The sequence below is a fragment of the Phaethon aethereus genome (assembly GCF_964289735.1).
Source record: "Phaethon aethereus genome assembly, chromosome: 1".
Classification (NCBI taxonomy): domain Eukaryota; kingdom Metazoa; phylum Chordata; class Aves; order Phaethontiformes; family Phaethontidae; genus Phaethon; species Phaethon aethereus.
The window spans coordinates 43,547,580-43,691,758 of record NC_138575.1 but is presented as its reverse complement, the minus strand read 5'-3'; the positions used below and the strand labels follow the sequence as shown (position 1 = coordinate 43,691,758).

General features: G+C 41.7%; 2 protein-coding genes across 2 annotated transcripts; both read left to right on the top strand.

Annotated features, from left to right (window-relative positions):
- Nucleotides 1-43,167: 43,167 nt before the first annotated feature.
- OSBPL8 (oxysterol binding protein like 8) lies at nt 43,168-92,434 on the top strand (the record flags this gene model as incomplete). The annotated part of the gene is made up of 21 exons (XM_082013939.1): nt 43,168-43,273; nt 62,826-62,896; nt 67,706-67,786; nt 68,696-68,797; nt 70,015-70,218; nt 74,792-74,876; nt 76,014-76,185; nt 79,493-79,727; nt 81,138-81,322; nt 82,091-82,172; nt 82,878-82,976; nt 83,405-83,501; nt 83,836-83,934; nt 85,377-85,474; nt 86,836-86,925; nt 87,489-87,625; nt 87,994-88,179; nt 90,743-90,830; nt 91,233-91,335; nt 91,940-92,045; nt 92,299-92,434. Exons 1-21 carry the CDS (start codon nt 43,183-43,185, stop codon nt 92,432-92,434), a joined length of 2,547 nt encoding a protein of 848 aa, XP_081870065.1. The 5' UTR covers nt 43,168-43,182.
- Nucleotides 92,435-96,724: 4,290 nt separating this feature from the next.
- BBS10 (Bardet-Biedl syndrome 10) lies at nt 96,725-98,938 on the top strand (the record flags this gene model as incomplete). The annotated part of the gene is made up of 2 exons (XM_082004077.1): nt 96,725-96,909; nt 96,988-98,938. The coding sequence occupies 2 exons, from the start codon at nt 96,725-96,727 to the stop codon at nt 98,936-98,938; spliced, it is 2,136 nt and encodes a 711-aa protein (XP_081860203.1).
- Nucleotides 98,939-144,179: the final 45,241 nt, after the last annotated feature.

Genomic DNA, 144,179 nt, shown 5'->3' with positions numbered 1-144,179 from the left:
ATGCCTGTCATTTTGGGGATGTTTTTATAAATTAACTTCTGATCAAGGAGACGGTTTCTCTAAGAAACTCCATCAGTTTAGACACAGTAGAAACAGCTCTGTGTAGCTTTATCTTAAAACTAACACTTGGCCAGCTTGTGGGAACAGCAAGTTGCAGGCTTTTCCGGTAATTTGTCTCAATGAATTAATTTTTGTCATTTCATACCATAGTAGAAAGACGTGGTGGAGCTTGATGTTTTGAGGACTTATATGCCTTCCTTTTAAAAGTCAATGTGTGCAGTGTTGAGCCCCATAAACTGCGCAAGTGATGTTTAGGAAACAATGCTCGTAATTGGGCAGATAGCACCAGATATGTTAGCCAGAAATGTTTTATTCAGGGTAACTGGTTCTGGATCGTACACTGTTGAAATCCGGTGCAGTATTTTGCTATGTTTGTTATAAAACAATGTTTTGTTCCATCTGTACTCTACAACAAGAAAATCTGTTGCAGATGTAATGTATATGGTAGCATAAGAAGCCTCTTGAGAGCTGCCAGAAGTGTTTGACAGATGGTGAGAGGCATTTGGGAAGTGAGATTTTAATTTTGAGGAAGTAGCTTGGACTTCTGGTGTTAATGATGTTTGTTTATTCCTCTCTTTTCTTCAAACTCTTAATAGTGGATTTGAGGTTTTCTCTCAGCTTGTTCCCTCAGCACAGGGTGCAGTGCTGATCCATCATCCACTAAAAATGCTACATCTGTCTTTTTGGAAGTTTTTAAGGTTCCAGTGACTTTGACACACTATGGGAGTGTATCTGACCTTCCTCTTCATCCATCCATCCATTTATTTTAAAGCATTCCTGTTGCATCTAAGCTTGGGCTAGTTCATATGTTATCTGTATGTTCGTACGTTTTCCAGTGCAGTAATCCTGTCACCCAGTGTTTGTGTTGTAGTACTGCAGAAGCTTTTAATATGACTATGCAGTTGAGATAAGGGAAAACAGCTTTTTTATTCCACAGTTATCTTTTGCTTGCCTGCAAACTGAAGCTGTAGTGTTTTGAAGGTTAAAGACCAGCAGGTCGCTTCTTAAAAGGCTTGGACTAGGGAGTGCAGCTATATTACTGGTCATTTAAACATGTGAAAAAATATTTTTATTGAATTTAGTGTTCTTGCACAACTTAGGGAAGCATGCATATTGTAGGTGACTTTTTTTGATTGACAGTTTTAGCTATTTAGGGGATTGTGCGTCAGAAGAAAATAAGTTGGTTTTACTATTCATGTGTTTTAAGCTGGTAGTAAGCGGGTGGTCCAATAAACTGAGTTGGGTATTTGAGTGTGGTTTGGGCATTACTTACCTTAGGAATGCTTTATTTATCTTAGGAGTAGCTTTAATAAATTAAAGGATACTTTTCACCTCTCCTTTTCCCTCCAATAATACCTGTAAATTATTTACTCGACTCTTCAAATGGCAGAAGCATCATTCCAAAGCTGGGTTTGTCTCATGTATATTAGGGTTTTTTTAAGTACCTACAGAGGGCCTGTCTCAGGGGTTAGCATATTTTTCCTCAAAAATATGTTCTTTAGATGTTGTATTTCTTATAGATGATTTGGAGGGTTAAGACACACAGCTTATTACTTATAACTAGATGATGCTTCTTAGTGTTGTATTGATACGAGATTTGTGTGATAAACTGTAGGTTCAGCTGGTGTCTAGTTCATGAATTATAAAAGATTGCTGGCTGCATTCTAAAGGAGAAATGTGACATTTTAGGATTCATTAAACACTTATTGCCAGATACACAGCAAATTCCTTTGCCTGAAACTTTACGTGGAATTTTTTTTGCTAATTACTGTTAAGATGTAGTAAAAAGGATGCTTTTACAGGTAAAATGAGTACTTTTCTAAGTAAAACCTGGATGACATTTGCTCAAATATTGCATTGACCTCATTTTTTAGTGCATATATTAATATTTTATGGTCTTGCAGTCTTTGCAAATTTAAAAAAAAAAGCATGATGATGCTGTAAGTCTGTGATTAGGTATTCCTCAAGTGGCACTGAATTAAGAAACATGTTTACTTGAGAGCTTAGCTTCCCTTGCCAATTGGGGTATAGTGGAAAAGGTCACTCAATATAAGGATACGTGATGATAGATGTAAGCCCTTTTCAGTACTAAATAGTATATTTTTTATTTATTCTTGCATGTTAAATTCTGATGTAAATACCTGCTTAAGAGCCACTGTGTTTTCTCTGAAACAGGCCGTAGCATGAGAGGTCCTCCACGGTCTGTTTCTGCAGATGATACCAATGCTGTAGAGTGGGTGCCTGGAGTTAAGGAAAAATACTGCTCTCAGTCATGCAAAGCTTTTGGAATAAATCTGCACAAATTTGTCACCCCCTGCGCAAGCTGTTCATTCCAGACCCACCTCAGAGGCGGCTGCCTGAGGGACCTGCTGCGGCGTGCTCCTCCGTGTGTGGGGATGTATGGTGGAAAGGAGCAGGGTAGGAGTCTTGTGCCTTGTGTGGTGGGACACTGTTGTGGCCGAGAGGAGAGTGTGGCGGCAGTTTGTTCACTGTGGAGGTTTTAGTGCAGCTTGCGAACCTTTACTCTGCATAAAGCAAATACTGTTCTTAAACACAGAAGGGGATAGCTAGGATGTTGTTTAGGCATTAAATCAGTGAATCTGCCTAAGCTGCTGTTTGTTGTTTTGCAACTGTGGGAGTTGGATCCTGCAGCACCATACTGTACCAGGAGAGTGGGTTTACCATTGTTTGTCACTGGAGAACTAGTCTAAGAGAAGGCCTACAGTCTGAAAACAAATATTTAACGTCGCTCTAGAAGATCACCAGTCTCCTTCCTTGCACGACTTTACCTTTGTCCGATAAGAGCTCCATTATAAGGCTTTCAATGTAAGCAGTTTCTTTGCGTAACTGAAAGCTCTCATGATGTTCCTTTCAGTATTTTTTCCAGTGGAAAGCAATCACAAGAACAAGTTTATTTGTGTCTCTGGACTGAACTGAACCAGTTTAGATATCTTGTTTAGAGTAGTGTGATGGACTGCATAATGCATGGAAAATGTTTTGGTTGAAACAAATGTATTGTGACTTAATGTGTATAATGCAGTCTATGTTACTTGGGCCTGACTCTGAGTGTGAACCATTTAACTTTTTCTTTGCCCTCATCCCCACCCTCACATGTGTAGCATGAGAATGAGGAGCTGGATGAATGCCTTTGTCCTTTCTTAGGCAGTTTACCATTGGTCTATCTCTCAATTTGTAGACAGGCACAGATAATCTCTCTGCTTGTTGTGTAGGAAGATGGTGGTAGTGCTGACTCCTCCTCTGTATTGCCACCTGCACCGTGGCTGGTGAACGTGAAGCTGCATTTGTGGGTGTGCTTTACTGCACGCTGGCTCCTTGGAGTTACAATCGAGAGGTAAACTAAATGTAATTGCTCAGGGTGGTGCTGGTGGAGGTGGTGTGGATGGCCAGGGAAGAAGCTTTGTTTCAGGCTTTGGTTGTCGCCAGGTGAAGAGAGCCTGTGAAGTCAACCAAGCACTTTAGAAAGCAGACCTCTCTCACCCTGAATAGGTGGATATATAATTTATTGTTTCTGGAAGGAGTCACCTGCTCTATGCTCCAATATGACTAGTGCAGGTGTTACCCTATTTTTCCACTAGTTGTGGAAGCTGCTGCACTGCTCTTTGAGGGACTATTGGGCACTCAAGATTACTGAGACTTTTTTTTTTTTAAATAATCTAGAAGACCGAGTAACTTTAGAAAAAGAACATGTACTCTAAATACTTAAAACACTGAGATCTTATTAATACATAGTCCCCATATAAATACAGAATACTGTATCCACCAACATTTGGATGATGCGTATAGGATGGTAACTAAGTGAAACTTTAACTTTTTCTAATATACTAGTCCTAGAAATATAGGAGTGATTCTGAGTTGAAATATTAACAAGATGAAAATGACAAGAATTGAAGAAAAGTGGCATAGCTATTGCTCCTTTTAGCAAACAATCTTTGAGTAATTACTAATACATTTACTCTGAGTCTGGAGAAAACAAAGTTTGTGTAGAAGCTGAAACAGAGTTAAAAATAAAAAAAAAGCTTTAAAATTATTTGTTGAAGACCTCAAATAATAGCTAGTTGTGTTTGGGAGGAAAAACTGCAGAGGAAAAGTTCTGTAGACTTGAGTCAGAAACAGGCATCAACTCAATGCGAATTCACTGTTCATAACAGCTTGGTCTCTTTCCAGCTGACATTGGCACATGGAGGTACAGCACATCAGCTAAACCTTAACAGTCATTGCACTGTAAACCTGGGGCAAATGCAGTGGTAATTTGGCTTTGATTAGTCTCTGTGGGCTTGTTACATGCGCTATACAGCTAACATACATTTATTCTGAGTATAGTGTACAGGGTTCTATATAATTTTGGATAACATGTTAAATTTTGCTAGTATGAACTTCTCTTTGGGAAGGGGAAGAGAGAGGGCTGTGCATCGGAAGGAAAAGTCATTTAGGTCTTGTATGTTTACATACTTTGTAAAGTTTAGACTTGTGTGATTTCAAGCTCTCCAGATGCCAGACCATGAGTAATTCTCTGAATAAGATATGTTCTCTTCTGCTATTTCCATTTCTTATGGAGAGCGCTTACAAAGCTCTGTGCTTCTCTGTGGTATTGCCTTCTTTTCCCCTGATTGTACTCTTTTCCAATTCAGGCAATGTCTTGAAAGTTATCTCAATGTTGGAGGGGTGGGGCAGAAGGAGGATTGAGGAAAGCTGTTAAATTCTGACCTGAAGCAGCAGTGTGACTGCAAATCTGGCCATGCTGCTTGTACCTGACATGTAACATACTTAAGGTGGATGTAATGTGCACATCACTAATAGAGGAGTATCTTTTGTGAGTGAAGACGACTTGTATCGCTTTCCTGACCTAATGGCATCTTCTCTGCCAATGTTGAGGTGGCCTTTTTGCTTCTCTTCCACCTGTTCTTCTGCTAAGTAGGATGTCGAGGGCCTTCTGCTTATTAGCTTTTTTTATTGGGGAAAAGACATTAGGGGTTACTGTTTTTTTCCTGTGATACATGACCTGTCTACTTTCTCCTGCAACTCCAGCTATGCTGCCCATTCCTATTTCCTTGATTACTTACCATCTTTCTCCTGCCTTGGTCTCCTACACAGGTCATGGTTAAATTGCTGCAGGGAATTTTCTGTTTCATTTCTTGTAACTCTGGGCACCATCTGACTAATCATGGCTTTAGCTGTTTTCAGAAGATTATAGTTTTAGAAGAGGGCATGATCATAACCTTGTATTCCCTCCAGATAGCTCAGATGCTGTGGAGGACTACTAGCTGGGGTTTTTTTTTAAGCAACATGCTTGCCCGTGCTATATAGACAGTGTATGTGCTGTCTGCGTGTGATACACACAGTGCCTGTGTTCTGTGTCATTTACTGCAAGGACTTGCTTAACCTGTAAAACATAATTTGTGTGTGTAAAAGAAGTGTACTAGTAATACGTTAGAAGCAGGTAACTTCCTGTAAACTGTTAGTTGGCAATCCTCAGTGTAGGGCTCTCAGCAATTAGGTCTTCGGGCCAATGCAACTCTGATTTGAAGTCCTTCATGTTATTTGCAATCTCCTTTAGAAAAAGAGGCTTTTTGTATGGATAACCAAAGCAACTTTGATTAATCTGTATGTTGCAAATTATAGGCTTTGAAGGTACCTCTGCTTTGATTAGTGCCTTTTTAAAAAAAATATTTCTAAGTTGAATCTGCACCATACATGAGAAGTTGCAGTTCTAGGCCAGTAATTCTAGCTTCAAAATTTACACTAAAGATTTTGCTAAGCTGTCTATTAGGTTGGAGGCTAACCTGTTGGAGGCTGAAAGATTCATGTAACAGTACATATTTCCTGTACTGAAACTACAGTTTTGTAAAGTTTCTTTTGTGATCGAATGAAAATCTCATCACTAATTAAAATGTAGTCTCTGTGATTGTAGAGAGAGGCCAATAAGCTGACATTTGAATCTTATTTTGTATGCAGAATTAAGGACCCCACACTAACCTACCTATAAGGATTTACTGCTTGCTGTTCTTAAAAACAGTATCTTGATTCTAGCTTGCAAGTAGAATTGCAGTTATTCTTAACTGTCACTAACTTGCCTTGAAAAAGAACTGGATAAACCTTAATGCAAACAACTACATTAAAATACCAGTGATATAAAATCATCAAGGGAAAACACGGGCTTAAGGCCTGTGATATTTTTACAAGCAAAAAGAAAGCTTCTCTACGCTATGGCGATTCTATCTATTTGAATAACACACAATTACTGAGTGTAGTGAGAGGTTTTTAAGATGGATATTTGAAATCATCAACAAGAATGAATGTTCTCCCTTGACGAAAAAAATTCTCCTTTCGTTAAAAAAGAAAGCCTGCAGAGGCAAAGCAGCACCGAGTAGAAAGCTTATATGTGCTAATCAACATAGAAAACAGAATGAAGAGCAGGGAGCTGCCCTATAAAATGAGGGAAAACCTGGTGGAAAATAAACCTGAGAGTGTACAGATGAGTCTGTACCATGTCAGCTACTTGAATTAAATATTAACTACACATGCTTACTCTCAGTGCTTTAAAGAGCAGTGCTTGATATTCCTCTCTATGCGTAGCAAGAATATGTTCTTTTAAGCTTAATAATCAGCTCCTTTCAGTGTCATCAGCTCCGTTTGGTTTTCAGCTTGGAACAGGAAAACCTGCTTTCTTTTTATGTAAACTAAGAACCAGTGTAAGGAAGTGAGGCCTGTGGTGTGAGAAAGTTTGGGTTGTGGTGGTTTTGCTTTATTTTGTTTTTTGAATTTGTAGAAGAACTCTGTTCTGGTCACTGTCAGATCACAGGTTACAAATCATGCTACTTTGGTTTTCAGGGACATGTTCTTGTAGAATTAAAACAAGCTTTATTACTTTTTTCCCCAGTTCTTGGCATATAAACTATCTTTATCTCCATTGAACTTTAAAAAGCTGTCCTTCTGTATCTTATTGTTGATTTCTACTTTCTTCCCAAACAGAGCTTGATTTATATCAAAAAGGAGATTACAGATCTGGTAGGCCGTCATTATTTTCAAGCATAATAAATCAGTGAAGGTATATTGTAGCATTTAGTGGTTATAAATATTTATTTTTTGTTAATAAAAAGTGACCAGAACAGACTTTTATGCTTTTATTATGTATTTTATTAATTATCAAATGATATTTGATCCCTCTTTATGGAATGAAAAGTGCTTGGTTTTTGCCCACTTATGAATGGGACTTGTGTTATCTTGTAATGTAAATATACTGAAATAACTTCTGTTTTATTAATTGTCATATAAGCAGCATAGATGGAAATGAGGCATGAATAGAATAAGGCAAAAGTCAACATTCAGCTGTACTGTTTCTGTTTCTCTGTTCTGTGAATGCTTCCAAGTATCACTTGTAGTCTTTCACTCAAGAAGAGAAGAAACTACTTGTCTCTACATCCTGTATAGATTGAATATTTGCCAATAGGAAGCTCAGAAAAATATAATGCAGATGTTGCTCTACTTATTTTCCTGCATTGTAGTTGTTCTTTTCACCTTTACATGGATTTATTTCTGAACTCTGTTCCTTAATTATTCTGTATAATAAATTGTGGAGTCCTCCTTCCTCTGAAGAAGGTGCAGGTACAAGAATTCATTATGCCTTTGAAATTCTTACCAGCACAACAATTCTCATGCTGTGAACAGTTAAAAATCGTATCTTTCTAATACATTTTTTTGCTCTTCAGCAGAACTCTCAACAATACCTTATGCATCAGGTTATTGAAGATCCAGCAGAAAAATTACACTACTTCGTGGCTTAGTCTGCTTTCAGAAAAAGAGACCAGTAACTCTTCTGTAACACTGTGGTCACTTGGTATTGCTGAGTAGCAATGGGAGGCTCAGGCATCTCAAACCTCTGGCTCTTGGTTTTTGTTTTTAATTTTAAACCTCAGGAAGCTAAGGCTTGTGGCATCCTAAGTAAATAGTGTAAAGGGTAACTCGATTGTGTATTGGTCGTGAGAACTATAGACTAAAAGACAATGAGCTTTTAAATTTTTTTAGAATTCTGAATGTGGAATATTGTCTGGCAGTTGACCTTTTGTGAAGATAGTATGTACAAAAAAACATTTGTGCTGGCAGGCACGGTAGAGGAAAGGGAAACTAGAGTGACAGAGACCTGATTTTACTCTCAGTGTATAGTGTCCAGAAGTGATAGCTGAAACATGGCTGAGATCACACGTACATATAGACTTTTGTAGGATTCATTGTAGGCATTTTCATAGACCTTTTTGTGGGTCCAAAATATGCTTACATTTCCAGCATTAACAATTAATTTAATTTCATCAGGCTTTTTTGTGGTCGTTTTGTTTAGATTTTTTTACTGTTAGTTCTTGTAGGTGATTAAAATGTAAATTGCTTGCTTAGCGGATATTTCTATATTAAAAATGCAGATTTAAGAAGCTTGGCTTGTCTTTCTTGCAAGATGAGTAGCATCTGTTGTGATTCATGCGGCTTTAAAGTGCTGGGGAAGTGTTGTAGAAGCCCGCTCTTAACTCATAGAATGATTTTCTGAATATAGTGTAGTACCTTGGTAGAGATGATGATTGAATTTGAGCACCTGTTTGTGAATTCTTGGATAGAGGGAAAGAAGAGAGGTATGGTGTTTGGGTTTTTTTCCCCCCCCCCCCCCTTTATCAGGAAGCAGCTGGTGTTTTCATGACCTGTAGCTTGCTATAGCTGACCTTCTGCAACCTGCACTGCGTGTTCTGTGACAGGGCTGCTCAGACAGTGGAAGTTCCCGAGTAGTGAAAAGTAACTGCTAAACAAGTTTCATGTCAGTGAAAACTTGGAAAAAGACTTGAGTGAAGAAAGGTGTGTGTATGTTATAGGGGTTTTAATTTTCAATCTGAAAGATCCCACTGAATCCTCCCTCCTTTCTCCAGTGTTAAGGGTCCCAAGAGTTGAGTCTTGGAGGAAAAGAGGTGATTGGGCTTTTGTGTTACCACTTATGGGTGTAGTAGATAATTTTCCAACTTCACTCAGCATCCTCCCTCTTCTTGTGACACAACGTTGCTGTTGCCATCCATACAGAATGAAAGGCTGCTTTAGCTCTGGTGGACTTACTCTCCATCCTGTTACAAGATCATGTTTGCTGGAAATTTATTCTATGTTTTTAAAAAAATAGAATTTTTTTTTATTTCCATGTTTATCCTATTGTAGTCATTTTTTTGATGATTGCTGTGTGTCATTAACTGTTTCAGTTATACTTGTCTGACACTTTTAAATGCCTTTTCTCCATCCCAGCTTTATTCTCAGGCTTCTGCTTGGATAATCACATTGTTTACTGTCACACGCAACTACCTTGCCTTACCATCTTCTTCCATGTCCATAATAGTTTTATCTTTAGGCCCATGCACCTCTTCTTTTTCTTTCACTTAAGCATGTAGTATCATATTTGTATTCCTTCTTTGCTGTCCTACCTGTCTTAGCAACTCTGAAACCTAGTAGCATTCTTCTCTGTTCTGCTTTGCTTTACTTTTCTCTGGAGAAAAATACAGGTGTTCACTGATCTGAGCTTGCCAACATACATGCATATTTTGGTGTTTTGAAATTTTAAATGTCTCTGCTTGAGTCCTGTGCATGGCAATCTTTGCTGCTTAACTTGCAAAGATCACGCTATTTCAACAGTGTGGGAGAAGCTGCAGTGGAGGTGCTCCTCCCTCCCCAGACAAATTACTACAAGCGTATACAAGCAAAAATAGTGACAATCTGCTCCCCCCAGTACTGTGTCCCAGGAGGTTGTTATCAGCATAAACTTATTTGCTAGGACCTACACTTGTAGGAGCCCTACTGCTGATACTCCGTTGGAACGCAGTGGTATCAGTCTGCTCTCCATTGCAGCCTTGGACTTTGTTATGTTCGCAGACTTAACGAAGATGCCGTGTTTTTGTTTCTTGGCCTCTGCTCTTCTTTCATCACTGTTTCTAATGTCTCATGCCTCTTGTAGTTCCCAGCAAACATTTTGCGGAGTAGTGATGACAGTAACTTTGATCTCGAAGCATGCTGTCCTTTCTTATAGGAAGTGGAAATGCTGGTCTTTTCTGAATTCTGATTTGTGAGCACTACGAGAAGAAGCTGTCATGCTTGGGGTCCTGGGAGAACCTGTTTGAGCTAGCGTTTATGTACTTTGCTTGAGATGCATAGTGAGGCTGGCAGCTCGGGGAAAGTTTTTCACTGGGGGAGCACTGAAATTGCTGTTGTGACGGTTCCTAAAACTACTGACTTGCTAGTGATTGAGCTGTTTTCCAGGAGTGAGCAGTGGTTCATTTTTGTGAAGCTCATGCCACGTGTGTTGTGAAGTGAGCAAAGTCACCTTTCAGACAAAAGTGCTTCTGGGAGGTTCTGCGTGGAAAGCGGATTGCTGACAGACCAGAGCCATCTTAAAGAAAGGAGTTGGAGAGATTAGTGTGAAACTCCTATGTTTGTGCAGGCCAGTATTTTCAGGGAAGTCTGTGCCCTAATTCTAGGTGAATTGGAAGCCCGGAGGATCTAGATGTGCCCTCCTACATTAGAACAGCACTTTGTAGTCAGGAATTTGAGATTATTACAGAAAACTTATTTTGGTTTTGGTCAGCTGAAGTAAAATGTCTGAGTATGCTCAAATCCCATACACAGGAACAGTTTATTGTGGATCTCTGTTTTAAGGATGTTCTCACCTGCAGTAACTTAAAATTTTTGTTTAATTGGCATTATGGTACCTGTCTTTAGCTAGTTGTGAGAAGGGACCAAGATTTTATTTTTCAAATTAATGCATCTTGCATACTTTCTTACTATGTATGGTATGTTCTGCAAATTCTTAAACTGAAGATTCTTGCAGCAACCTTACAGTACAATCTGTATATTGCATTACTTAACCCCAGGTGAAGGTAGAGAGCTGAGCTGTGTAAAACACTGCCATCTACAGCACAACTGTGTGCAGTAGCTGTCAAGGGTACAAGGTAACTCCTTATAGGAGTTAAATGCTTGAAATATGTCTTAACTTGGCATGAAGATGATTCTGACTTTTAGCCACCTCATAAAGAGGCTGTTTTCAAGATGAATAGCTAATTCAAGCTTGTGTAAATACCTGAACAGCTGCTTGTTAAGCAGATATATTTGAAAGAAATTTAAAAAATGCCCACTCCCAAACTAATGCCACTCTGAACTCCAGTAGTGAATGAGTGAAGTTCTACTAAGATATAACACGTAGATCACTGGAAACAAAATTCTAATATTGAAACAGAGTAGTAACTAAAATGGTGATAATCATCTCAGATTCACTAGAGAATTAGAAATCACTTTACCTACTTTTCCTTCTGTTGAAAAAGACAAGTTATGTTTCTACTTAGTGTTCTAACTGGAGAAAAAAACCTAACTTATTTGCTCTGACACTAAACACTAATAATGATTAAAGTGAAGGAATAGATGCAACAAGAAACTATAGAGATATCCAGGTTTTTCTTCTGTTGTTATGATGTGACAGCCTCCAATACAGAATAGCAAAAAACCAAAAAAATTGTAATGTTATTAAAAGAGCAGAGTTTCATATCTGGCTTAAAATCTTTTAGTGTAGTATGATTTCAAGCTCAAATGGGAAAGTGTGGAAACCAGAAATGATAGTAATTTACTTCTAAGCATAGCTACAGAGTGCCTTTCTGTCTGTACCTGTGACAGTATTTGTCATGCAAAATAGCTCTTGTTCAGAATCTGGGTACTCTGGAATGGTCTTGTAAGTGGCTGGACATTGGTCTGCTATAATCTTTTTTTCTTTTCACTATTTAGGGATGTAACTATAATCTCCTAATCCCTTCATTATTCAGGGGTGTGGTAATAGACTAACATAGAGATTGCCTCAGATGCAGTAAAACCATGGGGTTGAAAAGAAACCTGATCATCACCTTAAGATCCACATGCATCTGAATTCACAGCAGGTCAACGTGATTTTTTCTTTTGTAAGAGGAAGTATGATACCCGTTGTAAAATTGCTAAAAATGTTTTTGTCTCAACACAGAAGAAAAGTTTAATAGTCAATGAAATGTTTTAAAAGTTCAGAACCACTTTTGATCAGACCACTTTGTGTGTCTAAACTGGAATGCTGCCAACTCATAGCGATATTCTTGAAAACAGACAATTGCTTGTAGTTTTGTGGTATTTTTTTTAAAGCCTGTTGGATTTACAGAGGTGATCTCCAAGGACACTCTACCACTCTTAAATGTGCTTTTGTATTTTTTTAATGAAGCTTTCAATACATAGGCTTTTAGTTGGCTGTGAGGTCTGTCTTAAGCCTTACTTTGCAATTAAGTGTTGTAGCCCAGGATTTTCCGTGCTTTTCACATCCAAGAAAGAAGCAGTTAGAGAGAAAAATGAGAATTCCATGTCCATCTGCCAGTCTAGTCGTTTTGCTAATTTAAAAGTGGCAACCATAGAAAAAGCGGGTTGGGCAACATAAATTTTAAGTAGCTTTCCTCATCAATAGTTGATCAAAAAGGCAGAATGAATAAGGGTACCTTACTGGGGGAGAATGAAGTTAAGCTCTGTGAGTGTGAACTGTCCTGTGCAAGCTGAGTTCTTGCCCATATTGATACAGTTAATATCTACTGTTATGGATAAGCATGAAAGAGCAAAATCAAACTTCACAACATAACAAATCTTCATCTTTTTTCTATGCCTATTTTTTTTCTGTTAAACCTTCAATTTTGCTAGGATCAGAAAGTTCTCTTCACCAACCTTAAATGTTTCAGGGTCTTCATGGAGAATTGAAGAATTCTTCAGTCTTGTTAAAATGTCATTTATTTATGAATTTTGATTTTTCCTAAAACAACTAATGTCCTTGAAGGTGTCTTAAGGAGATAACTGTGCTTTGTGGTTTTTTTTTTTTAATTGAATGCAGCATGCCATTCTCCAGTCCCAAAGTGGATAGATTGCTTAGCATTTTAATTGGTTTTCAAGCTGAGTTCAGCTTTAATGTTCAAGGCCAAAGACAGGGTTATGAAGGTTAATTGTACTTATCAACATTTGGAAAAAGTCAATTCTCATTGTATGTGAAGTGTTGGCACAGTGATTTTCTCATGGGGGGAAACCGGCTTATTACTTTGTGATGTAACTGGAATGCTTGTGTGTTTATCTTGGTTAGGTGGTTTTGATGGATAAGCTTCTCGGTTATTTTACAGTTTGGTTGTTATAAAAGGCACTGACATATCCAAGTGGCTATTCACTTAAAATCTGGGTTTTATGAATTTAATAGTACTCTTGGAGTTACCAGGTCTTAATTTCATATTCCATGTGTGTCACAGACAATCTGGATATGAAAAAGCTTAAGTTATGAATGTTGCAGACTTTCTAAAAGCTATCACGGGAGTGTAAAATGTGCCACTGCTTTAAGAACTACTGGCTTATCGCGCTTTTTTTCTCAAGTTGTGGTTATTAGGAGGAGAGGGCAGCTTATCCTTCTCTGAATTCTGTTGAGGGCTGCAAAATGAAGGAACAAAATCCTTTCTTACAAGGAAGATGAGGCATGCCTAGGTGTTCTTGAGAATAAGGGTCTCTGCACACCTGTTGCTGTCATTGAAATCAGTATTACATGTGCTTTTGCTTGACAATTTTGGGAAAAAAACCCCCAAACGAACAAACCTTTATTATTCTCCGTGTTCATTATGAGACTTTTTGGAGTAATCTGAATCTTTAAAAGTCAAAACCTCTAGTTTCAAGTACAGTGTAGCTGCTGCAGTTCACTGGTTTGTATCTGTGACCAGTGGTTTTGGGTATTCGGTCTGGGCACTCAGTTGACAATGGATTGAAAACACAGTGTTTCATTCTTTTCCTAAATGTTAGACTTTGAAGGGAGCTTACGCATGTATTTCAAGGGAATAAAATGTGTAACATGATACTTAGAGGTGTAGTTACCTGCTGTGGCAGAGATACAGGGTGTTGAATTGCTTTATGCTAATAGTATATTGGTAGTTAAGCTAGTGTTATCTTGGTATTGTGTGTGATTTTAAATATGAAAGTAAACTATAAAATACTATTAAACTGATAACTTGTCAGTTCTGGTGACAATATCGGAATGAGGTAATGCTGTGAAGGAAAGGATGTAGTTTTTCTCTTTTAAAAAATAAATATATTCTGTCTTGGAAGTATTCTTTCCCTTATTTATTGTAAAACACCAACGGAATTTGCTGGAGCTCGCAAGCGTTGCATCTTTCCTTGCAGGCGTTTCTGTCTGTCCCCAGTCTGTGCCTGGGCTCCCAAACTGTGGTGTCTCTCCCAACCTGCACCACGCTGTTCTGACTTCCCTTAACTAGCTAAGTATTGAAGGGATGGGTAGAGGATGGTGGAAGCAGAGTTCAAAACTTCATATCACACTGTCCTATGGGATTGTACAGCTGAGAGGATAGCATTCACCTTAAGTCACATGCTCAAGCTATCTGATGGCCCCGTTAACCCATTTTATGGGAAGGAGAATTCCCAGTACTTGAGTAGACTGGGTGGAAGGGCAGGAGGAGGTGCCTTGTCCATTCAATATTTGTTTGGCCCTGAATGGAATAATTTTTTGTCCAAGACGCTAGCTTTTTCCTCTCTGTTTTCTTCTCTGAAACATTTCAAAGAACTTCTAAGCACGTGTCAAGACTTTGTTTTCCTGGCTGTGCTGTATGAAGTGACCTTACAACCACTCCCTGGTTTTGAAGGAACAGAACCCTATTGTTCCAACCATGACACATTTTTTCTTTTCTGCTTGAATTAATTTGGTATCTTCTTCATTGGTCCCTGAAGCAGAATGTTAAATGTACCCTGATTATGTGGGGTTCTTGCTACAGAGAATCTTGGTGTCTCCTCCCAGCACTGGGAGTAAAAAGCATTCTGCTCTTCAGAAATGGGATAGCTTTGGGAACAAATATGTTTAACTTCTGTGCTTGAGGGCTGGCTTTGAGCTGTGAAAGGCTTGGCTTCTATTTTCAGCTCTGGCAAAAATTATTTTTAAGTAAGTTGCTTGTTTATTGTTACAAGTAGTGTGAGCAGTTGCTTAATTTAGGTTAGGCAGCAATATTGAGCTGATTTCTGAGGGCTATGAACCGCAGGTAAGTTGTTGCTTGATGATGCTTGTATCTTTTCCATTGCTGCTTGTTGCAGGCCAGGTGCTTCTCATTGCCCAAAGTAATGTCATGGGGGAGCATGTAGTTTGTTGGATAGAAGTGGGTGGGGGAAACAAGAGGTCTAGCGCTAGGTCACTTGTCATAGTCAGTAGCTTCAGAAAGACAAGCTTGGATGTTTGATGCTAAAAGCACTAGTCCTTGTTAAGCCTGTACGAAGATTATTTGAAATATTTGTGACTTTTTAAAAACCCCCACAAAACAATAACAAGGAAAAAACACCCACAAAGCCCCACTTCCCCTCTCCAATACCTCCCCAAAAAACTCCCAACCCAAAACCAAACAAAAAAACCTAAACAAAGAAACAACCCCCCCTAAAAGCCTATGAAAGATCCTGAATTGCAAATGTGTGGAAAAGCAGAACAAACAGAAGTTAGGTTCATCAGCTCATTTGAATTAGGCAAGCAGTAAAGTGAAAAAAAACCAAAACAAAACCCTAAACTTGGCATAAACAATGGAAATCTAAATTAGACTTTCTAAATCTTTTTAATAAAACATGATGTCTAAGCCAGATACTATCGCTGCCTGTTTGAACCTGCTGCTACTTTAAGTTAGAATTTCTAGGGTTTTTCCTATTGCAGTAGGCTTCTCTGACCTTTTGTTCTTAAATTCTCATACAGATATCCTGTATCTTCAAATTGTGGAAACTACCTTCTAGCACTACACAAAAGAAATCAAAATGAAGGCCATCTCTTATGTCATCAATTCTATTTTAATATTAAGAAAAGATACTGCTGCCAAGATAAGAAAACTGAATTGTACATGAAAATAAACATTAGGTTCCTGTTTGAAATATCCACCATGTTTAATTTTGCAAAAAATTCATTTTATAAAAACCTCTTAAACGCAATGTAACTGCATTGCAGCTAAGCAGAGTTCGACTGAGACTTGTTTGTCTGTGTTAAGTCTTCTTTCATGCTTTTGATCTTAGAACTTGCATTAATTTTTCTACTTCATGTATCGGAGATTACGATCGTAGTTTCTCTTTTAGCTGAGCCTCTGTGAAGTGTGTTCATGGTTCTCATTAGCAGGACCCGGAGAGGTAATCGCAGTTCTTTCTTTGGTGAAGCTAAATCCACTGGGGTATAGAAAAGTGATTCTGTACTGGCAGATCTTTGGGAGCTCTGGATGAGGAAGGATGGTCTATTTTATTCACTTCACGTTAATGCTATTTATTGCCCAGCAGTGCTTGCTAACGGAAAAACTATTAACACTATTAGACCTTTGTAAGCCTGTAGGCTGGTGTTATTTCTAAATGAATGCAGTTAAATGGCATGACACTCAGAATATGAATCATTGTATTCTTGTGCAGGTCTTAGTGAGTCACCCAGGTCATATCTTGAGACTATTTTTTTTTCAGTGCACAGAACCAACTTCTCTCACCCTGCACTCCCTGCCCCGGAAACTTAAGGTGTCCTTTCAGCAGGTATGAAAATTTAAGAGCTCTTAAGGCCTGCTTCAGGGGTCTGGAGCACAAGCCTTGTGAGGAGCAGCTGAGGGAACTGGGGTTGTTCAGCCTGGAGAAGAGGAGGCTGAGGGGAGACCTTATCGCTCTCTACAACTACCTGAAAGGGGGTTGTGGCGAGGTGGGTGTTGGTCTCTTCTCCCAAGTAACCAGTGATAGGACAAGAGGAAATGGCCTCAAGTTATGCCAGGGGAGGTTTAGATTGGATATTAGGAAAGATTTCTTCACCGAGAGGGTGGTCAAGCATTGGAACAGGCTGCCCAGGGAGGTGGTGGAGTTGCCATCTCTGGAAGTGTTCAAAATACGTGTGGATGTGGTGCTTCAAGGCATGGTTTAGGGAACATGGTGGTGCTGGATTAATGGTTGGACTTGATGATCTTGAAGGTCCTTTCCAACCTTAGTGATTCTGTGATTCTGTGATATCTTTAAAATAAGTTAGCCATCCTTTTCTGAGTTCTGAGAAGCACCAAAGTCAAAGATTAAAAACCTAGTTGAATTGTCCCTTGGAAAATTGGTCCTTTGTACTGACTCAATTTTGGAGTCAACATTGTTTTATGAATTTGGTTTTCTTTTTGCTGTAGGTGTGCATTAAGATGATTCTTCTCCCTTTCAACTCTGTTTATTCAACAGTAACTGTTTATATTGCTTTGAACTTGAGAATCCTAGTCATAGCTGGATCAAATTGAACTTGGTAGCATACAGATATGAAACAAAAGGATAGTTTGTACATGGGAGAGCTTTACAGTCAAACACTGACAGTTACTGGTTGAGTTGAGGTACAGTAAGAAAAGTAAGTATCAGTGCCTGCTTTGGTTAGTTATTGTAATTTCTGGGAAGGTTGTGGTGGAACCTTGTGTGATACCAAAAATCTGAAACTGTAGGTCACTTGTAGTCATCTCCTTGCACATTTCTGTTCTTTTGAAGGTGTGTGGGTTTGGGGTTTTTTTGGAGGTTGTCTTTTGAGTATAGTCTGTCCTGCATAGTCTGAGCTTTGACCTTTACAGCTGGGTGATTCAGAGGGTATTTATACCCATCAATGGGGTATTAATTTGAATTTGCTTTAGTTGCTTTGGTTTTGTGTCCATTTTCAAGGAATATACTGAGAAAGACATAATCGCTTTTGAGGAGGACAGTCATAATATTCCTCCAGGTGTCTAACTCCCTCAGAGATGAGGGAGAGACTGTAGGTGAGAAAAGGGGGTGGCTCTCCTTAAGCAGAGGATTGTGTAGTCTTTTGGACACAGTCTTGGAAAAATGTTCTTGTCCAACCCCCAGCAACAGAGACTTTTAAAACATAAATGGTATTGTAACATAAGTAATACATGTGCTAATGCCTGAGAGAGTTGCTTTCATGGTGTTCACATTAAAACTGCAAATTGTTTGTAAACTCTCAGTAAGCAAAATGTTTTACAATGACTGTCTGACCAGGTACGTATTCTGAAATTGTGACAAGCTGGAATCTTGCTTGTGTTTGCTTAAGTCAGCTCAGAGAGAAGCATTGTAGGAAATCAGCTGCAATAGCTTTTGATGTAGCAATGAACTGTTGGCATGATGGTGCCTATCTGTCTAAGCAAAGTCACTGCAGCTTCTGAGACACAGAAACTTTACAGTAGTTTAAGCTTCTTACTTTATTTGCAGTAGGTAAAGAATGCTCCTGTAGTCACATATAGTTCATCTGGCAGTTGGTAATTCATTGATCTGCAGTAGTATGATTACTTGCAATCATTTATATGTAATCTCAGAATAGCTCTCTGAAACTTTATTCCTTATGAAGTCAATTACATTCTTGACCTGCACTTGAGACTCAAAATATTTCTGTATCTATGATTGTATTATAACCAAGATGTTTAGAGGGTTTAATCACTGAAGGTAGTATTCTGCATCACTAGAAGTATTCAGCATCCCCTTATTGAGGCTTTTGCAGCACAATGAATTAGTTCTTACATGCTTGAAGTGTTTTTCATACGCTTGAAGGAGTAAGTGTCTTTGTTTGTTTTCCTTTTTACTGCTTTGGCTCTGTGTTTGACAGTAATGTCTGTCAAGGGGAAAAGAGAAAAATGTTCCTTTTGGGAAGTGCAAGGTTGGATTTTGTTTTGGAAAGTTCCATGCGGAGGAAATTCAGATTTATCTTGTGTCTCAGGACAGCAACTGATTCCACTTTGGCATCAGAAACGGAAGGACTTGTTCTGCCACCTATCCATCTTGTCTGTGGAAACATCTCTGCTGACTTATCTTACTTTTTCATTTCAGAAAAACCTTTAGCAACAACATCATTGCTTTTCCTTTTGCCTTGGCTTGACTCCCTTCACTTCCTGCAGTAGTTTCCAGTCAGTGTTAGGTGAGTCTGTAGCTGTAGACATAGTCCACGCTTGCACAGGCTGTTACGGTTGGAACAGAGGTGGGTTAAGAGATGCTGCTTGGCTGTTCTTTACCACTGCTGTGCCAGACCTGCAAGCAGAAAGACAAGGTGCAAAGTCCCAGGGCCTAGCTCAACTTAAATGTTCTATGTTTTGAGAGTGTCTTCTTAAAATAATTTGCAATAGTGGGAGTCTCTCTGACAGAAGAGGGTTAGGGAGCACCTGCACAGGCCTGTGGGCAGGTCAGAAAGACAGCAGCTGTGTTGGGGAAGGTGGAGGCAAGGACCAGGTGTGGAAGACTAGAAATCTCTTAACCCCTTTCAGCTGTGCCTAGAAGAGTGTGTCGCACTGCAACTCCATACAGCTGCCAACATGAGAGAGAAGAAACCACAGGGAGTACCAGCTGGCCTCTTATCACAGTGCAGAACAACTTTCTTTTTTTCACTCTGAGATATCTATAGGAGCATCTTGGCTTCTAATGCATACCTCTAGATGAACAGGAGTTGACTAGGTGGGGGGGGGGTGTGTGTGTGTGTGAGGCTATTAGTAGTACCTTTACAGTAGTGAAAGAAAACTTCTAATGCTGTGAGAAGAAAGGTAGGATGCCCTGACTTTATATTATTAAATTTGCCCTGTTGCTTTCTTAAACCTTTTTTAGCCTGTCATCTTTGGGCAGGAAAAATGTAAGGCCCTAATAGTGAATGTGCCCTTAAATTGCATGGTGGAGTTTCTGAAAGGAAATAAGTTTGCAATGTGTCTAACCACTTAGTTTGAGTGCATCTTTTTTTCTTCAAAGGCTGTCATTGACCTATATAACCTTGTATAAAGTTCTGTAAGGTCAGTTTGGCATCTACTTGGTTATTTTGCTGGTTGGTACTACAGCATCTTGAAATGTAAATCACCAAATCTAGCATTTTATTTTTAAGGTTTGATTAAATCTCTTTTTGCCCCACTTCATCATAACAAAGCAAAAAAAAAAAAATTATCTTCTGAATATTTTATGAAACTTCATAGGTTCTCTCTGGTTCAAGCTTAAATGCAAAAAAAATTAATGATTTATTGCCTCTCTTGTTCTTATACTCAAAAGTTAGACTGAGGTAAAATTGGCTTGTGGAGGCAAAATGGATAATGCTTTAGGTAACTAGACAACCTTAGGTGAAGAAATAGCCACTTCTACCATGAAGACCAACAAACTCGTTTGAGTCACAGGAGAAGTCTTTCAAAATATACATCATGAAGACTGGGACAGGTTGGGGAGCTTTGAAGCGCATTTTCATGGCCAGAGGGCTCCAGAACACTTTGGGCTTGAGCTTTTTGAGAGGATGCTGGGTTTCAGTATCTGGAGGTGACTCTTACCACCTCTTCTGTACTCCATCATTTTTATCAGGACAAGTTGGCTGTGGGACACCTATTTAAGGTAGTAATTATTAAAGTTGCAGCAAGTATTCAGAAGTTTGCTGTCCTTTTCTTGGCATTCATTGCCATCTATCTACTCTCAAAAGGTAGCTGAGGTATCTGGGCTCTGCTTCCACTTCCCACGTTTTTTCTAGATGAGAGGTGTTTTCAAGTCTTGTTCTTAAGACCTTCAACTTTCCTGGGGTTTTCTTTGGTGTTTTGTTTTTGTTTTTTCGTTTTTTACCTTCTGAAAACAGCAATACAGAAACAGAGGAAGCAGCTTGCTTTGCACGTGGACTGTTTATTCAGGAAATGAGAAGGCAGGTGATGAAACTCAGGGTGGAAGGAAGTGTTTCATAAGGGTGTATTTGGTGACTGATCGCATTAAGTTATCACAGTATACTCGGGGGACATATGTGAGGCAGCTGTTGAGTCTGACGTGCTTATACCTGTAGCAGACTTTTGAGCATTCATACATTGAAGTTTGGAGTTAATAATAATACAGTTCATGATCTGTGACTTTCCCTATGTTCTTGCTGGTTTTGTCAAGCTCTCCTGTTTGGCCTGACTTCATAGTAGAAGGAATTGAACCTAGAGATTTACTCAGCTCTTAAATTTCTCTTCTAGAATTGTAGAATAAAACCCCTTCCTAGTTCTTCCAAGTTCTTGTTAGTGTGTATAAGATGCTTAGTTTGAGAGTTGAGGAAAATTTGTTATTTCTTTGTTTACCAGATCTTTTGCTGAATCCTTTGACCCTGTTGGCCCCACTCCAATTTCACCAGTAACTCAGCTTCAGTTCCTGCTCTCTCGGAACTGGTCTCAACAGCAGTCCTTGGCGTGCAGTGACACTGTGTCATGTGCAAGAAGCTGGCCTGATCTGTAGCTTGTTACTGAAGTGTACTTGGTGTGCGGACTCATGAACTGAGACACGACCTGTGGCCTCGTATTACAACCAGGAGACTATACTTCCTCTGGTGCACTGGATTCAGAGCGCCTCAAAAGTAAGGCATGTACGTTGATTACCTTCTGTGCTATTGCTGCTCCACTGCTGTATGGAGCAAACTGAAAGTGCCTTCACCCTGTCATATGATTGCTGAATGACAGATTATTTAAGAGCCTTGGTTTGATCACTCTCGTTAGATTTTAGGATTTAGATTTCCTTTAATCTTCTAAAACTGATCCTATCCTTGTTAGCTCTTAATTTTTATGAAACTTATTCCTTTTTTTTTTTTTTGGCACTTAGATACCTTTTTCAAGAGTATTGCCTTAAACTTCCTTACGAACTTTACTGAACTGAGTGCACTGATAACCACACCTGAGAACTGCTTACCTAGGGCTCATCTGGGGATCCTGGCAGACAGCAAGTTGAACATGAGCCAGCAGGGTGCCTTTGCCACAAAGAAGGTGAATGGTATCCTTGAATGCATTAGACAAAGCATTTCCAGCAGGTCAAGGGTAGTGATCCTTCTCCCCACTCAGAACTGGTGAGGCTTGAGTGCTGGGTCTAGTTCTAGGCTCCCCAGTACAAGAGACATGGACATGCTGGAAAGAGTCCAATGAAGGGCCATGAAGATGATTAAGGCGCTGGATCATCTCTTAGATGAGGAAAGGCTGAGAGAATTGGGGCTGTTCAGCCTGGATAAGAGAAGGCTTGGGTGGATCTCATCAATGTGTGTAAATACCTTTACACCCTCCCTTCAGGTAACAGAGCCAGATTTTTTTCAGTGGTGCCCTGTGACAGGACCAGAGGCAATGGGCCTAAACTGAGACACAGGAGGCTCCCTCTCAACAACATGAAACACTTTTGTACTGTGAGGGTGACCAAACATTGGCATAGGTTGCTCAGGGAGGCTGTGGAGTGTCCATCCTTGGAGATACTCAAAAGCTGCCTAGACACCGTCCCACAAAAGGGGTTTGGACAAGATAAGCTCCAGAGGTCCCTTCCTATCTCAATCATTCTGTGATTCCCTGTGGAATAGGGAATTTCTCTAGTACTGTTGTGTCTGCTTTCCAGAGGGACCTAAATGAATTTTTACCTTTCTTGATGCCAGTGTAAACAACTAGGTTCCTTTTCTCATAATGTGCCTCATCCATGCTTGTTGCCACATTGATCTTTGAAGTCAATGTGTTATGCCAGTGTCATCTTAAAGAAATTTACAATATATTCTTATCTGACACCCATGTTGGACATTAACTTAGTTTAGACCTTATGGAAAGAAGCAGAGCTTAGCAGGTCAGTTTTGGAGAACACTTCCCCTGTGGAAAGGCTGGGTCAGCATGCAGTAGCCATTTCAGCGTGCACTCCGTGCAGCCCATTAGCAAGTCACAGGTGAGGCCTATGAGGTATGACACTGGAGCATTAAGAGGGTACCCTGATACTATAAAAGATCACAAAACAGTATCACAGTGCAAATGCCATATCTAATGACCATAGGTGATAGTACTTAGGGAGAAAGCTAAAACCTGCCTGTATAATACAGTATGCAGGTGTTCAAGTAACAGTAACATCGATTAAACATCAAACGTGTTAGATTCAGGGTTCACGTCTACCACTTTCACTTTGTGGGTGCACCTTGGCTGAAATTCAGGAACGGGGGGGGAGGGGGGGTGGGCTGTGATGATACAGGAGGTAGCATGGCAAGCATCTCAGCCATGAGGTCAGGCAAAGACTTTTGATGAAATACTCCAAATTTAGTGAAGTGTTTGAACAGAAGCTAATCTGGGGGAAAAGGGGAAGAATTCATCTGTGAATTGAGTTATGGTTTTAATGTTAGAAACATACCTCCAATAGGATATTACTGCCATGCAGTCAGGTTTAAACTCTCTAATATGCCTGAGACAAGTTACATATTTGGTGAGAAGCCTTTCTTATGCTAGAAGAAAAAAGGGCTTGTCTTTCCTAATAACTCATCTATTCAGTTAAATGAACATATCCCTACAATAAACACTGATATGATCTGGTTAATGTATGGAATTTGTAAGTCAATCCCGAACACTTCCAAATCCACTTGTCCATAAAGATGTGAATAAAGCTGCCACAGAGACTTCTAACATGACCAAGGCATCTGGGTTTTGCTCTTTTTTGTTCTGTGACCTGTGCAACTATACCTCAGAGAATATCATGTAACATTATAGAATCATAGAATCATTTAGGTTGAAAGAGACCCTAAAGATCATTGAGTCAAACCGTAAACCTAACAGTGCCAAGTCCACCACTAAACCATGTCACTAAGCACCATGTCTACATATCTTTTAAATACCTCCAGGGATGGTGATTCCACCACTTCCCTGGGCAGCCTGTTCTGATGCTTGACAACCCTTTCGGTGAAGAAGTGTTTCCTAACATCCAGTCTAAACCTCCCCTGGAGCAACTTGAGCCTGTTTCCTCTTGTTCTATCGCTTGTTACTTGGGAGAAGAGACAGATACCCACCCCGCTACAACCCCCTTTCAGGTAGTTGTAGAGAGCAATAAAGGTGTCCCTTGAGCCTCCCTTTCTCCAGTTCCCTCAGTTGCTCCTCATAAGACTTGTGCTCTAGACCCTTCACCAGCTTCGTTGCCCTTCTCTGGACATGATCCAGCAACTCAATGTCCTTCTTGTAGTGAGGGGCCCAAAACTGAACACAGGATTTGAGGTGCAGCCTCACCAGTGCTGAGTCCAGGGGCACAGTTGCTTCCCTACTCCTGCTGGCCACACCGTTTCTGATACAGGCCAAGATGCTGCTGGCTGCCTTGGCCACCTGGGCACACTGCCGGCTCATATTCAGCCGGCTGTCAACCAGCACCCCCAGGTCCTTTTCTGCCAGGCAGCTCTCCAGCCACTCCTCCCCAAGCCTGTAGCGTTGCATGGGGTGGTTGTGACTGAAGTCCAGGACCCGAGGCATACTCTTACGGCTTTTGAGGTTTTTCTTTTTTTTTTTTTTATGGGTAGGAGTTAGGAAGAGGTAGGAAGTCACATAAGACACTTGAGTATGCGTATGTATAGATAGTTATAAAATCTGTTCACACAGAGCGGTAGCATTCATTGATGTATGCTATCCTTTGCTTCTATCACACACCCAAGCAGGATTTTCCTATTCCTAAGGTGCAGCTAACTGAAAACCAGATTATTACAAAAACTACCAATGGCTGATGAAACAGGACGGGTTGTCAGTCATGTGATAATTAGTATGTGTTACCCTCCTGCTTTAAATATATGCGTCTGAGCTGATCACCCTAGATCTTCCTCACAGTTGGAGAGAAATACCTTATTTTGTGGCATGATTTGTCCAGTTGGCACAACTGCTTTAAAATGTGCAATCCCTTTCGAAGTGCCAGTTTGTAGCCGTTGTCTATAAAGGAAACATAGGTGATTAGTTGGGATGCCATCATATAATTCTTTTTCACATAATTTCAGTTTGCGTGTGCCCTTCTGAACATCTAAGTTCATTAAAGTTTGAGTTGTGATTCTCAAGTAGGAGCACCTGTTAAAGCCCCAAATGAACCAACCAGGCAGGCAACCAAACTTCAAACAGTTGTGCATGTCATCAGTGTCCCCCAAAAACTAAAAAGATGATGATTTAAATTTGGGGTTGTGTCTTCAAAACTAATGGTTGTGTTAGCTGAAATAGAAAAGAGCTCACTTACTCGTGGAAGCACCACTCATAATAACCTGGCTGCATTTACAAATAAATAAATAAATATATTCCCCTTCCCTACACTGATGGGAAAGTTGTTTCAAAGCCTTGGGACTTGGATGGTTGGAACCATTCTGTAATTTTCAAAATAAACGTATTCTCTAAGTTCATACTTACTTGCCTTTTTGGCAATATCATTTTGCTGAGAGATCCCTTTTCCCTCCCTGGTATTTATTTTGGCATATTTCAGAAGCAATATTGTTCACTTTCAGCCTTCATTTTGCCAAGGAAAATAAGATGAGCTGCCTGTCTGTTCATAAGCTAAACAATGTGAGGGAAGGTACTCCTTAACCATTTCTGCACCTACTTTACTTCACTTACCTTCTCCCAGATAACTTCTCTGCAGTCCTTGGAACCCTGCTGGGTTACGAGTTTCTTGGGGACCATGGATGACCATGACTTCTAAGAACTAGACATTAGGGTACCTGTCCGATGACACTACTCTTAAGTCCGACATAAGTACGTATGTAGTGGCTGTGGTCACGTGAACAGACAGAGGAGCAGAATACACCCAGGAGTGTTGACAGTAAAAATTACGAGTTAGAAAATGTCTGTTAAAAATAGAGATGGGTTTAAAACTGTTTTAGAGTGAATATTCCTGTGTCAGGAAAGATCTGTTTATTTGGATAACTGAGTATGGTTGCAAGTTTGTGTAACTAAAAAAGCTGACTAACTGCTTTAAGATCAGTGTATACATCTGTTTGCAGTAGCACTGATTTTTCATCTGGTTTAGGAGACTTTTTAGTGTTTCCATAAATTGAACATGTATGCAGCCTGGTGTTGCTGAATTGCCTGGTAATAATGGCACCCAAAATGGGTGCGGGGGGGAGAGATGACAAGGAGCAGTCTCCAGGAGACATTTACCCAATTCTGCATCCCTGAGCTGGTGTGTGGAAGGTGCATGTTGCAGTACCTGCTACCCTGGGAAACAGGGCTTCTGGGGTGAATTCCTCCTTCTATGGTAATGCCATCTTTCATTTTATTAATGCAAATTAATCACTTGTAGTCATCTCCCTTCAGATGTCTACTGTTCCTAATTTCTATGAAAACATCTAGCCCTATGCTTCCCAGTTAAGTGCTGCATTGGTAATTACTCAGGTACTTGAATAAGATCCTCATCAGTTCTTTGAACTGAGTCATAGGGAACTATAAACTTTACAGTTCTTTTAAATTTTTTTGTATTAATGCTTCCTGTTGTGTTTTAGTGGTATATGTTATGGTAACTTGCTTTAGTGTGTTAATATGTATGTTCTACCTAAGGGACTTTTAATTCTGATGTGCTTTACGTAATACAAGAACAAAAAATACGATAATAAAAACACTGAAAGCAGTTGAACAAATTGTTGTTCTTTATAGTGAGATTTGTTTTCATGTGTGTGTATTTCCTGAGTCAGGCTTTGAACTGCAAGATCTTGTTGTGTACTCATCTGGTCCTCTTCTTGCTCTTCTCCTGTCCTGCACCTAGGACCATTCCTCAAGCTCCCTGGAGGGGCTTGTGATGCCTCCTCCCACCTCACCCCTCTTGCCCTTTGGTCCTCAGTTAATCTGTTTCTGCTAAAGCTTGAGCTAAAGCCATAGCTTGATGTATACCCTAAGCACAATATGCTAACACTGTAGCTTAAAAAAAAGTCGCCGTGTCTGTGCTACCCCTACTCTTGCACAAATGTTGGTTTAGCAATCTGGTTTGTAATTTAGCTGCTTCCTGCCCCTTCACCCCACCCAAGACAAAAACAAAGAAAGAAAGAAAAAAAATCCTTGGGCTAATTCTCTGATGGAACACTTGCTCTGGCTGGAGGGAAGGGCAGTGTGAGCATGGCTTCGTGGAGGGTGGGACCACAGGGTGTTCTCCCTGCAGGACACTGGTTTCTACCGTTTTGAACAGGCCAGCTTACAGACTTCACATCTGCTTCGGTCTTTTGCTGATGGGGGCCTTGGAGAGAGAAGCAGAGCAATGGGCTGTAGATAGGCATCTGTAGGCATCCCATTTTGATCTGCTTCCCTCCTGAAACGCACTAAATGAACAGACAGTTAAGGCATGTTTTTTCCACTGAGTTTTGCTTGATTACAGACCATTTCCTTGCCTCACCAGTGACTTCAAATGTGGTGGTGGTGGTGCAAATGCGAGTTCGTTCCCAGTGTACAATGACCAATCTCACACACTGAGATGAGATACTGATTTTATTAGAGTTGCGCAGGTCGGGATGGTAGGTGAAACTAGCATACTTGGATTACAAAGGCATCAGTTTTTATACAATTCTTTATACCCAAGTTTAACCCATGGTTCACTTTCATGTGGCTAATTGGTTACAATATTTCGCATAGTATGCGTTTTGCCAAAAGCTAATTATGCAATATAAAAGAAAGCAGGATACAAGATAATCTAGGTACATATGGCTTACATCCTTGTCTAAATCCTCTCCAGGGTGTTTCCTTTTGAAGGATGAGGTTTGTAATTATAAATCCCTCAACTCTAACCATCTTTGACAGTTTCCAAAAACATTCTCAAGGCTACAATGACTGGCTTAAATTCTAAGTACATGATAAGATACACGTTTACAGATTCCTTATGTTCCCATTCAAAGTTCAGTTAATTGCAGTTTGAAGACAACAGTTCCCCCCTTTGGGACTCAATTTAATTTTGTTTAATTAAGTCCCACCTTACTTTGTTGTCTTACCTACGATTGAAGTACAACACTTGATAACTACATTGTAAAATCACAAATATACATACAAAGGTTATTACAACCAAAATTCGTGTCACTGTTAACTTCTTAACCCATAATGACAAATCAGGAATCTAGGACGTTACCCAGGACCAAATCTCCTCAAATCTAGAAGAAGTATCATTCTTTTGTATTTAACGTGAAGTTCGGGTCTGTTTCCAAATCTCTCTTAAGTCTGTAGTAATTCTTCTGGACCGATCAACATAAACACAACAATTAGCATTTAACATTTGGAATTTTTAGATTCCAGATTTCCCAAACCTGTAAATCAGTTTTGTTTTGCCTTTGTGAACTTTGGATTTATCCATAAGTTATTCCAAGACACATTAAAAGGGACCAGTATTCCCATAATAGGTGTCCCTTTGTCCGAATTCTCAGGGAAATGAGTACACACCCAACAGTCAGACCTGTTGGCTGCTTTCACTGTCTTTTGTATCATCATAAAGTGTACATTCTGGGTCCATGGATCTTCCTGAGTTATCTGAGTCATTACTAATTTTATACCACTTAACAACCACAAGCTCAGGATTAAACAATACATGGTTATACAAATACCCACAGAAGAAACAAAAAGTTACTATGATCCCTAGGCCTAATAATAGACTATTCTGTTTACATTCAACATAATGATAAGGTTCTGAAGTAGTCCATGTACAATTCATTCGACTTTCCTTCATATCCTGTTTCATTGGAGAAATCTCCTTTGACTCCCACTCTTCTTTTGGGTTTTTTTTCACTCTAGTATAATGTATCCAGGAGTTTATTCCACTAAGCTTTACTGCCGTATTAGTCATCAGCAGTACTAAATAAGATCCTTTCCACCGTTCCTGCAGTAGTTCATCCTTCCAGGTTTGTAAGAAGACTGAGTCTCCAGGCTGAAATTAATTAGCAGGTACCTCCAAAGGTATAGGTAACCTTTCTTGGGGATATCTGTGTAGAGATGAGAAAGATTTTGCCATAGCTAACAGATATTCAGTCAGCATTTCACCACCAGTAGTATGCATTCCATCTGCTTTTCCTGTCAGATTAACAAAATAAGGTCTGCTATATAATGTCTCAAAAGGACTAACTTTTTCCCTTACCCTTGGGGTAATCCTGACCCTCGTTAATGCCATGGGTAAAACATCTATCCATTTTAAATAAGTGTATTGGCATAATTTTGCTAAATGTTTCTTAATCGTCTGATTCATTCTTCCTACTATTCTACTTGACTGAGGTCTCCAAGGGGGTATGTAAATTCCATTTTATTCCTCGAAATTTCAATGATGTTTGTATTATTTCAGCTATGAAACGCGGTCCCCTATCTGAGGAAATTCTTTCTGGCAGTTAGATATTTTGGTGACAACCATTCTTTAGTATTCTTTTGACATTTCAGTCTCTCTGCTAGTTTGTCCTTTAAGATACCATATTTAGGTACTTCCAATTTCTTATCCCTCTTATAGGGAGTAAAGCTCCCATAATTTCAATATTAGCTGCTTTCTTGGTCTCTCATCAGCTTTGCGGTCACCTTTTATTATTTTTGTTTGTCCGAATTGATGAGCTTTACAGTCCATCACCGCAATTTCTTTTGGTTTCTTTACTGCTTGTGATAATCCTAAAATCTCTTTTCCGTATTTCACAGGTGATCCTTGCGAGGTTAAAAGTCCTCTTCCTTTCCAAATCGCCCGAGCATCAATCACTCCAAATGCATATTTAGAGTGTGTATATATGTTGGCCTGTTGATTTTGGGACAGTTCCAGAGCCCTTGTTAGTGCTGTTATTTCAGCCTTCTGGACAGAAGTATTCAGAGGTAATGGACCAGATTCTAATACCTCCTTCAAAGTCACGACTGCATATCCAGACTAACGTTCCCCGTTAACATGAAGCTGCTGCCGTCATTGTATAGAGTCCAGTCTGGATTTTCAATTGGTGTATCCTTCAGGTCTATCCTGCTCGAATAAACTTGTTCAATAGTTAGGATACAATCTTGTTCTAAGTTTCCATCATCAGATACTGGTAATAGCGTAGCTGGGTTTAAGAAGTAGTTGTTTTCATACTAGCATCATCCTGTTCCAACATTACAGCTTGATACTGTACCATTTGACTAGGGGATAACTGATGATGTCCTCGTTTTTCCAATACAGCTGTCACGGTATGAGGGACATAAACAGTTATCTTTTGACCTAATGTTAATTTTCTGTCTTCTTGGATTAGCAGCACTGTTGCAGCTACTGCCCGAAGACAAGTCAGCTATCCTCTGCTTATTTGGTCAAGCTGTTTAGAAAAGTAGGCCACGGGTCTTTTCCAATCACCTAAAGTTTGTGTGACAACTCCTAGCGCAGTATGTAATCTCTCATGCGCGTACAAGGCAAAAGATTTCGTGAAGTCCGGCAACGCCAACCCAGGGGCTCACATTAAGGCCCTCTTAATATCGTCAAATCATTTTTGGCATTCTGGAGTCCATTCTAAAAAATCATCCGGGCCATTTAATTGGGGACAGTCATTTTTCCAATGACCTTCTCTCTTACAATATGCACATTGGTTTGTCCCAATTCCTGATTCAGTGTTTCGGGGAGTGTCTGTCGTTCTGCCTCTACCTCTGTTGCCTCTGCTAGTTCCTCTGTAGGTTCCCTTTCCTCTACCTCTGATAAGGCTACTACTGATTGCCCCTGATAAGGCTACTGCTGGCAGAGTTGCCTGTCTTTTTTGATCCCTAACTTTTTGTTCCTTTGTTTGTTTTGTTTCTTCTCTGTTATTATATACCTTACAGGCGATCCCAAATAACTGTGAGGCTGACATGCCTCCAGCCCCTTCAATTTTCTACAACTTTTTCCTTATATCGGGGGCAGATTGTCCAATAAATAACATATTAAACATTAATTTGTTGTTCTGATCTTCTGGGTTCAAATCTGTCAATTTTCTAGCAGTTTCACACAATCACTCATAGAAAGCTGGGGGTGGGTTCAGTAAGGTCCTGTTTGACCTCATACAGTTTCAATATATATCTTAGTTTTGGTACTCCGTGCTGAACTCCATACAAAATCAATTCCTGATATTCTTTTATCATTGCACGACCTCCTGACCTATTAGGATCCCAATTTGTTTCTGTTTTAGGTAGAAATGGCTCAGGATCATCCTGATTTCATCTTGCATTTTCCTCCTGGGTCTTGCCTAACACTAATCGTTTTTCTTCAGGAGTAAAGAAGGAATTCAGCAGGGTTTGCATGTCTCCCCATGTGAGATTGTGATTCAGAATAGTAGTCTGCACCACGCTATGCATTTTTTCTGAATTTTCCCTATATGATCCTACCGACTCCTTCCAGTTTAATAAATCGGAGGTAGAAAAAGGTACCTGCACAAACCCAGGTAATCCTTCAGGTCCTACTGCTCACCTCAGAGGAGCGTCTATTATAGGGTGTTGTGGTCTAGTTCTTCCTGATATAGCACTGAAATGCTCCAGGGAGTCGCAGACATGACTACTCCTACTGTCGTCACTTTCCCGGCCCGTATCAGGAGGCACAGAGCTTTTCTCTGGTCGCACCAGTAACTGTACATCTTCCTTTTCATCACTTTTCCTAAGATAACCTTTCCCAGTTTCACATGCTTCACTGCATTTTACTTTCTTTTTCCCCTTATCTGCTAAGACATATATCCCATTCTGGTCCCTGACCAGCAACTTAGATTTCTTATCTCATGATTATTTCTCAAAGAGAAAAATAAATCAATATACAGCATTTCATCCCATTTCTCTTGTTGTCAAGAAAACAACATTAGCTGTAACACAGTATTAATATAGTTCAATTGCATTATAATTATTATTGTACATTATACATTATAGTTCAATTATATTATATCAATTGATATAGTTCAAAGTTCAATTAATTGCAGTTTAGGACAACAGTGTGAATGCTAAGGTTTATTGTAGCTTTCGTTCTCTAGCAAAAAAGGTAAATTGGAAATACCATGAGAACAAGGCATTGCTTTCTGGCTGTGTGTGGTGACTGCCAGCTGGGCGCCCGCTCTGCTACAGAGGGTGCTGGTTTGCACAAATGATTTAATTTCTGTGTCTCTGTTCTACAAAGCAAAACATGGCAGTTTCTGGAGTTATGCTGGGAAGCCCAAAACTCTGACTGATCCAAAATAGTTTTTATGTACCCAAACAGCTTGTGTGCATATGCCTTCGGGGCGGGAGTGGGGACTCTGGAACAAGGAGAAATACAGGGCAAAAACTCTTTTGAGTTTCTTTTTTTTTTCCTCCTCCTTTTTTTTTCTTTTTCTTGTGTTCTTCTAGCATGGGTCTTCCTTATTAGATGCAAGTGTGGTTAAAAGTAATTGCTTGCCTCTGTGAGTGTCTTTTGTTTTGGCCATTGTATTTGAAACTATCCTCTCCATTCTGAAAAAGATGATTTTTATGGGTAACGTGCAGGTTTTGCCAGGAACTGTAACACACACAGTTTACAATAGGAGACTATTTACCCTCTTAAAATGTAGAGGAGAAAGTGTAGCTTTTTTAGTGGTTTTCAGCCATTTGAAGTGAATTATTATATTTTTCTTTCTTCCTCCAGGATCTTGAGTAGCAGGATGGAAGAACTCTGATGGAGAGACAGACAACACACCCTTTCAGCATGGAGACTGTCCCAGTTGATGGGGAACTTGATAGAAATTCAGTGAGTAACTTAAATGTGGCTTCATGTAATCAGATGAATGTGAAGATGCTTTTACAGGGAAAGGATTAAGCAGCTTAAATCTGTTCTAGTTTGGTTTGAATTGATACTTTTCTGGTTAATGCATTTGGAATGTCATGTAGTATCACCCACCCATCATTTGCTATATTCTCATGGCAAGAGAGCTGAATGTCAAGAAACATTTGGTTCTTGTATTTGATCCTTGGTGTCTCTGAGTCCCGAAAGAAAAAGGTATTCCTCTCAGTCTTACTCATTGGCACTTTACTAATTAGTGGCTATGGACAAAAGAAAAAAATAATGTATTTCTTGGTGGAATGAGGAGCAGAAGAGGCAGGAGGAGTGATAATTATATGTTATCAGTCATTTCAGGTGTAAGAGTTGATAATCTGTGCTGATTATAAAACTTCTGAAGTAGTGAAAATACCAGCCCTTTATTTCTAAGCACAATTTAAAAACAGGAAAAGCTAGTGGGCACTATGACACTTAATCATCATTATAATGTTGAAATTATTTAAGAATTTAGTTTTTCCACAAGCTGTGTTATATGGAAGCACTCTAATAGCTGAAGCAGGGAATGCTTTTTTGTTTCCAAAGCTGCTTTCTGATATAAAGCACTGCCTCCCAAAGGCAAAATAGGGTATTTTTTTCTGTAACTGAGGTGAAGCTCAAGTTTAGCACCTCATTAGTAAGCAACTTTATTTCTGACGGTTCAACCACTACATGGGGCTGTTTGTGTTTTGTGACTGTTTTTATCTTAACTGATTAATTTGAAGACAAGCTATTTTGCAATGCATTAAGAAAATCTTTAGCCTTTTTCTGTAATAAACAAATTCATTGGTTTGTTGCAGGGCCAATGCATCTATGTCCCAGGTGTAACATGCTATGAGTATCATCTGTCAACTATGCAATAGGATATTTTATTTTTTTTAAAAATCTTGTCAATTCAGTTGCTGTCTTCTTGTTTCCTAAAATAATTTAAAAAAAAAATTAACAGTTTACAAAAAAACTTGAAAGTATCTTGAAATGTGCTGGTTTTCTTTTTGTGACGTGCCTTCACAACAGCATGATTTTAAGAAGGTATCTTGAAATGAGGCTTTGTATTTTTTACCAAGTCTGCTTCAGAAGAATGGTGAGTGTAAGGATGGATTTGCCTTTTGTCCTATGTGCTTAGGCACCTGAAGTGTCATCTCAGAATAATTTTTTTTTAACTGATGGTATACTGTGATTGGCTAGTCTAAGCATTTCTTACCAAAATATCATTTAGTGGGGTAATTGTCTATCTTAAATGCAGTTAAAAGTTCTGTGTGTTGCACTACAGCTGTTAAAAACATTTCTGAAAGCTTATCTGGGAGTCCAATATACTTGGCCTGGTGTACACTATAGTAAAAAATTGAAACTGACATATTAAAAAAAAAAAAAGCATATCTTTTAGGAGAGATTGGACCAATTAATTTTGAAGACCTTAGGTGTATACAAATCCCGACACTTCCTAGAATTTTAAATTTTTTGAAATCATGTTTGACATTGTTCAGTATTCCAGGCTTTTACCTGCAATGATTTTTTTTTTTAAGTTCCATTTTTCTGATTAATGTTCACAAAATACATGAGTTAGACGTGCATGAAGAACACTGATCAACATTTTGCTACACAATTTAAGTCATTTGGGAGGTTTCCAGGAGGTACCTGAAAAAGCCCTTTTTAGAGGTGTTTTGAAGTGTTTTTGGCTTGTGTGTGGGAAAAAACAAAAACAAAAACAAACAAACAAAAAACAAAAAACAAACAGAGAGGGACTTCACAGAACTTAACGTTGTAGGCTTTTCTTTCCAGAATCAGTCTAGGGAGAAAAGTCTTACATGAAATGCTTTTCTTGTCTAATAATTAGCTTTATATACACTATATCTGAACACAAATTTTGTGACAGCTCAGCAAACTATTTTTATAATCTGGCCGCACGAAAGCAGTGCAAAACACTAGGTACTTTGGTTTGAGTTCTTGTTTGAGAACAGTTTTTGCCTATTTTTCTATAAGATAATAATTTAATTTAATTTAAACAAGCCTCACTAACCCAGAACTCGGAACATTACATGGGAATGTTTGGCGTAAACCATTCTTTTTCTAAATGATTTTTTAAGAAAACTTTCTAGTCGGCTCTAATTTTTATCAAAACATGTATTTAATAAACATATTGCCTTTGATACAACTTTTTCAGTCAGTCCTTGCTATTTAAATACATCAGCAGACATGAAAGTACCTTTTTCTCCCAACTAACTAGTTAGTTTCTTCCGACTAAGTAGTGATAGGACAAGAGGAAATGGCCTCAAGTTGCGTCAGGGGAGGTTTAGATTGGATATTAGGAAAAATTTCTTCACCGAGAGGGTGATCAGGCATTGGAACAGGCTGCCCAGGGAGGTGGTGGAGTCGCCATCTCTGGAAGTGTTCAAAAAATGTGTGGATGTGGCGCTTCAGGACATGGTGTAGGGAACATGGTGGTGCTGGATTAATGGTTGGACTTGATGATCTTGAAGGTTCTTTCCAACCTTAATGATTCTGTGATTCTTTTTTCCTTGAAGCACAGAATGGAAGTCCTTTTAACTGCTCAGCTTTGCAGGTTGGGTTAGCAGTCCTGAGTTTAAATGTAATGTGATTGATCTTAGTGATGTACACATATTGGAGGCTTCTTTCAGGAAAAGTGTCTTCAGCAGGGTGAAAACTCGAATTTGGCATTAAAACATGCATTTAAACTCTATTAAGAATTTAGCTGTAAGTTTAGATTTTAAATCTAGGAAGTATTTTTAACAAACTTACCTTTTGTAGTGTGACATTCAGACATGCTAGCATGACATACATTTTTGCTTTTACCCTAATCTTCAACAGGAAAAGAATTTTGTTTTATAGGACAAGTTGGCAGATACAATTTTAGGTTTAGTAGCAGTTGTTATAAGTTTTATTTCTGAGAAATATAATGTCTAAAAATAGCACTTTTCTGAAGCACAGAGCTGCTTTTGTATGAAAACAGAATTATGACTGCTACCTCATGTGATGGTTTATATTGCTGATTTTATTTCTTAGTCTTAATCTAAAACTTTACTGGGTAGAGGGCTAGTATGTTTTGGTAGCAATGTTTTTAACTAAATGTGCCTCAGCAGAAGCTAAATCAATCATGTAGTGTTGAGAATCTCCCCTGTCAAAGGACTTGTTTTGTAATCTGTCATCGAAGTCATCATTTAAACAAATGTGAAAATACGGGTAGGCTCTGTCTCTGGAAATAAGTGTATGTTTCTCTTAAATTTATATATTTAGAAAAACAAATTGTGGCAGGTCATGGACAGGAATGCCCTGAGGGCATTCTTTTCAGAGAAAACACTGAAGTGGTAAAACTGTCATGTTTTGTTCCTGAGGCGTTTGAATCCCCAGTCTGCAGTGATATGAATTGCAGATAATAGAGGTGCGATGGGCTATCAGAACATGAAGATGCCTTTTTGGCCGAAATAGTCACATTTCAGTATCTTAACATCTTGCATTAATATTTAGAAATGTATATTCTGCAGGTTTTAGGTAAATGCAGAGGCCCAAATAGTTCTTACGAAGGGGGGGCGGGGTTGACCAGCAACAGAGGCAGTTTGGTGTGTAAACAGAATGTCTGTTGGAGAAGATCAGGGACAGAGTTAGCCAGGCTTGTGTTTCAGCCTCTGGCGTAGGAGCTGTTTGTACCAGTTCATAGGATTAACCATGCGATGCTAAAATATTTACATAAAAAGCCCCTGCATCGTCTCAGGTGACGGGTTGCCCTTCTCTGTGGTGTCATGTTGTAATCTTGGTCAAGGCTGCTTGAGGGGCAGGCAGCGAGGCAGGACCTGCTGCGGTGCTTTTTCACTCTGTTTCTTCAGCGCGTAAGTATGCGGGCACTGCGAGTGAACATACTGTCTGAGTCTCAGAAACTTCTGATCCTCTATGTCTGTTAACAATTTATTTTTCCAGTTCTCTTCTCTTGCTTTCCAACTTGTAGTGTGAAATAAAGCAGACCAGTGCTGAACAGTGGTGTTCCCAGTCCTTCAGTTGGTTGCTGATCTCCGTACAGTTACTGCAGACTCCTTTATCTTGCTCTCTTATCAGTCACTATTTTCTTGAATCTAAAATCATAGAGTAATACAGTTTCAGTCCGAATGTAAATTGTTTCTGAGTCTGCAGTATGTTACCTATACATTAAAAAGAAAAACTTTGCCTTGAAAACTGTTGAAATCTTGAATGCATTTCATGTACTAGTACCTAAACCTGTCTGGTAAGTTCATGGGTTCTTTTAGCAGTGTTTCACTCTTTGACCTAAATTTAGTCTCTGACAGGCATGGAAGGTTGTTTAACAAATGCACTTACAATTTATTCCAGCTTCCCTTTTTTAATCAAGTCCTTTTCTAGAAAGTGCAGAATTGTGAAAGACGTGTTCCCTTACCTTTCCAATGATGTGTACTGCAATTGCTGTATTCTCATTGCAGTACTTAACATTTGCATGTTGCAGTGTAGATTTAACACCTCTAGGCAGCTGTGAGGGAGAGAAATCTGTGTCTTGAGATCAGGGGTGTAAGACAAGACTCCTGCTTGCTAAAGTTTATACTTCTCTTTTTTATGTTTCTTGCTGTTTAGTCCTGATAACAGAGAGGCAAGATTGGATCCTCTTTAAAGCAGGGCAAGGATTTATCTCCTTTATAGAGCAGAAGTTTTTGTTTGGGATATAGAAGATACAGCATGTTTGGATTTATTTTATTTTTAAGTAGGAAATGTTCATGCTGATCAGTATGCTTGTTTTCTCCTCCTTTTCTGTTACTCGTGGGTTTCAAAGGTAGTAAATCCTTTAAGACATATGTGGAACTTGCCTTACATCTCTACACAGCTGAGCACAGGGGGATCCTAGTCCTGATTGTGGCCTTGGGTAGCAATGATTTATAAAAGATTCCAGATCAAGTGTCATAAAGGAGAACAGACTATTACTGTGTAATTGTTCTCCTGTAGTGGCTATATTTGCATTCAGTGGGACCGACTCCATTCTTTGGAAATTCTTTGATGTAAAATGTCCTATTAAATTTAAAACTACACTGCTTGTCTTGCATCCTAAGCAATATAAAATGTTGCCTGTGTTTGCAGATGAACTGAATCTGTGGCTTCTAAGTTGGTGTTTGTGTGCAGAAGCAGTTAGGCTCGGATCTGGCTTTAGTGGATGCTTCCACATTACTGATATCTTAAAAGTTTTTGTCTTTCTGAAGCACCTGTCTGAAGGTGGGGCAGTTTTGGAAACAAATTTTGTGTTATTTCATCTTTCTTCAGAGCTTTAGTCTTCTGAAAACATTCCAGCTAAAAATTTCTTAAAATATATTGTGTATCATCAAGTCATATGAGCACTAAATTCCTGATGCAGAGGTTCCACTCAGAATTAGCAGTCGGGGTAGTTGCTGTTTACTAACCATATACGATGGTGGCTTCTAATAATGGCTCCTCTATAAGCATATTTGTCAGTTTTGTTGCTTCAACTTTTCCAAACCGCTAAGTCTCTTGAGGTCTTGCCTTTGGTATTGAGGTGCATGTTGTATTTTAGTTATGAACTAACACTGTTTTCATTGTCCTTCTTTCCCGCTGCTGCTGCTGCTGCTTTTGTGCACTTGCTTCTTCCTGGCCTGGATTTTTTTGTTTGCTGTTCTTCGTTCTTCAATTGTATGTGTACACAGCACCATGGTGATAACAGAGACTGTCATGGACCATCAAGTAAGTGACGCCCTTCGCCTACAGTATATTCGCACATCTGTCCATAATAGTTAGCATATATCTTTGCATATAGACTGCTGCATTAAACACTAGGTTTTCTTCTGTATTGTAATTGAGAAGGTGAAGTATAATGCAAATTTACCATTGGAAGAGTATTTTACCTGGCATACTACTCATCTAAATTTCCTTACAATAAAAATTTTTTTTAAGTGGGAAAAGTTTATTCTTCACCCCTTGCAGTCATGGCTAGGAAAAAAAAAATTACTTATCTGGAAGAGAAGAAGATACATTTATCAGTTTGAAATGAAACCTTCAAATGTTATCGTAGTATAGATAATAAAAGCACGGGAATGATGGTTCAGAAACAGTCTTATTTTTGATCTTACCTGTTTATAGTGCTATATGGTTCACTTAATTTCAATACATTTACATCTTCAGAAATGAATGGGTGTATATACTGTAATACTCAAGGATTGGATCTGTTGTGGTGATAGGGAAAACTGCAGTATGGATATAGGTGTGCATGCACAGAGCCAAAGACTTATTAGTGCTATTGGTTCATGGGTGTTAGTATGATCAAGTAATTTTGCCTGGGATTAAGAGTTTGCGTATGTGGGGAAGGGAATGGTGCAGGCACAAATTTTTTCTTTTTAGTGAGAAATCTGTGCAGAAGCAATGGTCTTAGCTGATATCACTTCGTACAGACATTAAAAAATAATGTGGAATTGAATTATAATAAACCTTTTCCTACATTTGGTGTCCTTGTGCTATTTTCAAGAATGTAGGCACTTTCGTATGCTCATTATAGAAACAGAAGAACTGACCACTTCAGAGATTTTTTTTTTTTTTTTAATAACTTTATCTGATGAAATAAATTGGCTGGAAAGACACCAATTTGTGTTTCTTCTGATGCATGAATCTTAGTGACAAACTATATATTAGTAATTTGATGGCCAGTACGAGGAAATTTGAACAAAGTATGTATTATCAACTCTAATAGTTCTGTTGGTATTGAAATGTGCCCTCCAAAGACCTGCGAGGAGGCTTTGATATTTACTAATTGATGTTTCTTTTCTAAAATAATCCTCTGCTCATCTTCAGGGAGATAGGTGGCATGGGTTTAAACTCACTTAGGTAAAGGAAGGAATGAATGGAGGTTGTCTTTCTCTTGGATGAATGCTCTGAAGCCTGAGTGAAAGTCTAAAAATAAATCACCGCTTTGAGGCCTTTGAGTGGAAAGAATGGTTGGTAATGCTGTTGTATGTGTTGTTGGATGCATTGAGCATATGCCTATCAAATCCGTCTTTCAAGTTGCAGAGATAGCATGTGAAACCTAAGAAGAATTAGAATCATAGGGTGGTTTGGGTTGGAAGGGACCTTTAAAGTTCACCTACTCCATCCCCCCTGCCGTGGGCAGGGTCACCTTCCACTAGATCAGGTTGCTCAAAGCCCTGTCCAGCCTGACCTTGAATATTTCCAGGGATGAGGCATCCGCAACTTCTCTAGGCAACTTGTGCCAGTGTCTCACCACCCTCATTGTAAAAAATATCTTTCCTGTGTCCAATCTAAACCCATCCTCCCTCTTTCAGTTTAAAACCATTGCCCCTTGTCCTGTCGCTACAGGCCTTGGTAAAAAGTATTTCTCCATCTTTCTTATGAGTCCTCTTTATATATTCAAAGGCTGCAATAAGGTCTCCCTGGAGCCTTCTCTTCTCCAGGCTGAACAACCCTTCCTTTGTAGGATAGGTGTTCCAGCCCTCTGATGATTTAAAAACAAACAAAAAAAAATTTATATTTTAGTTTTCCTCAGTAGAAAATGTGAGTCCTTTGAAGACTAGTCAGAAACCGTGTGGCTTTTGAAGTACACTGCAGGTACATGGGGGCACATGAGTCCAAAACTGTAAGTTTCAGTTTGGTGTTTTTGGCAAATAAGAAAACATGTTTGACTAGGAACATAATTTATTTGTTCGTGCTAACTTTTATTTCACAAGTGAGCAAGGTCAGTAGAGTAAATGACCATTGCTCCCTTTCAGTATCACTGTTGGATTTATTCTGTGAATGTAATTAAATTCCAGGATAAAATCATTCCATGCTTCAAATGAGTTCAAAATTAGCTATAGGACCACCAAACATTGTCAGTAAATGGCTGACTTAAGTATGTACCATACACTTTAATAGTGTTTATAAAATCAATCCATCAGAAGATATAAACAGCAGCCAAGGAGACTCTACAAATTGCTGAGTTATCTATTAATATGTACTAATTAAATCTACTCCCTTGAAAAGATCTGCTTCTTAGTGGTAGGTGTTTGATTTAATGGCATCTTGAAAACTCAAGATTTGTACTAGCATAACTTTTCCCCCTCCTCTGTCCTTTTTAAGTCAGTCCTTTCCAAGTACTTTTTCCTTTTCCTTGTAATAGATTTCTTGGTTTCCATATCTGTCTTTTAAAGTTCCAGAGCTCCTGCCATAAGATGCTTAAGGCCTATCTTTACAGTGGTCATTAACTGCCTGAAGACCGTGCTGATTTTACAGCTGTGATTACACAGGCACCTATAAAAATCAGGTCATTAGTCAGTCTTTTATAGAAAAAAGACAAAAGCCTCTTAGTAACGTTACTCCCCTGTTCAAAGCCACAGGTATGTTCTGCCTTACCTTGTCTTCCCCCTCAACCCAAAGTAAACATCTGAGCATTAGGATGAGGCATTTTGAAGGACAGGGACAACTTCAGGACAGCTTCTTCCTAGTGGCTGCTACAGTGTGGATAGACATTTATGTTCTTAACTGATTTATTTCCATTTGTTTAGTATTTTTATAATGCTTTGTATAAAAAGGAGATTTTAAAACTCTCCTGCTAATCATCCTTCAGCTTTATGGATTGAATTTCTCAAAAGCCCACTTGATCTAAGAAGTTCATCTTGAATCCCCAGGTGTGCAAAGTGCTTACCACAAGATATTCTATGTTAGGTGATACATAAACTGTGTTTTGTAGGAAAGGAGCCTTTCTGACACTGCTAGCAGTCTTTGCAGGACCCAAACAGTCTTGCAGATTAATGAAGGAGCATGAATTTAATAGTGAATTTGAAGCTTGTAATCCTGTGAGTGCTACTGAGTTAACATCACTGAGTTCAGTTCATGCATTGGTAAAACTCATGTGCAGGGCTTGCTTATGCTCCAGATCACTGGCAAGTACCATCTGAGAAATGATCACATCTCGACAGCTTAGAAAACTTGGGAATTTCCAAAGTTTAAAATTTAAAAAAGAGTTAACGGTGCTGCACGCTGCCAGTTTGGAAACGAGCCTTCTGCACAGGTCACTTGAGAAAGGGTTGTTAGCACAACTCCTGCTGCAGAGCGGCTCTCGGACATGGCTGGCAGCGCGGCGGTGAGGCGCCCGCCCGTGGAGTGCCCACCCGCGGAGCCGGAGTGCTGCCCGCAGCCGGGGGCACCTGCGGGAGGAGCTGTGAAATCCCGTTCCTATGGAACGAAATGGCCAGTGGCTCTTTGAGAGCAGCTTTCAGCTAATTGACTGGAAGTTGGTGCTACTTCAGTGCACCTTAAACGTTTTAAAAACGAGTGAGTATAGCTCATTTCCCCTCGAAGGGACACGTTTTGTGCAAGCCTGTGAAGCAGCTGTTTAATAGCCCTTCTTTTATTTTTCGGTTCAAATACCGGACCTTTTGCGGTGAAGCCCCGTCTCAAGACTTCAGCAGCTCTCCTGCTCCCCCCCTTTCCCCTACTCGTTGCTGCAGGAAAATAAAAAGTTGGTTTGCTGGTCGTACAAGAAGATCAAGGCAGTCAGTACTTCGAAGTATTTGCCTTCTGGCACTGACAGACTTAAACTCTGAACTGGTAAAATGAGCTCTTTGCCTCTCTTGTCCATCTCGTCACGTGTTCTTCCTGAGCAGCAGTCTGCATAGGGTATAGTTTGTCTGGAGCAGAGCATTAGATGGTTTATCTGATGTAGAAAAATAGTACAGGTGGGTATCCTAGCATCCTTGCATTCTTCATAATGCCTTGTGTTTTGCTGAAAAAACGTTTAAGTTACTGTAATAATAGTAGAAATAAAGCAAATCTGCCTCTGTACTTTGCAGATTCCATCCAGAAAATGGAACTTGTTTGTTTAGACTACATCTTCTGCTGAACTTATCAAACTGTTTGAGGAAAGATTGGGAACTCTTAAAATGAGCCATGTTCTAAGTTCCAATCTTTTAGGCAGGCTCTTCTTTAGTAGGCATCTTTTGTTTCCCCCTCTTATCTCTTTTTGCCAGTATATCTACTTCCACAGGACAGGTGTTAGTCAGCCATTCTTCCACTCTCAAAAAAACTAGAAGACCTCAAACAAGTCTTTCAGACTGATAAGTTTCAAGGAGAGTAACTCTTCTGCTTTAAACTTTTCCCTTGACAGAGTCTATACATGATCTTTATTAATAAAGACTTGTTTCTTGTGATGTACGTGCATACGTTCATCTTAGCTTTTCTGGGGTGGTGGCACAGCTTCATCTGGCAAGCTGTTTCCAGGGTTGGCTGTGTTGTGGCTAGTTAAACCAAGAATTATCACAAAAGTGGCAAAGCAAGCCACTTAACATTTCAGAAGTAACAGCTCAGTGCTGTATCTGTATTCAGTAGCAACCTTTCCTACCTCCTCCTAGATTTTTTTGTTTTCATCTTCTGCCTCATGTCTTAGACCATTTTTGTTGTCTCTTTTTCAGCCATCCCCACCAAAGCAAATCTCTGGTTTGAAATCCTCATTTTCTAGGATGGAAATTTTGTAAGATGGCATTTGAATACCAGTTTCATGAATAGCAGTGAAGTTGTTAATAGAAATCTATGCACAAGCACGTAACATCATTGAATGAGCATCCATTTTGTATTTCAGCAGTGGTAACAAACAGCGATGAATCACAGCTTTTAACTCCAGGAAAAATGAGCCAGCGCCAGGGGAAAGAAGCCTATTTTACTCCAACCAAAGAGTTACTCCAACCATCTCTCAGCCCAGGAACTGCACACAGCCATGGTAAGACAAAGCTGTTTTTAATAGAGGTTTTAAAGAACTTAAATGCTGACATTAATTACCTGTTCTGTCCAAATGTTGGTTCAAAAACACTGCCTTTCACAATAAAGAGGTAAAGAAGAAAGCATACTGAACTATTGTATGTAATTCTTTGTATCCTTATGTGTTAATCTAAAAGAGAAAAAAATGTGTTGTGGTGCACTAGTTTATTAAAGCATGCTATGCTGGAGAACAGTCCACGTGATGGTAAATCAATATCTGTGTGTAATCCTGTAACCAATGGTCATGTTAATGTCTCAGATATTTAAGTTGTGTCTTTACACAGAAGTGTTGATACACCACCTAAGCCTGGAACCTTTTAACAATTACTTTTGTGGAAAGATCATTCTCTTTAGGAAAGGGGAGGAAAACAGTCTCAGCACTTTTTGCCAGCTTTCAAACAGTCCCCTCTGGCTTGCTAAACCTGTCGAAACCAAACTCTTAGTGGATCCATGTGAACTGATTGGATGCAAAGTGAAACTTGTCAGTTGACCTGACATGTTGATAGGCTGTTTAAAAAAACAAAACTAAAAACCAAGCCATAGTTGCTTCCTTGTGCTATTTACATTTGAAACTGCTTTTGTTGTCCTATTGCCTACGATATCATTAGATGTGTTTGTTATGGTGTGAAAACTTCAGGCTTTTTTTGTAATACTCTCTCTCCTTTTACTCTTGGAAGCATGCTAGTTGTCTGTGCTGCCCTTAGTTCTTGCCATGAGTAGTGTTTTTGAGATTCTTTTTTTTCTGGAGTGAACCTCCCTAACTCCCTTATTTTGCTTCGTCAAAGTAATTATATTAGTCCATCAGAGTAATATAGGCAGTTTCTCTGGTAATTTGGAACTATTTTCCTGTTCAGTACCATTCAGATAAAAAGACAAAAACCTTTGAAACCAAAGATAGTTGTTACCATGTTGAATCTGGTAGTCTTTTAGTGTATTTTAAGAATTATTATGGTAGGATTTTCAGTGCTACCCACAGCTAGCTCTGATACATTTTCTAAAAGCTGCTGTTACCTTACTGGAGCAGCACTTGATGTTGTCTGGCTTGCGTTGTGCTCAGTCTGGAATGATTTTCTGTAGAATATACATATATAACTTGTTTGTAATTTTTATTATGTTTAAATAAATTGTTGGTTATTCTCTCTGTGTACTCTGTTGTATCCCTTATTAGACAAATGTTGTAGTTATATAAGTATATTTGAATATTTTAGTAAAGTCTTCTTTTTAATGTTGCTATGCCCACTAATTATAAAGGCAAACTGTTGTGCTTTTTTAAGGGCTTTCACTCATAGGAAAGGACAAAACCAGGACAATCTTGAAAAGCACTAAGACTTCATGGTACTTGCTTGCAGATATTGTCGTCTTTTCTGATTTTTTTCCTCTGATTATTTCAGGGCTTATATAAGTGATTTTTAATCTGGTTATATGTATCTGTGCCTTTTTTAGCATCAGTCATCACTGACCTAGTCTTCTAAGAGCTCTGCTAGAAATGAAGCTGTAGTTTCATGAAACACGGAGTTTGGCTTGCAGTCCGTTTCAGTAGTGAAAAGGTATGATGTGGGCTAGGCCTCAGTAACTTTTAATTACTCCCTTCTAGCCTATCTGCAACTCGGGAGGTGTAGGTTTGATTTTTATGGAGGTGGTTGACTCACATTTAGAAATTGGGCGGTTATTCTGTGGTAGTTATTCCTACAGGGAAATTACAGTGCTGGTGAAAATGTAAGCTTATTACATAGGGAAGAAGAGATGTGCAAGCCTGAAAAATATCAAGTAGAACAGAGCTAAAATGATGGAGTACTTGAGGCTGTTGTAGCTGAAATCTAATTAGCAAAGGTCTTTACAATATACCTGTAGTATTGTATGATGAGAATATGCAGAAATATAGGAAATGTTTAGATGTAGTATTTAAAGGCATTTACTGTGAACTAAATGAAGATACTTTTAGTCACTGACACCTTAATGCATCCTTAGGAGGTGGGTAATGTCAATGAACAATTCAAAAGCGTGCTAGGCACGGGATAAGAGAATTGAAACAGAAAAATCTATCATACAGTCTACAGAGAACTGATTAAATGTATATAAATGGGAGCTGTGACATGGGTACTTAGTCTTTGCTGCTGGACAGTTGGATGTTGCTGGATGCTATTTGGCCACCATTACCTAAGTTATGTTTCCTGCTGCCTGACTAAAAGAGCCTGTGTGGCAAAGCCAGTTTTGTATAGAGCTTGTGGTTAAAAATAAATGAGTTGGAATGGAACAAAGCCTGTGAAGAGGCAGTCTTTGAGCAACCAGCACTTTGGTGTTAGTGGGGAAACACCACCACGTGTGCCAGATTCTTTGGCCAGCCAACAGCAGTCCAGGGAAGGGCATGCTCAGTGCCCATCACTTGGAAAAATCTGCTGGAACAAGCTTAATTTGTGTCTTCCGCTTCTGTTATAAGGTCCTAATTACAAGTATTAGGAATATGATTAAAAGTAGATGAGAACTTGAGTCTTAATATGAAGGAGTGGAGGTAAACATTTAACATCTGTTTGGGCCGTTGGCTTCCTATTTGGAACCAAATATGAACCATGTAACGTGTCGTTGTGAAATTGCAAGTGCTAGGTGATTTTAAGTGCTCCTGTGTATAAATACTGGGTTTTAATTTATCTGACTATAGCTCTGGATTTCAGAAAGCTTCTATTTTCTTGTACTTGGTTTCTTACTTTAAAACATGACTTCTTCCTTCCTTGCTCCTCTTGCTCTTGTGAGACGGAACTTAGTATGTCGTCTCAGCCAGAGAAGGGTGGTTGTGTTTTTGGAGTCCAGTGCAGATCTGTTTTACGAACGTAGAGTACAGCTTGGTTGGGCAGCACTGTCTAGGGATTGTTCAGCAAAAGTCTACTTATACTGTCATTGTTCTGCATAACATTTGCAGGAAGAAGCTGCACCTTCTTATTTTACATAGTGTTTCTAAGATTTTTGAAGATGTGCTGTCCTTTATTTCAAGGCTGAAGACTACCTTATCTTTTAGGCTACAGACTGGACTTTAAAGGTGTGGAGGTCAGGCTCACTCCCATACAAAGCTTCAGCAAGGTTGTTTGACAGAAAAAACTGATGGTGGGGATTATGCTTGTTTATTATGCTCAGTAGTTAACATGGCTAGTTGAAAATTTTAGTGTTGAAGACCAACTCAGCTGTATATAGCATTGGTCCTGAGATGGACTTCTAACTTTAATTACTGAGGATTTAATTTATTCCTGCCTTGCCTGTCATTAGTTAACTAGAGTGTCAGAAAAAGCCATTCCTGATCATAATGCTGTTTATACAATTTATTCTATAAAATAAATTTATTGAGCCATCAAATGTATGAATACCAAAATCCAAGTACCATCTGCAAAAGCTAGTAACACTGAGATGTGTTGAGGTTCAAGGGACATCAAAACAAACCTGAAAACTAGCTTTTTGCATCCACAGCATGCAAGAAAGGACTTAATAAAGGCACAAAGTTGGTTTAACTAGACAGCATGATAACTGAGGAGCTCCTTGTGAAAGTGGCCTTGAGCAGCTCCACATTGAGTTGATGCTGAAAACTTTTACTGATTTTCCTCACTCTTCATTGTATATGTTTAAGAAAGCAGTTTCTAGACTGTCACTCAACAGCTCACTCAAATGGGTTACTTTGCTTCTTGAATCAGAGTGGGAAATAATCAGTGATAAAGATTTGGCAAAAATTTGCAAGATAAAACTTTCTGAAGGAAATCTTTCTTTTTTCCCCCACATACAGTCTACAATTCTAACTTTTAAAGTCTTAAACTGTCCTTTCTTAACATCTGCTAAGTTAGTCCAGTCTCTACCTTGTCAATGCTGCATATTGTATGTGAATGTTGCCTTTTGGTATGTTTTATGTTCAGATCATTGTTGGTTTTCTTTCACCTTATCTGACAGGCAATGCAACCTTCCTACTTCTCCATGCCTTGAACATACTAAATGATCATGCTGTGGCTTTTCTGAAATATGTTATTTAGAATTGTCAGACTTGGAATTGGATCTAAATAATTTAGTAGCCTTTTGATGGAAACTTTAATGAGTTTGGGGAGTTAGCTTTTGCTGTAAAGCTGTGCTTATGTTTGTGGAATGGTGTGTTTTTAGGCTCCAGTGAGGTAGCTTGGCTTTGCCAACTCACCAGAACCATATTTTTCTAAGTGTAGTGCATATAGATGTTAGAACTGCTAAAACATCTTTCAATTCTAGCCGTTGGCACATAGATTGAACAATGTTAATTTAGCTCATTTTCAGTGTTTGCACTCTGTGGTTGTTTTTATAAAATGTTATTAACCATTAATGGGGAAAAAAAAAACTTTTTTCATCTTATTTTTGGGTTTTTACTTTTTTTAACCTACTATAAGTGCAACCAAAAGGAATCATTGGCAAACCTCTTTTATTACAGTTAAAAAATGAACTTGAAAAATACCGAGTCCAAGACTGCATTTTCAAAAGCTGTAGGGCAGAACTCTGCTTGCTGATGTAAGCTGTTTATGTTGTTACACAAATTATCCCTGGTAAATTGGATTCTTGTAAATCTTGTTAACTCCGACTTACATCAGGATACCACTTTGTTTGACAAAATGGATTAATATAGAAATAGCGATCATTTAAAATTTATAAAAAAATCTGAAGTCTCCTCAGAGAGGGTTTTTAATATTTTCTAGCTTACAAATACGCTGTTGAAACATATTTCAAACTTTCTAAGAAAACAGCATAGATGCTTAAATAATAATAATAAGCTGTACTTGTGGTAAAGAGAGAAATCTAGCTAAGATAGTAATATTAAAAATTCTGTAATAGCATGTTTGAAAATGTCTGACCTTTTTTTTTTAACCAGTATTCATTTTGTCTGTTAATGGCTTTATTTAATGAGAGTTTGTGCTGCTCTTCTTTGTGTGCTCTTGAGTGTATGTTACAAAGTATGTAACATGAAGAAATGCTTTTCTAGTTTGTCACTTGCTAGTAGTTCACATGTGTGTGTATTTGCTTGGGAGATAATCTCTGGTCTTATTTTTTTAAGAGTGTGAGGAGGTGAAAATCCATATGAAGAAGAATGCAAAATTCACAACATTCCTTATAGAAAGATTTTGCCATTTTAGGTTTTTGTGCATTTGAATGAGGACTCTAATTTGCAGATGGCACTAACGAGAGCATCATCCATACTTAAACAGGAACAGATGAGGGTGGTGCTTGTGTTGACAGTATTATATTTGATACTTAAAGGCTGGCAACTCAGCAGATAACGCATTAGGATTTTGGAGCTCTAGTTTCTGTATTTAATGTGGAGAACAGTGACCTGTGCAGACAAGCTCCTGAACCTGACTGCATCAGCCCTCAGTATTTTTCCTCTCTTTATCTAAAACATTGATGAGATGCAGATGGGGCGAAAATGTAAGTAGTATCTGGGAAAGGTGTGTTAGGATGATAAAGATTGAGGAGGAGATATTTTACAATAATGTAAATCTTTAAGATAAATTAGCAGCATCTTGCTGTCATCTGTTTTGTTGGGTTTTTTTGTTTTGTGGGTTTGTTTTTTTTTAAGTCAGCTTGTCAAGTAAAGGTAAGCAGTGAAAGTGTGTGCCTAGAAGGAGCTTGAGATATGAAACAGGATCTGCCCCTCCTTTCCAGTAGAGTAGTAGTCACTGTTAATTCAGTTTGATGAAAATGTATTCTGTGTCACATGACTGAGAAACAGAAGTGGCTTAGGTGCAGGGAGGTGGATTGACAGTGGAAGCAGAATTATAGGTCTGCCAATATTGACGATGATCACAATGAAGAAAGCAGGAGAGGAAGCTGCTGTTGGTGGAGAGTAAGGGTATTTTTGGCTGTGTTGAGCTTGTATGAAAGGCTGTTTTCTCCAGAGTAGACATCTAAAGGACGTGCTACGATTTTAATCTGCAGGGTGCTGCATTTGGGGACAAAATACAAATTTAACTATTTTTGCATGTGAGAAAAATTGGAGAGTGAAAACTGGATGTTTTCAAGCACAGGTCCTAAAGAACACTTATTAACTACTGAAGGGATGAGATGCTTTCAGCATGATGGGATGATAATGACCATGAAAATGCAAGGCTTGGCACTGCTGTCTACCAAAGGTAGCTAACAAGTTGAAGGTGATTTGCTGTAGACCTGTACAACTTGCAGCCTTTAAAAAAATGTTTCAGGTGTTTGGCTCAGTTGACAGCAACAGCAGGACGTTTTGTTTGTCCGAGTGGTAAGAAATATCTCGAGCTCCTGACGCGTCATCCCTGTTCTGGGTCACTGGTAATCAGTGTGCAAGAAGTTCTGGAGGTGTAGCACACACGTTCTTTTACCTGCTGCTAGGGGAAAGAGAGGTTACTGTGGTCCAGTGGAAGGAAAGATCCATCCCTGTGTTGGTGGACTCAAAGCCTTTTCAAAGTATTAGCAACTCTTTCCGAGACGGGCACTTGGCTTTGGTCCTTTGGCCAAGCTTCTGCCAGGAGGTCATGAGAGCCTGTTAGTTCATGTGGGTGCACGAGACTGAAGCCACAGCAGAGAGACACTGCGTTGGAGCTGGAGAGAGAAGTCCTGCGTGCCTGTCGTTATAGCAGATGAATGCATCGAGCACGAGGGAGGCTATAACTCCCATGCAGGTAGAACAGTCATCACTGCTTAAATGCCAGCTCCTGCTTTTCTTTCAACTAGCACTTTCAGACTGTTAATATTTCTTTTTGATAATGGTATTTGGCTTCCAGATGGTAAAATCTTGCAAATCTGTCTGGTTTCAAATCAAGCTGTTTCCTGTGTGGTTGGGTTATATCTAATCTTTGATAATGATTTCTGTTTTTCTTCTCATGTTTGCTTTGACTTTATTCTCTACATCTAGACAGACTTAGTCATGGAAGTAACTTCACACAGGCTCCTGTTTCCCTCCACTATATCTATCCTTTGAATAGAGAAACTGAAGAATGGCTGAATAATTTATTACTTGACACAGTAAGAGCAACTTACTACTAAGCATGTCATACTTTTTACCTCAATTCGTCTTCCCATAAGTCTGTCTCACTGTCTCAGATCTAGAGAGGAAACTGCTAGGGGGCTTGTTGAGGCTCTCTTGACAAGCTTATTTTTAACACTTCCATATTATCAGTAAATATTACTTCAGAAGTCAGGCACCTTCTCTGTAAAGTAAGTGCATCTAATGTCTTAGAAAAATGTTAACACTTTTGTTTCCTCCTGCTGCATGGGAATTCTGTCTAAACCCTTGCACTTGGAGAGTCTTGGTCTCTCTTGCTGTATTCTTGGGAGGTGTTTTAATTTGTCTTACTTCCTCATCATCAAAAGACAAGGTAGTTTGTAATCAGCAGTGTATAGGAGCCATGTGGACTGGTTCTTTAGGTCTGGGTTACTATCTGTTGTACTGCTGCAGGGACCTGACCCCAGTGAAACAGGTGGTCAGTTTTCTGTTGTATGATGGAGCATATCTCATGGGGGCGAAGCTCCAGTTCTGCAAAATTGTGCAACTTATTGGGAGTAGCTTTAGTGATGCTTGTCTCAAATGGGGTGTGAGTGAGATTCTAGTAACAGTAATTAAGGAAGGAGTCTGACCTCTAAATAATCTGTTTTTAGGTTGTGTTACCAGACTGAACGTCTTGTGAAATGTTTTAAGGTCTGCTGTGTGTGGTTAGTCTCCTGAATCTATTATCTTGACGTCCTGCTTTTTTACTGTGGTGCATACTGTAGCACATTCCTCTCTGCAAGTCATTGTGTGTTTATTAAAACTTGCCATTTCTGAAATGCTACTCCACCCAGTATTTGTGGCTTGGGTAAATTGCATGTACTCCTTTCTGTGTGGGTTATAGCTTTATGAAAGCGTGGTACTGGGTTTTAAAGGCACAGCAGGGCTGATTACTGTGAAACTTCTCGAGCAAGTTCTCTTTGCCCATGATGATCTCCGCAGAGCTGGCCTATTTGAACCTGAACTGTGACCTGTAGAATTTCATAAGGGCTGAGATGAAAACTGTTGAAACCTGAGCAGTGAGCAAGCCTATTTACTCTGGGTGGGAGGAGCAGGAGTGTTAGCAAGCGAGGAGGTGCAGCCAAGTACAGTTGCCAACAGGGCACTGGGAGCTGGCGTGTTCATTCATAACCACCCTCAGGCCTGTCTCTGGAACTACTCCTCAGCTAAACTGCACTCCACTTGGAAATATGAGAGAACAGAAGAATATTTGGTGAAAGAAACTTGCCACTGGGAACTACTGACACAACTTATAGCATCATGGTTCAGATGTCTTTTTTCTAACTCAGATATTGGTGTCTGAAGGCAAGTACACCTTTAATACCCTTTTTGTTAAATAGGAGAAAAATATTTTTGTTTAAAGTCCATGTGCAAAAACTCATACTGCAAAAACTGATAGTCTAGTAGTTTCCGTTTTCTGCATACCACAAAGGGTGTGTGTATACTACTGCACATAGAGAATTATTTATGACCTTTTCTTTTGTTGGACTGGGGGAGAATTCTAGTGGAAAATGTAGCGTTGTTGAGATGTCAGGGTAAATTATTGTCAGACTTGAAGGGCGAGTCTAGAAAGCTTCTGCCTTCTCTGCTACACCATCAATTTTCCTTCCTCTTTTTTATCCCTTTTGCTTTTACAGAGTTTGGTTTTAAGTGGGTTTGGGGTTTTCCTTGTATGCTTCTAAGGGGAAAAGGAATAATTTTTTACTTTGCATCACTAGATACATTCTTCAGTGTATTATTGCATCAGTAGCAGTTTGTATAATGTGTTCATTATTTTAAACTTATAAAATCCATATAAAAAGGATTATTGTATCTAAAATTCCTTAGTCACATAGTTCAGAATATATTTGATTTGAGTTCAATTTCCATGCTTGGAATTCATACCTGTACAATTCAGAGAGGTGTTTTTTGATAATCCTATGGTTTTATTCAGCTGTAAATATTTTTCAGTTGGAGAAATGTTTTAAAACTAAAACCAGGCTTTGTCAAAAGTTGGAATTGCACATGTTTTCTATTTGCCTTTGTTTTGTATACTGAGATTTAAGTTTTGCCCCAGGAAATATCCTGTAAGCGTATCTTAAGCGTGGGATTGTGATTTGTTTTCTTTCAGCCAGCATTTACTACTGAAGAAGCCCTGACTGAGTAGCTGATCTGAGAAATGCATTCTGTCCTTTAGAAAATGTATATAACAGAAGTTTTCCTCTTCCCCTAAAGAGTTGTTCAACAGATTGACTGAGAATGGACACTCCCCCCACCCCGAGATAGATGAACTAAATATTTCAGTCATTTTTTTTTTCTTCTTCCAGTTGATTTAGGTGTTGTATAAAACAGAAACCAGGAGACTTTTTCTCCTTTTCAGTGGCATATTTAGTCTAGTGCCTGCTTTCATGAAGTACTTAACTTCTGGTATGAGGAATCTTATTTTTCATGTACAGATACACTGTGACACACACCTGATGCATTTGGGCTAGAGTGTAGATACATTCCTGGTTTTGCAGGCTTTTCGGCTATGTCTGACTTCTGCAGTTGGACTTGTCTGTAGTTCTATTTTGAAACCATGTAAACTTCCAAGCTGTGTATGTTAGTGCGTTTTCTAAGTATATCAATTATTAAGGCACTGGGAACTGATATCATAAGGATAGAAGACTTTCTGGGATGTTAGTCCAAGGTCATCTAATGAATGATACTAATTCTGGTTTTATCAGTAGATTGACCTATTCTGTCTGAATTTATTTTTGGGGAGGGGAAAAGAAGAAAAAGGATTTTTGTTTGTTTAATTTTGGGGTTTTTTTGTTGTGTGTCTAATATGTGGTGGCTAATGAAGTGCACTGTCCATTGTCATGTACAGAACATGTAAATAAAAGCACTTCCAAGCACTTACAAGTACCCCTGTGTCCTTTCAGGACTCAAATTTATTGCAAGGAGTTAAAAGATTTTCTAAGAGCTTTGGGTGCTGAGTGTGTGGAGAGCAGAAACCCCTTTAATATTGCAGGCTGATGCTCAAGAGTTACAATACACTTCAGCCTAGAATCACACCATGGAGAAGAATGCTCATTTTTATTAAATGTTACAGATTCCTTTTGATCTAACAGCCTTTCAGTTGTGTCTCAGCTGTCTCTCCAGCAACATATGCTTTGAAGTAGTTGCGGTGGTGACAGAGTTGTATTTTGGCAAAAGGCATGGAGTCTGTCACCACTGCAAAGGAAGGGGGAAAGAAAAAAAAAATCTAATTTTTTTTTTTTATTATTCTCCTGTATTGCTGTTGAGTTAAAGCAGAAGGTGCTTAAGTCAGAATACCTGGATAACGGCTTTCTTTGTTGGGAGATAGCTTCAGAGAGGGGAAATGTAACATTATCCATATTGAAATTCTTAGTTTTATCTACCCAAAGATTTCTGTTTCACTTCTAAATGGAGAAAAGGGCATAGGAAGGAGAAAGAGGTTTTTAATCTGTTCTCGTTTACAGTTTGGCTACATGAACAGTGTCAAGGGACCTGAGCGGGCATGGGGAGAAATACGGGAAGAACCTTCAGGGTAACATTCTTTCCTCAACCCCTTGGATTTCTAGCTGCTTTTTGGTAAAATGAACCTGGCGTGGCAGAGAAGACTGTTGTGGAAGAACCTGGTAGGCTGTCAGTCACGCTTAGTAGCGGCTGCAGCACTGGCTGGCACAGTGGCTGGAGGCAGATGCAGAGAAAGTGGTGAGGGTGGCTGGTGGTAGAGCCTCCCCTTAGCCTCTGTGACCCTGCCGTTATGGTGCAGGACACGGAAACCTCCTGATACCGGTGTCAGCGGAGCGTTCCTGGGCAGGGTCATAGCCCTGACTCTAAAACACGAGCTAACAGACCCATTAACTGGGCAAGATAGGTGTGTAATGAGAGGATATGGTTCCTTCTGTTTGTAAAGGGAGTTTTTCTACCGCAGCTTTCTCTTGATTTTAGTTAGAAAAAATAAAATGCATAGTCTGAAGAGATTTGGACTAAGATAGTTTGCTTTGTTTTGTAGTTAAGAAGATAGGTTTGGAGAAGTGATATGGATCTGAGTTTGTTTAAAAAAAAAAAAAAAAAGGGGAGGGGGGAGAAAAATGTGGTGTTCGCCCTCCTTGCGTTTATTCCTCCTTGCCCCACCATTCCACTCCTTAAGTTTTTCAACTGCTCTGTTCTTTCTGGGGCATCTGGACAAGTTCTGCTTCAGCTGAGAGAAGTACGAGACACAGTAATGGATAAATGGAGACAGGCCTGAATACATGATATACTCATCCAGTGTCTCCCCCTCCCTGTGCTCAAGTGAATAGAGGTTTTAGCTTCTTGTACAAAAGAAGTTAAAATTACGTATTGCATATAATGGTTTCTATTGATGGCTCATACTTGGATTTATTTCAGTTACATCTTTTTTCCTTGGCATTTATTGGGACATTAGTCTGTTAAGAGGCATGAAGAAAGTCTAGTGATTCATAGGATCCTGGAAGCTACTATGTTTCATAATGAGAAAAATTATTGTCAGTGTTTTCTGTATGTGTCTTAGTGTATGTATCTATAGGAACTAATGCACATGCACGCTGCACAGTTAAAACCCTTCACAGGGGTTATAAAATACTTCAGTCTATTACCCTTGAGCCAATGTGAACTGAAATTAGAGCCACAAATAATAAGTACACTTCTTTGCATAAGCAGCTGGAGTAAACAGTATTATTTGAGGATTAATAAAACCTACACTACCATTGATTTAATTTATGGCATGCATTTTACTTTGTAAGAAGAGGAGACCTATAGTATAGAGTAGGGGAGAACACAAGTTCTTATTTCAAGCCAATTCCTAGTGTCTTATTTTTCTGCTTTCCAGCAGAGTAGGTTTCAAAACGTATTTTGTCAGAAATAAGGTGTGACGGGGAAAATGGGATCAGCAGAGAAACACCAGACAGAAAGGAAATTCCACATATGGAAGAGGGTGGCCATGCATACTAGTCGTGAGGGCAAAGGAGCAGCCGATCATATGAGCACTGGATGAAGGAGGTTAGGGAGAGCTTATTTGACTTTTTTCTAGTAATAATAAGCAAGAACAGTTTGGAGCAACTGATTGCTGGACTTGAAGCACAATTTACTGGGATTTTTTTATGTTTAAAATTTAAGTTGGTTCATTTAAGTGTTTTATTCATTGTGTAAAATATTTGGGGCATTGATAATAAAAAAACGTTTTCTGTGGAGCTTATTTTGTGCAACTCTTCCAGGAGTCAGGCTGGTTTGTATATATAAATATGTCAGACTCTTAGAGAAGAAAAAGCTATTGCCTGACCTTTTAAATAAAAATAAAAAATGAAGAGGTAGAAGCCACAGCGATCAGTTGATAAAAACTAGCTAGGTAAATGCCTGAACAGGAAAGTTCAACACAGCTGCATAATGCAAAACATCGGCTCCCTTTTCAGATTCTTACAGTGTCCCACAATATCAAATAGGGAAGCCACATTGCACGAAGCACAACTCGTGAGCTATGCACATTTGGGACTTGAAAGACTAACGGGACAAAGAACTGATGTAATGAATCCTGAAAACCTAAATAATCGCCATTTTTGTGTGCCAAGAAAGCAGAGATGAGTAGCATCAAACCTGAGATGTAAAAAATGAGATGCAGTGTATTTGTGGAAAAAAGAGGCTGAAGCAAAGTCTTTCTGCTTTAAGAGTCCTAACGGGTCTGATGAGAGGAGTATAGTGTTGCTTGGCTTGCTGCTGATTTGGCAGCCTCTGTCTCTTCACTGCATTTTTCACGTGTGCCCTTCGTTTGTTTCTTTTTTTTTCCTTTTGTATCTTACTCATTAGAATGTGAGGTAAAAGGCTGTTACTGCAACACTCTTGTTCCAACCAGCTAATGCTAACCAGCTTTCACAGAGAATATAATCCTTACACAAACACCTTAACTCATGAAGGAAGAGGGTCCAGTTCGACGTAGGTTTTCTTCATGTGCTGGGATTTCATCTGTGTTCTCTCCAAGAGCTGATGGCCGAAAGCTTGTCCGGAATGCTTCATTTGGAGGATATAACGAACTCTCTCCTTCTTTACCAGGTTTGTTTTGGTCTTGCATTTCTTAAAATGTTCAGAAGAGAGTATAATTTCAACCTCAATTTTTTCAGCTTGAATTAAAGTAATGTACTGAGATGTTGGTAGAAATAAGAAAGAATGTCGCTTGTATGCATTTAGATAACAGCTCTTTGTAGTGGTAAGATTTGCAGATAGGCAAGTGAGTAAGTTAGCTTATACCACAGCAAATCTCTCCTCAAAAGGCATTTGTGTATTTTGTACTGACTGAAATATTTGTTTTGGTTGTTTGGGCTTTTATGACTGAGGTTCTGTGATGTGGTTTATAAACGCCTTCCTCCCTTGTACCTTCTGCTCCCCCCCCACACAAAGAACTTGCTTTACAATAGCAAGGCACAGTAGAAGGTTTTAATTTGGCTATAACTACTGATGAATCTGTGTGCTTGTCATCAGTGGTTTGACATAAAATGACAAGATAGAATGAGTTAAGGCTAAAAGCATAGCCTCGCTAAACGCTGTAGTGCAAGATTTTTAAGACATATAACACCAGAAGGGGCTTGAATCTCCTTTTGCTCAGATTTGTTGTCTCCTGAAAATCAGTACTGGAATACTGAAATTAATTTCTAGACCCTCATTGTCCATAATGTGCACTTCTGATATAGGTACCCAAATTTCAGCAGTTTACTTCAGGAAACTTCGATGCTTGAAAATGTGTTACAAGGTCACCCCTTCCTGAAAGGGGACATCGTAGAAATTGTACGTTCTTACCAGAATTACTCTGTATGTGTGATTTGTCTTGTGCATGGGGACACACACACACTTCATTGCGTAGCCCCATGAGGCCAGAATGCCGGAGCGGGGCAGGGAAATAAAATAGTTTTCACTTTTTATTGTATGCCTTCTGCAGAATGGCTCACTGACTTTACAAGCCCTGGCTCTGAAGCCATGGAAAAGAATTGGGGTGCAGCGCACAGGCGGAGATGCAGTGCATAGGGGAGGTTGCAGGCGGGCCATTCGGGACCTCTCTGCATCGCTGGTCGGTGCTGGCTTGCAGAATCACTGGAGCAGCATCTTCAGCCTCGGGCAGGCGGGGGCAGTTGCTTGGGACACCGCATTTTATTAAACCTCACGTTTTACCCTAAAATACTTCCTTTCACTCTGCTTCAGGGAATTATTAGCCTTCTACCAAGAATCTGACACTGAGTTTTATTCAAGCTGCTCAGGAAATAAGGATCTCAAAGCTTGAAAGCATGGAGCTGGCAAGCTAGGCAGTTCCTCCCTACCTTTAAAATAAATGTGTGTAGTCTGGTAATTACTGAAACAAAAAGGGGTTTGTTTCCTATTTGCTTCCTTTCTGTATAGAATTCAGCATTAAAGTTGATCACTGTCTGTAAGCGGACAATGAATGACTTCTTAAATTGCAGAACAAATGGCAAACAGTTTTTAATTAAAAAAATCAAGTGTAAACATAGAACTAAAAATGTTTTGTCTTTTGGAATCCTCCATATATCTGAAGAATGTAAACAATATTAATATGCTGGAAGGTATACTCTTTCAGTTTGGTTTAAACAAGGAGTTATTGCCTGTCTAAAAGATATTCATGTATAGTTACAGTAAGGACAGTCTTTGGTTATTATTGTTCATTTTATATCGTATTTGCAAAAGCAAACATGACCGTGAGAAAACACATGCTTGCTTTTCTGATTAGTTTGGTTTCAAAATCCATGGAGGAATCTGAATTAGTTAATATGGGATTGTATTCTTAAAACTGGTTGTCAGCAAGCTTTTGAAAATCAGTCCGTTAAAAAGACTATTGTTTCCTGTGTTCAATTCTTGAAAAATAATTTTTTCCTTTTTTTTCCTGATGTGTTTATTATATAACAGCAATATTAGTATCTCCCACTAAGTATAGCTCATAGTACTTCCAGAAGCGTATAGTTTTTCAGCTCAATTATTCATTCCTCACAACTGGACATGCACACCAGTAATTAAATAAGGCTGTTCCTTCCTTTTCATTTGGAAATCAGTAATATTGTTGCTTGGCTTGCTATTTGTGATCTTTTCATGCATCGCATTGCTTTTTTACTGGTTCTTGTGTTTGTTGGAAAAAAGCCTCCCGTGGATAGTAATTCTTTCGTTCTGGATGAAATAGATCTGACATTAAAAAGTAACATGTTTTTTCTGATGTAATTTTCTCAGATATCCTAACTGCAGATAGTATTTGTTGAGGTATCAAACCAGTATTTGAGATGTAGGAGATGTGGTTGGTTTTGGGTTTATCCTTCCCTCAAGACTGATTGAAGGGACAGATTGTGGGTGTAACTTTAAAGAATGATACCTGATGCTTCAAATTTGAAATCTCTTAACTAAACAGTTTTGTTTTAAAATGTACCCTACCACAGACTTTATCCTAAAGATTCTTTAATGCTAATCTTACAATGTATATACTCCTCATTTTTTGTCAAAGACTATGTTTTGGAGATTTTTTTTCTTGTGGTATTGAATGCGTATTCCAGCTCGGTCTCTAAAGAAGGGCTGTTTGATTTTGTTTCATTGACACCTTGCATATATAGAGTTCTGGTTGTTCCAGTTGCATGCAGTTGTCAGGCTCTTGCATCTGTCTGAAAGCTCATCATGGGCTTTCCTGTAGATTTTACCCTGCAAGTTTTGGAAGGACTTGCCAAGTGCTCACAGTAGGAACATACTAACGCACAGTTTCCCTTGACTTCTTCAGTTGTACCATGAACTGTGGCTGACTGCACTGGGCTTGGGATCACCTTTCAGAGCCCATGGGACCTGTGATGTTAAGGAAGGTCACGCTGGGAGAAAGCCTGTTAAGACATAGTGTTGCTCATAGCACATTCCCTGATGTCCAGAACTGCTTTAGAGACTATAGCAGAGGAGCTTGTGTTTAAAATATTTTTTTTTTTTTAAATCTGTAAGTGTCTTAAATAATAGTGGGAGCTCAGTCTGCATCTCTGAAGGTTGATTCAAACAGCCCTGGCTCACTGTCTCCTAACTGAAAATTGCTTTCAGGATTTTAGGTAGAAAATTATACACAAATTCAGAGGTGTAATAGAGAGGAAGTTACAGAAGGGGACTGCATCTTGGAACACCTGAATTTCTACATTGTGAAATGTGAGCTCAGGTTATCTTGCTGAAGAGTTCCAGATTGAATTACCGGATTGGAAACAGCGAGTAAGCTAAAATATTAAACCCAAAAACCACTGTTGATAAACACTGAAAAACTTGAAAAATTATTTTTATTAGACTCTGCCTCTATCCTCTAATACCTCGGCAGTCTCTGCTCCACACACTGATTCAATGACTTTTTGTGGTGCAATTTTCAGTATGTCTGGGGTGAACAAAACTACAGAAAGAGCAATAACACAAAGCGTCGTTTAGAGGTGCAGCTTTCTTGGCTTTGCTGTTGTCTTTGTCAGAAATCCATAGTGAAATTTGTTCTTCATAGCTGGTAGCAGGAAGGGAGAAAACTGTATTTATTATTGTTGTTGATTCTGTGAATATAATTGTTATGTTGTTGTTGTTCCCTTGACCAAGTATTTCCATGGCAAAGTGTACATCATCCTCAGCTTGGGCCCATATATAGCTTTTTGTGATGTTTCAGTACAAATTTCCCTGCAGATATTAGTATTAAACTGTTCTTGTTAGAAGGAATAAGACTGCTTATGGTATTGAGGTCTCTCCATCTTAGAGGCTCCCTGGAAAACACGTCCTTACAGTGGGTGGGGCTGGGGCTGTCTCAGCATCTGAATTATGATTTATTTCTTTAACACATGTTTTAGCACATGGGGAGAAAAGCCTTCTGTCTGTGTTCTGAGCGAGCTGATCCCTTTTACAGAGAGGAAGGTTACAAGTAGTTTGGTGTGGCATGTGAAGCTGACTGGTTGGGTTTCCTCACAGGCCAAGATGGAGCAGTGCAAGGTGTTCCAGGATCTGCAGCACCCAGGCTTGGGTTCGCTATAGCAAACCCCTCAGACAGCCCTTTGCTGTGCGTGTGAGTAAGGAAGGGAGCAGTGAACGCGGTGGCGTGCTTATAAATGGGCAAGTGCACACACCTCTTGGGCTGCAGATGCTGGAAGCCAGGACGTGAAATTCACAGAAATGCAACTGAACTTTGGTCTTTGTGTCTGATTCTCTGGGACAGAGTAGTTCTTTCTGTTTTCATTTTTGCTTGGTGATACTAATGAAGAGCTTGTTTATGGAAATAAAACCATATTTTGTTAGATAAGGATGTGTAAAGCCCTTAAAACTCTTGTTCTTCAGAAAGCAAGTGAATTATAGCTTTTCTTCTTTAAGAGCAATCCTGACTTAGCACTTCCTTGTTGATTCTCATTGCTGAGTCTTCTGTATGTGCCTATAAATAAAACGGGAAAGCCATTAGAAAATGCCTGCATTACATTTTCAGTGGAACTTGGTTCCTAATGAGGTATTTTATACCTTTTAGGTATGGGGGTGAGGAGAAAACCTCATTACTGTGGCTCTGCTGTGTGTTTGACTGCCTAAGTAACTCCTCAGTGAACTAAGGCAGATCTGTCCTTTAAGCCTTGAAGCAACCTTTGTTTTGTTTCGGCACCAGATGACTGGTGCTGTAGAAAATGTGCTTTTGTACTTGGTGTTACGTGGGAAATGTGGCTCCTGGCCTCTGGATTGTGACATGCCTTTTTGTTTTTTTCCAGATTCCCTAGTACTACAAATCTTCTGCCTGTCTACGTACTTCTCTGTGTCTGGTAGTTTTCTGCATTATAGGTTTTCATTAGCTGAACAAACCTATCATGCATGTGTTGGAAGAATTTCAAAAGGAAGGGTTTAATGAACCCTTCCTTTAATGAACCCCCACAGAGGGGCTTCTTTAAAGACATGCAAAGGTTTCTTTAAAGGCACGTAAGGTTTACTTTGTGTAAACATAAAATTAAATATCATTGTACTGCAGTATATAATTTAAAAAAACCCCAACAACTGGTCTTAAAAAATAATCTCTGCAAAAGGTAATAAATATAAACAAAAAAAACCACCCAAAAGACTGATTACCACCAAAACTAAGAGGAGGGATCTCTGATTTCTCATGTAACCTGAAGACCAACCTAATGCCTGTATAATTCAGTGAGACTTCCCAAGGTGTGTATTTGTGACAGATGAATCAGTTCTGTCTTAGAGTTTCTGGGTATTGTAAGTTGTTAAAAAAGAAAAACCTACACTGAACAAACTACTCAATACTGCTACAGAGAGTTAATAAAAATGCTTTTAAAACTCATAGTTTCCCCACATATACATACACTTCCCTGAAGAACGTGAAATCAAACTGTTTCTCTGCTAAATCTTCTCATTTTAGAGCTCTGAGTGCCAATTTCTGTTTCAAGGTTGGGAACATCTTCAAAGGGAAGCCCAGGAGAGCTTTGGGTGTTGCTCTCTGCAGTTCACCTGCTGACGCAGTGCCCTCTGGAGGGCTAGAGCGCTAGGGTCCCCCTGTCAGAGCCATGCAAGGCTTTTCAGATGCGTGGGTTATTCCTGAAATTCATGTGTGACGTCTTGTTTACCTGCTGTCTGTCTGGAGGGCATGCAAATGATGGCATTTTTACTCACTCGGGTAAATGCATTGTGCAATTTGTTTTATTCCTGTTTAGAAAAGCTTTATAAATGCTGCCACCAACCTCATCAAAGAAAATGGATCACTGAGATGTTCTGTCTCGTAACTGGAGTAGATTATTTTTTGTTAAGAGGGTGCTAGGTTCTCAGTATATGTTTTGTGACACGTAGCCGCAGCACTAATGCCAGTTGTGACCCCCGCTTTCCGTTGTCACGCATATGCTGGCTGTAGCCATTGTCTCACTTTGCTTTTTGGGTACTGGGAAAGTGTGGGGTTTGTACTGTGAGTCACTCACAGAAGATAAATGGGCAATTTCGACAACTGTGTTAATATAAAGCCTTGTAGTTACACTTATGCAGTGTCAAGTTGAAAGTATAAATTCGACGCTAACGTAAGCAACCTTTTCCATTTGCTTGCAGAGAACTGACTGGACATCTTAATCAGTGTTTTAGTTTTGCTTTCATGTAGGCGGTATTTAACAATTATTTCTAGCTACAGAAATGAACAAACTAAAAAAGGCTGTATTCAGTATTCTGCTCTGTACATGCATGTATGCAGATGGGGAGAATGAGAAGATAAAAGGACAGGAGTTTGCACACGATATTTACAATTTGTCAAGTTACTGGATCAGGTACAGTACCATCCAAAGACAGTGGACTGTTCTCACCTCTTAGTGGCTATCAATTTAGTTTATGTTGTAGTAGCTGGTATGTTTTAAACTGATGTGATGGACTGGTATGTATACGTTGTTCAAAAATCTGATTTGCTTGTGCTTTTTTTATGCTCAACACAATTTGCAAATTTATTTCAAAGGCTAGCTTGTATAAAATGTTAATGCCTTCAAACCATTTGCAACAATGCTGTCTTTTCTTCAAGGTTTTGACAAAGGGAAGGACGATGTGTCACAAAGCAAAGAGGATACAGCGCACTGTATGTCAAAAAGCAAGGTAAGGAAAGCAGCCTCCTAATCTGGCTTAAAAATGTCTGTGCAAAGGAGGTCAGCATTTTTAATTAAATGCAAATGTATTTAAATGTTGTTGTAGATAATCTTGAAGATTACTCTTCAGATTCAGCAATAGATAAAGACTAAAGGGAATTTCTTAATATAGTTTTCAAGGTAACATCATATGAAAATCTACGGTTCAAATTAGAATAAAACGTGGAGTCTTCTCACTGTCACCTTGGGGTGTGATGTTGCCTCGCCCAATGTAGTGATGGATGGAGGCCAGCTCTTGCTATGGAACAGAATTTAAAATGCTTTTAAGCTGTAGGTGAAGATGCTGTTCACTGAGCTGTAGCAAATCTTCTTATAAGAATATTAAGGAAACTGTAATTGGAAAAGGTTTAGTTTAATGGCTAAAATTGCCAAAGTAAAACATAGTTAAGTGTAGTCTATTGTTCTGTTGCAAGCGCTTCTGTACCTCAGAATGAGGCCTCAGTATAAAGGCCTATTTCACTGAGGCAATGAGAGTGCAAAGGAAAGCATGCTCAGTAGAATATTAAGCCAGATATAATTTCTATGCATGTTTATGCTTTCTGGTAGTCTTGATAATAGAAATAGAAAAGGCAGGAGCCAGACAAGTTCATAATCATCATTGTGTAGTCCCAAGATAGAAAGGGCTCACTGAGAAGCAGAAAAAACTGAGAATGTCCAAAGTGGAGTTGGGAGATGGACACTGCAGTCACCAAAACCATAGCAACTTGAGGTGGCTAAACCTCAAAAAGGAAGAAAACATGAACTACCCAAGCAGCCAAAAAACCTTTTTTTTATGTAGTGATCCCAGGTCTTTACTCTCCAGAGCTGTGTTTTGTTCCAATCACAATTAATATCAATTGACAGGACAAGAGGAAATGGCCTCAAGTTGTGCCAGGGGAGGTTTAGACTGGATACTAGGAAAATTTTCTTTATGGAGAGAGTAGTCAAACATTGGAACAGGCTGCCCAGGGAGGTGGTGGAGTCACCATCACTGGAGGCATTCAAAAAAAACGTGTGGACATGGCACTTTGGGACATGGTTTAGTGGGCATGGTGGTATTGGGTTGACAGTTGGACTTGATGATCTTAAAGATCTTTTCCAACCTTAATGTTTCTGTGATTCTATGATTCCACTTACACAAGTAGTTTGCAGTAGCATTCTTACTCAGAATAAAATTTTCTTTTCTGATGGTATTGAAATAGTAGGCATATGATGAGAGATTTATGTAAAAAGTCATTGTAGTAGCATAGAGAAAAATCTACCATAGATATCTCTTCCTTTCCCAAATCTTTTTAAATTTGTAGCTACAGTTATAGAAGTTGTCAGCTTTAGGACATTGGATAGGCTGCTGTGATGCAACCTTCTTTATTTGTGGGCCTATTGTAACTCTTAAAGCGTGTGAACATTTTGGTTGGCAAAAGTGCCTGGCATGTCAACGCACTGCATTTTTTTTAATGTATTTAGAAAGTGGAATTCCAGAAAAAATATTTTCGATTGGATGTCTCATAAAATAGGCATCTCTTTTTCTTCAGGACATTAAAAATTAACGACAAGAGGGAAAGACTACATTTTGCGGAGGGGGAGGTTCTGTACAGTTTGATCACTGACTGGAGTAGCTAAGTTCACTTGTTTTTCTTTATATAGGCATCGCTACAGGGTAGAGTTTAAAGGCTTTAAATTACCCAGCTGTGTGGGTTTCTATTTTCCGTTAGGATGTCCACTGTTTTTTTAAGAAGGCAAATGTGATAAGACCCCTAAACAGATTGTCAGAGCGCATCAGGCGTGGGCAGCTCTATAGGGGAAGACTGATCTTGAACACGGCTAGCTCCCAAGGGAAGTGGGTGAGACGCCCGCGTCGCGCCGCTTTCGCGCCTGGCTCTTTCCATAGCACTCTGCTGCGAGGCTGGCACTGCAGTCTGTCAGAGCTGGCCCTGGGCACAGGCAGCTGCACCCCTAGGAGACAGGGGGATTGCCCTCTGGGGTCTTGACACAAATTTTTCTGTGATATTTCATGGGTCAGAGCCTTAAAGAGAGATATCAAAGGAAATGGTGTCATCAGAATTGCACCGGGGTGAGCAGGTTGGTTTCTGCAGCTGATGCTGCAGTTTTGTGGTGTGTAGCTAAGCATTTCAAGCTGTTGGTGTCTTACATTTGACTTGGAATCACAAAGCTTTACGTCTTTCAGCTTTACAGCATCCTAGAGCCTTACTTGTCAGGGAGCTCTAGGAAGCATACTTTGCCATCCAGCTTGCTTCTGATCAAAATATTTATGTTGGTCCAGAAACCTCTAAGTCATTTTTGACTTGGAAATCAAGTTAATACTGTCTCTTTTAACTTGGATTTATTTTAGACTCTATTAATCATTTATCTTTGACTATCCAGTTTGTTTTTTCTCTTCCTTCTATTTATTTTTCTTGATTCTTGTCTTTCCAGGATCTTAAGTCTTTGTGTGGTTTGCCATTACTTTTGTTTGTGTCTTTCTGCTATCAAAGATGAGACCAATATTCCTACTTCTCCTAATACCTATTTTTCTTCATTCACATCTTTGCAATTGCTACATGTGGGGCTTGATAAGACTAGGGATTCTTTCATAACCCACAAATAAACTTCAGGCTAACAGAAGATGGTAACTGTCTGTCACAGCTGTGGAGGTGAGGTAGCAGCCATTCTTTCTAAGTAAGGATGGAAGAGCAGTGATGAGACTTGCCCAGAATCTGGTACTGAATGTACCTCGCTGGCAGTTGCAGTAGGTTCTCTTAAAATGTTTTCTTTTAAATTTTGATTCCACCCACTTTATGCAGAAGTAACACTGAGAAGATTAATAGCTTCAAAATATACAAATCACTGATCTGTCTCATAATCTGTTTGTTGGACAGGTAAACATGGACCTTTACTCAGTGTTGTATTAGTGAGCTTTAAAACTGAGATACTGAGAAAATGAGGTTTTGTAACCTGTGATACTTACTGGTTTGGGGCTTTTATATGCATGACTTTAGATTGCATTAGCTTTCTGTTAGTGAGCAACTAGAATATTTATGAATGTTTTGCTTAAGTTGTTCCATTATAGCTTGCATAACGAGTTCGTTGCCTCTTCTTATGTGACAGCGATAAGCGTTTTTCCTTCTTGTGTTATTACATTTAAAGTACTGTATTTCCTTTAACTTCTAGACAGAGGAATTAAATTTCAAGATGTATGGTTGTCTTAAAGCTAAATTTTGAGTGTTAAGAACATATCTTTAATACAAAATGAAGAGGTTTCCTTCTTTTTTCCATAATGTATATGGAAGTCAGAGTACATTTACTTATTGTTGAAATGATTTTGAGATAAAATTACTTTTTGCCAGTTATTGCACATAACTTTTTGACACTAGCTATCTAAGTAGACGCGTGTAAAGTTGTAGTTCTAAATTAAAGCCGTCAAAGTAGGATCAAAGTTAAATTGCTTTGTTCCACTTGTAAATCTTTAATTTTTGTTTGAAAAAGAGTGCTCAAGTGCACTGTTTTCATTATTGCAGTAGGTTTTCTCAAAACTTTCTCTTGCATTTTTTTAGATTGTCATTTTATAGTATTTGAAAATAGAAATTCAGTGAATAGACTTTGTATTGTAGTCTGAGATTTGAAATAGCTGGTCAGAAATGTTGAACAGCTTGAGGAGCAGTTCTCAAACTGTCCTTGAATTTACACAGAAGGTTACACTGATTTTTCTTTTTTCATCTTTTTTTTTTTTTTTTTGACTAGGCAGGAACTTTGAGTCCATCAGGTTTATATTTCAGGGCACAAAGAAATGCAACTCTCTGTAATTCATCTGAAGTTTATATATAGTTGATACCTACTCAGTGTTCTCTGACATGCAGTAGGAATGACATGATAACTTTCTGATAGACCCCTCCTTTTTTCCTTTTTTTTTTTTTTTTTTTTTTTTTTAAGAGCTCTGTATCCCAAGGTGACTATTTGGGGGCTCTAGTTCCCTTTCAACTAGTAGGCAACAGATGCCAAGGAATAAACTTTGAACCTTACAAGATGTGGGGAGAGGCAGGAGAGAGAAATCATGTGGTGCTGAGGCAGCATATTGTCCTGCCATGAACAAGGGCTTCAGTGTCATGAACAAACCTGAGTCTCGTTCCCCTGTCTGTCACCACTGTGAGCTTCTCCAAGATGACTGGTGAAGTAATCGGAGCGTGGGATTAGGGAGGAAGGAGCAGAACGAGTGCCGTTAGTGGTCAGTTGTACTCTGGTGATTTATAGAGCACTGAATCCTAGACTGAAGAGGCTGTTTTTTCCTTCATGGGTCATGGGGTAAGTGCCTCTATAGCAATCCATTTGGAGGAGCTGTCAAGTTATGAATGAAAACATGGGGATTCATATGTCGTGGGGACAACTCCTGTGTTTAAACACCAGGATTCTCCTAAAACCTTCTCTCTCTGCTAAAATGATGCCTAAACTAGTCAAGACTGCAACATGTCAAGTAACAGGCTACATGGGCTAAATATTTACTGTATATAATTCAGCTTCTTCTGGAGGAATCTCGGACTACTTTCCTATAAAACTCTTATGAAAAAAGACTCCATAAATAGGTGGCAAGCAGCTCATGTTACAAGTTGTGATTTGTTGGTTTTGATTTATTTTTTTTAAAGTGGGAGAAATAGTAGAGAAGTGAGTGGGAATAGGAAGCATACAAACCTAACTGTGCACTTCAAACACTTTTTAACGTGCCGGCAACAGTAATATATCCTTGTATCTATCATTGTCACTTACTTATTATGCATTTTGTGAATTTCAGTCTGAATCCAAGCTTTTCAATGGCTCTGAGAAGGACATCTCTTTATCTTCAAGCAAACTTACAAAAAAAGAATCTCTCAAGGTGAATTAATTTCCAAGTAACTCCTCATGGACTATAAATGCATTCACATAGTTTTACAGTGTTGTCTAACGAGAACATAAAAATGCCAAGTAGTGATGAGACCTATGGAATATTTAAATATTGTGAGAAGTTATGTTGTTGATTCTCTTCAAATCTTACTGTACTGTTATTTGAATATGGTCTTCTATAATGCAGTCTTCAAGATGGCACAAGATTATAGGATAATTCAGAAAATTATAGGATAATTCAGGTTGGCAGAGACCTCAGGACATCTACATGCAATGAAAAGACGAATTGAATTAGCAAAGTTACAACTTGCATGCAGTACTTGTGGTTTTTCTGCTGCCTTCTGCCCCCTGTGTTGTAACAATGCCAAACTCCACTGTTTTGCAGATATCATGTCAGAAGAAACATAAAATTATTTGCCTTTAAAAGAAGGAGTTACATTGCTGCAAATTTCTGCTGGGGGGGGGGAAGGTGGTTTGCAAAGGCTACGGATCAGATAATGTACCTGGAAATCTGAATCTGGCCCAAATTTGGTTTTGTACTTTACACCAGGAAAGGAAGAGGGGGAGGGGGTTTGGTTCGTTGGTTGGTTGGTTTTTCCCCTGTAATTCTAACAGGAGTTTCAAAGTCCTCAGTCTTAGAAGGAAATTGCAGAAGACTCTGAAATTGGTTACATCATAGCAGCTCTTGAAACAGAGCATGAAATAGTTCTTCACACCTTGAAGTCAATACAGTGTTTTAAAGAAGGAAGGAAAAAGTCCTTTTCTTTCTCTTCCTTCTATATATGTATTGCAAATTGAATTTAGCAGGTTTTTCCTCAGCTTGTATTGATAGATGTCTTTTTGTGCTCTGATCACTAGCTTATGGCTGTGACATTGTAAATATTTTTATTATTATTTACAGGTTCAAAAGAAAAATTACAGAGAAGAAAAGAAGAGGGCTACGAAAGAATTGCTTAGCACTATCACAGACCCATCAGTTATTGTTATGGCTGACTGGTTGAAGGTCAGAATCCAAGTGTAAAACCTGAGTTGAAGATGTAGCAGCTGCCTGCTGCTTTCTGACCAGAATAGAAAAGGCTCAATCTTTTACTTGCTGTTAATGTTTTTCTACAAGCACAGCAGCCACTAATTGCATCCCAGGGTCTCTGTGCTCAAATCCTAGGGGGATAATAGAGCAACCTAGCTCCTGCTTACTGCAGTCACCATAGTCACATGCATCTTGTGTGTATAGCCATTAACTTCAGATGAGATGGCTTTACGATACTTATTTTGTCCCTTTTATTTTACGCCTAGAATTGAAGCTCAGTTTCATCCGTAACAATAGTGAAAATGATTCAGTCAGATACTTGACTACAGATTTTTTTGTGTATTTCTGGTAATTTTCCTTTTTGTACCTCACCTGGTACAAAAGATGGGGAATTAATTTCTCAAAGAGAGCAGTCAATGTCATCAACAGTAGTGCAGTTTATATATTTGTGTATCAGTCCTTAAATTTGTAAATATATTCCTTGGAAATTGTACAAGAAAAAAGATTTGTTACCCATTTTTATAGTTAGCTCCAAACAATAGCTTGTTTGGGAAAAGTTTCTCCAGTTTTTGCAAAAATCCATGAAAACAAGCTAAAACATTGCTCAGAGGTCAAGTTGGCATTCAGTCCTACAGTCACAGAAGTAATTAAAATCCAGAGTTGACAGAATTGATGCAACGAGTCTAATCAGATGTGAAAATTCAGGAACTTGAAAAGATCTTACATTTCACATATGGGTTTAAGCTAACAGCTGTTATTTGAGTTTCTTAGCTAAAACCTCTTATATATCTGAGTTATTTTGTCAATATCCAATTTTTCTTATCAGACATCTGCCCTGTTTTTAGAGGAGCTCTGTTTCCAAAGATTATCCTGTCTTCATGCTAGTGATAAAATATGTTCCAGACAGGAAAATTCATGAAGGTTTCAGATGAGTTGTTATACTTCCCATATCTGAATGTGTGTATACCCATTGGTAGAATAAGTATCCATCAAGAAAGCATAGAAGAGCAAGCATTGAAATTGTACCTTTTTATTGTCTTTGGTAAAGCCAGATAAAATATTGATAGACCTTATAAACTTAACCTGAAATAAAGACTAATAAATAATTTCAATTTTAATTTTTTTTTTTTTTTAAGGGGGATGGTTTTGGTATTGGCTTCACTGAGATGTAACTGTAACTATTTATCTTCTAGATCCGTGGTACCTTGAAAAGCTGGACCAAACTGTGGTGTGTACTGAAACCAGGAGTGTTGCTTGTTTACAAAACCCCCAAAAACGGCCAGTGGGTAGGAACAGTGCTCCTGAACGCTTGTGAACTCATTGAGAGGCCTTCTAAAAAAGATGGCTTTTGTTTCAAACTTTTTCATCCTTTGGAGCAGTCCATATGGGCTATAAAGGTTAGTGGTAGCATATATGGTTCTTAGTGGATAACTAGCATTAGCCAGCTACGAGTAAAGACAAACTTAATGAAAAGCTGAACTGCATTTAATGTTGTAACTCTAATGGTTTGTTTATTCTGAATATAAGCCTTCAACATCTGGTGGTCTTCTTCACAAAAAGTATTTAACTTATGCTGCGCTCTGTACTTAAATAGCTTCAGAAGTATGGTGTGCGGAGGGATGCCATGAAAGAGGCTAAAGCCATCACTGGCAATCATGTAAGCAGAAGGAATGAGCGTATGACATTGTATTTTACATCAGTTGAATCTGAGAAATTAAGGAGGGAAGCGTTTTGCCAAAATGAAAGAGTTAAGATGTGTTATAAATGCGTCTTGGCTTCCAAGAAGGATATTCATGTAATAAAATGTCAGCCTAGTTCAGTTTGCTTGTAATTGTGCAATAATAGCTTATACTGCAACTTGTTAGCCAATTGTGTTCCTTTTTGGCTACAGTTTTAGGAATATAAATGTATTCCTTCAGTTCTGATGTCTGCTTGCTTAGTCATACATGGCATAATAGTGTGAGCAGCTCTTATCTGTAAGCGTTGAAAAGCACAGTGTGTTCTGCACAGCAAAGGTTTATTTCAAATTCTCGTAACAATCTTCAGTATTTGCTGTTACTCATTGTTTATACACTAGTAAACAAACTATTGTAGTCCTTGTTTTGTGTTTGCATGTGGAGAGGGAATGCAGAAGCACAGCACAAGTGAACATACTTACCTCGTGAAACAACATCTTCCTTTAGATGAAATTGCTGTACAATACTAGGACCCTTGTAATAATAAATTAATTGTGCCCTTTGCAACATACATCTTAAGATAGCTACTAATTGTGAGACTGTATCTTCTGAATCTTAAATTGATATAGATGTACCGTCACATCTGTAGAATATGCTGCATTGATTTTTGTCTTCCTTATCTGAGACTGGGAAGTCAGTCAGCTAGTATAATTCCTGCTGTTTGTTTTGTGATCTTTCTGAATTGTTCTCATTGTCAATGTTACCTAAATTTACCAAACTTAGATCAAATCTTTTATAGTTGCTTTTGAATGATTCTATTTTAATATTGTTTAGGAGGACTTCTCACTAATTAGTGGTGATCTCACATTTGCAGAACACAAACTCCATATCCTTTTTCAGAGCTATAGGGTTTGGTGTTAACATGCTTTAATTATTTATGATCATGTATACATACATTGCAAAGTGGTGGCCTGTCTGCAGAAGATCACAAATCAGTCTTTATTTCTTGGCAATGAGAAATGGATTTGTTTGTTTTTTTAACTAGATATTTAGAATTTAGAGGACATGCCCCACCAGATTTTTACTTTTTTAAGGTAGGTCAAATTTTGAACCTGAACAAGTTGATATTGTCCATTCTAAATGTGCTGAGAGCTGGAGTGGCGTTTGTTCATTTTGGTATGGCTATTTGCAGTTGAGAATTACTGGATTTAATTAGATGAAAGACCTTGAAGTTTGAAACCTTTTTCTGCCTTGTTTACCTAGTCAATTATAGTGTTCTAGTTATAGATTTATTATCATGAGTCAACTTTCATAAGCGTAATAGCAACTGACTGATTTACAGAGTGAATTTACCAGAATGAGCCTGAAGTCTAAGGCAAAATGAGCCTTGTTTAGGAAGGAAGATGACATTGCAAGAAACATTTACACAGGTATAAGTACTGCAGAAGATTTTCTCACTTGAACACACTTCCCATAGTGTGTTCTTCTGGCAGACTGCAAATTCTCTTCTGCAGTAGTTTGTGGCCAGTCACTTCACACGCTCCCTTAAGCCTGTTGCTGTGGTCTTTGATGTTCCTTCTGCACTCTGAGGTAGCTGATGCCTTGTACCTTGTTCTGTCTTCCTCATAGCCCGGTCCTGATACCATTTCAGTTTTCTAAAATTAATAACTAGAAAAGTTACTGCAAATAATTTTTCATGAGTAAATTTAGTCGTGTGACTGCTTATCAGTTTTTATTGCTTTCTCTGAATGTTCATGGAATTTGAATTTTATTGTCATGAATATTCTGTAGGAAGTAAACGTCAAAGTTTTTTTAATCTAGTGGAATTTTAACTTGCCCATTACCTTGTGTTGGAGTACTTGTACCACTATTCTGTCAGGAACAGAGACAGTTCAAATAAAGTCACCTAATAAATGGAAACTAATGTGTCTCTTTGTACAGAACACTAACATACTGAAAATTGATTTTGAAACCGTAATGGAAAAATGTCCAGTGCTTTTGGAACAGTAATCAATTAAAGGAAATCAAGATCCATGAGCAGTTATTCAAAAATAAGTCAACCTACTTAAATGTTCGCTGCAAATTATTCAGTTTTGATAAATGTATTGTCAAAGCACCCAGGGGATTATAGCTTTCATGCATTAAAAAAAAAGCAAACACGAAAACCAGACATCATCTATAAATTATAGTTATTTGATACAGACTAAGTAGTGTACCCTGCATGCCCACAGTATGACCCTAAAGGGGAGATCTCACAGGCAGAGGTCTGCCTGTAGTCCATGTCCCGTGACCTGAGAGTTTCAAAGACTTGTGATGGCTGAGGCCTTCACACGGCACGGGTGCACCCATGGTGCCATGGTCCCCTCTGTGCAGCACCTCTTCCACCCCTGCCTGGTGCTGGACTGTGCTGTGGTGCTCTTCCCCTCCCCAGGCCCTGGTGAGAGTGAGACCTCTTCACTGCCTGCCCGCCCTCGGGGCAAGGAGTGCTCATGCATGGGGTTGTCCCTCCTGGTTCTCCTTACTCACTAACTCCTAATCCCCGTGTTGACGCTTCACCAAAGACTTTCCTTAGGTGCACCTGTGAGCTCGCTCAGAGTGGGACTGAGGTTTGGAATCTTGTTTGTAACACCCAAGTTGGTGTTACTCCATACTGACTATTCGGGAGTTTCTGAACGTCATTTACACCAGCACTAGCTTGCTTGTATTGGTATTTAAATGCCACTAAGACTCTTCATTACCTGCCTCTCGCCCTCAGAAACCTCCTGACTGTTTCATTTGCTTGCTTCTAAAATACCTGCCTTTATCTGCTTTTGCTCAAAACTTATGCTGGCTTTCCAATTCCCTCTTCTAAGCCTTGTACTGGCTTCTCATTAGGCTTCACTGGGGGAAATCAGTCAAGACCAAACTGTGTTAACTCATCAGTTAGGCAATCTTAACCCAGCTTTCAGTGATAGCTTCAAGTATGTTTAATACAGCCCTCTTTGCATACCAGTTGTCTTAAAGTTACCATAGGTAAACTTATTTTGAAGGGGCTTTAAAATGGTTGTTTAGCATTTTATTCCAAAATGAAGCTTGACAGAAATGGAAAGGTCTTTTGGATTTTTTTTTTTTTTTATTTATTTCATTTGGTATGTGGAGAACTTCATAGTGAAAAATTAAACTTTGGCATTTGACATCCTCTGTTTATCTTTTGGCTGAACATAATGTCATGGTGTCCTGCTGATACTCATTATAGAGAGACTTAAGCATCTACATGCCTTTTACAAACCTGGGCATTATCTTGTTTTTTCCTTATTTAAATGCCAAGCCTACAGTTAGGTATTTAAATATTTTGTGGAATTGACTACTGGATAGGTAGAGAGGTTGCAGGGGAAGAAGGGAGGGAGAAAGGATGAGTGGGTTTCTATAGCAATACATAATGTATGGACGGGAGGAGGTTTTTCTATTTTATTTAAATATCAATTGACTCATCTGTCTTCTGAAGACAGGCAGAAATCATGCAGTTCTGGAGCACAGGATGCTGCTGAGACACTAAACACATTGTCATGTAAAATAACCGTGAAGTGGATCACTGAAGAAGGCCTCCCATTCTCTGCAAGGGTTTGGCTTGCCCTCGTGGCATTCTGTGCTGTGAACCGTAGCATCCTCGTAGGAACTGAGAGGAACCTTTGCTCCCATCAAGAACAAATGGGACTGGAGGGGGAAGAGCCAGTTGCTGTACAAGTGTGGGGTCTTTTACTAGGCAGCATTTGTTGTAAATCAACTCTCTTAAACCACCCCGCAGACATGTCTTTTGTTTTGCTTGCTTTCAGTCTTGCCTCTTCAGCTGAAGTACTGAACTGGATCACAAGGGACAAGGAATACCTTGTCCCTTGTGATCTTTCTACACCCATCTGCAGGAATCCCCAGACAGTGAGGGTGACTCCCCCGTGGCATTCCTTTTGATGCTTTTGTCATCTTGCTATAAGTAGTATCTGCAGAGAATTTCCAAGTTACTATGCCAAGTCTGATTTACACACAAAAAACCCCTCAAAACCCACACCAAAAATTATTTGAATCCCAAAGACTTTTCTTTTTAAAATGGAGTTGAATTGGGAGCTATACTTAGAATGAAGTCTTTTAAGATGAAAACCAGTAAAAGAGGGCTGTCCATCTTTCCATTCATGTCTTCATTAGATGTTGCTGAGTGACAGTAAATAGCCCTGCAGTGTGTCAGCTTGTTATTACATTGAATGATAAACTGTAAAACTGAATTAAAATATCTGATGCTGTTTCTTGTTTTGTGTATTTCAAGGGTCCCAAAGGTGAAGCAGTTGGTTCTATAACTCAGCCATTGCCCAGCAGTTATTTGATCATCCGAGCCGCTTCAGAATCAGATGGTAAACAGATATTTCAGTGTTTTTTCCACAGTGACAGCAGTTAGTTATTAGAAAGAGATGGTTTCAGTTGTCTTACAGTGTCTGTTACAGCACTGTGATTGCAGTTTAATCATTGTTAAGGTTCTTCCTTAACTCAGTGCATTCAGTTTTGTTGATATTAGTAGTTTTTCATGGTTATTAAAGGAAAACTTTGACCAGAAGAAACTGTCATTGAACTCCTTGCAGTTGCCTTGCATTGCCTGGGTAGAGGAGGGGGAAAGGGCTATTTTAGATTTAATTGTATTAATATATCTCTAAATACTCAAGTGCATTTCTAAAGTGCTAATGTGGACATACTTTCTTTCTAAGGAAAGCATTTGTGTATTATCAAGCGCAGCAGTTGCACAGAGTTCTAGTAGTAAAAATTCCCTCAAAATACAATTTTGTAACACTCTTCATCACTGGGAAGGTGGTGGTCGGTACCAGTGCAACCATCTTCAGAGGTTACAACATGGAAACAAAATTTAAGACTGTTATGTAACGTTCCTAGCAACTGCTTTCCTTCTACTGGTTAATTAAGCATACCCCTAGAGACTTCGAAGAAAAATTGATTAGATACATGGAAATGAAGAAATAAGGAGCGGAAAGAACACACACATTTGTTTAGTTACTTTTTGCCAACACCCTATGTCCCAAATATCTGCTATTTTATATTGAAATGCCATTTATGTGCTATCATTATAGCTCCTTTTCCACATTTTTGTTGTATTACATGAGCAAATTTTACCAACTGACGCAGTTACTTAATCTTCAAAACTAGAGCAGGGACGTAGGCAACTGTGGAGGAATTCAGCAGTCAGGGGCTGGATGGAACCATAATGTGCATTAAGGAAGAAATGCTGGAATATGCTTGAACAGAATCATTTACCTTGCTTGTCCTACCCTAAAGCATCCCTTGTGCCAGAGCTGGGTAGTTGTGAATTGGTTTTTATATCCCCAGCAGATTATAAAATCCAGTGCATGCAACATGGAACAACTCTGAAGTGTGTTTTCAAAGGCAGTGTAAGCAGACTCAAAAGGATTGTGAAATTAGGAAATGGAAGTTGTATAGTTCAGTTAAATCCTTAATTTTTAGTCTAATAACAAATTTGTCTTTAGGGAGGTGTTGGATGGATGCTTTGGAGCTGGCACTGAAATGTTCAAGTCTGCTTAAACGTACAATGATTAGAGAAGGTAAAGAACATGATTTGAACTCTTCAGGAGACAGTACTCATGTCTCTCTCTATGGTCTGCTTCGTGCTAACAACTTGCACAGTGGAGAAAACTTACCGTAAGTGAATTTGTTACTAAACCTGGTTGTCCTTTTGGCAGGACCTTTTAGTGATAACTTCTCCACATGGAGAATCTCTTTCTAAGGTTGCAGTTCTTTTTGCTCTTGAATTCTTTTTATATGCTTTATTTGCACTGTGCTTTATGTTGTATCTGGATAAAATTAAAAAAAATCTTTTTCCAAGCAAACTGCGTACAGAAGAAAGTTTGGCCCAAGGAACTCAAAGTTGAGTATCACATCAGTAAGTTTAAGTACTCAGTTAAACTGTTAAAAATTGGGGGTTTTTTGTATCTTGAAGTTGGTTTCTCTTGTTAGCTTCACCTGAAAATGATTAGTGTAGTACATGTGACAAAAGTTGGTAGATGTGAGTATGAGTTGGCTGTTCTTTGGTTAAAGAAATTAATAATCCTATCATTATTTAAATGGTTTCAGCATGTCCCAGCTTTGCATCACCAGATGAATGAATAATCACTCAGTCACCCTATTATTATATTAAATTAAATGCACAAAAGTTGAAATTATCTGGCATCACCTGGTATCTAATGTCTGAGTGCCTTGAGTAACTCCCTGTTTATTTCAATAAATACTTTCAGCCAGATTTTTGGGTACATAGCTTTTGTGGAAATACATTATTAAACAAGCATGGTGAATGAATGGGTTTTCAAACACTTCAATTGTGGTACCAAAGTGCCTTAGAAAATATTAAAGATTTAGTCCTTGATTTGAAATAATGGGGTCTGAAGCTTGTGCTATGCACAGCTTCTCTCAGTAATCTTCCACCAATTCAATGTACTTTCAGGTGGATGTAAATTTATTTCAAATAATCCCTCCCACCTATGAAGATTTAGCTGCCCTCTGTCTTTTCTGGGTGGGCAGAAATTTTGTACTGCTGTTAAGAGTACAGTCCTGTATTTGAGACAGGAGACCTGGACTGGGAAAAATGCAATCCTTTCTGGCATAGTCTGAGCAAAGCACAAAAAAGGCAAATTATTGCCCCCAGCTCCAGATTCAAGGCCTTATCCAGATGACCAAGCAGACTCAGCTACAGTTTTGCTCCTTCCATTATCTCATGGAAACAATAAAACTGCTGTGTACAATTCAGCTGGAGTTCTGTACTCATGAACAGTGGTTTAATATCAGCAACTGGCCCAGATTGCTATCACAGCAATTAGCTACAACTGTTAAGTCTAATTAAAATTAATGGTTTAATTAAGTAGATCTTTGGATATAGCATATTCTAAGAGTATTCAGTGTGCTTAACTATCTAAGCAACAAAACCTGCAGGTCTAGTTTTAATGGGACTGACAGGAGAGGAAGAAGAAAGGTGAACGCAATTTTAACTTCAAGTGAGAGCTAGGTTTTTTTAAGTATGTTAATAGCAAGAGGAGATCCAAGGAAAACATTCGACCGATACTTACTGAAGATGGTCACCTGAAAAACAGGGATGAAGAAAAAGCAGAGGCATTCAGTGCTTTTTTTGCCTCGGTCTTTAATAATACTGGTAGACCTTGGGCTGCCTGGTCCTCTGAGTTGAAGGACCACGAGTACAGGAACAGAGGCTCTCCATTTGTGGACAGTGAAATCATGAGTGACCAGTTGTATTGGTTGAATCTTCGTAAGTCCATGGGGCCTGATGGGGTTCATTCCAGAGTACTGAAGGAGCTAATGGATGTTATGGCAGGACCCCTCTTGATCACCTACCAAAGGTCTTGGGAGTCTGGAGAGGTCCCCGCTGACTGAAAGGTAGCCAACATGATTCCAGTTTACAAGAAGGGTGTGAGGGAAGACGCAAAGAAACTACAGACCTGTTAGACTAACCTCAGTTCGTGGAAAAATTATGGAGATGATCATACTGGGTACTATTGAAAGACATTTAAAGACCAATGCTATCATCAGGCACAGTCAGCATGGGTTCACAAAGGGAAAGTCCTGTTTAACTAATTCGATATCCTCCTACTATAAGATCACCTGCCTAGTGGATGAAGGGAAGGTGGTGGATGTAGTTTTTCGGGATTTTTAGTAAGGCTTTTGATGCTGTCCCTCACAGCATCCTTCCGGACAAATTGTCCAACTGTGGGATGAGTGGGTTCACAATGCGCTGGGTGAAGCACTGACTGAAGGGCAGGGCTCAAAGGGATGTAATGAATAGGGCTACATCTTGCTGGCAGGAGTCACCAGTAATGTTCCTCGGGGCTCAGTTCTAGGGCCAGTTCTGTTCAATATTTTTATCAATGACCTCAATGCAGGAGTTGAATGCACCATTAGCAAGTTTGCTGATGATACCAAACGGTGCTGTTGACTCTCTTGAGGAATGAGAGGCCTTACAGAGGGATCTAGATATGGGGAATCATCAATTGTATGAAATTCAACAAGAAAAAATGCTGGCTTCTGCACCTGCACCAGGGTAACACCAGACACAATTAAAAACTGGGAGAGGAGTGGTTGGAGAGCAGCTGTTCAGAAAGACGTCTGGGGGTGCTGCTTGACAATAGGTGCAATATGCAGTGTGTCCTGGCAGCCAAGAGGGCAAACCACATCCTGGGGTGCATCAAAGACAGCATAACCAGCCAGTCAGAAATGGTAATTATCCCACTGTGTTCTGCATTGGTGCAGCCTCACCTTGAGTACTGTGTGCAGTTCTGGGCCCCACAATTTAAGAAGGATCTGAAGGTCCTTGAATGTGCCTGGAGGAGGGCAACAAAGCTACTGAAAGAGCCATAAGGCATGTCCTGTGAGGAGCGGCTAAGGACTTCAGGTTTGTCTAGTTTGGAGAAAAGGAGGCTGAGGGGCAACCTCATTGCTCTCTACAGCTTCCTGAAGAGGGGATGTGGAGAGGGAGGTGCTGGTCTCTTCTCCCCCGTATCCAGTGGTGTGGGAATGGTTCAAAGCTGCGCCAGGGGACGTTTAGACTGGACATTAGGAAGCATTTCTTTACTGAGAGGGTGGTCAAGCACTGGAACAGGCTTCCTAGAGAGGTGGTTGATGCCCCAAGCCTGACAGTGTTTAAGAGGCATTTGGACAATGCCCTTAGTAACATGCTTTAATTTTTTGGTCAGCCCTGAAGTGGTCAGGCAGTTGTGTTAGATGATCATTGTAGGTCCCTTCCAATAGAACTATTCTAAACTCGGTGTGTTTGACAGTTCACTGAGAAGAGTACATCCTATGTTTCCAGCAAAGCTAGTTTGACACTGCTGCCAGATCAGGCTTGATACTGGCAATTTTAGTGTGTATTTTATTAAGACACTGGTTTGGAAACAGGAAATTATTGTATGAAGTTGAAAGTTCATTTAGCCTTTATTTTTTGTAGGTTAAATGACAGTGAAATTGAAAGGCATCACTTTAAAGATCAAGATACGTACTCTGACAAATCCGATAAGGAAAATGACCATGACCATGAGGAATCTGATAATGATGGATTGGGGAAAAGCGAAGAAAGTGATAGTGACACATCGGAGCGACAGGATGATTCTTACATCGATCCAGAACCAATTGATATCAAAGAAACTACTTATTTAGAACAGAGTCATGAAGAACTTGGGGAGGTAAAAGTGCTGTTGATGTAGTGAGCAAGCAACTTCTCCAAATAGAAGGAAGCTGCTATTTTACGGGTCAGACTACACTTGAAAGCTAACTTGCAGGATTGGCTTTCATATTTTCAGCAATAATGGGACGGGGGGCAAGAAAGTTCTGTTCACCCATGTTCTGCTCTGCTTTGCCACTCTTGTGCTTGTGTCTGAGGTTTTGATGGAGATAATGAGATTATCTGGAATATTGCTTAGACAGAAGGTGCTCAGTTTGAAAGGGCCACCTGCAGCAGAAGTTGACCATGTCTGCCCATCCTTGTGGGTTTTTTTCTGTTTGTTTTTTATTTAACTTACTCCAGGGTTTTTCTTCAAGTAAAAATCTTGAAATTGAAGACTTTAATGCAAGTTGACACCTCTCTTTTTCTACTGCAAGAGAGGAGTTAAGCAGCCATGGGTTCTGCAGAATTCAGTGGAAGGCTTGCTGTGTTTTTGATGTCACCTTGCATTCTAATATGATGCCCCAGAGCTGCCATTCCACTTCTGCAGGTTGTCTTACATATCTACACAGGCAAATATGATAGGGATTTGTATGTTTTCCTCTCTATAAAGATACCAGAACACTTAATAATAAAAATTAAGATGAGCTTTTTTACAAATCTCCCCTTTCTTCTCAAGTGTGAACTATGAGATTTTTTTTTCATAACTATGGGACGCAAATACTTTGTGCTTTATTGCTTTCTAATATTGTTTCTAGAAGAAGCAATAGTTTAGGACAAGTTGAGGAGTTTAAGTTGGCAACAAGTTCTTGAGTATGTGTTTTAGAACTGTTCTGGAAAGAGGGGTGCTTTTCCTACAACCTTTGTGTTTGATTTCAGAAACTGTAAGGAAGAATATTTCCCCTCTTCTTGGACAGAAAGGAGCATATTGGAGTGTTGCTGCTGGTTTTGCTCCTTTACCCCTGAGCAGTGGTTTTCTTTAAGGAAAAACACTGATACTGTTGACTGGTTGAGGCAGTGAAAAGCATAAATGTGGCAGTTTTCATGGTGAGGAGAATTTGGTAGAATGAACAGCTCTTTGCAATATAAGTCCTGCACGTGACAACATAGGGTAATGTACTTGATGCCTAGGAAAGGTTTAAGGGAGGCTTTCTGCACAACATTCTACCTCATTTTTTTTCTGTTCTAGTGCTGATGAAAAACGGCAGTTTTTAATGCTGAATGGTATATCCATCGTACTTCATTAAAGATGCATCATAAGTGTATTCAGAGAAAATTGATTTTTTTTCTCACTTAGTTGCTTCAGCTTCTCAGAATCATTCATTTTAAGTATCCATTTTCCATTATCATTGCATCTGTAGAATGTGTTGGCCTGTCTTCTGGAGGATCATTTTCTTTGTCCTTTCTGTAAGCAGTTTTTTGTTCATCCTAGGCAGGGGAGGCTGCTCAGACAGAAGTAGTGTCAGAAGAAAACAAAAGTCTGATCTGGACACTGCTGAAGCAAGTCCGGCCAGGAATGGACTTGTCCAAGGTTGTACTGCCTACGTTTATCTTGGAACCTCGTTCTTTCCTGGACAAGCTCTCTGATTACTACTACCATGCAGACTTTCTGTCTGAGTGAGTCAATCCTATCTCTGGTTTTCATTCTTTTCTTTTTTTTAAACTAAAATGGGGTAACTGTATACTGAAACGGTCTACTTAAACAACATCATAAACTGCTTTGAGTTTGAATGTTTGTCTGACAATGTATCAGTCATCAGATATCCTTGTTTGCTGAAAGCTAACTGCCTGAGAGCTCATATGGTACATCTTGAAGTCTGCCCCCTCTTAGTAATATCAATTGTGTTGCCGACATTTCTGGTTTCGCTTTTGGAGACTGATTAGAAGACTTCTCAAAATTAGGTGTGTTTTTGTTTTTTTCCTAGGAGGCATATTTGAAATGGTAAAACAGTACCAGTTAACCTTTTTAATACAGTGTTAAGTTCCATTCAGATTTATAGTTGCCTGCTCAGATGTAGCTAATACATTAAAGAGTGTAAATTGAAATATTATTCAACAATAAGTTTTGTACGTGAGTAGGACAGTTCTCTAAAGTAGTACCTTTTACGAATCAAAGAACTTCAGTGGGGATGGAACAGAATTTAATATTACAAAGAACAGACTCAATTATGGAAATACCTTTTCTGATTATTATTTTTTTATTTCCATTTTCAGACAATTATTTGAAAACTTTGATGTAATCAGGCTGAAAGTTTTACAGTACTGCAAATCACAAAACCTTTGCTTTAGTCAACCCCTAGATACAAGATACATCACAACAATTGATAGCGTGTTATAACTGAAACAATATTGATATTTGATCTGTGTGTTGTATTTGTTTCGTAGAGCTGCTCTTGAAGAGAATGCTTACAACCGCATGAAAAAAGTAGTGAAGTGGTATTTGTCAGGATTCTACAAAAAGCCAAAGGTGTCCTCTCACATCTTATTTTGTCTTTACTTTAGTCATTGTGTCTAGTTTGAGGGCTTAGGGATGTGCTGGAGTAAGTTTTTGTTTTTAAATTGTATTGTTACGCTTTTTTTAAAACCAAGATTAAGTTTTCATTATTTAAGCAAATATGTTGCGGACCTTTTTTCTCCCTAGCCATGCTTAACATAAACTATATTAAATTGTTTTGGTTTTTTTTTCCCTTGGAGTAAAAGTTGAACTAAACATTTTGTGATAAAGTTGAGCCAGTTCTATGTTTCCTGTTCTTCAGTGATAACATAGTGTAGTTGAAGGAGTAATATTTCCACTACTTCATTTAGCTTTCCACCTAAATATTCTTTATATTCATGTTGGTGGGAAGCAGTACTGAAAGAAGAAAGTGCTTATTCCCTAACGTCAGACAAAAGCTGTAATAATTCTCCTACAAAAATCCTTGTATTCTGCTTGTCCTTTTGTGTAGCCTGGAATAGTTTAGCAGATATACTAAATCTATGCCAATTTCCTTAGAATGAAGAGCGGAGTAACTAAGCATAATATTCAAATGATGATATCAAGTACAATGTGCTTCAGCATATATACTATGATTTTTTGTGTGTGTTTGTCTTATCTTCAGTGACAGACTGATAAAGTATTTTCTAAGTTCTGTACCTGCATTGTATAGTTACTGTCTGTTCTGTTTCTGTTTAGGGACTAAAAAAGCCGTACAATCCTATACTTGGTGAGACTTTCCGCTGCATGTGGATTCATCCAAGGACAAATAGCAAGACTTTTTACATTGCAGAACAGGTAGCTGCAATAACTGGCAGAAATATTTTGAAGAAACATAAATGTGTTGTGTTTTTGTGTTAGACAAATGATGTGGCAGTTTCAGAACAGGTATTTAAATGTATGAGTAGTATCCTAAAAGCACTCCAGATAAGCATAGGTTCTTTTACAGATGTCTCTTTTAGTGTATCTTCCTAGAGAGACAGAGAGAAAGGTGTTTCCAGCATCTCTGTTTCCTCTTCCTCCAGTAAAAGTCAGGTACTAATTTTCTTAACTCTTGAAATTCAATAAGAATGTTTGCTTGATTTTTAAGGATTATAGTCACATTTCACACATACTAACTGCATTCTATTATGTGCAGCTTGAATTTTGCATTCTGTCATTATTAGCTCAAGGTTTATACTATTTGCATGTTCTTTCTTTTTTTTAAATATATTTTTTTTCAACAGGTATCCCATCATCCTCCAATATCTGCCTTCTATGTTAGCAACCGCAAGGATGGTTTTTGCCTTAGTGGTAGTATTCTGGCCAAATCCAAATTCTACGGTAAATAATGGAATTTTTTTAGTTGTACTTTTATTGAGGAGTGTAAAATCAGTACAAATGAGCTGTGTTTTATGGATGAAAGAAGGCTGTTAGAAGAATCGGGTTTGATCATTGTATTATCCTTTCCTTAAACTTTTTGCTACTGGTCTTTGGAATTTTAGTTTCTGGAGAATTTTAATTTTATTTGGAGATGGATATTGTAGTGGCTTCACTAGACAGGATAGATTGCAATGCTAAATATACTGCTGTTCTTAATTTTATTGCTCAGTTATTAGGAAATGCTGACTGTTGTCTTTCAGGGTGAGGAATGTGATTTTCTGTTTTTGATTTTCAGGGAATTCATTATCTGCCATACTAGATGGAGAAGGACGGCTAACATTCCTAAATAGGGGAGAAGATTATGTAATGACAATGCCATACGCTCATTGTAAAGGTAGTGGGTTTTTTCATTCTCTATATGGCAAAGTTACGAGAACAGAAGCTTATTATTCTAAATAGTATACTGTGTTGGATTTGAGCTTATTGTCTGAGTGTTCTGAGCACTGGCAGTATTTGTGGCTCTAGGCTTCCACATATTTTGTCAGAAGAAAAAGACATCTGTTTAAGCAATGATCTATTTTTTGGCACAGAAAAATATATTTTTCTTAAGTAGTAAAAGCATAAATACAGCTATCTGTCATTACATGACAGTAATTTACTGTTCACAGTGCCTTTTTTTTTTTTTTTTTTTAAGAACAATTTTGATCTTTTCCAGTATTTTCCTCTGGTAAATGTAAAAGGCAATGCAGTATCTACACCTCACTGTGTGATCTGAGTGTAAATCATGACCATTTGTCTTTAGTTTCACTATGAGAAACCAGTCAGTAGTTTGTAAAGCTTTCTGGAAGGTTGGTAGTAGTACAAAATAAATTGCAGAGTTGCCGATTTTTAAAACGTTACCTGTTCAGGTATATCTACCCCTCTATTCTCTGCCAGAATTCTCTTTCAGAAGCCTTATAGTCAGCAACTATAATATTTTCTTCATTTGAGATGTATGAAAATGAATTAGCAGAATTAGGTAATTTGGCATTAGTTTGGTAGGCTCTTCTCTTTCCACTGTTAATGCATGTCTTTAACATTCTGTTGGAATTTTTTTATATAAGTCACACCTAACAATTAAAAAGCACATAACATATATATGTACATTCAAATCACACAGGAAGAAGGAGAACTAGTGTGACTAATAAAGCTGATAGGGAGAAAGGTAGAGGAATATGCAGGGAAGGAGAAAGTGCATGGTGAGAAAAAAAAACATATTTGCACATGCATCCACTGTATGTAAAATATATTCAGTGTTTCAAACGCTGGATTACAGGGAGAAAGACAGTAATCATGGGAAAGAAAGTGTACTCAGCATTGTCAACTTTGTACTTCCAGAAGTCTTTAGAGAGGAGATCAGTGTTGTCTTATGGTGGTTGCCCATGATTGTCTTCACCTGTGGTCTGACTGTACATGCTGCTTCTGTTCAAGTGAAGTTTTCTGTGCTTTCTTTGTTGTATTTTCCTGTCTTAACCTCAAAAGCTTCCATCCTCCAGTCATCTCCAATAAGACTAAATACCACCCTTGCTAGAGCCAGCAGTGTATACTACCAAAGATACGTCTTAATAAACGTTTTTTCCTGCTTATCTGTAATTCACTTAGACCTTTTTGTTTCTGTTTGGGTTTTCTCATTTGGCAGAAAAAGCATGCTTATCATTAGGAAAGGTCATCTGAAAAGATGATTTTTCCTCTGGCACAGATGTGTTTACTCTAGGAATTATGCCCAAACAACTTACTTTTTTTGTCTTGGTCAGTTACAAACATTCATTTTAGCTGTGTTTTTTTTTTTTCTTGCAGGAATTCTTTATGGCACAATGACGTTAGAGCTTGGGGGAACAGTCAATATCACCTGTGAGAAAACTGGCTACAGTGCAACAATTGAATTCAAACTCAAGGTTAGTAAATGCTGTTAAGTGGGCACAAGAAGGGGAACGAGCATAATGATAATGAAAAAAAAAAATTATTAGGTCACTCCTTAGATATGATCTGATTTAATACAGAATTGTCTTTTTGAAAACAGGCATTTTCATTTTAACTGCTACATATCCAGCTATGTGTATCTAGGAAACAGTGGGTTTTGTTGGTTTGTTTTTTAGTTTGTTTTTTTTTTTAAAGGAATTATATTTGTCATCTCTTTTTCTTAATGTATTCTTGTGGGACCAAAGGTTTTGACTGAAACTTACAGTGCTGTCTTCATCTCTGGTGATAACAGACGCAAACACATTGCTAGTTGTATAACAGCTCTAGTGGGGAAACAGCAAGAGTCTGTCTTATCTCCAGCAGTGGCAACTGTTTGTGTCCAGGAAAGTGTAAGAACAGGGGAAGTGTTTAGTGACCTCATCAGTGGTTCAGGTATTTTGTGTATCATTGTTAATATACCTTGGTGATTTTTAATTCTCTAAAAATGTTCAGGGACTTTTTAAACTCCTGGAGAGCCCTTGGAGGAGAACTCAGACACAGGTTCCCCTCTTATCTCTGGGTAAAATTTAAGTTGCTCATGACACCTTGAATAAAGACGATGCAAAGGCTTTGGCTAACTTTTAGATCACCCTAATGCCCAGTAATACGCAACAGTTAACATGGACTATGTTTGGCACCTTGTGACTCTCAAAAGCTGAACAAAGGTTTCTAAACTATTTACAGATGGCTTGCGCTTCTGAAAAATATATTTTCCATCTTTGAGGCAGAAACCTATTTAAAGCTGAACAAATAGTTGTTAAGGAGAAGTGTCACATAGAGAGGGAAACTGTATATGGTTTAAATTATAGGGGACACGTAAAAGTTAGGAGGCTGTGTTAATTGATATTTTGCCTCATCAGCCCACAGGATACATCTGCAGATCCATGCATCTGGTCAAAGAAAATCCCCTGCAATTATTTTTGTTGTTGTATCTACAAGTTAATTTCTAGTAACAAATGGTCCTTGGCAAAGTGGTGAAATTAGTGTAGCAAATGACTATTTCCTCCAAGATAGCATTGTGTCACTGTGTTCTGCATTATTTTCCATTTTCTTTCCATGTTTCTTAGACAATGCTTTTGCTCAGCAAGTCTTTTAAGAAAATACAGCATCAGAGAACAACTTACTGTGGTTTTAGACTTGTTCGGGGGATTAAATAGGCAGAAGTTATAATATTAAAAGCCATCAGGGCTGTTTACATCACATTTGGTAAATGCACTTTTTTCCTTAACACTAAACAGAAATACAAAAATAATTTGCTATTAAAATAAACATGAAAGCATTTCTTTTTGTTTTGCAGCCTTTTTTGGGTAACAACGACAGTGTAAACCAAATATCAGGAAAAATAAAGCTTGGCAAAGAAGTTCTGGCTATTTTGGAGGGTCACTGGGTACGTAGCGAGTGATAGTGTTTATAAATTCTGGCTGCTGGTTGACACAAAATAGCATTTAGTTACAAAGACTCAAGTTTAAAAAGAAAAGTTGATTATTCTAGAAAGTATCTCTATAGTTAGTTCTCAAGAAAGTACATAGTGTTATTTGCAACTGTTACAGGGTGGAAAAGGTGTGTATGTTTGAGTAGTTCATGAAAAAAACACATTTCAGTTTGTGAAATGTTTTTAGTATATATGTTAGTACTATGAAGAATTGTTATGGCACCAGCATACAGTGTTTAAATGTGTTTCAGTTCTGGTGAGATGACACTGGCACTGCTGGGTTTTGGCCATGGTAATGGTTCCATTGCATCTCTGTTCCAAGTTAGAACTAGCACTAATTCTGCACAGAGTGCAGAAATTGAATTTTACAGTTAGCATATTTAGCTATTCTTACTATGTGCATCCAAAAGAAAAGAAATTCTCGTTACAAGAAAAATTGCTTATCCCTCCCTTTTGTGTTTTTTTTGGCAGTCTTTGAGATTATTACAATTAAGGTAACTGAATTATATATGTTACAGGACAGTGAAGTTACTATTAGTGATAAGAAGACAGATGTTTCAGAGACATTCTGGAACCCGACATCTGATATCAAGCAACGTAGATTACCTAGATACACAGTGAAGTTTGAAGAGCAAGATGACTTTGAGTCAGAGAAGTAAGTTTGCTTTAGAACCATGTATAATTATTTTGACAAAATAAACGTCATAATTTTCTCCAAATTATGAACAAATACTATGTTTTTAACATTGAACAGATTAGGAACAAAATATGGTTTCTTTCCTTCCCATGTTTGTTGATACTGACCTGTAGAACAAGAAAGCAACACTCTTAAATACAAGGTCGCTATTTTCAAACCTTACAATCAAGGAGATTCTTGATGGAAATGTAGAAAAAAACCCATATATTAACAACATCATAATATTTTGTCAGAGGTTCATCCCTTTACTTAGCCTATAATTAAGGAACTGTTTGCAATTATTTCTGTCAACCAGATCGTAACTCTCTCTATTGCTCGTTTGTCAGGCTTTGGCAACAAGTGACAAGAGCAATAAATAGTAAAGACCAAACAGAAGCTACTCAGGAGAAATACGTTCTGGAAGAAGCTCAGAGAAGGAGTGCCAAAGAGAGGAAACTTAAGGGTGAAGAGTGGACATGCAAGCTGTTCGATCAGGATTCAGTCACAGGAGAATGGCACTACAAATATGCAGAGTGAGTCCTGGAGTGCTTGTAACAAAAACCGTTTGTTAAATGCCTGTTTGTGTCACTGAGCCTCTTGCTGTGGTTTCAGGAGCAAAAGAACTCAGATACGTAGCTGAGTTCAAACTCATGAAATGCGTGACACTACTTGATATTAATGTGTTTTAATTAAAATGCATAATTTTTTAGCTGAACTTGGTAGGCCTTTCACCAAAGAGAGGATGTTAATATGTCGTGTTGAAAAGGCAGTGATTTCTAATGCAGCAAACCATATTTCAGGTAACCATTGCAATGGGCTTTTTCTTTTTTATCTTTATGGTTATGTGCCTCGACATGTGCTATGTTCTAGAGTTTCTTGGGCATGGCACTTTGGGATGCATTGTGCTCCTTTTTTCCACCCCCAGACTGACCAGAGCAGCTACACAGATTTTCCCAGAATGGAAAATACAGTACATATGGGCATACCAACTGGAAATCAGAAAATCCTGTGCTTAATTGAACTGAGATATTTAATTTGTTATGTGTTAGACTAACTCTGAGAGTAACAGGTTTACAACAGCGGTTAATGCTGGGACCAGTATTGTTCAGCTGTCAAATACGCCCTGTGCACATGAGTGTCTTTGAAGCTTTTTGCATGATGATCTGTATCAGAAGATGAAGATGCAGCTGCCTCTTCTAACTGCTGGGATGTACTTTTTGTTCTCACCCGCTCTTCCAGGAGTCAGCTTGGAGCTGAGCCCTTTGCTAGTGATGGTTTTCACGGAACACCCACGTTCTCAACCACGATTCTTTTACAATACCCAGCATGCTTCTGTATTGCAAGGATTGTAAAAGTAAAATACACACAGATGATATACTCTGAGTTAAGTAATTCTGAAGCCATTGCTGCTGGAATTATATTCCTGTGGCTAAACCAAGGAACCATTCACCTTTCTGTACAAGAATGGCAATATTGGGGCTGTGGCCTAAGTGTATATGGGGAAGAGGACAAGAATCCTGAGTACTCATCATGTCCCCAGCAAATTTGCCACTCAGAGGTTTCCTGGGATGAAGCAGGGATTCTGTGTATTTAGCAGCTCTCAATAGATTTCTCTTCCATGTATTTCCTTGGTTTCCTCTTAAGTCTGTGCAGACATCTACCAGCCAAAACATCCTGCAGCAGAGAATTCCCCAACTAGACTAAATGCTCTGTGAAACACCCTTTCAGTTTGAAACCTTCTAGTGCTGCTGATGTCTATTTCTGTTGGAAAAGTTGTGAATAGTCCAGGTGAATTGACTGCCCCATACTGTCAAACCCTGTGTAAAACCATCAGGAAAAGTACTGCACTTTAAATTTGTTACACTATCCCCTGCAGCTTTAAGACCCAGCTTGTTAATCTGCATTATTTCTTGTCTCCTTGAGGCCTTGTGGTTCAAGGATGTGCCATGGAAATTCTACTGCATGCTAGAAAGCAGCCTGCACTGTCAGCAGTCCCTGGAAGAAACTTCTGTCTCCTTTTTACACATACAGTATCAGCTCACCACCTGGTCCATGTAGAGAGCAGTCTTTTATGCTTACTGTGAAAGATGTGTTCAGTGAGCTGTGGCATTTGTTAAGGTATCTGGATTATGGATTTAGGCATCCAGACTACAGATACAAAAGACCTTTGGGAGAGCAATGCCTTGTTCTTACCCACTTACCTTAGACGACATTTAATGCAAGTCAGGTTAAGCCAAGATGTAAATGCAGGTCTATGTTCAAAACATCTGAAACAGCTATAAACGTTTTAAAAGACACACAGGAGGAGATGAAAGGAAATCCATGCTTAATCTACTCTCACTAAAGCTGTGCATCAGAAGGATCTTCATGCAGCTGACTTGCAGTTTCTGTCCTGAAAAGGCTGTAATCAATGAGGATGTCAGTCTTTGCCTTTTGGCTGCTTGTTGTTCTCCAGTAAGCTATGTGTCTTTTGCTTGATTTTTTTTTTTTTTTTTTCAATTCTATATCAACCTGTACTTGGAAAAGCACTCTTAAAAAATCAGGACAAGCAAACTGTGCATAGCTCATTAGTGCCTCTTGAAACTGGTCTTGATTACTGTTAGCCACTTTGGGATGAAAGAAGGTTTGAGGTGACTGATTCTTAACCTCTCCTTCCTATTCTTAACCTGGCCTTCATAGACATCTTCTAAAAGAAAAAAAAAACAACATAAAAGCAGTCCAAAATAATAATAATAATTTACAATATCCCCTAATTTCCCTGTAGCTCTAAAATAATAACAGTACAATTATGCAGAAAACGTCTCCATGTTTGATAATACATATCACTAGCCAGATAAATTTACAATGATATTGTTGGTTAATACCAGAGCTTGTACTTTTACCAGCTGGCTGAGGGTTTAACCTGGATGTGAAGTTTATTTTTTGGCTGTCTTGGCCCTTCAAGTTAGGACTGGGATATAGGTGGAAGATAGGATCACTTATTCCATGTCTGACTTCTGTATGGGGAGAGAGCACTTTAACCTGTTCATACTGAGCAGGAAAATATTTATTATTTAAATTGCTGTGGTATTAATCAGTTATATTCACTTTGTCTAGTACCAGACCATGGGACCCATTAAATGATATGATCCAATTTGAAAAAGATGGCACTATCCAAACAAAAGTTCGACACCGGACACCAATGGTATGTTCCAGTTCTCTTAGCAGGTGCCACAGGATCCAGGGACTTGTATATATTGCATTATGTATATAAAGGTCATCAAAGCATTGCAAGCGATGGAAAATGCTATTGCTATCCTACGAAAATGTAGTTTACCCCATCCATATTTTTTTTCACTTGTGTTGCATCCTAAGCAGTAGAGAGTACTCGACTGGATACGAATATAAAATATGCAAACTTGAACTCAACTGTTTAATGTGTATTTTCCCTTAAATGGGAAGATTTACAAGCTTCAGATGGCTTATACATCAAAATTTTAATTTGGACTTCTATTAGATAGTGTGCATTTAACTGTTACTATTAGAATGTGCTGCTTTGCTACGGTTCTGGTTCTCTGGAAGTAATTGCTAAGTTTATCAATTGTAGGTTAGTGTTCCAAAAATCAAACGAAAGCCAGCCAGTCAGAAGAAAGGAGAGTGTGGTTTCTCATCCCCGGAGCCTGACAACCAGGATTCCTCTGGGAGTGAAGGTAGGAAAAGATACTTTTGCATACAGAAATGATAAATGTATTTGACAGTGAAACAGAGTTCTGTAGTCACACATACTCTTCTTATCTCAGTGTTTGTGTTATGAAATAATGCATGCTTTAGATCACAGTTCTATCCAACGTGAAGCATATTCTGGGAAAACAGAGGGAGCAGAATGGCTCATGGTTTTAATTGCAAACTTTCCTGTCCTTTTAAACATCAGCATGTAACGTAGCTAGGCTTAAGTACTGCACATATTTAGTATCTGGGGGAAAAAAAAGTGTTTGAAAACTCTTTTCTTGCTCAAAACAAGATGAAGTGTTTTAATTTGTAGATCAGTATGTTGCTAGAAGGCAGATTGTTGTTGTTGGTAATGCTTGCAGAAATTAAACAATATGGTGAGTGTTCTAAGACATTTCAAGAACTTAACTTGCTGCACTTCTGTGCTATAGGTGACTGAAATAAAGCTTTTGTTTTTAACAGAAGCTTAGTTAGAAAATTTTCTCTTCATTTTTGCAGCTGATTCAGCTTGTCATTAGTACTTTGTTCCTTTTTTGACTTAGCAGTCACCTCTGTGAATTACACCTGGCTTTTGTATCTTCCTAGCGCAACTTCTGAAGCATAATACAAGAATAAGGAAAAAAGGGGCCGACCTTGGTGAACTGCAGAGTGCCATTGAATCTATAAAGGAAACACAAGAAGACATTAAGAGGTAGTATTAAATTCAATGCTTTAAAATGGTTTTGAGAATACTAATTTTCTAGCTTTTTTTCCTTGGAGGCTGGTATGTGTCTTTCTGCTTTACAGCCTTGACATCTTTAAACTACCCTTCTTCCCAAATGTTGATTGCTTATTGATGTTTCATAACTTTCCTCAAAACTGTCTTCTGTAGGGAGCCCTAACATACTAGAAAATGCCAAATTGTTTAGATTGTAATTTACAGGATGTTACTTTCTATCTTACAGGGACATTGTGGCTCTACGAAATAGAGTCACTTCTAATTCACCGCCTGTGGACTACCACTTCTTGCAGTTTAAGCACTATGTCTTCATTTTACTCATGGTTCTGCTACAGCTTATCATTAATTTCTTGTTCAAATAAGAAGTGTGAACAAGGGCCTTTCTAAACTGGAGTGATTGAATTGTTACTGGGGACCATATTTCAAGTTGGACTTTAAATGATGCAATATTATCTAAAAGAGCCCTGTAGCAACAACTTACAGAACTTTGCCTCAGCATCCATGGTTCAGAATCATACTCCTGTCTACCCAGTTGAAGTAAGGATCGTGTAAGTGCCAGTACACTCTTGCTCCTGGTGTGTGCCTCTGTCTCACAGACATACGACATCAGCCTTGTGTTTTATATTATGTCATATGCTGTACTGATGAATCTTCACCACAGAATAGATGAAGTTAAAAATTCAGAGGTCGGACCTGTAGGTAGACACTGATTCCTGTTACGGTAGAATGATAAATGAGCATACACTGTTATGTTTAAACTTAGCATTTTTTTGTAACAAAGGAACTTTTGAAGCAGCCAGCTGTTTTTGTAAATGGCATTGGGTGTTTGGAAGTAAACTTTTGTTTAAGGTCAAACAAATACATTATTATACAAAGGCCATGAGTGTTACGAACTGGCAGGTAAAAAGCTGAAGTCTTTGGGAATTGTACGATGTAGTATCCTTGATTTGTTTTGGAAGTATGACAGTTTTTATCCTGAATTATTATAGTGGCTTGTAAGCCAGCTATTTTATTTTTATAGTTTTAAAACTTCAGATTCCTCATAAAAACATTCCTGCATCTACTGTACAGAGCACATTGTTAACAGTACCACACCCGGGAAGGTACTGTCTTGGTCTGCTCTCTCTCATGAACTGCAAATGTCAAGGATTTACGGTATGTTTCTATGTCTTGCTAAATCTACAGCTTTGAATTTACATTGCGTATGGCCATGTCACAGTAAGCAGACAGACTGATGATGCCAGGACTCTTTCTTATTTTTGAAACAAAAACTGAAGATGCAAACGTGTGCTTAGTGTGTAGCTTGAGTTGAACTGCCCAAAAGGCAGACGATGTAGAACAGAATTTGGGCACTGTCATGAGTTCACTTGCAAATGAAAACCTGTGTTTACAAAGGGAAAGTCTTCAGAAACTGAGGGATGGCTAACAACACGCATATCAAAACAAATGAGAGTGAAACCCTAAGTCTCTGTTAAACTCCTCCTTACTGCAGTTTTTGCTGCCTAACAGAGCACACGGAAGTTCCAATTCATTGTGCCATAGCCATGCAAATTAATGTGAAGCTTCTAACATTTTTATTTGAAGAAATACATGCACGTATAGAACTTGTAAAATTCCAGCAAAAAAATTTACTGCCAGTGTTTATCTGGTGAGTTCCTTATGCCAGTCAAGCATACCACGTCAAAAAGGGGCTGTAAAGGTACTCTCAGTAACCTGGATGAGACAACAGGAGGATGAGCAACACAATGCAGAGGGCAGCCAAGTTTGTTTTCAGAGGATCCTCCCAGAAATCAAATCCATCCTGGGCGGTTGGAACAATTCAAAGGTCACTTCTGGCTTTTTGCCATGTCCCGGTTATCCCCCTGCCTCAGGCAGCCTCCCTGACTCGCCAGGTGATCTACCTTTCTGTTCTGCATCAGTCTTGCCCAGTATTTAGTGAAAATACTATTTACTTGTTTGTCAGTCTAGGTTATATATTCTTGTGGCTGACATCTTCACACACATCCCCTTCTCTTTTACCTTTCCCCTTTGGGCCTCAGCTATCTAAAAGTTTCTTGCTAAAGCGGTCAACTTCAGCTTATTTCTCACGGCCTTATATTAGCATAGTTGGGTCTTGAATAATTTTATGGAATGTGATACTTTAACCAGAGTGCTTTTGTATAGGTGGGCAAGACCGAACTTTATAGGGTAAAATTCATGAATATAGAAAGTCCCTCTGTTAAAAAAAAAACAAAACCAAAACAACTTAAAACTTAGCCATGTATAAAATGGCATAAAGAAAGCAGAATATTACAGCATTAATCTAATGTTCTCAGCCTGGAATTGGGCCGTGCATTATTGCATTCGGATGTCAAAGCTTCACCTGTCTTAAGATCCATTACAAGTCTTTAAACATACTCTGTATGTGGGAGTAATACAAGAGGAAATGAGTGAGAATTTGGGCAATAACTTCAATCCCCTAAAATAATACTTTGCTAAATTTGTGGTGCTGAAACTCTTGACTGATAGTTACAAGCTTTTATCTCCCTTGTAAATAGAAATGTCCTTCTGTCCTTTCATGTTGATGGGTTTTTTTTAATCACTCCTATTCAAGATCCATTAATAACACAGTCTGCATGTATTTTTACACAGACTGCATGGTAGTAAGTGTGGGTTTGACTTAGCCAGCAGGCTGGCAGCACAGTGTTGGACAATGTCAGACTAAACAGATACTTCGTATCTGAAATTCATGCTCAGCTCAAGAGAAGTAAAAAACTTGAATGGAGCGAGACAAAATGCCTGTACTTATTTTCCTTTTCAACTTATTTGTTAAAGTCCTGTTGTAAAAGTGATTTTAGCAATGATCCAGGAAGGTAAAGGATACATGATGAAATTGTTTGAAAAGTAAAATTTCAGACTACTGTGTGACTGTATGATGAGATAACTTAAATACTGAAAAGTACATCGCAGACCTGGTAATTCCTATTTTGTATGATGTTCCTTCACATGAATAGAACAAAGACATTTCTTGCCTAACTTTTACAGTACAGCTAGTCACAGGCATGTATGAAGCCTTTTCTTTAGCACATCACCATTGTCCTATTTAACCATGATGTGTAGCTGATCTTGAATATTACGTACTTAAGACAGAGCTCTGCACATAAAAATTGACTGTACAGCTTGCAGATGTTTGAGGGCTGTGGCCTCCTAGTTTTTAAAGTTTAAAACAGCACTTGCTTTCACATTTGATTTACAAATCTTGTTTTGTTTGGGTTTTTTTTTCCCTGTACAGGAGAAATTTTCAGAATTTGTTGCCATGTGGTTTTGCTGTTTTGGTTTTGTTTGATTTTTTCAAATGCACTCTAAGCCTTTAATTTGGCATTTAGGTACAGATTGCCTAGTTAGGTACAGATCACCTAAGGTAAGAAAAAGTAAATATGCCATGTGAAATGTAGCAAGTATCAGTTTCAGCAGTAGATGATGTTTCTTGCATTTCACATGTTGATTCCTTTTAAGTAGTTGATATTACTTAACGAGGGTATAGCCTGGTTGTTTTCAGACACCCAGTTAAAGCTCATAAATTATTTGAAAGGGTGCCCCATAAAATGTGGTCATGATGGTTTCCTCCTTTTTTTGTTTGTTGTTGGCTGCCCTCCTGTGCCTTCGGGAATGTGCTGCGGGTGGGGTGGTTTTGGGTTTTGGTTGTGGTTTTGGGTTGTTTTTTTTTTTGCTAGACTGGTGTTTATAAAACAGACTTTGGATTCCATGTTTCATACAGTTTCTTAAAAGCTATGACTTCACCACTGTTTGTGTAAATAACATATAACAAGGATTCTGTTAATCTGTAAGTTTTAATTATTGTTATTTCAAGGGTATCCTCAAATCACAGAAAATTTAGCAGATATTCAAGTATTGTAAACAGTGCCTTCTTGATGGCTTTCTTGCTGTTCTGAGACATGTAAAGATTTGTCAAGTTTGTGCCATATGTAACACCTTACCTTTTGTGAGGGCTTCTGGGTTTGAAAACTAACTTTCCTGCTTCGTCAGACTCTGGGGGGGGGAAATCATCATCTCTTAAAAACACGTCAAGTTATCCCCTCTTCTGGCTGGTGAGCCGCCAGGGGGCGATTTCTGGTGTTTCATAGAAGGACGCTGCATTACAGCCGTGACCGAGTCACAACCTCACAGACAAGATTATTTCGGCCTTTCATCCTTAACGTCGCTGCAAAGCAGGGTGAGGACTACGGGCACGGCCCACTGGCACGTGCCCTTGCCCAGGCCTTTCCTTTGACTAAGTGGGAAAATTAGTCTCCTCCACACGGAGCCCAGCTCTCCCCCTTCGTTTCTGCTCGCTCGCCGCCGTTCCCGCGCTATACGTCACCCGGCCTCCCCCGTTTGTTGAAGGGATTTTTGAACTGTTACTGGGCGGCGGACTCGGGCCGCCCCTGGCACCTAATAAACACGTGTCGCACCTCCGCGCCGCCCGGCTCCCTGTGTGCGCCGCTCCCCCCTAATTCCCAGCCCCGGGCCCACAGCGGACCTCCCCTCACGGCGCCGCGCGCCAGACTGCCGCGCATGCGGCCCTCTCCCTCAGCCATTGGTCCGTGAGGCCACGGCGCAGCTCCCCCCATGCGCGCGTCTGGCGGAAGGGGCGTGGCGTGGCGGCGGTTGCCATGGCGCTGCGGCCGGAGCCGAGGCGGTTGGCGCAGGAGGCGGCGGCGCTGGCGGGCGCGGTGCGCGGTGCCCTAGGCCCGCGGGGCGGGCGGGCGCTGCTGGTGCGGCCCACCGGCGAGGCGCTGTTCACGCGGGACGGGCAGCGCCTCCTGGAGGCGCTCAGCCTGGAGCCGCCGACGGCCAGGTACCGCGGCGGAGGCGGGCGGGGAGCGGCGGGCAGCGGGCAGGGCGCGGTCCCACCTAACCGCCCGTTTGCCCGCAGGATGATGGCGGCCTGCGCCTGCAGCCACCGCGCCGCGACGGGGGACGGCGCCAAGACGTTCGTGGTGTTGCTGGCCGACGTGCTGGGCGGCCTGCGGGCGGCGGGCGGTGGGGGCCTGCGGCGGGCGCTGCAGGCCTTCGAGGCACAGGTGTTGGAGCAGGCTGTGGCGCAGGGCCTGCGGGGGCACTTTCTGTCGGCTCTCCCCGGGCGGCAGGCGGCGGCGGGCGCCCTGGAGGCGCTGCTGGAGGCCTACCTGTGCGGCCGGCTGGGGCCGGGCGAGCGGCGGCGCCTGGCGCGGCTCTGCGGCGAGTTCTGCCGCCGCTGCGCCCCGGCCGCCGCCCCCGGCTTGCAGGTGCTGCGCCTCCTCGGCCGCCACTTCGCGGACCTGCACGCCGCCGTGGCCGGCCTCCCTGTGGCCTGTTCCAGAGTTCTGCCCGGGCTCGTCCTCCGCAGGGACTTCGCGGCCTACTGCCCGGCGAGCGGGGATCTGCGGGTCGTGCTTGTCACCGAGCCCCTCCGGCCCGCCCTGGCCGGCCCCGGCACCGAGTTTGTTGTCGACTCCGAGGGTCAGTATCAGGCCTCCCTGCACTGGATCTCAAGGAGGACAGAAGCCTTTATGAAGCACTTGCAGAGCAACGACGTTAAGCTGTTGCTGTCGAGCGTGAAGCAAGAGGAAGTCGTTATCTACTATGCAAAATTATACGGTGTATCTGTGGTAGAGTGTTTATCGTCGGAAGAAATTGCCCTTATCCGTGAAATCACAGGAGTCTTGCCTTACATGCCCTTTGGTAACAACATAAGCAGAGAAATCACTGAAACCGCAGCAGCAACATTTTGTCAGCCCTTGCTGGTCGGCTCAAAGAGATGTGTGCACATTGGCTTCACCAGTGTGTGTGCCTTTCAGCCTCATTGCCTAATTCTTTGTGGGCCAGTCGATGGTGTTAATGAGCAACATGCTGCTGCTTTGCAAGGGGCATTTACGATGCTGCAGCAGCTATTTAAAAGAGTTGATCAGAGGGAGGAATGCAAAGCAGAAGGTGAAAGCCAGAATGAAGCCTCAGATGTTTGTAGTTGGCATTCTTCGTCTACTCAGAAGCAAGTCATAACAGAAAACATGTCTTGTAACAGTAATCAGGTTTCTGAACGTCAGTGGAAAAAAAGGAGGGATGAAACAGAGACACAAATTGTAGACCCTGACTTGCAGGGGAGGGAAAATCCAGCATGTGTGCAAACAGACTTGCAAATACTCTCAAATCCCATCTCGCACATCAAAGAATTTAATGTTGCCACTGAAGGAGATGGCTCTTCAGGAGACATACAGAAACCGCATGCAACAGGCAAGCGTCCGGGTGACGTGCATGAGAACTATAAAAGTGATTCATTTGCGGACAATCAAAGGAACTACAGCACTGCTGTATCAGCAGTAGATGGTGCCAATGCAGTCACTGAGTGTGAACGCCTAGATGTTGGCAAAGATGTAGAGAAAACAAGTTGCAATATAGTTCCATTTAAACATGAAGAGAGTTGTGTAAGTACTGCACAGAATTATTCCAACTCCCTTATAGAAGCAGGATCAGTTTTGCCAGTAGGAGGTTACTTTGAAATCCTGTTACATTATTATATTCAGTACTATGCAAAACAGCTTCAGCAGTCAGAGGTAACTGTCATATCTAATGTAGTTGCTGATGCTTTGCTGAGTATTCCCAAGTCCTTATACAGGACAACGGAACGAAACAGCTTTACCAAATTCTATCTCAAAGCCATAAATGCACTCAGAAAAAATCAGCCACTGCCTCTGAACGAGAAAGGCTTAGAATCAGTGTATTGCAAATACCAGTTAGTCGTTTCAGTTCTTCATTGTGTTACAGAGCTTCTCTCCATAGATTTAATAATTGGTGTTAAGCGTCCACTGCAAAAAATTGAGGATAATGACTCGGAAGATGACTTCTGAAATCATTAATAAAGATTGTTTTGATTACGTGTTTTCCTGTGCCTTCTTGTCAAATAGACATGTCTCAAAATTCAGCACTAGAGACTAAAAGGGATCTTTTTAGGCCCGGAGACCTAACATGCTGCTTTCGCCTTAGAAGAAAAGGAAGAAAAAGGCTGACCAGCTGAGATTTGTGGAAAACTAGGTTGTGAACAGCACAAACTTGAAGTTTCAAACATGAGAAACTGTAACTGATTTCTACTGCAGAAGACCTGCAGTGCTTTTTCTATCCACATCCAGAGGATGCTGTGTATGTTCTAGCCAAGGGTGAGCTTTGCCTCTTTTGGAGGTTTCAGTATTTATGCACATTAGATGTGATTAGTTTTCCTGGTGCATTAAAAGTTGCCAGTGTGACATGAGCCACTCAACTTGTAAGTTGTAAGCAAGGGGTTTGTTTATCCTTCATAATAGGCTGGGTTGAATGTTATTTTAAATAAAAATATTTCTGTATATATTGTGGTTTTGAATGTAATGGGAAAAATATAACTGCCGTTAGCCTGTTCGGCGCTGGGGCAGGCAGTGGGAGGCTACTGCAGCATATCCCCGTGACGAATTTTCTCATCTGATAGGAGATGTAGCACTTTTATCTTCCATTGCGCTTCAGTCAAACTAGTAGAATTAAGAATCATTTCATACCATGACTGGCTGGCACGATCTCTGGCAAGAGCAAAATTCTCTCAGCAGCTCATTACAGCTTTTGGCAAATTAGTTTGTGTGACATGACTTAGTACAGCTATTAATTTTAACTATCCTGGGTTGAGTTGTGGCGCTATTATAAAAGGCTGTGTAATCATGGGAAAAGTTTACACGGGCGATAATGCAGTTTTGTGTGGAAAGCCTGAGACGATGTTTCAGTTCAGACATTGATCATTCGGGATTTTATTCTGTGGTTTTTTTGTTTGATTGTTTTTTCTTTTATTCTTTTTTTTGGTCACAGGATTTCAACCCTAACAGGATTTGCTTTAAGCTCAATATCACCTGGATGTCAGTATACCTTCTTTTCCGCTGTGTCTTAAAAACTTCTGGTTTCCTGTGGGAGGTTTTGAGTAACTGAACAGCTGCAGCTGATAACAGTATTGCACTGGTTCTCTACGTGCCACTGCCAGTATCGCATAATACTTAGAATAACTGGATATTTTTTTAATCTGCCATTAAATAAAATTTAGTGAGGACATTTAAAATCATAGGCACACATATTTATCTGCTACACTTGAGATGATTACAACTGGAAGTCAGATTTTTTTTTTTTTTTACCCATTGATTTATGCAGTTGTTTTCCCTTTTCAGTTTCTTCAGAAGAGTCTGTCTAGCAGGGTTGTTTCAGGTGTTTGGGCAGCAGTGCTTTGTTTGACTACAAATTTCCACTGAAAGTTTATATATATTCTTGGTAATATAAAACATTCTAATAATTTTTTTTTTTCCTGTTACAGACATTCCAAAAACTCTTACAAACATCTTCCTATGAAAACCAGTGAGACTCAGTGTTCACCAGAGTGACTTCTTTAACAAAGAACTAGGAACAGTAATTCTTTTTTTTTTTTAGAATCCTTTTTGGTGGGTGTAGAGGTGGAGGAGAATTAAACACGGAGGAGAGGGAAGAAACTCACATTCTTGCTGTTAGCACATGCTTTCGGTAGCTGCTTAATGTGATAGGTCTGATGTGAAGGAAGAGAAACCTCTGTTGTGGGAGAGCTGGTGTTTTGGAGCTGCGTGCCCTGATTGCCTGGAGGGCCTGGGGCTGCTCAGGAGCTTCCACCAGCCTTGGGGCTTCAGCAGGCACATGGGTTTTATATTTTGACTTTGTAATGAGCTGCTGAGAGAATTTTGCTCTTGCACAAGTTTCTGTATACTCTGTTCAAACTGCTGACCAACTTGCTGGCCAGAGATTAATGATTTACTTCATGGTAGTCGAACAACCACAACGCAGAGCACATGAAGTCTGGCAGCAGTGGGGGTTGTCTGCAGAAGCTGCTTTTGTATTCTGAAGCTAGGTATCCTCTAAATACAGGTAAACTGGAGAGAACACTGTATCATTTCACGTTATTTTATACCATTTGCACATCTGCACACTTTCAGATTTACTGTAGTTCCTTGAAAAAAAGTTAAAAATATTATGTGAATGGCCTTCTTGCTGTTTGATTTAAATTGTGTCATTCTTATCACTGAGAAGAAGAAAGTCCAAGCACTTTATGATACACAAAACTCTTATTTTGGTATGCCAGAGATAGAAAGGAGAATGTAAAAATGACAGTCATCTAAAAGTTCTTTTTCTGACCTGTTTCTGGTGAAACTTCTCGAGTCTGAAGGCTCATTGACTCAGGTGCTATATTTCACTGACTCCTCTGTCCTTATATGTTTTGTGAATGATTGGTTTTCCCTTTTGAACTACTGATTCCGTGTTTTGTGTGAAGAGCTGAGAACATGGCACACCTTTCTTCCCTTGGAGAGGAGTGTCCCTTTGTCCTGGACTGCTGGGGTGATGCTTATTCAGGATGTGGCTCTTTGGTTCCAAGTCCTGGAGTCTAAGCGCATTACAAGATGTGCACCAGCTCAAGGGGAAAAAAAAAAAAAGGCATTAACTTAGTCTTTAGGGAGAAGAGCAGATTTACTTCTGGGTTCAGCTCTTTCTTATCTTTATGAGTCTTCTCCAGTAATTAGCCTGGCGGTGTAATCGTGACCTAATCTCAGAAAATATTTTGGGATCACTGCTCTCCCATCCACTCTTTAAGCAAAAGGCTGTTTGTAGCCCTGAGAAGCGGCACAGTCTGCGTTCTGGGCTGTGGCTTGGGTGCTGTCAGGGCCATTTCTCCTCTGCTGATGTTTCTGACCCCTGTCAGCAGCTGCCCCCCCGATTGCAGAGTCTGTGGTTACCCAGTCACCCTACTCTACCCTACACAGTTACTGCTTGTTGGTACCTAAGCCTTGGGTACGCAATTTTTCATGACAAATTGCAGCTATCCCAAATTGTATAAATATAGCTTACCCTCTGACAGGTGACATGGGGACGATTCTAAGAGTGATCTCTTGACATAGTGGCAGGGACAAAGGGGTTACCTGGGGCAGCTTGGAAGAATGTGTTTACTTGGCCAAAACCACAGGCAGCGGTATGTTTGGGCATGCACTAAGGTTGTAAAAGCCTATGGGTTTTTTTTCTTGCACTGTTTCCCAGAGATTATTTCTATTTTGTGCTATTATTCTATTATTTTTATATTTCTAAGTATGGGATGGCCTTCACGCAAAGTGCAAGTCGGGTACATGTGGACATGTGCGTGGACTCAGATCCAAACTCAAAATACAATGTGAAGTACAGGGGTGCTGGTGGTAATAGCCTAAAATCTAAAAAATGGTTTTAGAAAAATCTTGATGTTTAACTCTCCTTTCTGCAGCCCCTGGCAAACATATATTCTACCTCACATGAAAATCATCAGAGTATTTGGAAGGCGTTCACCTCAGCCACAAGGAGTGTAAGTGTATTTTAAGCAAGGTAGTCCCATTTGTCATGTAGCAGATCCACCTATAAAGGCACGTAGTTTCTTTTTTTTAAATTTAAAAAAACACAGCAAGTTTTAAGACACATGTAAGGTAATATATAGTCAGACTAAATTGAAACTGCATCCTGCACCCAGCTCTTGAGAACGGGAATAATCTATTTACATGACAAGGACAGACTGTGGGGTTTTTTTGTTTATTTGGGTGGGAGTCAAGTCTCAACAGACTTTTACAGGTGCTGGGACCTCCGTTCCCCTGCGCTCCTCCAGCTGCCTCTCCCCATTGGCCTGACCCCGGCAGCTCACTGCTCAGCACCTTCCCCGGCCCTTCCCATTGTTTACCTGTTTTACCAAATGGGTATCACTTAAATTCTTTAGTGGAAGTTATGCAACCTAAACATGGCCTTAGATTTTCATCCGTGCTTAATTGATTACTGGCCTTTTGCCTTTTTGGCAGTTCTACAGAGTCTCGCTAACCGGAACCAGTCTCAAAAAAAGAATATTATTCTGTTGTGTCATGAATTGCATGCTACTGAATCACATTTGCAAGAGGGAGTAGGGAAATGCCATATTTTGTTTAGGAGTGTAACTGTATAGTGGCATAACTCTGGTAATTTTATATTATTTCTGCTGTTATCTTTATAACGGTCATCTTCCAGAGTCCACAGGTGGGTGATTAATCATACCACATGAGAAGATTAAGGAAGATTAAATTCTTCACTTGCATATATCTCCTGGACTTCACTAGAATTGTGTTCATCTGAGCCTGTACTTAATTTGCTTTTTGTTATGTAACAAATCTGCTATTTGTGGTAGAGGCTTCCATTTTAGATTACTACATTTCTTTCTATGCTTGTTTAGAGTAATCTGTCCCCTTGTGTATTTTTTGGCAAGGGTTCTTTTCAATCTTATGTTAAGAGATAAACTATTTCAATGTTCGGTTGCAAAAATCTCTTTAGTTTAATTCTAATGTTGAAATCTAAGAAACTTTTATTTTGGTCACCAGTAAACCCAAAGATTAAATACTTCTTTTATTTACTATGCTATTTATCACATTATTACTGAACAAATCAAGAGGGTAATGTCTGAATTTGTAAACAGCAGCTTTGGAAATGCATTGGCTGTAATTAACATGATTATAATTTTGCCGTAGCATTTTGTGGAAGGCTTCATTTCTGTTCTGTTAATGAGACCCGAAATAGATGTTTGGATCTACGATTATAGAAATTACTTCCTCCTGAGAATATTAAACTAATAATTACTTCCAGGAAGAAGAATTTTAATTTTAGCATTCCAAAACTAAAAATAATGATAGCAAAAATGGAATAGATTTAATATATAGTAGTTCCTTCTTTATTATATGATTCAATAGAAGACTGGAAGCGATGCTTATTCCTGTGATAGATAGAGCAGTGCACTCTTTAAAAACAGTCCTGGCAAAAAGAATACAAAGTACTTTTCCGTAGGAAAACCAGTCCTGCTGGTTCAGCAGACAGTTTATTTCCCATGAAATCACGAGCAGATAAAAGAACTGTTACGCTGAGGCTTTGGTTCAGTGCGGGATTAAGGGCACATCAGTGATATTGCTTCCTGTGTGGCTGCGCCCTAAGCCACCAGAACTCACTATAAAAGATAACATTTCTATTTAAGGTATTTTAAAAAAGGTATTGTTTTACTGAACAGCATCTCTAGCCTGTTCTTATTTTGAGATTCCCAGTAAAACAATCCAGCATTGTGATCTTTCTTCTGATAATAATCATGACCTACTTTCAGTGAGTGTCTTCATTTTCCAGGCTAAGCATCTGATTAAATAATACCTTAAAATGTGAATGCGGAGAGTGAACACGTGGCAGGGATTTCTCTGTGTATGTAGGGAAAAGGCAGCTCCAGATGAGAGTTACATCCGTTGAGATTTTAACATTAGACTTGATACGTGTCTAGTGTAATGTATGAGGATTATATTTAGGCTTTTGGAGCAACAAAAGTCATTGTAGAAACTGCTGGATTATATTCATGGGGTAAATAAACTGCATGGGATCTGTTTCCTAAAACCAGAAATAATCTGAGGCTCTTGATTACTGATGCAGGATGGACAAAAGTACAGAATAGTTACATCGTGCTGCAAAAAAAATTAATCTGTTATCAGTGTTGGCTGTATTGGAGTTGTTTATTGGCATGAGGGTTTTTTAATATACTGGTCTTAGACGTACAATCCTGAGGACCAGTGCCCCACTGCAGGGCTGCTGCTGCCATTCCTGTTGGTACCGGGGGTAGCTCTGCCCTTGCGCTCTCACAGTCATCCGTTTGCCTCACTGGTAAGCTTTTCTAGTACATGTAGCTTCAAGAAATCTGTTTTTTCAGTGTGACCAGTGGATTTCTAATTCATAGAATGAAGTAAAGGGCAGCTTATTTAATTTTGTGATTGATGAGTTTGTGTGTGTAAAACCTTTCTTCATAACGTACACATCTAAAAAGTTGAGAACTGCAGTACCGTAAAGACAGTTTTTAGTAAGAAGTACCCAGTACCTCCTATTGTGAAAGTCAGACTTTAGCATTTGTAATTCAGCCTGGGTGCTCTCTTTCCCCTCACTGTACAAGGGGTCACTGCTTCCTGATGGCTTATGTGGGAAATGTTGGCCAAGCAGTTCAATTGTTTCCAGAAAACAAATCAGAAAAGATTCTTTGTTTTGGCTTTGTTTTGTGTGAGGGATCTTTTATTTGAGATTCTTTGCAATCCCTTTTCTTCACTGTTGGGAGCAGAGTTCTCTACTTTTCTACTCAGAGAACTGGAAGGAGATATGAACCAGGGAGCAAAAAAATCTGAACCCAAATCCTCTACTTCCCATTCTGGGTCTTGGAAATACTGTGCTGCCGGGCCGATGGCTCACCAGGTTCACTCTGGTGACACACTGAAAAAAACAAAAGCTGCTCAGTCACATGTAAGAGGGGTCCTACTGTACCAGGCTTAGATGTGATGCAGTTCAGCTTACTGTAGTGTTTATGGATGAACTTGGGCGGCTCGGTAGACCTCGCAAGCTGCGAGGTAGGTAAGTGGAGGGGGTGTGTGGCATTTCCAAACAACTGGTGCTTATAATACAGCAGGTGTCAGAAATTGCATTCCCTGTTATCCGAGACATTTTTATCACCTTGCAGAATTTTTCAGTGATGCAGTGAGCCTTGGTGGTTATTGGCAAGTGTTATGGGCACCATTTTGTTATAGGACTCCCCTCTATTTCAAATGTTTGCCACCTTGGCCATAATCCTAAGTGTTGCAGAAGATAATGTGGCTTGGATCTATGAAGAGGAGCCAGTCTGTAACTGAGCACAAAGCAGGAAATTTTCTCCTCTTTCATTGCTTCTACTCTGCTTGAATCCAGAGCTCATGAGACAGTGTAATACAGTAGTAACTCCATGAGTGTGGGTGGAGACAAGGAGGGACAAGAATAAGAGAAGACAGGCGATAAGATAGGTAAGACAGAAGAAGACAGAGCTAAGACACGACAGTCCAAAAGGAAGAGAGGGGGAAAGAGGAAGGTTGAATGATGAATAGAGCGTAGAAAAGGGCTGTCATGTGGAAGGAAGAATACAGGAACAGGAAGAAGCAGCCCCAGCTTACACATGTCCTTTCCTGGAGATGCAGTAGCAAGGGGAAGACATGAAGTTCTGCCCTCCCCTTGGAAGAGTGGCAAAAGACAGTTGCCAAATGGGAAAACAAAAAGTAATCCATGCTGATTTTCTCCTGTGCTGTTGTAGGAGTGTAGCCACCTCGCTTGGAAAGCATTAGGAGCCGTGGAGACAGCCTGTCTGCATATCCCAAGGCAGTCTGGGCTGTAAACTTGGGACAGCCTGAGATAACGATTCACATTTCTGTTCCTGAAGCTCAAAGAGACTTGGGGTGAGTGCAGAAATTACTGGGTATGGGTTACATTTATTTAGATAGCACATCTTGTCCTCACTGGCCTGAGCCTCTGGAATGTGCTTTGATCCTGAGGTGCTTCCAGGATACAGGCTGGAATCATCACTAATACTGCGTTTTGCTCCCCAGCCTTGGTGGTGAGGGGTTCTGGGCTTGAGCTTGTGTGGTTGCTTGTGCGTGAGTTCCTGTTACAGGACATGCAGTGAACAGCACGGGATTGTAACGGGTTTACTGCTTTGAAAATAATCGTACAAACTCGTGTTGAAGTCATAAATCATCATCTGATAAATTTGCCGTTTGCTGGGCCTTAGATGATTAAATTTACTTGTGTTAAAGCATAGGAAGCCTGTCTAGGACCTCTGAGCTTACTTTTCATAGTGAAATATAACAGGAGTTCACTGCTTTTAGCTTCCTTGTTGAATTGTAGGGAAAAATTAATTTTCTTGTATAGTTCTGACTTCTCATAACACTGAAAAGTTTCAAGAGAAACAATTATTCTAAAAATCATCTCAAATACCAATCTCTTATTGATAGGGTCTTGCTTGTTTAGCAAGCACTCATGACGATGAAAACGGTCAATCCCCACTGAAAACAGCAGGTTTCTGCTTCTGCATATTCCGACCCCAAACCTCTAATTCAAATGTATTTAAGTGACTGTAAACAGAAGATATCAAATTTGCAGGATACCAGACCAGTAAAATTAATTACCTAGTACTCTGAAGCAGAAGATGATCAATACCAGTTTTTTTATAATTAATAATTCTCATTGTTTTTCCTGCTGGGAAAAAAAAAGTTATAAAATGCATGAATAAGCTCATGGATTGTTCTCTTGCTATTGTATTTAGCATGTTTGAGTTCTAACCATTCATTCTGTGGTGCCTGTAGGGTTTTGTAAATATGATTAATACCTGATTTAGAAAAACTTTGTATTGATTCAGTAACTGCCTGACTTTGGCTGTAACATTTTAAGTGCAAAGATCAAATTATAATAAAAATGTGGCAAAGATCTCTGAATATCTTGGAAATATATTACCATGAACCGTTGGGGAAAACCAGTGAATTTTGTCTTCTGAAGTTTTATAACAATGTATGCTGGAGGTTGGGATTGGGTCCTAAACCAGCAGCATCTGCAAACTGTGTGTAGTATCTCATAAATTGTACAGCTTTTTAACAATTTTACCTTTACATTTTGGCACTGCTCAGGTTTATAACAAAGTCTGAATTCATATTGAAATGCAGAGAAATAAATTTCTCATCATTATTCCCTCCGGATTCCTGTTGTCAGAAGGAGTGGGTGTTCACGTCAGAAGGTAGAATAAATGCTACTGCCTTGAAATGCTGCCTCTACAGCTCCTAATGTTATTGCACTTGTCATCGTGAGCTTTCAAAATGCCCCAGTTTTGAGCTTGGAATAAATTTGTTCCACTCGTAAAAACACCCACATCTGTAGGAAGAAATGTGTATGTGTACCTTTCTTCAGTTTCCATAATGTGGCATGTATTTTTCCTCACTAATTTTCCTCCCTTTCACTGTTTTGATACACCATGTGACACTGGCCATTATTTACCCATGTTTTTTCTTTAAGGTTGAGAGTTGTCACGTTTCGTTAATATCTTAGATGCCAGAATTTCTCTTGACTGTTTACCTGTTCACATATATTTTAATCAACTTGTTAAAAAATTACTTTAATATGAGAAGTCATTGAATGATTCAGTAGAGAATAGCAGATATGAATATTCAATTTAAAGAAGGCAAATGCTGAGGACTTCTCAAAACTTTTCACAGTAACAAACAGCACAGGATTAATACCTTAGAGTTGATGATAACTGAAGTCTTCTAAAATGGGTTTTGTTTAAATTGAAATTTCCAGGATGGCTTTATAGTTGGACAGTATCAGCATATAATTAGTTTGCTGCTATTGGTATGATTAGTCAGTGCAATGGTAACACAGCAATCTGCATTTCTTGCAAAAAACAAACAACCAACAGTTGGTCTTCTGCAGGAGTCGCTGTTAAATATCATGGGGTAAAGATACCGGCTGGAGGAGGAGGCAGAGGTCAGGACCCCAGGGTTTTATGATCACTGGCACTGATTTATTGCAAAGCCTGAAGTCACTTAATGCCTCTGTGATTAATTTTTCGTCATGAGATAGTAGTGGGCTTCATATTCATAAAAGTTTCAGGCCATGCTTTAAATCTCTGGGAATCTGAAGATGGATGCAGGTGCAATCATTGTGTGTTAAAAGAAATAAATAGAATATATTGGACATCCTCTCAGTTTCTCAATTACCCTTTTATAAATTGTGGAAAACTTTCTACCAGGATTGCCGATACTGTATATTTTATTCTGACTTCTACCCCTGACTACTGTAGGGAAACAGAGATGTTAACAAGGCAGCAGACACCATTCCCTATGTTCCTTTCCCTTCCAATACAAGAAAAACTCCCTCACATATTAAGGATTTCTGCATGCAGTACAGTGAAACGCTTATGATGTGACGGTTTTAACGAGCCCGTCCCTTTCCCTTGATGCAGCTCTGTATTTGCTCCCGTGTTTCCCTGAGCCACTGCACGTGACTTGAACTGCAAGCAGTTCGGGACAAGCGGTGACCAGAATGTGTGGGGCAGCCCAGCCAGGACAGGTAGCGGTGACTTCCAAGAGGTGCAAAGAGGAGCCCCGGGCTCCCCGGCTGAGCCAGCCCTCAAGGGCGAGCTGCCTTGCCTGCGGCGCCGGCTGGAGGAGGCGTATGCTTCGTCTTCCTCCGTATGAGCACCGCAGACACCGGCCCCTGTGGTTGTTAATGTACTCCAAGCACCAGGGTCCAAAAAAATCCTCGGGCTGCTAAAAAGAAATATAGGCAGAACGTATTGTCTGCCTTATAGACAACTAACTCTCCCCTTTACTTAAAGTACCAGGCAGGCGCCCGCTTGCGGTGCCCGCCACGGTTCAGTCTGCGCGGCAGGGCACAGCTCTGGGCAGGGGTGCTGGCGCGGTCCTGGGAGCAGCATGGCCGTCGCTGCGCACGCAGCGCCACGCTGACGTGCCTCTGCTGGAGCCTCTGGAGGTGGCTTTTCATTTTGATAAAAAGTCATCAAAATCGGAGGTTTTGGCCTTGGCCTCCACATCTGGATGAGGTGCTTGGGGTTTTGTCAGAAGGCATGTCTGGGAGCATAAGTTTATGACCCTGGATGTGCTCTGTGCGTTCCCATCTCAGCTGAATGGGCCATTTAACTATGGGTCTTCTGCTCCTCGTCACCTGGCGTGACAAAGGGCCGTTTCTGCACGAAGCTCCCTGGGGGGGGGCTGAGCTGTTCAGCCCATGCCTACCCTGCCCCAGCAGCACTGGCTTCAGCCCAAAGTCCTTGTGAAGGTTGAGGTGGTCCAGGTGTCCAACCTGACAGTGGGTGGCACAGCACAGCGATTTGCTTGCAGCGTGAGCCTCACTGGAGCCCACCACCACCCACAGAAACACTCTAAGGAGCAGGTTCAGTGCCTCGTTGCTTTTTTAGCTAAGCCTTCATGCCCACCATCTAGAGATGCCAGCATTTGCTTACAGCCAAGTAAAGCACAACGTTACTTTTGGAGAGCTAATTGGTGGGAAATTGGTCTCGAGGGCACTATGTGGCATTGTTGTGGATGTGCGACTGCGTTTCCTCAGCCTGCACGACTGTCCAGAGCTTGACCACGGCATTTGTGTGGTATAATGGTGTCCAGTTCAATTGTATGACCTTCTCCATAGCTGACCGACTAGGAGTCTTGTCATACAGCCTGGCACCAGCTCTGTCTCCTAAAAGCAATGGAGGAAAGTTGTATGGAAAACCACTGCATGGGAAGCTCTGTCTCTTCTTCCCCTGCAGCCCTATCCTTTATTAGTTCCTTAATCCAAGTCCAGGTCTAAGTTTTGAGGGAACAACACATGCTGAATTGTTACCTAGTGTGTCATTTGTTTTGCTGTGAGAGAGCCTTAAGTGTGCAGCGGAGTATCTGTGTAACGCTGGATTATTACATTAGAATAAAACATATAGAGACAGAGACCATTTAGTGGGTTATGTGTGTCGCGTAATTCCAAGATGTACTTCTGTTAATCATCAGCACAGGTGAAAACGTCTTGCGGTTCTCCTCTGACTGCTAAACTTTAACAATCTTCACGAAATAGTCTACATTTTGGAAGACTTATTACTGCCATTAAAATAATGAGTCCAGCACCTACATATTTCTCATTTCTCTATGGAATTTTGCTTCTTTCTCCTTAAATATTGGAGATCACTTTTTTTTTAAGACTAGCAACTTTGTGTTTACACTAATAACAGGTCCAGCCCAAATTTCTAGGTCAAAATAAGATATGTATGTGGGATCCTAATCCACAGGTTTTAAATTTCAATGCATCAGCCCTAACGTACACAGGAGAAAGAAGCAATTTTGCTCAGATTTTGTCCTACCCGGCCAAAAGCAACCTTTTTTTTTTTTTTCTTTTGGGTATGAGAGATGATTTGGGTTGCTTGGGAGACAGCTGTGTAATACCTAATTCACAGGATGCCATTTCTATAGCAATTCTTGTACTCTGAATGTGTAGAGTATTAGATGTTTATTCACAGGTTTGGATATATGAGGTGTAGTCAGGTTGTTACGACATTCTGATTTTGAACTTTCATTTCCACAGGTACCTTGACAGTGCAAACTAGCAGCAAGGAAAAGGACAGAGAGGTATGACTGTATTAAAAAGCTGGCTAATTATCCTGAAGGTTATATGGGAAAGTCAGAGAGAATTGAATCAGGTGCCATTAGCAACTGAAACTCCAATTAAAAAAAAGGTTGATACATATTGTTCATAATCCAAGTAACAGATTTTGGTTAAAATCCGACTGCTGTTGCAGAGGAGATTGACTGGAGACCCACAACCACGCCAGTGTGTGGGTGACATTAAATGTCAGAGCACTGATGGAACTGGGAAGGAGGGGAATTTTTTTTTTACTTTGCCTCGCCCAGGAGGGACAGACCGGTCTCACGGCCTGGGTTGTGCATAGCTGGAGAGCTGCCTTGCCTTACTGCCTGCCAAAAGAAGTCAACTTGCAGTGATTTGTCCCAATAAATAAAAATCAAATTCCAGAGCACAAATGGAAAAGATAGAGTGTACAGTGCTGGGGCTTAAACGCCGCTGCGTATTTGGTGAAATGGAGACCTCTTTTAGGTTTTAAGTTTTGTTAATTTATTTCCTACATTTGAGGTATTCCACAAGCTGTGGGCTCCCGCAGGACAGAGGTTTGAAGGGTTCAGGTTTACGAGGCAAGGGGCGGTTGGGAAGGGCTGTTCCTGACCTCGGTAGAGCTGATGAAATGCTGGCATTGGCTCCGCAAATTTGAATTCAGCCGGTAAGTGATGTGAAACGGGAACAGGAATCGGGGATCAGACTGAGGAGGACTATTTGCATTTGTCTCTGGTTTCATGGAGAGCACCGTGCTTGTTTAGTGAGCCAGGGATATCTGCTCTCTGCGAGGCAGTGGCTCCTGGTTCCCACTGAGCTGCCAACGCTGCAGGAGCCAGAACTGGCCGTCTTCCAGAGGCGAGCTACCAGCGCTCCCCGTGATGCGGCAGCCTCCCGTGCCAAGGTTGGCAGTCTCTCTCCAACTTCTGCGTGCAGCTCTAGAAAACCTTCCAAAAAAGAGAATTTTTTAAAAAAGAAACAATGCTTCATATTAGTAACGAGAACAGATGATGACCTCAGATGCCACGTCTGCTTTAGGTACCCTGGGTCCTCTTTGGTGCCTTAAGCAAATGCCATTTAGGCACATTTATACCAAATGAACTTAGCCCCCCTCTACCTCTTTTCCCTTCCCTTTGAAGGGAAGCCTCTTTCTTTTCTCTTTCCATGGAGGCCTTTTTTCGTATCCCAGACACCGCATCCCAGCGTGTGATACCACGTAAAGGTTCTGCACACTCCCTGTGGTGTTGGTCTGCTTGAAATGTCACGAAACGACGAAGGAACCAGGAGTCACAAGAGGTTTTGCAGGCATTTACTTGAGAGATGCCAACCAACAGGTGGAGGTCTGGAGAGCCCCTTGGGCTGAGCTAGTAGTCTTGCTGTTATCTTCTGGTGCCCTTCTTCCTGTACACGTCCTTCTTTATTGTTAGTATATTTTTGTAATTTGTTTGCCAGCAGCTCGCACAGAAGCATCCAGTCTCCTCCAGGCTGCTGCTTGCTCCTCGTTCCTTCAGTTCTTTGAGGCTGAGAGGAAAACCAGCTCCAAAGTATGGAATAACATGGTATTTTTGGTGATGGACAGGATTTGGATTTTCAGGTTAGTTTAATCCCTGCTTGTCTCCAGATTTTAGGTGTGAGGGTATGTGCCTCCTGGATTTGTCTTAGGCCAGCTGGGTCAGAAGGAGCCATGAGCTCTCCCTATTTCTTGTGACAATTATGCAGTAGTGTAGATTTTGGATGTAAGGGAGAGGCAGACTGCAGGGCTCAGTGTTCCATAGCTGTCTAGGCAGGCTGCCTTTCAGGTCACATTAGCTCCTTGTAAGACAGGCTGGCTCAGCTCTGTCTACAGCTAGTATCGTGGATGGGACAGGATGGGATGGGATGGGGTGGGGGGAGAAGAGCACATCACACAGTCAGAAATCTGCCTAGCACTTCCTACTAAATACAAGCCAAGAAAGGCTCCTCTTCCTGATGATTCCATAGCAGACAACTGCGCATAAATGCACCCTGTTAAAATTTGTATCTGTGTATCACAGAATTACAGAATCATTAATGTTGAAAAGACCTTTAAGATCATCAAGTCCAACCATCAACCCAACACCACCATGCCCACTAAACCATACCCCAAAGTGCCACGTCTACACGTTTTTTTGAAAAACCATCACCTTCTCCAGTGATGGTGACTCCACCATCTCCCTGGGCAGCCTGTTCCAATGTTTGGCCACTCTCTCAGTAAAGAAATTTTTCCTAATATCCAGTCTAAACCTCCCCTGGCACAACTTGAGGCCATTTCCTCTTCTTCTATCACTGGTTACTTGGGAGAAGAGACCAACACCCACCTCACCACAACCCCCTTTCAGGTAGTTGTAGAGAGCGATAAGGTCTCCCCTCAGCGTCCTATTCTCCAGACTGAACAACCCCAGTTTTCTCAGCTGCTCCTCATAAGACTTGTGCTCCAGACCCCTCACCAGCTTTGTTGCCCTTCTCTGGACACGCTCCAGCACCTCAATGTCCTCATAGTGAGGGGCTCAAAACTGAACACAGTATAATTATGTTTGTTCCCCGCTGACTGTCCACTTTTCTACTTGGCTCACGTACAGCATTTATTTAGTGTTTTTTACTAAACGCTGGTCTCAGTGCAGTTGGCAGTCACAAGAAAAAGCAGAGGAGAAAGTTCCTGCTGTAAGAACGCCACGGATTAAACACAGTTCTTATTCTGGAAGAAGCAGTAGTTGATGCTGAAGTGTTTTAACTTTCTTCATTTGCTAATGCTGTAAAAGTTGGCAGGTCTTTAAATTGATGACGGCCCTCTAAATTCATCAAGCTTTTTATTTTTTTTTTAATAAGTAATCCATCAGCATGGCAAAGTATCTTTGGAAAGAAGAGCATTGTGATATTAAGTTCATCTAGAAGTTACAGAGAAGAACACAGCCTAGCTGTTGATTGTTTTACTTCAATGCCTTTTGCTGATATTGAGAGCTTAGAAGAGCTCAATAGTGATTTCAATTACTTGGGTATAAATCCAGAAGATGACAGTGGAGTTCGTCCAGATTTACATTAGTATAAGTGAGATTTTAAGAAATGTCTGCATAGTTTCCTTTCAGACTTTAGATCTAATTATCTTAATTAACCTCTCAATTCAAGGGTCTAATTTCCACCATGGTTAATGAATTGCAGTTATACTTGGTGACTGAATTATCTTGCCATTTTTTTAGGGAATATTCTAAAGACTCCTAATGAGAAAAATAGCCTCAAAGTTCTCCAGATTTGTGTTTCTGAGTATAAAGACTAAATATAGTAGGCGTTCCCAGAAAATGTGAGTGACAGGGATTAGTAACTCATGAACGACGTGGCCCATTTACAGTCCTAACAGCACAGAATTCACCGTGGCATGGAGAACGTCAAAGAAAACAACTCGGTTGACTTTCATGCATTTAAACCAATGACAAAGGCTTAATCCAGGCTAAAACTGCAAATGCTCCCTGGTTTTAGTTAACGCTGATGAAAATATTGAATAACAGCTAAGAAATAAGCTGAAAAAATTAAATTTAAAAGGCAAAAAAATAATGAATAAAAGCTCCAAAGTATTAAAAGTTGTAATTTAAAATGAAGATGTGTTCTCTGAGAAGGCTGCTGTTTGCTCAAAAAAGTCTTTTAGAAAGTCCTCCCCAAACCCATGGCTTGTATTTGATTGTCAGTGTTTTAAATCCCTGCCAGCCCATTTTGAGAGGTAGCATATTGTCACTATGAGCAGCCCTTCGAGTCTACGGTATTTATTAGCGGTTGATCATTTTCACATGACTTTCTTTTAAAATAGATCTCAGTGCTGGGCTGCAGGGTCCCCAGCTCCTCAAGCCTCATTTAAGAAAGGATGCCTTCGCATTGTAAGCTTGACGCCCTGGGCAGGGGTGGAAAGGAGAGCAGAGCAGTGCTCCTAAGCAAGGCGACTGCGTCCCGTGTGCTAACAGTGGAGGAGGAAGGTGGACTTGTGCGGCAGCTGCCGGAGGGGCTGCAGGCCGTGGAGGTGACGGTGGTGGCTCTGAGCGAGGACAGCAGAGCACGCTCCAAACCCTGGGGGAGGAACATGGCACCAGGCAGATGCTACCGTGTCATGCGGCACTCAAGTGCTGCAACCGCCTTCACCTCTCGCGATCCGTACAGTACTCCTGCAGTGCCAGCAAAGGGGCAGCAAGCTTCCAATGCCCTGAAGTGATCAGGTGAGCTACTAGATTGAATAACCTTTAAATGGTTGGCGTACCTCCAGTTCTTGAGATGCATCCTGCAAGCCTGGGTTTTGCTGTGTTGCTATAAAGTAACGTGGTAGCTTGAGCAGGAATTACTGTCCTTCCCACCAGAGGTAATGTGAATTATCCAACAAAAGCACTCCTACTCACCGTCTTAAAATACTGCATATTGTACCCTCAGAACTGGCCCTTTCCCTAATTACCGCCTCGTTTTGTTCTCCCCTGCCAGCTTCTGAGAGCACAACCCGCTGTTTAAGCCTGCCTCCGTGCATGACTTCAACCCAGCCTTTTTCCAACGTCAAGCTTCTGGAAAAGGTGAAGTTGGTCCAGGGGCACCTCCAGTAGCTGTGAGTAGGAGAAGGTGTTTGCTGGTTTCCCGTTCCCTAACCCAACTCCTTCTTTGGAGCAGATTTGCAAGAGTGCCTTTGAGTTTTCACCGTGTACCTCTGCTTGGCTTCAGGTAGGAATCAGCCACAGCAGGCATTCGCTGCCTGCTGTACTACGAAACATCAGATATTACCCCTAAGCGCTGCACACAATTTTGCGGCGGTTCAGTAAACAGCGTACATGGCTGCCGTGCTCCGAGTGAGTCAGAGCCCTAGAAATGAGCTGTTACTAAACAGCAGGGTATAAACTAGGCCTTTCTTTACTCAGCTGAAGCACATAAAGCAACTTATTGCTGGAAATATTTCTCTCTGGCTTTTTCTTCACTGCAAAAAGAGGTGCGTTCCTAGTGGCTGTTAAGAGATCCAAACTGCGTATTTGCCTTATTCATTGTAGCCCAAAACCCCAAAAGCCATCTTTTTGCATTCCTGTTAAAATTTTTAACACATTAGCAAAACATCGCTGTTCTTAACATGTCACTACCCAAAGCTTTGCAATCGGGAGGTCAGCTTCTGCCGCACCGTGCAAATGATGTTCTTCCAGTCTTTAGCCCCAGTTGCCATTTGCCTCCTCTTCTCCTTTGGAGGTAGAAGGGCTACAGTAATGGCAAGAAGAGGACAGCTTCCAGTCATTTTCCTGAACGGAGTTGTGTCTCTTGCGTCCCACCCCAGTTTGGGGAGGCACAAACAAGCAGAGAAGCCCCGGCAGCCCCAGCCGTCAGCAGCCTGCGGTACCCCTGCAGACAGAGGGGAGGCTGCCAGTCCAGCCCCTTCATTCTGTGCGAAAATGAGAGACAAACCTAAATCCTCAAGGGAAGGAGCCAGGGAGGGCCGAAAGGGAAACCTGAGATCACTCACTCGTACGAGAGACTCCCCGAAGAGCTGATTAGCCGTAGACAAGCCCGCAGTGCTGGCTGGCGTGGCTTGTCTGCTGCTCTCTGCCCCGTTACCTGCCGACACACGGATCCAGCAAGGACCTCGGGTGCTCGTATAGTTGAGGAGTCGCTGAGGAAAAGCTGCATATCGGGGGATGTAGCCGAGGGTCAGATCCAGGGGGGTTTCTGATGAGAGAGCTTGCAGGTACACTGACTTGTCGTATACTGAAGCCTCTTCACTTTCTGAGTTGCGGATCAATGTCCCTTGGCATTTCCTTCTCCTGTTGGGGTCCCTGTTCAGCCTGGACATCAGTACCTTCTGTGTCTCTCTGGTACAGCTCTGTAATCCAGCACACAGCAGCTGGATTTTTGGTAGTAATTAAAACTCTTTTTTTTAATCACAATTCCTCATTTATTCTAGGCTTTTCATCTATTCCTCCTAACTCTCTTGAACAGGTACTTTCAGCCACTTATTCTCCTCCCCACCTTCTAATGAAAGACACCTGTAAGGCCACTTTCTCATCATGTCTAAAGAAGGGTTTGTCCTTTTTGCATTATTTTTAATTGCCACCAGTGGCTTTATCCTGGGTGACTCTGTTTACTCGGTTTTTGAACCAACATCAAAACCCTTGGGTTTTGCCCTCTGGGACAACATGTTTATAGTGCAGTGGTGGGTTGAGTGAGGACCCACTTCTTCTGGTTTAGGTTAACCCCAGTGGCAGGTCACTTTCTCTGTGTCCCTTCTAGGGGCACTAGGGATTTTATAGACCACATACCCCTTCCTCTCCTTAATTTCTCTTTTCCAAGCAGAAATATCTAGTCTTTCTCACACCACGTCTTACTAGTCCTCTGTGTTCATCTCCCTCACCTTTTTCTTTATATCTTCCAGCCCTGCTATATAAACATATACACATTTAAAAGAACTGATCGGAAGCGTGCATGATACCCAAGGCATGCAGGTGCCCAGGCTTGTTACAGACACAGAACAGTATTTTCTCTTCTTCCCAAACCGATCCACCTAATCCACGAAGTCCACAGGGTAAAAACACCCCGGCTAACAGGACAAACTAAGACCAGCTAAATGACAAGGGTTTGTCATCGCTGTGATACCGAGCTAGCAGGCAATGTTTTGCGGCGCAAGCTGATTAGCAGGAATAGCCAACGTTTGCTTGCAAAGGTAGTAACGTGAGAGCTGAGCCAATATGGTGCCTGTCCCTCCAGCCCCTCCACCCCTGGGCCGATCGGTTTGCGGTGATAATTACGCCCTGTACAAAACCCTTATTTAAAAGGACTGCATTCTCTCCAGCCTGCCCCTTCAACCAAGCCCTCTGTGAGCATTTTTGGGACACTTTGGCTCCTACTAAGCGTTTCAAGAAGGCTTTGCTGTGAAGGTCTGGGTTGCCGTTGGCTCCCTCAACAGCCCCTGGGATGAGCGAGATGCCTCTGAAGGGCAGCTTTGTCCCCCACGAGCTGAATCACTCCTTGAGGTGTCCCCTCTTACCTCAACACGGGGAGATCATGAATTCCTCCTAGCTGTGTTCGATGCCTGGTAGTAGGTGGGGTGAATCTGGGCTGTTTTGGAGTGCCAGAAAGAGAAATGTCCCATCCCTTTTGGCAGATGGCCAGGCACTGGATTCTTCCAGAGAAAAATAGATCTTCGGGGCTAATTAATAGCTCCCTTCTACATTAGCACGAATCTGCTGGAGTCATTAGAGCAAAGTAGCAAATTGAAAGGACAGTCACTCATCTTATTCTGAGGTAGAAGAAAGTCTCCAGATAATTTTTTTTTTTTCCTTAATTTTGATTCTTTCTCTTTTGGTTTTAATTTAAGCCTCTTCTCAACAAATGAAGAGTTACAAACAAAAATTGCTCTGCATGAATGAATCACTGTCATGCTTTTTCTCCCTTGCCTTTAAGAAATGTTATGGGATGTTGCCCAAGTTGAATAAATAGAAAATAATGAACAAAATTAAGTGAAATAAGTGAACCTCACAATCCATTTTCAGCTGAGATGACTGTAAGACAGAGACAGGAGTCATGAGCTATCAGCTTTCCTCCAAGGAAAAATCTCCCTGGAAAGTGGGAGCGAGCTTCACATGCCTCACCTGCGCACAGGCAGCAGACCTACCAGTTACAAAAACCAAGGGCTTATAATATCTTAAAGCAGACGGGAGGAGAAAATGCAGATCCATTTTGCTTGCTGCGGAGGTAGCTGCTGGCACAGCTGCTGTAGGGGAATCACGCAAAGCCGAGCAGTAAGGCAAACTGCAGGGAAGCTCTGAGCCTGGTGCTTCGCTAACTCCTGCCTGAGCAATTGGCATCAGGCTGGCGAGAGGTCAGCTGTGAGAGAGCAACGGCAGGTTCACACGCTTAATTCTGGGGCTTTTGTTTGGTTTTGGTTTTGGTTTGGGTTTTTTTTGTATTTTTCATCTGGGCTGCTTATGCTTTTTTTCTCTTTTCCCTTTTTTCCGCCTTGTGCACCTACGGCTCTTTTCCTCTCTCCTCCTCTCCTTGCCCTGTCCCTGGGACGACGAGCAGATGTTGTGCTCTGTCACCTCACCTGCTGCAGCAATTTTTTCATCCCATGAAACCGAATCCGGAGTAAAGCTTAGGGAGAGCTGACCCCAGAGGAGTGCCTGTGCAGAGTCCACGCAGGGATGGCCTCTGGAGGAGTGCCAGACCCGACTCCCCCAGAATCCTCTCCTGAATCGCTCCTGCCTCTACCTCGTAGCACTTCGATGGGTTGAAACCGTTCGGTTGCCGCCTGCCTGCCGGCACGCTTTATCCCTCGGTTTCCATTGTCATAACCCCGCAGCAGTTGCTCGTTACGCAGGCAGCACTGGCCTTCCTGTTCACAAGGGGCTGTTGTGCCCGCGGTGGAGGGCACAGGCTGGATGCGGCTGGTGGCCCGGCCCGCGGACCAGGCTGCCTGCTCACCCGTTTCTCCTCCTGGGGCATTTCCGCACTCCGCGTGGCCCAAAAGAGCGGCTGTGGTCTCAAGGGAGGGGTGCAGAGCTCCGGCTGCGGCCACTGCCAGCCTGCCAGCACTTCTCACACCAGGTCTCCAGAGAAGGGCAGCTGCAGGCGGTGGGAGACCCACCCCAGCTGGACTCGAATTAATCTTGTCCTTTACACCTGGGAAGGACAACTGCAAAGGGCGTCTCGCACCGCATCCTCTTGCAGGAAATCCCTTCATTCCCCTGCTCCTCGGGCATGGCTACAGACCCATCCTGCCTTGTGCTTCCATCAGCTGTAACGTCCGTACCCGCCTGCACACAAGAAGAGCGTCTGTTCCCCATCTGAAGAAGCTGCAGATGTGTGGATTCGTGGAAATGATTCGGGGGTTTGCTTCCACGTACTGTGCAGATTTACTTTCCCATTTGCTACTTAGGGCCACGTCGATGGCACAAGCGCTCGTCCTCAGGCAGAAACTGCCGCACAGCCCATGGCCGCCCGATGCCCACGTGCTCCTGGTTCGCTCACCCCCGCTCGCGCCGCCCTGGCGGCCGGGGTGCAGCAGGCGAGCGCGGGGGCACCCGGCCCGACGGCCCGGCCGGCGCGGCGCCCGCGGCAGGGCTCTGCGGCGGCCGGTCGCACAGCGGGACGCTGCCTTCGGCTGACGGGTACCTTCCAGAAGGGGAGGGAGATGAGCGAAAGCTGCTCTTTCTGCTGCGTCACCTCAGCCTTGCTGAAAAACTGGCTGCCGGAGCGAGCCGCGGGCCTGGCGGAGGCGCAGGACGCGCTGCGCGCCGGCCGGCAGCCATCTGCCTGCAGCTGCCAGCCCGGGCTTACTCATGAGCAGCGCGGTCATCCCGGGACACCGAGGCAGGCCCGAGGCTGCTCGGGGGGGAGTGCCGTCACTGCCCGACCGGCCGCCGCTAAATTAACCAGACGACTCATAAACTGTTGCCACCGCGCACAGCGGGCATGTCACTCGCCGTCCCCGGGGACGCTGCATCCAGGCTCGGGCCCGTTCGCCCAGCGCGGTGGGAGAGGGCCCTTACGGGGCTGCGGGCTTGTCCGTAGGCAGCTGCCCGCCGGGGCACTGCCTGCTGTTTCCAGACTGGCCGCCGCCCCGGGAAGGGCTGCCTGACGGCTCCGCACCGCGCCCCGCCCGTCCCCGCACCACCGCGCGCCGCGCCGCCTGCGCGGGAGAGGCTCGGTCACCCTCCGGGTCCGGCGGGACCGGTGCCAGCGGCGTGCGTGCGTAAAGCCTCCCGCCTCTGGGCACGAGCTTCTCGGCTCTCTGTGGTCCGCGTACAGGAAGGGTGCGTATATGTATGTGTACACGTGCACTACATATGTGTGTATATATGTATATATATGTATATATGTGTATATATGTATATATATGTGTATATATATATACTTTCAGGAGGAATACGTGTCTTCTGACTCAGCTGGCTTCATTTTTGATGTCACAGCCTGTTACGTGCTGTGCTCTGATGGTGTTAATTCAGCACCGTGCCCTAAAGGGGTGTCCGCCCTGGTGTTAGGTGTGTAGCCCCAAGTCTGAGCTCTGCCGCCGCTCCCTGTGTGTGTGTCCTTGGCCGGTCTGAGTCCTCCCCATCAGGGCGAGCACTTGCTTCCTCCACCATGCAGCCTCCTGGGTGCTAGTGGTCGTGCAGCTGGCATGGCTTGCAGCTGCCTGCCCGGGGCTAGCGGGGCTTCGGGGCCACCCTGGGCACTGTGTAGCACCAGCTGCAGCAAGGGGCAGTGGCCATGGGTGCAGAAACTGTCTGTCACGCTCCTGGAGAGGGTGAGTCACCCACAGTCATTCTCATTTTACCCCTCTGAAGTTCTGCCCAGACTGTGGCTCCTAAAAATAAATGTATCTGGAGGACAGGCTCCTCGGGGATATATCCTGGCTGGGATCGGAGATTACTGAGGCAGCCGCATGTCCTGACTGACTGCCCAAACACTGGCGGTTTTAGTGCTGCTCTCAGGACCTCTCAAGCGGAGTCATCCTGCAGTATAGATCACCTGGCACATGCCAGCCCCACGGACATGGCCTCCATTAAACAAAGATGCTGTTTGCCCAGGGAGAGGAAAGCAGGCTACGGCATGCCTACCAGCAGCGGTGATCCCTGCCCGACCCTCCACTCCTGGGAAGATGAGCTGCTGGTATCTGATCCAGTGCAAGTCAAGCAAAAGCCAACCAAACAAGCCCACCCGGTGACCCTAATCCACCTCCAAAAACATCCCCCGGACACAAGAGGACAGGCTCAGGTAGTTATTTGCTTTGCTTTAGCACGCGAAAAGGAAAAAGCCTAAACCTTGCCAAGGCGAGGCTGGGGGGGATATAGGGTGCTTTGGGACTCCCCGCGAGGCAAGGTATGGGGGTGAGCCGTCCTGCGGCGAAAGCAGAGCCGTGCCCTGGCATTTTGGTTTCACTGCAGGGTGGTTTGCCAAGGCCACCCGCTGTCCCTGCCAGCACTTGTTCTCGTCCTCAGCGCACGTCTCCTCCGGGATTGCTTACATTGGCTTTTCCCTTTCAGCTTCGAAAAAAGATAAATCCATCTCTTTCTGTCTAGCAGACTTCTGCAGTTTCCTCACGTTTACTGGGATTTGGGACCGAGGCAGATATCATGTATTACCAGGAATAACCAAATGGGTTTCTGGAGCTCAGACTATTCGGGGAGCTACCATTTGCATAATTTTTACAAGATACTGAATCAGAGCCCTGAGACTGAATGATGCTACAGGTGACCGCAGGTGAAAGGAAACTGCTCACGCGTGGGTGTGAAAATTGAATGCCCTGTGGAGCTTGTCCTCTACACTTAAACCTGCCCATGTACCGAGTGCTTTTCCAGCCCAACAGCATACCTGGGACCTGCCTGTCCTGGCTCTCTTCGCCGGCGTGGCTGGCTGGTGGGGATGAAGACAACTGGCTGGTTGTGTGCTTCCCACAGCACGTCACTGAATACATATGGCTCCTTCTTGCCCTGGAGTTTGTCTATACATACTGGCAGCATTTGGAGATATTTAGCTGGCCAGGCGGCTCAGTGCACCCCAATAACACGTCTGGCCATGCAAAGGGCTGCTTTGCACAACAGGGAGGCTCCTTCAGCTGCGGAGCTCTGGGTTTGCACCCAGCAAAGCACGCAGGAAGGCTCCCAGGGGGCTGCTGAATGCAGGGGCAAAGCACCCCATCGTCCCTACACTCACCAAAATTGTTAGGGCAGAGAGAATATCCCCTGGCATCAGGAGACAGGCTCTGTTGGGAGAGTTCACATCTTTCATTAGACCATCAGACACAGGCAGGAGAAAAAAAGCTAGCAAGTTTTGGGGCACACGGCTGTCTCTGTTTTTTTTCTGAGTGTATCGTTTGGTCTAATAAAAGACCTTAGACCATGATAGTGGCAATGGCCTACTTGGCATTGCATGCTTCTTCACAGACATGTAGTGGTAAACAAGCAAATGGTGGGCAAACACCCCGGAGAGCACAAGCCAAGATGGAGGGGAAACACCATTGCAAGTAAGTAAAAATGAATAAAAACTCACTTGTCTTCCCCACTGCCTCTCAGGGGACATGGCAGCAGAGGAGAAGGGCACTGGCTGTGCTTGTGTTCTGAAGGCTTCCAACGGCAACTGGGGTTTGTTTTGGTCCATAATAATGACTCCGCTCCTGCTCTGAACTAAGCACTGTTAAGCCCAAACAACTGGGATGCCCTCGCTCAAGATTGCGGCATTTTGTTCTCATTGACTCATATCACTGTCAAGCAGATGTTGTTGTTGTTGTCTGAAGACGTGTAGTTAATGTTTGCTAGCTACTACTAGGCAGTAAGATGTGTTTTTAAGTTGGCAACCTCTATAAAGAGAGGTATGGGGCTGGGGCGGTACATACCGAATGCTGTTGGGAGCGTTTTCACTTCACCTTATCCTTTGCACACGCAGACTGTGAGCTGCAACCTGTCCCCTTGTGCCAGGGCACAGGTTCTTCTCCACAGAAACGTCGTAGTAAACAAGAAAATGGTGGGCAAACGCACCCGCTGACCACTCCCGATGAGTCCCTCCGTGGCCGCAGAGGCCGACGTGCATCGCTTTCAGCTCTCCTTCTCTCCACCCCTGCTACAACTCTGAGGAGCCCTTTCCCCTTCTTACACAGCCTTTCAGGCTCTCCTCCGGCGGCTGGGCAGCGGAGCTTGAGCGGGGACAGAGCGAGCCCTCGGGATTTAGGGTCGGCGTTTAAGGGGCCGGGTTTCTCCTGGAACGGGGGAACTGTGCAGGAAAGGAACCGCTTTGAAAACATGGCACCTATTGAATCAGGATGGGGAAAACCAGCCCGTGCCTTCCTTCCTGTGGCGACGGGCAGGCGGGGACGCAAGGGGCGAGCAGCACTGGGGTGGGGGACAGGCGGGGGCCACCTCCCCTCTTTTTTTTTAGGGTATCGTCAGCCCTGGGGTGCGGCGGTGGCTTGCAGCAGGGTGGCCGCGCTGGAGCAGCCTCTGCCATTCCAAGGGGTTTGCTGCGATCGTCACTGCCCTCTCCTTGGGGCTAATGGTGTTGTGGCGTGTGAGCAACATCCTCCCACAAAACACCGAGCGCCGGCTACTGCGGTGAGCGGGCACAAGCTGCGGCCGCTGACCTGGCCCCACCTCGCCCGTCCCCGGGGTCTGCTGCCGTCCTGCCCAACTCCTCCTCCAGCCTGCGCATGGCTAGTGGTTCACACAGGTAAGCAAACTCCTCCGCAGGTTACGTACGCACCCCCGGCGTACCTACATGAACCTATCTCAAATCAGGAAGCCTGCAAATAACCGGTTAAAACGGTCAGCCCTCCTTTTTGCCCCTGCGCTCCCCTTGCTACGAGCGGTACGCGCCGAAATTTCCCCAGGCACATTTTCCTGGCCACTGGAAAATAGGGTGCAAATGCCCGTATTTTAGCTTGCAAGGACCCCCTGTACGGCGGCTTGACGTCGGAAACATCTAGTATAGAAGGCTCCCTCGGCTGGACACATCATACCTTCGTCACCCCAACTTTGCTGGGAACATCAGTTCAGAGGATTAAGATTTCAAATAAGATAAGTATTTGTCAGTGTAATTAATACTTTACTTGAATGACCAGACATTTCCCCACTTCAGCGAGGTGGCTTCGGATCAGGACCATATTTACTAAAGACTAATCTTCCAGTACCCGTTGAAGTTGAAGTGCAGTCAAAAGTTGTCTTCTAAAAGAAACTCATTTGTCACTTGAATGTATTTTCAGCGCGTGACGTTAATCTTTCTCATTGTTCACATGAGAACTATTAAGTAAATTATTGCTAATTAAAATAATTTTCTAGACAAAGGAGTTTGTTGCATTTCTCTTGCTCAGGTGAGGCTCAGAAATGACACCAAATGAAACCTGAAGCACGGGAGGAGGGAGAACGGCGTGCTGGGAGAGGCATCCCGGAGGGAGACAGTGATGAGCAGAGGCTGAAGCAACGAAACCCTCAGACTGGTACACAAAGAGGAGCTTTGTAGCATCCCTACACAGCTACAGGGGGAAATCTCACCCACCCGAGGCTGAAGCTTTCCCCCACGTCACCCTGGGCTCGCAAACGTCGCACGTGGTGCCCCAGCCCCCCTTCCCGCGAATTTCCCAGAAGGAGGATTGGGGAAAGCACCCAGCTCTTGTTCCTGCTTTTTGACCAGCTGCTAAAGGGGCTACTGTCTTCTTGGAAGACTGAAAAACATATTTATTTAGTGTCTTTTTTTTGCACCAGGGAATGTTTTCCCATTTGCTAGCTGGCCACAGCCCTTCTGGAGCCCGCTAGTGCCTCTGAGCCCATCTGGAACTGATTTCTGAGGAGGAGTTGTATGCAAATATTAAAACGAAAATAGAGGCTTTTGCTGCAGTCCTGTATGTTTGCTGGAAAGCTCTCAGACAAAGCAGGTTGGATACTGGAATTTTTCCAGCAGCGTTTTCAGCACTTTCCTGACATGAAAGTGATGTGAGAAAAAAAAAAAAGTATTTTCAAGGACGCTTGAACAAAGTGCATCAGTCTGTGTCATCTTTCCAGTTGAAATTTCCCAAACGGAATAATTTTAAGATTTTTTCGCATAACCTGATGACTGCCAGACGTCTCTCCACATCAGCTTTGCAGAAGGTTGTGGATACTCTCATAAAACATATATATAAAATGGGCCTGATCATGTTCAGACCACAGTTAACCTCTAGAAGAATAAATGCTGGTTTTGCAGGGTGTTTTGCCACAAAATAACAAGCACTAAAAAGAAATGTAATACAGAGGATCAGCAACCTGACAAAAAAAAAGCAGGAAAGATCACTAGCATGGCATTCAAAAAACACATTCTGACTAAAGACTCCAGAACAGCTGCTGCAGCATCTGCATTTGCATACCACAAATTAAAACAGAAAATAAAAAACACCAAACCCTGCACTGTCATCTGCTCTCGCTTACCGGAGCACGGCCTTGCCGTTTCCTCTGTGCTGCCGCGACTGCGTGACGTGGCTTGTGACAGGAGGACAAAGTTTTAGCTGGCACAAGCTACCCTGACCTCCTCGGCCTGCGGCACTGCCAATGGGTTGCTGGTGGATGATGGGCACAAGCTGCAAATCCCCCCCGGGCGATGGTTTTGGACAATGCTGGTGATGAACGAGGGCAGAAACATGGATCTAAGGAGGGGCAAGTTCCCGACAGGATCTTTCTGTCTCCTCGCAGTTATCCAGGATGAGCATCAATCAATTTTCTCTCCAGCTGCACAAAAGCACAGTTTTATTAGTAATATATTAGTTGGCTTATCTATTTTACGGTCCATATGTGGAGAGCAAGATCTCAGCCAAATTCAGGGCCAGATGTGCAAACACCTCTTCAGAAGCAGCTCATGACCCAAATGGACTGGTCAAAGTAGACCAGCTAGACAAAGCGTAAGGGACAGCAAAGTTTTGAGGGGGGTTTGTCTCCATTTCACAGGTTAGGAGTTTATAGAACTCCCTGCAGAGAACACAGGAAACGTTTGGCAAGGCTGGGATTTGAATTTATATTGCTTGAACCCTGCTCTAACTTCAGCACAAAGACCACCTACAAATGCAAAGTGGTAATGGGCAGAGAAGTAAAACCAGCCTGGTTTTGCCCGAGGCTGTTGCATGCCATGGCACACCTCCGGGCGCCAGCGTCGGGCACCGCGGCAGGAGAGCGAGCGCCCGGCCGCGTGTACAGCACCGGCGACAGCAAAGCAATAAATCTCTGGAGGCATAAATTACCATTCACGGTCATAAAATGAGAAGGGTCGGCCATAAAAAAAAGAGCTCTTATTTATGGTGGATGTGTTGCGAGCAGAGCTTTCTGCTGCCTGCAAATCAGAGCGTATGGATACTTTAATAGAAACCCCCTAGCTGGGTATGGAAAGATCCCATTTAGGGTAACTATAGGGCTCCATTTCTAGAAGACAATTTGCCCAGTGTGTGATTTGTCCCTTGTTGCTCACCAGACATGGGACAACAGCTACATGGTCACCCATATTGGTGACATCAACTGCTCCTTTGTCAAAGTTGCTTCTGCTGTGGAAAACCCCTTGTGATCCATGTTGCTGGCATGGGGCAGCCCATGAAGGCTGGTCCCAAGGTGGCTTTGACATGTCACCAGCACAAGTTCTGGAGCAACCCCTGGACATTCCAGGGGGGTGTCCCTAGCATTCAGATTAGGGTGTTGAGGACCTCACGCCTCAGCCACACAGCCTTTGCACCACGGTCCTGAAGGCACCAGCCTGATGGGGACATTTGCTCTGAGCCAACTCCGTGGCATTGAGATACTTTGCTGCAGTATCAAACACAACCACCAAGGCCAGGGTGGCTTTATACTCGTCTTGCTCCTACCTGCAGAAGAGTAGCCCAGAGGCTCCATACATTAAGGTTTTGTAGCTACTCCTCCTCTGGTGTTTCCAGGGTTGGCCTCTGTTTCTCCTGCAGAGTGAGGGCTCTCCTGGGCAAATTTGAGTCACCAGGGGACTTTGCTTTGCTGGGTTTGGGGGGGCTACAGCCTTACCAATGGCCTTTCCTGCATGCCAGGCTGTAAACAGGCTCTTTGTAGTAAGAAGGGTTTTTACTTCAGGCAGTTGCTAACTGATGCAATAAGCAAAATTATTGAAACATCTACACTGGATTATTTTTCTGCCCAGGCCTAATAACAGTTATGAGGCTTGGTCTACATCTCTCAATGTGCCTCTTGAGAACGAGCCACTGACACAGTTTGGACAGCAGCTGGTGCCGAGCATGTTGCTAGCCCAGCCGCCGGCCAAGCCAAGTCTCCCACCGCAGTTTTGGTTTGGCATCTGCAGAGGAGTGGTTTTGCCCTATAGTTTTCGAGCCTGGTTGGACTTAATGTGTTGTTTTTTCCTCTCTCTCTCTGTCAGGTGCTGCAATCCATGGAGGACTCCAGCCTGAGCTGGATTTCACCCTTGCGATCCCACCCTCGTCTTTTTTCTTCCCTCTCACTGTTGGAGGAGGCAAAGGTGTAGGGTTTGTCCTTCCTCACTCCTGCTGCTGCCCAGCCAGGGAGGTTCAGCGACGACTTCAAGGAAAATCGGAAAGACCCCAGGCGTCTTTTCCTCGTTAGCTCTGGCTCCAACTGTGGCAAACTGGGCGTGGAGCCGAGCGGCCATCTGGAGCTCCCGCTGCCGGGCCAGGAGTTGCCTCCCTGGGCTGCGGTTGCCGGGCCCACGGCACTGATGCTCATGGCCACAGCAGCAAGGCTGGGATGGAGCTGGACCAGATTTGCTTCTTTATTCATGCGGTGGCATTTTTAGTCCAAACGAGGACCTGTTGGGAAGCTGTGGGGGATGCCTGGGCTCACACCCCTTGTTGCTTCTTGCTTGTGGTGAGGACAGGTTTTACGCCTGCCTAGACCGAGGGCCGGGCTGAGCACAGTGCTGGGCTGCATGGGCAAAGTGGTGCTGAGGCAGATCGCAAGTTCTCTCTTTGCAAAGGGCTTTTAAAATTCATCCTGTTTCTCTCGTTGTGTCTTCAGTACCTCTATCTGTGATACTGCATTCAGTGCAGCCTAAAAATTCTCTTTAAAAGGTGCCGGATCTATAGCAGCATGTCAGTTTAATCTAGTTAAAAATAAAAGGACTAAAAATGGAATTTTTGAAGCGTCTGCAGCAGTACGTACAACACATCAGCTTTGCACCAACACTGCCTGTGCTAGTACCGTTCTTTCCTCGGTAGTGACTCTGCAGCGAGCAGCATGCCCACGTTGGCTGTTAGCTAGCTCTCTATTTCTCAGAGGCAATGGATCATCAATGGCGTTGGAGACTTTTCTAAAATTGGTTCAGACTATTAAAGGAAGGGCAGAGGCAGAGAGGGGAATGAAAAAGTGACAAGCTGATGACATGTTCATTCAGCTCCTCTTTCTCTACAAATGAAGAAGTGTGTAACTGAACTTAAAAGGGACTGATGAAATAAAGGCATGTAGAGACCATTAATAATGAATCATCCAAGGAGATGAGCATCCAGCAATGAACCTTCCAGAGAATGAATGGGTTATGTCCAGTCCCAACCATACTGGGCTTGTCTTCAGTGGTAATCCCTACCCCAAAGAGTTTGCAATATAAGTCAGCAAATCAGATGGGGAGAAGGTAATGTCCACATCACCTTTTCCTTGCTCTACCCGTGCACGGACTCTGATGTTGGCAGGCCGCTCTGCTCCGCAAAGCGAGCAAAAAGGGTGCCGGCATCCCTGGGGACAAGACCCACAGCATTGGATTCCGGTTGACTTTGGCTACAATGTGTAGAGGGGATGGTTGCTCCCCAGAAAGAAAGTTGGGTTCTTGGGAGGAACAGAAGAGATGTTTTGTTCCTGCCCAGTGACTTGCAAATGCTTGAGATCTCTCTGTCCGGCCACAAAGGTCACCTGTGCTGCAAGGAGGCAAAATATTACAGGCAGCATTTTGCAAACATGATACGTTGCCCTGGTAAATTAAAAACACTACTGTATCCTAGTCCACTACTCGCCCTTGACATGCAGCACATATTGCTCAAACTGCTTGGGGTTTTGGAGTTAGGAGTTCCTGCCACGAGCCCCGTCCACCCCTTCTTTCTCCCCAGCCTCTCACTCTCCCTCCGCAAGCACTCCTGCCCGCTGCCTCCTTCTCAGCAGTTATTTATCAAAGTGTAAGCTGAGTTGCCAAATGAGAATGAATAAATATTAACGCTAGAATATTTTCTAGCCCTTAAGGCTCTGATCCTGCAGCTTTCATTTACATGAGGGCAGAAGGAGTAGTCATGTGTCCGGGGGCTGTGGGAGGGGGCCCAGCGAGTGCTGTGCCCCTCTTTCGTTGCTGTGTGGAGGGGCAAAAAGACATTTAGCAATTGGCCAACTGTGGTTTGCTAAGACTCAGCCCTGCAAAGAAAGAGTGTAAATAAATTAACTCAATGGTGGGTCAGGCTGCACAGTGTTTTGGTCGAGGGATAGGAGTATGGAAGCAATAACTGAGAAGATCGTATACTCTAGACTATAGGGTATACTAGCTAATAGGGTACGTATTTATAAGACTGTAAACTCAAAAGGGTAAAGAGGTTGTGTGGAGGTGGCAGGGAAGAGCTCTGCCCGTGCGTGTGAGCGGGAGAAGTGCCTGCGTACTCACTCTTGTTCCTTTTTGTCACATCATTTATTCATCACAAAGTGCTCTTCAGCATCTGTCTCTTCGGTTCGGGGAAATTATTTTCCAGCACCTTCAAACCGTTTAAGTAATGCTCATTTCCAGCTGAAAGGCAGCGAGGAACAGGAGGTGGGTGCAGCACTGCACACCAAATGCAGTGACCTGCCAGGGACGACACTCTCGGGTGGGGAAGGACCTTCTTCATGCTTTGCCCTTACGTGTCTCCGCGCTGGTCCCTCAGAGCACCATCTCCACCCACGTCAGAGAGGTGCATCCCCACCGACCTGTGCCTGCACCGCTGCCCCTGCAGAACGGCCTGTTGCCCACACGGCCGGGACGCGGGCGACCAGGCTGTGCGGGTGGGCTGTGCTGCAGCGTTTGACACGTGGTTTTGCAGCCCCACATCTGCGCCCTGGGAAGGTGGCCTTGCGCAGAGGACATCCGACGTAGCTGGCAGAGCCTCTCTAGCATCCTATTGTCCCGATTGTCATTCCTCCTTTGGCACAAACCCACACGCACAGGCGCCTTGCAAGCAATGCATCGCCCCTGCCTGGGGTCTGATTTATGAATTCGTAACTGCAATGAGAAGGTGGTCCTTGTCCCTTCCCCGGCTCAGTCCCCTCTGCCACGGGGTGCCGGTCTCTGCAGTGCTACGTGCCCTCTCCTTCTCCCTGTCTTCACATGGCTCCAAGGAGCCACACACCTTCTCACTTTCCCTGGGAAAGCCCTGGCCTTACTGACACAGAGGGGCCAACACCTCATGTGAGAATGTCTGCCTTCACCTTCCCTCTTTCTGAGGTGCCATCGTGCTTCATCACCATCAGTCAAAGCCTGCAGCAGCACCGGCTTTCCTTCTGCAGTGACCCGAGAAGCAGCCTGCTGGCACAAATGTACCCCCATGAGCACTTCCAGCATATTATCCTAATCCTCAGCAAATTAGGCCAGATTTGGGAATAAGGACCTATGGGAATAATGATGTCACTGACCTAGAGGCCAGGATGCCCCCCAGTCATGTCAGATGCCCAGATCATTGTACAGGCGTGCATAAACTGTAACACCAGAATTTGCCAATGGTCTCGTAATTCCTCAGCAGTGACCTCTTTCTGAAGCCACAGAAGACAAAAAACACCCAGACTGTAATGCTCTTGGGCTAGTGGTACATATCTATATGACATAAGAATAAATTTCTTCCTGATCCCAGCTGGCAATTACAGTGTGGAGATAAAAACACATTGGGCTTTTATAATTATAAGACTATGAAGGAACTTGGGAAAATATAGCAGATACTTGATAGACTTAGAAAATGCATTCCTTGGTTGAAATGCTCACTAATAAAACGTATAGGTTGGTATTAATCACAGGAAATTGGCTAATCTCTGTGCAAGTTTTTATTTAATTCTAAGCATTATGTTTCAAAACCTAAGTTCTTGGGTGGCTTTTCTGCCCTCAATCTATCTGAATCACTGTCAATGGCAGGGAAGGAAAGCAAGAAGATGGAAGAGCATCTGATGTGAAGTTCTCCTGCTCCAACATGAAAAAAAAGGCATCAAATGCACTGTAAAATTCTGCAAAATAGCTTTCACAAAATGAACTGGTCTTCACCAGAGAAAAGCTTCCAGCTTAGTAAGGTTTCACAAGCTAATGGAGTTGCATGGACCTAAAATGTGGTCAAAAGCCATCCAATTCAGTGAGATATTTCCCCCCTGGACCGAGAAAAGCTCTGTATTCAACCTCAAGTCCTGTCCATGAACTTGCATGCAGGTCCTCGTAGCATGTGTGTTGACCCCTGAAATGTAAAATGGAGTGGAGCTGACAGGAGTGGATGAATCCCTGTCCTTCTCCTGCTATTCTCTGTGCTTTCCACAGAGACACTGGCTATGGGACAGGGGATCCTGACATCTTCCGCAAGCCAGTCTCATCACCTTGTCATCCCGGAGGCCAGCCACTGGTTGTCAGTTCACTGGAGATGTCCCCCTTGCTGAAATCACACCTCCCAACTCTGCTCTCAGAGCCAGGAGACAAATTGAAAATGCAGCGACAGCAAATAACTTTTACAAACTACAGAGCTGGCAAATATGTCAAAAGCATTTTGGTATTGAACTCTCACTTGAAATCAATGATTCAAATGGGACTCAACTTGTTCCTTATTAAGGGCTAAGGGCAGGCTTAATATTTCAGTCTTCATTCACACATGAGCTGGATGGACTTTATGAGTAATTGCTGTATGCAGCACTTTCCTGAATCATGCATTATTAAAATCCCACAACTGGAGGAACAAAAATGGATGGGGCTTGCTAATCCATCCTCATCCAGCTCCATGGCAGGAGGGCTGACCTCTGCATCTCTGCAGCTCAGCACCTCTGCCCCAGGCTAAGCCCCTGCCCTGGCCTCTCCTGGGTGCGATCCCAGGGCTTGTCCCTTTATCTTCTTGTGCTCTATTACTGACATGAAAGGAGAGAGGTGATCCTTGCCCTCCCCCAGATTTCACCCCTGGAGTGGGGCTGAGGGAAGGCTAGGAGGAAGCCGGGAGCATCCGAGCCACAGGTGGTGTTTTTCCTGCCACCTGCTTTGAAGAAAGTCCTTCAAAACCAGAGATAACCATGTAGAGTCACCTGTCGAAAGGGGTGGTCACCAGAAGGTGTTTCTCCTTGCAGCTGCTGCCCAGTCCTGGGGTGACCCGCAAAGCATGAGCCAAGCCCTGCCTTCGAGAGCAGCCCTGGCTCCCGCTTTTCCTGCTGCTTGCATGGGAGACCGCTCTGTCACTGTTCTGCAAAGGGGTCGTACGGCATACAGCCTTCATCTACAGGTTTTGCCTGTGCATTCAGAAAGGTTCCAGGGCTAGAAAATCAGCCTCAAGAGCTGTGCATTTCGTGTAATCAGGCTGCTAAATTAATGGCCCAGCAAAGCTATATTGCTGCCCCTACCTGCTGGCTAAGTCATTGGCAGGGGACCATGCATGGTGTATAAAATGTCTCGGAAGTCCTTTAGAGAAGGCTGTAGCACTGTCACCTCTGGCACAGCAAACCCCAAGTCAATACGAAAACTAGACGAGGAAACCATCAGGAAAAGCCTTGAGGTTTAAAAGCACCAGGCAAACAAAGCAGTGTGTAAAATAAATGCGAGCCCAAGAAGAGTATCCTGTTGGTCAAAATTCATGCTCTGCATTGAACAGCAGCGGCAATACTGCAGGAATAAGCCCTGTTCCACTTCACTAAGCCGTGCGGGTCCTTCATTCTTCTGGTGTGAGTGGGTGCAGCCCTATGGAAAACCTGGCGCCAAGATCGCACGCTTCTTCCGAAGTAGGAGACTCCAGTGTGGACCATTGCAGACGTGGCCGCTAAAAGGCCACTAAAAGGTGCCACCTGTCACAGCCCAGGTCAAAACATCACATGTTAAACAGTCGTAAGGGAAACCATGCAGCTGGTGAGCCCTTCGCACAGCACTCATTTTCAAGGAGATAAAACTAGTATTCACGTACATCGACCTTGTGGAGCTTTTTGTGTTTCTGATGGGCAAGCAACCTCCTAAACCCACTGCACAACCCCTCGCGAGGCTGCGGACGGACCGTTTCTCAAGGCGTCGGTGCAGTCCTCAGGCTGGTGGAGCAGGCGTGGGCGGATGGCGGGGACAAGGAGCTTTGTTCCCTTGTGACACCAGGCGAAGGCGCAGTGCCAAAGGCACCTCTCCCAATTTCGCGCCTCAGTGACTGAGCTACTGCTGAGTCAGACCTCCCACTCCAGGTACCCCAAAAGCACTCGTCACTTCTGAAAGGACCTCAAAAGAGAATCAAAATGAGTTAAAAATGCCAAGGCCAAACGACAGCCTGCAAATGCCTCTATGATCAGAGGAGAGGTGAAAGCTCCTGCAGTTGAACACCGTCTCCTTTTGTCCCCAAAGGAGGACAGGCACTAAGCTTGCAGCTGTGGTGGTGTCCCCCAGGCTTCCCGTGGTGGATGATGCCCCTCCTGCCCTGTGTCCTCATCTCAGTAAGGAGGGCTTTGCAGCTCAGGCTGTGAGCCAGCAGGCACCCTGGTTCCACTTTGGCATCCAGTCCCAGCTGACCAGGACTGAACACAACCATATCTGCAGCACCCAGTGGCTCTTCAGAGAGCATCTCTCAGCTCATCACGTTGTCCTCGTAGGACACAACAGCAGTTAGCAGCCCACATGGACCTCACAAAGAACTCCAACTGCATACAAGCAACATACCCGCTAATTATGAATAAACAAATTCTGAGACCTCTGGGCCATCCCCAAGTCTCCTCTGAAGCCCCAGCACCATGGTTCCTCAGCTCAGGAGGACTACAAGGATGTTGTGAGATTATGCAAAGTGAAAACTAGAAGGGCCAAAGCCCAGCTAGAACTTAATCTGGCTACTGCAGTAAAAGATCTTAAAAATGTTTTTATAAATATATTAGCAACAAAAGGAGGGCTAAGGAGAATCTCCATCCTTTTTTGGATGCGGGGGGAAACATACTGACAAAGGATGAGGAAAAGGCTGAGGTTCTTAATGCCTTCTTTGCCTCAGTCTTTAATAGTAAGACCAGTTGTTCTCTGGGTACCCTGTGACCTGAGCTAGAAGACAAGGGGCAGAATGAACCCTCCATGATCCAAAGGGAAGTGGTTAGAGACCTGCTACACCACTGAGACACACACACAAGTCTATGGGGCCGGATGGGATCCACCCAAGTGTACTGAGAGAGCTGGCAGAAGTGCTCATCGAGCCACTTTCAATCATTTATCAGCAGTCCTTGCTAAATGGAAAGGTCCCGGTTGACTGGAAGTTAGCAAATGTGGTGCCCATGTACAAGAAGGGCTGGAAGGAGGATCCGGGGAAATACAGGCCTGTCAATCTGACCTCAGTGCCTGGGTAGGTTATAGAGCAGATCATCTCGAGTACCATCACATGGCACGTACAGGATAACCAGGTGATCAGGTTCTGTCAGCATGGGTTTATGAAAGGCAGGTCCTGCTTGATCAACTTGATTGCCTTCTATGACAAGGTGACCTACTTAGTGGATGAGGGAAAGGCTGTGGATGTTGTCTACATGGACTTTAGTAAAGTCTTTGACACCATTTCCCACAGCATTCTCCCGGAGAAACTGGATGCTCATGGCTTGGACAGGTGCACTCTTTGCTGGGTAAAAAACTGGCTGGATGGCTGGATGCAAAGAGTTATGGTGAACGGAGGTAAAGCCAGTCGGTGGTCAGTCACAAGCAGTGTTCCCCAGGGCTCAGTACTGGGGCCAGTTCTGTTTAATATATTTATCAATGATCTGGATGAGGGGATCGAGTGCTCCCTCAATAAATTTGCAGACGACACCAAGTTGGGGGGGAGTGTTGATCTGCTCGAGGGCAGGAAGGTGCTGCAGGGGGATCTGGACAGGCTGGATCAATGGGCATAGGTCAACTGTATGAGGTTTAATAATACAGTGTCCTGCACTTCGGTCACAACAACCCCATGCAACGCTACAGGCTTGGGGAGGAGTGGCTGGAGAGCTGCCCGGCAGAAAGGGACCTGGGGGTGCTGGTTGACAGCCGGCTGAATATGAGCCGGCAGTGTGCCCAGGTGGCCAAGAAAGCCAACAGCATCCTGGCCTGTATCAGCAATAGTGTGGCCAGCAGGAGTAGGGAAGTGATTGTGCCCCTGTACTCGGCACTGGTGAGGCTGCACCTTGAATCCTGTGTTCAGTTTTGGGCCCCTCACTACAAGAAGGACATTCAGTTGCTGGATCATGTCCAGAGAAGGGCAATGAAGCTGGTGAGGGGTCTGGAGCACAAGTCTTATGAGGAGGGGCAGAGGGAACTGGGGTTGTTCAGTCTGGAGAAGAGGAGGCTGAGGGGAGACCTTATCGCTCTCTACAGTTACCTGAAAGGGGCTTGTGGTGAGGTGGGTGTTGGTCTCTTCTCCCAAGTAACTAGTGATAGAAGAAGAGGAAATGGCCTCAAGTTGCACCAGGGAAAGTTTAGACTGGATATTAGGAAAAATTTCTTTACTGAGAGAGTGGCCAAACATTGGAACAGGCTGCCCAGGGAGGTGGTGGAGTCACTATCACTCAAGTGTTCAAAAAACGTGTAGACATGGCACTTTGGGGTATGGTTTAGTGGGCATGGTGATGTTCGGTTGATGATTGGACTTGACGATTTTAAAGGTCTTTTCCAACCTAAATGATTCTATGATCCCCAGGGCACCTTTATCCAGGGCATGAACACAGCATTGGTCCTCACCATCCTCCTCCAAGACCTTCTCCACACACATCACTTTTTCTTTCACCTTCTCCTGCCCTTTGAAGCCCTGCCTGCCTGCCAGGCTGGCCATGCCAGTACCAGTAACAGCAGGAACCACCACGCAAGAGGGCCTTGGCAAAGGCTAGCTCTGGAAAAATAAAGCCAGAACATATGTGTGGTCTTGCCCAGCCACTGCTCAGAAAGGCCTGTTCTACCTCCCTGGGCTCTTCTGTATGCACCATAAACCTTAAAAATTTATCAGTAATGTTGTTCAACTAAGACCAGTATAAAAAATATCTGGTTCTTTACTTAGACTTCTCAATTCCTTAAGGAAATTAAAGGAATTAAATTAATCTAAATGGAAAGGCCCAGATTCAACCTTTTTAACATCTTTTCCTGTAGCTCCTTTGAATGAACATCCTGATGCCTTTGAAAAAAGTCCCATTTAGCATTCAGAATTTTCCCACATACCCACAAGAGAGGTTGGCAATGTGCCACCTGGGCCTCTCAGTGCTCACTGTTGTAAAAATTTTTTTGTAGGGCTGTGTCCCATCATGCAGAATTTTATACCTGGTATTATTGTAGACCACCAGATTTAGCTGAAGATTTCCCTGCTCATTGCCAGGGGGTTGGACTAGATGACCTTTAAAGGTCTATTCCAACCCAAACTATTCTATGATTCTATGATTGGTCTCTATCTATGGGCAGTGTCTCGTTGTGCTCCCCTCTTCAAAATGCTGCCTATGCTACTGTTACTGCTCTCAATCATACCAGTCAGCAACATTGGTGTAGCCTCACCTTGAGTACTGTGTGCAGTTCTGGGCCCCACAATTTAAGAAGGATCTGAAGGTCCTTGAATGTGCCTGGAAGAGGGCAACAAAGCGGGTGAAAGGGCTGGAAGGCATGCCCCTGTGAGGGGCAGCTAAGGACTTTGGGTTTGTCTAGTTTAGAGAAAAGGAGGCTGAGGGGCGACCTCATTGCTCTGTACAGCTTCCTGAGGAAGAGAAGCAGAGACTGAGGTGCTGGTCTCTTCTTCCTGGTATCTGGGGATAGGATGCATGGGAATGGTTCAAAGCTGCACCAGGGGAGGATTAGATTAGACTGGACATTAGGAAGCATTTCTTTACTGAGAGTGTGGTCAAGCACTGGAACAGGCTTCCTGGAGAGGTGGTCGATGCCCCAAGCCTGTCAGTTTAAGAGGCATTTGGACAAAGCCCTTAATAACATGTTTTAACTGTTGGTCAGCCCTGAAGTGGTCAGGCAGTTGGACTAGATGATCATTGTTAGGTACCTTCCAGCTGAAATAGTCTAATTCTATTCTTTTCTATTCTATTCCATTCTATTCTATTCTATTTTATAAAAATAGTTTCTTGGGAGAGGCTGAACACAACCCAAAAGTCAATCCAGAGAAGTATTGACTCCTATGGCAATGGTGTCCATACACACATACGCAGGTTGCTTTCTCCAGGCAATCTGGTAGCTCACAGATGCAAACAACTCAGGAGAAAGACTGGTGCTTAGCATGAGCCATCCCTCAAAGATTGCTGTTTGTGGAAGTGAAAAATTTCCCTTCAACATCATACTGTTGGGGGAGCATTTTTTTTTCCCTGCAATCACTGGTGACTGAAGCACTCTGGTGGCTCTCCCTTCTGACACCAGAGATGCACATTTGCCGTCTTGTGACTGAGAATTGGTACAGTCCCTCTAACTGAACACTGACATCTCCTTTGGGATGAGCAAATCTTAATCCCTAGAAACATCTGCAGTCCACCTGATGGTTTCCACCCCAAGATCCTACAACCTCCTGTGTAGTTACTATAATGCAAAGTGAGTTTTACCCACTTCTACTGATCCTGGCTTTTCTTTCTGCCCCAGTACCACTAATTCTGGCACTCAGCACCCCTCCATCTGACTTGAAGTTATTGAAGATACCTTTTGCTTTCAGGTTGGTTCCTCCCTTTTTTGGGACATCTCATGGATTACGCCACTGTGTGTGCATCTCAGTTATGGTCATTGCCTTTGAGCTCCATCTCTAGGTCTCTGCCTCATGAGAGGGAGACTGAGGTCTCTGCACCACCCTGCAGTGCCAGCAGATGAGATGTTTCAGATGCTACAGTCCAAGCCAGGAGGATGCTTTTGTCTGGCAAATTCTACTCAGAAGGCCACAGGCTTATTCAGGGCTGTCCCTGCATCTGTGCGTGCATTTTGTCCCAGCCCTCATCACTGGTGAGACCTTCAGTACAGTTTCACGTTTTCTGGGGTGCTTCAGCGCTGATGTCGCTTTCATGAAGTGCTCTGTCCTTCCAGCTGGGGTGGAGGGGGGAGTCTGCAATTTGTACAGGGCAGTGGTGTCATTTTTGGAGTGTTCTTCCATTTTCTGCTGTTTCTGTGCACCTGCAGCAGAGGTGAATCTGGTGCACCACAATTTGCTTGAAGCATTTCTGCTCTTCCAGGCAGTCCCAACCCACAGGCACCTGTCACAGAAATGCTAGAGTCTACGTGTTGCGTCTTGTGCAGCAAGCCACTGGGTATTTGCCATCACTTCATTGAGACAAATTATGAAATAATATCTGGAAAGACACTGGAGGCAGAAATTGTTCATGCTGGCTAGAGGCGCTTGTTTTGCCATCAGCCAGGTTCTCCTATGTGTGAGAAATGTGGAGCTAAAAATAAACACATGGCCCATTAACCTTCAAGTGCCTCGCAGCAATTGCCTGGGGAAAAAAGACTGGAGAAATGGGAAGAGTCTGAAACAATAATTAAAAGTAACAGATGCTGAAAGAAAAACATGGATGAGGTGGGAATTACAGAAAAAGTATTTTCCCAGAGGAGTTCTGCTCTTCGCATGCTGAAGCTCACTTGCACCTCCCTGGCAGGGGCTTGCAGCAGGACTGGCTTCTTCACAGCCAAAGGTTTTCTGGAGAAAGAGCTCTTCTTTGCCTTTTGGATTCAAGAGTGGATACTTGCCTGTATTTTCACTGTCAGCTCAGGTTTCCGTGCCCTTAGCCTGACCATACACCCCAGACATAAGGAAACTGGTGACTCCCATGGCATGGAAATGGGAGCAGTGGGAGTGGGGGACCTGACTCACTCTCAAGGCCACAGAGGAAACCACCCATCTGTGTTGAGCTCATTGACAAAACCTGGAGAAACCAAACATATTTTGAAAAACAGGCCCTTTCTGCCTTATAAAACATGGGTGGGAATTTTTTGGACCAGCTGTGCTTCCTCATGAAGACAAGAAGGTCTGTGAAACACATGGCTGGGGTGATTCACCATATTCGGGCTCTGACTGAGCCGTCAGGCAGCTCTTCATGCACCAGGTTTGGCCCCTGCCCCATCTTCATCCCAGTAAGGTGCTGGGGGTCCCTCTGTCTTCCCCCATGCACACGCACACACACGCCCATGGAGCTACTGCTCAGCCCCCACTGCCCAACACTGAGACGCTTGGCTGGAGGGAAAGGCATGGCTCTGCCTCCTCTCCCTTTGGAAGGGGCATAGCCAAGGCTGGAGAAGAAGCTGGGGACAACAGCTGCCGCCGAGGGCTGTGCAAACCCATGGAGATGTACTGCTTGGGCACTGCCTCACCCCGATGCACAACACGGAGGCGGCGTGAGACGCAATCCCTAATCCCTTAGTCTCTCTGTGCCACCTACAAACCAAGAGAGCTAGTAATACCTAATGATCTCACCTCCAGATGTTGAGTCATGTTGCAGAGGGCTCAGAAATGCCTGCCTGGAAGATGCCGCGGGGGTACGTTGCTCTCTCCTGGACCCAGCGCCTGTGAAGCACTGACAGGAGGGATGCTGCGTATGAATCCGTAACACTTCATTCAACACAGCTAAAATCTTAAATGTGCTAAGCAGAAACTGGCTTCTCTAATTAAAAAATAGCTCTTTGTAAAAGAATAATGATTTACGTTTTTTTAATGAAAATTAAAAATTAATTACATCTGTGTAACTCAAGGCAATTCTCAAGTAACTGGGGAGTTTTTGTTCACTGTTTTTTTGAGTTTTCAAGATTAGGCATCTTACTCTTCTGGCTTCTAGTGAAAAATAATTAATGGCTACAGCCATTTGATTAAATGGTGCTCTGGATTACTTACCTGCAGCCATTTCTGAAAGAGATGCCTTGTAAGATCAAATTTCCTACAAATCCCACCATGATCTTCTAACAACTGGAGTGCCTTCAATATAATAAAACAAAGAGAAAAGCCTACACTTGTTGCAGTTAGGATTTAAAAATTGTAGCTCATTTTTCTGTTGGCTTCTCTCTTCAGAGAACGGAGAGAGAAGCACCATTAGGACCACTGCAGCTTTCCCAGAATCACACCAGCGTTGCATTTGCACTGGCCATAGAATCTGGGGGGCATTTTTAAACCCTGTCAAAATATAGTGACCTTTTCTTCCTTGCAGCTTGATGGGTATTCCCAGAAATATAAACTCAGTTTGATCTCTTGATATTTCTTCTGTTATATGCCCAGGTTACTCAAAGGCCATACCTACATGGTATAGAGAGAGGGAAGAAAACAAACCACCTTCCCAGGGCTCCACGACTTTGCATTAACTCAGCCTGGAATGATGCTTGTCTCTCTCCTGCACCCTGCAACACTTAACAGTGGCTTCCCTCTTTGGTCTCTGAAACGAAATTCTTCAAGATTTCTGGCTATGTTTTCGCCTAGATTTGCTTGCTTTTCACCTCTCTCTATACCCTGTAGGTATGGCCTTTGAGTAACCTGGGCATATAAATAGATCAACTGAGTTTTTGGAGCTGCAAGGAAGAAATACTATATTTGACGTTTAAAAATCTTTCTATTTCTAGTCATGTTGTTGGAAGTGATTTTTTGCTAAGGACTCAAAGATGGGACTTTTGAGATGAGGGTAAACACTAATTTCTCAGGGCATAACACCCCCTTCATTTAATACAGGTGCGGAAGAGGTTTTATGGGGAGGAAACTACCCAGTAATAGCAGCGTCCAGGTTTCTTGTCCTTTCTTGGGAGCAGCTGGTCTAGGCTGCTTTTAGACAGAGGATTCTGCTCTTGAGGGAGTGCCAGTCCCAACAGGTATTGCCCATCTTCTGCTCCTTCCTAATACCTGGTGTTTTATACTCTGCCTTCAGTATTTTTCCTTTTTATTTCAAAGCAAGTGTATGTGGGTAGATGTGGCATCCTGCCAGGACTTCACTCTTCCATCCATCCCTTGTCCCAAATCCCAACCCATCAAAAATTTGCATTTAGCAACATTTACTTTGTGCCACAGCAAGCAACAGCTGGCTGGAAATAGCACCGAGGCAGATGCCAGGGAAACCCAGCCTAAACCCGACTCTCCTAAACACATGGCTGGGCTCTCAGGACAGGGAGAAAGCAGATGTACTGCCCGCCAGTGGAAATGTGGCTGCAGGTGGGCTCATGAGTCTCATCATGGCACTGAAAACAACTACAACACGGTGTCAGAATAAAATTTGCACCTGTGACTGGTGCAGCAGCATCACAGCAGTACCGCCAGAGCAGTATCACCAGAGAAATACCACCAGCAGTACCACCAGAGCAGTACCATCAGCAGTACCACCAGAGAAATACCACCAGCAGTACCACCAGCAGTACCATCAGAGCAGTACCACCAGAGCAGTACCACCAGCAGTGCCTTCAGGCAGGCAGCATGGCAAACTGCGTGAGGGCTCTGTTGTTTTCCACACCACACAACATTAATTATTTACATTTTTCTGGGACTTCTGCAGGTGATCTTAAAAATACTTCTGCAGTGAATATTTGTTAAATTATACATAGTGTTTACTTTCATTCTTCTATGGTTCTGCCATCTTTTGTAAATATGAGAAGCAGAAATCTAGAGATCTGTCTTTCTTTTGATGGCAAAATTTTCCAGCGTAATTGGCCTGGTTATACAAATCCGTCCTTGTGCTGGTGCTGCCATTTACTTCAATGGGACTTCTTCAGTGAGTGGGGATTACCTGCATGAATACGGGACTGAAGCATCACCTCCTTCGATGAGGAAGGATGGGAGGGCAGGTCTGCACCACCCAGAGATTGCCGTGTATACCTGAACTGCCTCGAAACACCTCAAGCAACATAATAGGGTCCAACAAAATTAATGCTGAAACCTCAAAATAATGGCAAGGCTCAGATATAATAAGTAATGTCTATCTGCTAGGGACAGAGAGATGGTGAAGGAAGGGGAATGATCACAGTCAGAAATAAGAAACCTGTCACGTGCACTCTTCTCCTGTTTTCCAAGAAAAACTGCCTGTTTCTCTTGGAATCACTGGTACATCTTCAGGCCTTGGTCCTCAATATACAAGCCTGATGCTCCCAAATGTGCTTGTTCTGGGGAATTTGGGAACATGAATCCCAATGCATGAACAGGCAACGTCACCTCAGGAACATACACAGGCATCGCACCTGCATGCAAAATCAGGCCCTTAATCACTTATGAGACATGAATGAAACAGCAACTGAGCTTCCTGTAACCAGTGTAAAACCAAGACAACTGACGTAAAAATCTTGCTTTTTCTCTGTTGTTGCCATACTGACATGAAGAATGTGTCAGTCAAAATGAGACCCAAAATCTGTGACTGGGTTTCTCACAAACACTCAGAGCTAGTTTACCTAATTTGCACCAGGACTAGAAATCCCTTATTTATTATACCTTTTTTTAAAAATCCCAGTTTCCTAAAACCAGTGTACAAACTGCCACAATAATTAAAAAACTTGCAATTTTTTTTTTTTTTTTAGAGAAACTCAGTTCCCCAACAGCTTCCAGCAAAAATACTTATTCTTAAACAAGTAAGCATCTCAATGGATAGTTGCAGTTCAAAAATCCGAATGTAAATTCTCCCTCCAAACCCATTATGGGATTCTGAACAAAAAAATAACAAAGCGAATAATACCTTCCTAAAAAATAAATAAAATTTTAAAAATGCTTATGTATATTGAATGTCAATAGTAATATATGGAGAGGAATGTGTTTGTCTAGCAAAACTTTTCCAGTAGTCAGCTGGGCTGCATTTACATGGCTGAGCCTGCTGACTGCAGGATGGGAGTCATCAGAGCAGATGTAGACGTCTAGCGATGGTGTGAAATAGGCACTTCCAGGGCATGATACATCTAATCCCGAAGTAGATGTCTAAAATAGATCAGACAAATCACAGCTCCTAAAATACCTTCTCCTTTTGAACTCTAGAGCAAGCCTGAGTGGTGGGCTCTGATGTAGGGGTCTGGTTGATGTTGGGGTTGTCCTTAAAGGCAGGTGGGGCAGATCCCAGTCAGGAATGAGCTGGTTCTTTGTCTCCAATCCATTGCAGTAGCTGGTAGCTGTGGCAGAAATTGGCCAAACTCCACCCTGAAGGCACATGGGAGGTTTGCTCTGTTACTCCACTTTATGTTCAGTCTCAATGTATTGATAATCTGTAATATTTATGTTATTAATAATTCATAGTATCAAATGATTATGGTACCTTAAGATAGCCACTGTCTCATATTTCCTTGCTTCTGGAAGTACCTCCCCTGGGACTATCTGAAGGCATCATATGGCCAGCACAGTCATCCTGATCTTGGCTGCTGTACCCAAGTGTTCCTCCTCCTCCGCAGTTACCAGCTGACGAGCTCCGAGTTTATCCTCTTATTAGTCCCCTGGTACCTGGTCCTCCACCTTGCCCTGCCGGATGCAGTTTGATTCCTGCTACTTCAGTCCTCTGGGTCAGCCGATTACCAACCCTCATCTCCCTCTGGACCAACAAAACCTCAGGAGCT